The following is a 144179-nucleotide window of genomic DNA, read 5'->3' as shown; positions in this document are numbered from 1 at the left end:
TTGAGAATTTTGCGTTTGGGTAGTAGATAAAATCTGAATTGCATATTTTGATGTAAGATGCCTGCTCTAATTATTGAGCAATTTCTATACTGTGAAGCTAGTTTATATAATTCTCAGTACAAGGATACAGAGGTGGAAATATACCCTTCAAAGCTGTATTATCACAGAAAAGAGACTGAAGTCTCTGAAGCAAGTTGTTGCAGATTTGGGGGGTCAGAAAGAGTCCCTGAGTCTATTTGCCTTTTAGGAGGAGGGTAAGCATAGCTTGCACTTTACTGACCTTCATGTAAGACTCGCAGATTAACCCCAGCGAACAGCATGGCAAATTCATCAGGACTACAAACAACCATGTTCTGGAATGGAGAGAATTAGCAGGTCAGCCCTGTTGGCAACTAGATGAGGCACCACCTAGATCCTTATGAAACAGAGATTTGGCTGATTAAAAACATTCTGCCTCAAAATTACATACGTAACATTACATAGACATTTAGCCCATGTTTGAGGAATCTTATGTAAGGGAAGGTTCTACCAACAAGTGATATGTCTTAAATGATTATGCTTTTTTGTTTCTTTTTTTAAGGACAAGGGCCAGAGTCATTAAGCAAAATGGAATCCCTAACAACCAGCTCTGGGGATAACATTTATTGCAGCAGAACTGTATTTGTACAAAATGGGAGTGTCAAGGACATTGAGACCTATGAGAATTCTACAGATTAGAAATGGAATCAGGAGTAGTTCAGGGGCACCTGGGTGGCTCAGTTGGTTAAGCGTCTGCCTTTGGCTCAGGTCATGATCCCGGGGTCTTGGGATCATGTCCTGCATCAGGCTCCCTGCTAAGCAGGGAGCCTGCTTCTCCCTTTACACCCCTCTTCCCACCACCACCCCCCCCCATCGACTGGTGAGTTCCTTAAGGGCAGAGGTCTTTGTTCACTGCCACATCCCCAGGGCCTGGCACAGAATAGGCCCTGAGTAAAATTGAATAAGCATTAAGGGACAAATTTCACCTTTAGGGAGAAAAAGACATGTTTACTCTCACCAGCGGTGCCAGGGGTTAGCAGGGAGTCATGGTTCTGGGTATAGCATGACAACTGGTATTTGGGCTCATCCCACTGCACCAAGACTTGCGGCAGGCACTGTTGACAAGGGGCCACACCTCAGGGCAGCCAGAGGAGATTAATCTGGTAATGGGAAAGAAAGGGCCATGGTCCCCTTACCCTTTCACCAGGAAAGTGTGGGGGAGCAATAGACCATAACAAAAGGAGCATGGGCTTTAGTGCCAATTGAATCCTGGGTTCTACTCTCTGCTTCTCAGGGAAGTAAACTTGAGTAAGTTAGTACCAGCAATCTTCCAAACTAAACCAGTGGGCAAATCTTCTATGAAGTTGTAGTGTGAGATTGGGCAGTAGGCATCAAGTTTGGATATTTTTACCTAACTATTTAAAAGAAAACCCTCATACCCATTTCCAGAGACTCGGAACTCTAATTAGTACTGGGTTTCCATGATTTAAAAGTCACGTTCACACAGTCACCTTTATATACCTAAGAAAACTAAAAGCTTTCAGGAGAACTGTCAAAATTAGCATGAGCCCAACTACAGAACCTTAAGAACAGGATTTGTCCATGCCTTATGCCCACAGTGTTCTCTCACTAGGGATTTGTATGTCTCTGTTTAAACTCGGTTCTTTGTGAGTGGAGCCTTAATTAAAACACTACCTCTGATAGGCTGGCCAATAATGGATGTAAATTTATCCAAAGTTTAGGATAGGATAATAAAAAATGATTGAGGTTCAACTCTCAGAATTGTGCATTTCTGCTGGTCTGCGACCACCTTGATTTCTTCTCTAAATGATGTCTACTATCTGAATCAGCAGCCAGTGTCCTCTGAGCCCCCCTTCACGGGACCCTACATCTGAGAGAGTACAGTATCCTAGATCTTTCCCATTACTTTTCCCCTAGCCCAGGCATCTAGAACCTTGCCAAAAGCTTCATGAGGATAATTTTAGCTACTATTCATTCTTAACAATATCAGGAAAGTACATTCACCATCTAAAAACAAATACAAGCCTGAGTCCTTTTCCTTACACTGGCTGCTTTGTAATCAGAACTAAAGGTATTCTGAAGATTAATGTTAGAACCACACAATAATGAGCTGGAATGCAAATTCCTCTCATGAATTCAACTATAATGTTATGTTAGTGATTCTTACAGTGAGAATAGAAGCTCATTCTAAATTAGTGTTGTAATACATCTTAAGGATCACATTATAAGTTTTCTTTGTTCTGTAAGTGTAACAATCTGTGATCAAAAGAAATAAAATTCTGTACTTTAAACATATTTTCTTTCTTATGTATTTATAGTTGAGGAGGGGCATCCAAAAGTCTAAAAAGAAAAAAAGAGAGAGGCAACTTAATAATGTAAGCCAATCAGTGACCAGCTATATGCAGTATGTGACATCTATGACTGCCACCTCTTTGTACAGATTATTTTAGAATGACCTTAGAAAGTGAGTCCCAGCGTGTTTTTAAAATTTTCATTGTGTCAAAAATTACAGCTTAAATGATCAATTCAGGCACATCCTAGGTAAAGCTGTCTGGTTTTCTCTTCTTAGTCACAGATTGTACTATAGTGTGTAGAATACATCTAAATGTGTTATTTGGTATGAGCCCTGCCCCCACACTTCAGGCTTCACACATGCCCATTGCCTCATTATCCAACATAGATGTTCTGATTCCTAGCCATTATCAAACCATTAGACAGAGTTTCCTGGGCTGGTCCCAACCCAGGCACCAGTGAATTATCATTATGGCCAGAGATGGACCTGAAAATGTGGCTACCTGGCCCAACTCTCAAAAATGAAAGACCCACTTTGAAAATAACATCACTGTTCATGTTTGTATCTCCAAAAAGTGGTCTCCATGAAGTTCTTCTTCTTTTTTTTTTTTTTAATCCAGCTTCGACAGCCTCTTTCTTTCCAGATGGTGCATGGAGCCAAGCCTGTCAGAGACCCTTAGTCTCCTGCTGCCTTTTAATGCTGGTCCTTGATTGCTAATGACCCCCAGCTGGACTGGCTCCCCAACCCATTTAACCCCACTCTGCTGGGTCCCCATCTCATGCAGGGTGAGAGGCAGTGAGAGCTGGAAGTGAGAAGGTGCCAAGTCAGCCAGAACCTCCCGCCCTTTCAGAGGTAGTGGCGCGTTTCCCGGCGCCATCACGGATGTCCAAGATCACTCCAGTGGAGAGCTCCTGTTAATATGATTTTCTTTATTGTCAGATAAATGCTACCAGGTTTCTGATCGTTAATATTTTATTTGACTAAGCCATGATAACAGAGTCCCTGAAAGAGTGTTTCCTTTAGGGTCCAAGGGTGGAGAACTGCTGATATGGATTCCCTAAAATATGTTAGTTTGGAAACTTAAAATTAAATGCACTGAACTATCGTTTAGCCTGGTCAGACCTAGTGGTCAGAGCAGCTCGAATGTGTCAGTATACAAAGTCACTGCAAAGAAGTTGAATAAAAGTGGTAATTCATTTCCTTGTCAAGGCCTAAATCACTGTATAACCCAGGAGATATCCATTTTCAGATATGCTGATAACCACTATAAGTATTTACTTTGTTAAGCGTGGCTTGTTTTTTGTGACATGCTGGAATGTGCTTATAGCTATACCAGTCAAATGACTCAGAGAAGTGGGATTTAAATGGGGAAAAAAAAGGTTAATGACATTAATTTGTTGAGAGATCCTGAGTCCTGTGGAGAGACACAGGTCTCATGACCTCCTCATGACAAGATAACCTCCCATGAGAATAAAGGGAAAGGGAGGGTATGAGAGGCCATCAAGCTGTATATTGTTTCCATAATAGATAAGCTCATCTCAGATTTTAAGAAACAAGGCAAAGAAGTTCAGTAGTTCTGTATGACCCGGAAGAACTGGAGTCTAAACTCTTGATCGGAGCAGAGAACTGAGACCTCTGTGTCTATTTTTATAAATCTTAAAGGTGTACTAGATAGTTGGACCAAGTTTAATTTACAGTGTGCTAAGGAAATTTTTTCCAACATGAAGCACAAAAATAGGACAATAACCCAAATGTAGTTATTTTTTTTAACTTTTTTTCCCCCAGGTACTTCCTATTTTATTGGCTTTTGGAGATTAAAACTGAAAGAACCAGAGTAATCTAATTTTTCACCACTAATACTGCATTGATTCCACTTTTGCATCTCATTAGTTTAATGCAAACAAAAATCATACCTGTGATTTCATTTGGTCTATTATTCACATTCTTTACAATTTCACACACATACACACACAGAGTTGCCAATCATTTGTGCATATAATCTCCCCCAAACCAAGTCCATCATACTAATGATTGCTCTCTGTATGTAAAAATATTTTAGAATTTGTGAACCTGGGTTGGTGTTTGTACAGCTGTAGAGTATTAACCTGTGCTTTGCAGTTTTTACTCACAGCTGGGAAGGCTGGGTGAGATTAAAATGTGGTCTTTTAGCCCATCAGTAACCAAATAACCGAGAAAGAGGTTTAGATGAGCACCCCCTTGTGCAGCATTGCTCTTTAAGTGAAAGAATCATATTACAATGAAGTTCTGGTATAGTTACCAAGAACTTTCCATCCTGAAGCCTGATTGCAGTTTGATCTTCTTCAAATTCCAACAAGGCCAATAGGGTCCATAGGATTTATGTCCATTTTGAAAATGAGTTGCTGGAACTCTGCAATCATAGCATCTTAAAGTTGGAAGGGACTTTAAAGAGTCTCTTGGCTAATGGTTCTCTCTCTTCCTGCTTTCACACAACAAACTCTCATCAGGCACATCTCTCACTACGCACAGACATTCACACACAGGGAAGGAGCATGACTTCAGGGATAACAGCTTTGAATCTCCAGGCAAGAATATGTGCAATGTGCTGCACCACCACCCTTTGTCGAAAAAATTACTCTATCGGTCCAACCCCTTGTTTTACAGATAAAACGTGGCAGCTAGAAAGTAAGCAGTTCACCTGGGTCACATACCACTAAGTTCCAGAAATTGAACTATGCCCAGGCCTGCTGACCCCAAGTCCAGTGTTGGTTTCACTACAGGTGACCTGCCCTTTGCATACTAATAGCAAGAACCAGAACCAGGTCCCCAACTTAGAGAGCAAGGCAGAGCTGGGGATGAATGCCCCCGGATTCCCTGCCACAAGGAATCAAAGACCCAGTCACAATTAGTTTACTAAAACCAGCACTATCTGGTGTCCCATATCCTCAAGCATTTAAAATGTCGTTCCAATCTTCAAAGACATTCTTTCGTTCCATTTTTATCTGCTTTTACCCAGGACATTGTTTCCTAGCTCCCGAGTAGTTCACTAGGTGATTTGCATCTCATTAGGAGCTCCAGAAATGACATCTCCCAGCCTGCTGCATGGCATTGTGGGTCTGCTAAGCATCAGATCAGGTCTTAGATTTTTTTCATGTTGACATTTTTGAAAAAGCTGAATTAATGCTGTTTTTCACCGGGCAGAGATTGGTGGCCATTTTGGCCTTAATTCCTGCCTCCCCCCCGCCCCGCCCCGCAAAGGGCCAAAGTTAGGGAACAGCCGTTGTCAGGGACGGTACAGATGAAGTCAGTCATCCCCACAGGAAGACACCTGGCTGGAAGGGAACGTTGCAAGACCTCAGAATAAGCAGTTTAAAAACTCCTAAAAGCCGAGAGATGGGACATGATGCAAACATTCTGAGTATACTGTGTAAAGTAAAGCAAAAAGAAAGAAACCAACAGCACCCCATTGCTGAATCTGTATTACTGATTCTAAGCTTGTGCCTTTTTAAACATTTTTTACTAGTTCCAACCCTTCCGACACCCCAGAGCTTTTGCTCTACATTTATGTTTGATTTAAAAAGAGTTTAGTAGGTCAGAATGGCTTTTCAGCTTTGTCATTCATTCACACCAAAACCTGCCAAAGAGCACTGAGCAATATCATACCTCTGGAAACCAGAGATTAATAATGTTTCCATGGTCAGCAAAATTGTTCTCTTGGAATACGAAAAATGAATTTCCCAATGTCCAGGGAAATTAGCGTCTGCTTGGAGCTCGAGTCCCCTGATGTGGCTTCCAGCGCAAATACCTCACAATGCTAGGAGCTGCTGCCCCTTCCCCATGATTTCTCCTGCCCAACTGAAACTTCTCTGACCCCTGTGCCAACTTGGTAAGATGGCGGCTAGCTAATCTGCAAAATCAATCTAAGCTTTTAGGAGAGGTTTAAGTCCTTGGTTTTTCCAAAGCTGGCTACAAGTTATAAAATCATCCGGAAGGGGATTGGGGGAGGAAGGGTGGGGCGCTGTGTTTAAAAGCCAGTAACGGGGGTGGGGGGATGGGTTAACCTGGTGATGGGTATTAAAGAGGGCACATACTGAATGGAGCACTTGAGTGTTATACGCAAACAATGACTCATGGAACACTACATCAAAAACTAATGATGTAATGTGTGGTGATTAACATAACATAATAAAATAAAAATTTTTTAAAATATATAAATAAATAAAAGCCAGTAACGCCAGAGCCCTACCCCTAACTGAATTAGGAGGTCCGGGGGTGAGGCTAAGGCATCTGTATTTTTTTATAAGTTCTTCAGAGGATTCTACTGTGCAACCAGGGTAGAGAACCACTCCCATAAAACCAGAGTTAGGATAACCCCTTATAAGCACCTGCTCAGCCTTGGGTGCCAGGTTTTCTCTTTTCATACATTTTCTGTCATCTTCACCACAACCTTAATTGGGTGATCATCCTCACCGAGGCCAGACCTCTAAAAAGGGCTAGAGGTGGGATTCGTGCTCCAGTTTTTCTAAACCTGCTGGGTTGTTTTTGTTTTGTTTTGTTTTTCTTACACAACACTGATATTTCTCAAAGTGTGGGACATGGGCCTCTAGTGGTCTGCAAGTTGATTTTAGATGGTGTGTGGATGTGACCCTAAATAACACCGAATCATGTAAAAGAAAGTTACTCCTTTTTCAGTTCTCAGTTTAAATTCTTCATATTAAGAAGAAAATCGTAGCTATATTAATATGTCTTAAATTCCTCTCACACCTCTCTTTTTAAACAAACCTTTTAAAGAAGCCCAGAACATTCTGTGGGAAACAGAATCTAGTTCAGTTGTGATAGTACTGTTTTGTTTTCATTGCATTTACTTTATGATTTACTTCTATTTATGGCAAATGACACCGGCTTTCCATTTAGCACAGCAGTGAATAAAGATTCATTTTTTAAAAATGTGTTTAAGTAAAAAAAATAGTTGATTTTAAAAATACTACATGAAGAATAGTACAGGTGTCTTGAATATAGCAAAAAACATTTTTAAGTGGTAGATGATGACAGAAGTTTGAGAAATGCTTTCCTACAACATGCTAATTTTCAAAAAGAGGCGTCTCCACACCTGTTAGCCAGTGGGAAGTCTCATCTCTCATCCCAATACAACAGGCAGGCAAAGCTCATTCCATCCTGTTTAGGTCCAGCCGGGACCTATGAACTTAGCTGCTGCTTTCAGCTCATGAGGAATCCTGAAAAATAAATGGCTAATAAACGGGGAGGGGGAAAAGACAGACACTCGTCCTCTCAAGTAATCAATGAAATGCAAATCAAAACACAAATGATGTGCCATTTTTCACCTATTCAGTTATTAGACTTTTTCTTAAAGATACTGTCCCATGCTGGTGAGGGCCTTCAGAAATGGATAAATCTCAGGTTCGGGTGGTAGAAATATATTTGCTGCATACTTTTTGGATGACAATTGGGATGAATCAAAATGGCAATAAGTCATAGCTTTTAAAAATAGGTATATTTTTTAGCCAATTATTCAACCTCTAGGAATTTATCTTAAGAAACTAATGTGATTATCAAAGATCAAACTACGAGGTGTTCCTCAAAGCACTACTTAGAGAAAAACGTTGGAAACAACTTTCATGCCGAATATAGGAAATTATATAAGTTAATCATGCATCATCCATTATTTGGGAATAATATCCTGACTGACAGAACCACAGAGTGGGCCACATAGATGGAACAGATCTTAAGAAGAATAGTGAATGGTCACCATGCATTCATTCATCATTTGTTAAGTGTGTGCCAAGCCCTGAGCTATAAAATAGTTTTAGGGGAAGTTATTACCACTTTCCTAACTAGTAAGGAGAAAATTCCACGTAGACAATTTATAATTCCACTGTCTTGCACAGGCACTAATTTAACTCAGAGATGTTTTCTTTGTAGCAATTTTGCAATTTTGAAGAAGATTGTTCATGACATAACATGGCAACTGGGAAAATTTGTAGCTTTCCTTTCATCTTAGAAAGGAAGATCTGAATTACATGCACCCCAGGAGAAAATCTCTCTGGTTGTGTGTGTGTTTTACAAAAGCCCACCGAATTCCTTAGTCCCTCCTGAAGTTAGGGTGAGGTGAAAACTTATAAGAATGTCTCAGTAACAGAACAAGCGTCATAGTAAAGGCCATGGCCTAGGCTTTGAGATTTTGAATCAAAAGACCTGAGTTCTAGCCCTGGCTCTAAAGGGAGACTGGCAGAGGGGCCCATGCTCCTAGGCTCAGACCCCATAGATATAAAAGGAAGGGGCCAAACACCAGAGATTTATCATCCTCCATGCCATGACTTAAATTTGAAAATCTGAACTCCTAAGGCATAATATCTTGCCTCCTATTCCCTGTCAAGATTCTGAGCATCCCCAAAATAGCCTGTGCCTCAAGGTACATCGGGAGCAGGTGGTTTACAACACATTAAGAAGATTCTTCCATAGACAGCATTTTTAAGGTAGTGCAGATTCTTGCAGACTCTGCCAGTGTGGTTCTTATTGGTAAGGAAAGATTGAATATGGTCTGGTATAGCGGCTCTCAACCCTAGCTATACATTGGAACCATCCAAGGAGTTGTTGTTGTTGTTGTTTTAATGTCAATGCCTAAGTCCTGATCTGGGCACCAGTATTTCTAAAACTGAACAACTGGTGTAATTTAAAGAAAATGACCTTTGGGACATTTGGAAACCCGAATTCTCCTTTGCCTCTAACTTGCTGTGTGATCTCTTATCTCCCTATGCCTCTCTTATCTCTTTGGGGTTAGTTGTTCTTCCCAAAAATGAGATGAAATGAAGAAAAAGCTACTTTGTAAAACAAGATTTGATACCTAAAAATGAAATGGTAAATGGAAGAGACATAGAGCCAGAAAAGACAAGTCATCTCATTGGAAGCTAGTTCATTAAGTGTCCACTGGAGTACTACACAGCATGGTCAACTATCACTGAGAAGAAAGATTATCCAGCTGACAGCTAGGCTACTGTCACCCCCATCTGCTCTGCGAATTTTGGTCATAGAAATTATGTACCTCCCTTTATGCACAGAGTTGACAGAGTTCTGTAAGTTAATTGCATAACTCTAATTCTGTTTCGTGCCCCAGAGATATATCTAGTAACCCCATATGGGATTGGCCATCTGTAAATCTAGAACACTGAACACTGTTTGCTTCAAGGGGATGTTTTACTTGGCAAGTGACCCTGGGAATGCCTCATCCACAAAATGGCAGTCAGATCAGCAGTCTTATTCCTGCCTGCTGAAGGCCCACAGGGAGAGTGCATAGGACTATGGTTCTCTCAGTATGCTCTCTCCCTTTCCTCCCAGGAACCCTGCCCACTGCCTGTCCATTCCTCAGGGGCCCAGAATCCATACTGCCCCACTAAGCAGGGGAATATTTGGGCCATATGCCCCATCCTGCCCTCCCTTGCCATTGTCCTTCCCTCATTACGATCCTGCTAGGAAATAGATCAGAATGGCACATCTGTAATGGGTGATAAAAAATGAAACCCTAAGTGTTAGGGGACAGTATAGAGGAAGAGCATCTGTAGCCAAAATAGCTATAAATCAGTAAGTCAGTCAGAGTGAGGAAATGGTTTCCTTCTTCATCTCTGAGACCCTAGGAGGAAACAAAAGGCCTTGTTTGTAACTTGAAATGATGCTTGAATTAGGTTTGCCCGATATAAAAACAACAAATAAATACAGAACACCCAGCTAGATTTGAATTTCAAATGAACAACCGATCATTTTTTAATACAAGTATGTCCTGAATATTGCACAGGATTTTATTAGATTAAAAAAAGTATTGGTTGTTTATCTGAAATTCAAATTTAATTGGGTGTTCTGTATTTGATCTGGCAATTCTAGCATGGATGTACCTGCATGTTCAGTAAAGAGAATTGAAATATGAAATTTCCAAACCAGTTGTTTGAAGTTATGTAACGAAGCCAGCAACTGAATTCAGCTGTTTGTTTCTCACCAAGGGCTTAGCCAGTTGTGCAGCCACACAGTGTGATGATTTGGGGTTGGGGAGCCAAGAGTATGCCTCTCCCGGTGCTGCCCACTGAGATGCCATTTACATGTCTTCCATTTTGCAACAGACTTTTTTTTTAAAGATTTTATTTATTTATTTGACAGACAGCGAGAGAGGGAACACAAGCAGGCGGAGTGGGAGAGGGAGAAGCAGGCTTCCTGCTGAGCAGGGAGCCGGATGCAGGGCTCGATCCCAGGACCCTGGGATCATGACCCGACCTGAAGGCAGACGCTTAACAACTGAGCCACCCAGGTGCCCCACATTTTGCAACAGATTTATCTCCAGTTTATTTTAAGTTTCTGGGACAAAACTCCGAAGAAAGTGATGTGTTCAGGTCTCAAATATGAAATCAGAAGGCTCAAGGGGAGAAGAAGGTGCAGTGATTCTTGAAAGGGAAAGAGACCTATGTTAAATTGTATCCATGACATAATATACTTTCAAAAAGTGTCATGAGGAGGTAGTCCCCAAAGGATTACAAACTGAAGCATTGGCGTGGCTTATAAACATTTATATGAACTAGAAATAGGCCAGTTTCAGAATCTGAACATCATTGTCTTCAAATGATGCGAATACTAATGTTTATCTTCAAACTTGAATTGCCCATTTTGTCTGTATAAACTAGTCAAATGAACTAGGTAATCGCCAGATAACCCTATTGTTTTGTAGCTCTTAGAAGCAAACTATTGGCTCAGAAGCCAAAAGACGGGTTCCAGCTTCCACTCTGCCACTTTGAGATTTAGCTTTCTTAACTATGCTTTCTTAAATATCTACCAAAAGAAAGAATAATTTTGCCCTGCATGCCTCATTGATTTCTTTTAAATTTTAAAGGAAAAAAATTCATGATAAATTCTCAGTGTGCACACCTATTTAGATTTAATCAATGTGCTATATGCTGTTTTGTCTTTTTCTTCTTTTTCTGAAATTTGAATTTTCATCTATTGACAGCATACCTTAAATTTGTCTTTGTTTGTTGGTGCCTTCATGGGATGATACAGTGTTCATATCTCAGAGTTAACTTCTCCCCAATTATTAAATATTTGTCATGTTTCTAGCTTTTTTCCACTACGAAATTGTTACCATAATCCATCTTTATATAAATTGTCTTTTTCTCTCCTTCTGGTTTCCTTCACTGGGACGTGTTTCTTGGCACAAGTTTGCTTAGCTTTTGTTACTTATTGTCAAGTTGCACTTCAGGCAAGGTGGAGCCTATGGACGCCTTTGTGTATGTGGGTCCACTCCCACATTGTCTTTTGATCTTTAATTTATCCTAATTAATAGAAAAGCAGTAGTAGTTGTTTTAGTTGCAGCTCTTTGCGAGGATGGCTAAACATTTTTCAATATCTCATTTCATCAATTGCATTTCAGCATGTATGAGTGTGTCTCCGTCTTTCTCTTGTCGCAGTCTTTCCACATTATGGATCGTAGACTTTTGTGTGTATATATTTTTAAATTTATTTTTATCTTTCTGATGCACTTCCTTTCATCTTAGTTTTGTTACTGTCCATCATGTAGAATATTTTACTTTATTGTTTGTATTATAATTGAGCCCATCCTTGTCACTTATATCTTCTTCCATAGTTAAGATAATCCATTTCATTCCCCTTTAAGGTTTTTATAGGAATATTTAAAATGTTTAACTATATAACACATCTGGAATTTATTGTGGCCTGTGAGAATCAAAAAGCATATTGAGAAAAGTAGACAATTTAGAATTTTTTTTAAACCTAACTTGAGTCCAGCAGCACTAACTTATGACAAGTCACTTAACCTCTTAAGACCCTGTGCCCTCTATTAGGCTGAAGACAGGGACCTTGTCTTATTTTTCTTTGTTTTCCCCCACAATATCCAGCAAAGTACCTTACATATAGGATAAATTTCATAGGGTCTATATTCAAGTCATATTTTTGCATAATTATTACTATCAAATTGTTCAACAGCATTTATTAAATAATGATTCATTTCTCAAATATTTATTTGGTTATTTATTATTGATCACATATCAGTGATACTCAGACTTGGCAAAACACCTGGAAGTTATGGCCTTCTGCAAAACATCATGAAACATGGCGATATTTAAGTTAAAATAATGAAAATTAAAACTTGATGCTAAATCAGACACCAACTTACACTAGATTCTAGTATAGTACAGATACCATCAAATGCCAAGAGTTTTTTCCTAATTTGTGGGAGAAATGTTAAAATTGAGAAAATTCTACCCAATAACTTAATTCCATCTAAGAATCAGGAAAAGTACACCCACCCATGGAACAGCAAGTTCATCGAGAGCAAAAGTTGAAAACCACGTCTTATATTAAGCATACCCAGTTGAGAACATAAATAAAAGCTTCTGATCAAATGTAAACACTACATGAAGTCCCGCTGAACTGGGCTGAACTCCAGCTGAACTCAGAAACTATTTAAGATCAGCCTTTTGAGTTTCCAGCGTTGGAATTCCCGTAATATTAGGAAGTCTAAGGGAGAATAGATGTCAGATATCCAGTGTGTGTTCACACCAGCAACCTTAACTCCAGGCACTTCTGTTCATTAATCTATAAATCAGAGGAGATGACACAAGGCACCTTGTGTCCTACCATACCATAGCATATGGACTTCACAAAGCAAGCAGGAGGTATGTTGGAACTCTCAGAAAGAACCCATTTCCATTCTGGATTCGTTGTAGTCTGAAGACAATGCCATCTCGAGAGCTGGAGTCCTGCCCTCTGCACAGACTTCCTGAAGATGTGGACAGGGATATCTTTAAAGGCTACTGGAGCCCTCTGCAAGGGACTTCATTGTGCTGTGCTAATTATTAGTATGTTTTCACAGAGCTTACTTTTACTTAGACCTTAGCTTACAAAAACAGTTTCTTGTTAAGAAAGACAATATGCTGTGGTTTTGAAAAAGAACACTTCTAGAACAGGAGGTAAGAATCTAGGGTTGCGTCCTCACTCTGCCACTTCATCTGGGATGAGTCATTCAACATTTGTGGGCCTCAGTTTTCTTTAAAAAAAAAATGGGTATTTAGAATAAATGGTTCCTAAAGTCCTATATATTTCTAATAGTCTTGTTCAACATAGATATTTCCAGTTCAAGAAAAGTGAAGATGCAAAACTTCGTACTTGGGATAATTTGCTATTCATAATGGCCCTTGCTGAGTCATTTTCACTTAGAAAATTCCCCCAGAATTTCCCTAAATACTAGGAACCTCTAGTGAAGTCAAATTATGATTCCAAGTACAAATCTCCAACTCTGTTTTATGAATATGCTATACGCTCGGTAGAGGAAAGTGGTATCTCTTCTTTGGACTGTGACATTCATGAACAATATTCTGTGGCAGCTCTGGGGTGTGTGTGTGTATGTTGGCAAGAAGTTAGAACTGCTAACTCCTGATTCAGATATAGTGCCAAAAGGAGAGCAGATTCCACGAAAGTCATCTGCTTGGAAGGGAAATACATCATGACTTCATTGGACACGTGGTTTCTTAATCTCCAGTTCACTCTTGGTCCAAGGTTCTGAAATCAGGGCTAACACGGAGAGGCCGCTTTGTGAAATCAGGCAATTATCTTTTCCCCTTCTCCTTTACACTATCTCCAGAGATTGCATGGATCAATGGTACTGTTCAAAGCATTTCAGTAAATACTAGTTCAAGCCATTTTCTCTCCGAAATGTATCCCACCAAAAGGTTTGCTTCTCATCTACCCAAGAGTGTGTGTGCTCCAGATGTCTTTGAACCCTCACTGTAGGATGTGGTGTAAACTATCCCAGATTGCCTTCATTGTCCTGAGTTATCCCACTAAGCTACTACTCCGCACTCTACAAAGGCTGACCACCAACCTCTACTTCACCAGCATGGATGAACCAATTTGTTTTCTGTCACTCTTCACTGCTGATTTGGATAAGAGCAACAAAGGCAAAGTTACAGCGACCCTTGTTTACACTTAGCAATTCCTATGTGTGTATTTGTGTTTTAGGATGACACTTCTGCCAATATTAGCAGAGCTCCAACATACCCATTAAAATGGGACACGGTTTCCACTTAGTGCATTATGTGAAGAGCAGTTTTTTACCTGATTTCCCCAACACCTCAGATGGTTTACAGTAAAGTTTTGCTGTCTTGTTGCAGTTTCAGAAAATGGTCTTATACAGAAGCAGCGAACACCTCGCCGAAGATGTCAGCAGCCCAAAATGTTGAGTAGCCCCGAGGACACCATGTACTATAACCAGTTAAATGTGAGTTCAAAGTGGCCATAAAGCTGTTTCACTGGCTTTGTTTCCAGTTAATAATTCTGTTATTAATACCTGTTCCAGCCCCTCCAGCCCCACCCCCACTCTCTTATGCTCTCTTCTCGAACATGTGCTTAGGCTCTTTATCTGTTGCTTTCATGTCAGGATGTCTGCCTTCACGGTGAATAATTGATGTGGTTTATCAAAGACGAGCAAGATGCATGCTTCATCAGGCTCACTTGAGCCCTTTGATCAAAAAAATTATGCTGTGACTTCTGATATTATCAGCATCTGCTTGCATTCAACACAAAATCACTTTGAATTAAAAATTAACGACTTGCTGCTTTGCTTTGACTGTGTGTTCTTGGCCCTCTCCACAGGGAACTCTAGAATATCAAGGGAGCAAGAGGAAGCCAAGAAAACTTGGGTAAATATCTGTCTTCTTAGTTCTAAGCAACTGTAAACAGAAGGAGTCCTTTGTGATATTACAGAAAATGCAAAACTTTCCAGAGAAGCTTCTAAAAATATGCAAATGGGGATATCACCACTATTATTGACATTGGAAACTACTTTTCACAGTAGCAGCTATATAAAACTTGAATCTTTTCTGTCCAAAAAGGCTGAAATTGCCACCTAAAGGCAAATGTTATTTTTCACAATTATCCCAGGAAATTGTGGTTTCCCTCATAATTGCAGACGTAGCAGATTGTATAAAACTCTCCCACAAATAAGAGCATTCCACACAGTGCAAATAGGCCGCTTCCCACATCACCCTACCCCTGGGCCTTAAAAGTACACAAAGGAAAATCTCCCCCAGTGGTTAGACAGAGGACACTAGGGAGTTTGTGGCTCATTTGATTGTTAGTATCCCGATCGAGAATATAGTGACATAGGTAACTGGTGCTAGTTTGAGAACTGGAGGAGGGCAGGAGGGAACCAAACAAGGACAGACAAGTCAATTCAGACAGACAAGTTGTAATATGATCACAACTTCTTGACACCACTAAATTGGGCCCGTTATCAGCCTGTGACCCTGAGATGAGAGGCTTTGCGGATCAGACCTCAGTTCCTGTGTTCTGGGAGACCCTGGGCTACCTACCTGCCATTGAGGGAACCCAACCCTGTTCTCGGCACTCATGCAACTTTAGCTGCTCCAGGGATGACTGCGGCCTTTGTCCTCTTTTTCTGCTGAAAACTCTTTTCTTTGTTGCAGCCAAATCAAAGTGCTTGATGGGGAAGATGAATATTACAAATCCTTGTCACCTGTGGACTCTATTCCTGAGGAAGACAACCCATCCTGCCCTTTCTTTTCTTCCTCATCCTCAAAAGGAGCATCTTTTGCTCAGTACTGAGGTGTACTTCCTGCCCCCCAAGTCTGTTGAGGGTAAGAACAATTGGGGTAATTGACTGACTGTCATTTTTTTTTTTTTAAAGATTTTATTTATTTGAGAGAGAGAGAATGAGAGAGAGAGAAAGCACATGGGGGGGGGTCAGAGGGAGTAGCAGACTCCCTGATGAGCAGGGAGCCCGATGCGGGACTCGATCCCAGGACTCCAGGATCACGACCCGAGCCGAAGGCAGCCGCCCAACCAACTGAGCCACCCAGGCGCCCCCTGACTGTCATTTAATAAGAAAGCACTGCGATGGGGTCAGCTTCTTTGGACACATGGTCTGGGTCTGAGCCTTACTGAATAATTTTCAGATTCCTAACCATGTTCTCATATCTCCATTGCCCTCCCCACATCTGCAGTGCAGCCTGAGCTGGGCAATTTTTCCTTTTCTCATCTCATGGGTACCTGTGGGACACTGAACACACCTCCACTACAGCAATAGGCGTCATTCATGCCCTCAGAATCTAAGAGGGTAACTGATAGTCTCGCCATAAGCCATTCGTGAATGCTGATGGTATTTATTTTTCCTGCCACGTCAGTCCTCGCAAAATCTGCCCCTGTGAAAATTCAGGCCTCCCTTTCCACCTTACCCGTCCCCTGCATTCCCCTCCTCCTTTGAGAGACACTTCAGGCCTTTCCCCAGAGTCAGAATTCCACTGCCGATGGTCCCCATTCTGAAGAAGTGCACTACTCAAGGTCTCCTGGGCCAGGATAATTTTTTGTGTTTTGGGGGAGAGGCCTAAATCTTTCTGTAAGGCAGATGAACTCCTCTCTTGCCAGTTATTATGCTGACAAAGGCTTTGCCTCTTTACTCCCATCACCTTAGCGGTAAAAACAAAGGAATCGGAGAGAAAGAAAATTTGGACCTGTCATAGTCTATGTCACATGGTTAGTAAATTCCCCATTCTCAGGTCAGCGATGTCCACTAGGCTGTGAGTGAGTGTAGGGAAAGGATCTTGTTTTGTGCCTATTTTTGTGGGCAGAGCCTAGGGCAGTCCCTGTCACAGAGTGGACATCCCGAAAATGCCCCTAAGTGAATGGAGGGACTTCACTTAGTTACACTAACATATGTGACAGGAAAGTATATTTCAATTCTGTGTGCTACATGATTAATCACTTTTCTTACACCATAAGCTCTGATTTTTCACTCCAGGTTGGGCTAGTCCTATTATAATAATATATACCATATATTATAATACTCAGTATGATTCAATACAACAAACATCTTTTGAGCAACTACTCTATGCAAAACAATGTGTGAGATTGCTGTATGATATAAAAAAAAAAAAAACCCTACAAGACCTTTTCTCTAGAACAGATGTTCTCAGCATTTTTTTTTACTTAAAATACTTGGCAGATCGTACATGTGGGAGTACCCAGATTTTTGGGAAAAAATAACTGGAAGAAATAGAAAAAAAATGTTATCAGAGTTACAGAGGGGAAAATTTTAATATACATTTTACAAAGATAAAATAATGAAATGAGGCATCTAAAGATCTCAGAAATTGTATTTTTAAAGAAAAAGAAATAGGAAAAGCCAATTATTTAATAAACTTTACTTTTTAAAAAAATGAGCCTTGATTTTTTTTCTCACACATTCACCCCAAAGGTAATGTTTATTAAGGTATACAAGCAGAAGAAACACAAATGACCTTTATTATTTAAAAAATATCTAGTGTGTGTAGCTTTTTAACATAATTTAAATTTTTTTTTAAGATTTTATTTATTTATTTGAGAGAGAGAATGAGATAGAGAGCATGAGACGGGGGAGGGTCCGAGGGAGAAGCAGACTCCCTGCCGAGCAGGGAGTCTGATGCGGGACTCGATCCCGGGACTCCAGGATCATGACCTGAGCCGAAGGCAGTCGCTTAACCAACTGAGCCACTCAGGCGCCCCTTTTTAACATAATTTAAATGTAAGTATTTTTGTGTTGAATTATAGGATAGGTGTACAACATAGTGATTCGACAGTTCTCTGCATCATATGGTGCTCACCACTCTAAGTGTAGTTCCCATCTATCTCCATACAGTATACTTGACAGCATTCCCTGTGCTTCACTTTTCATCTCTGTGACTTAGTATGTAAAACTGGAAGTCTGGGCTGCCTGGGTGGCTCAGGCGGTTAAGCACCTGCCTCTTGATTTTGGCTCAAGTTATGATCTCAGGGTTGTGACACCGAGCCCCACCCTGGGCTCCACGCTGGGCATGGAGCCTGCTTAAGATTCTCTCTCCTTCTGCCCCTCCCCCCACTCCATAAATCAACCAATCAGTCAATCAATCTAGAAGTTTATCTCAATCCCCATCACCTATTTCACCCATCCTCCCACCTCCCTCCCCTCTGGTAACCATCAGTTTTTTCCCTATATTTATGAGTCTGTTTCTGGTTTCTGTTTGTATGTTTGTTTGCCCATTTGTTCATTTGTTTTGTTTTTTAGATTCCACATGTAAGTGAAATCATACATCTTTCTTTCTCTGACATATTTCACGTAGCATAATACCCCTCTAGGTCCTTCCGTGTTGTCACAAATGGCAAGATCTCATTCGTTTTTATGGGCAATATTCCATTATCTATACATATTATATATACACACACACATATACTACTACTTCTTTATCGATTCATCTGTCAGTGGATGCTTAGGTTGCATCCATATCTTAGCTATTATAAATAATGCTGTAATAAACATAGGGGTGCATAGATCTTTTTGATTTAGTGTTTTCATTTTCTTTGGGTAAATACCCAGTAGTGGAATTACTGGATCATAGGGTATTTCTATTTTTAATTTTTTGAGGAACCTCCCTACTTTTTTCCACAGTGTTTGCACCAGTTTATAATCTCAGCAATAGTGCATGAGGGTTCCCTTTGCTCCACATCCTTGCCAACTCTTGCTGTTTCTTATCACTCCATGCTGACTGGTGTGTGGTGATATTTCTTGTTTGGAAAGTTTTACTTTTATCATTGACTTGTCTATTTTTGATTTGCTAATATTAGCTGTTTTTCAAACTGTTGAGTAAAGATGTTCCTAACTTCCCATTTGTCTGTGTACAATATAATAGGTATCTGCCTTATGTCTAATTAAGTATTTCATAAAAAAGTTAAAAGGAAACAGAAATAATTATGAAATTGTAATTTAGAAGCTCTGCAGTAGGGGCGCCTGGGTGGCTCAGTCGTTAAGCGTCTGCCTTCGGTTCAGGTCATGATCCCAGGGTCCTGGGATCGAGTCCTGCATCGGGCTCCCTGCTCAACGGGAAGCCTGCTTCTCCCTCTCCCATTCCCCCCGCTTGTGTTCCCTCTCTCGCTGTGTCTCTCTCTGTCAAATAAATAAATAAAATCTTTAAAAAAAAAAAAAAGAAGTTCTGCAATAATTAGTCATTGCCACAGCTAGAACTCCTAAAAGTACTTTAGAAACGGGGTTCACTATCAGCTACACCATCTACAGATTGTAGATGTTATTCTTAAACTAGTCATAATGCCACAAACTCAAGAAGCAATTCTTAAATATATGAGAATGATGCAACCTGGAATCTCATAAATGTCCTGTTAGATTTATCAAAGTAATAAGCACACGGCAAAAACAAGACAAAAAATAAGAGAGTCCAGAGAATTTATAATGGAAATCAATCTTCTCCCTGTCCCTACCTTAGTCCCTCCCCTCTGAAGCAACCATTTTTTATTATTTCTAATTCTAATTCTTTTAATGGTTTCCATCATGTCTGTGAATAATTTACTTCCATCTTCTTGGTTTATCATTTTCAAAAATATTTACTCTCCCCCTCTATGAAAGATATGCATTTATTTCAATTCTGTCTCCCCTCTCTTCTTCCAGTGCTTACAATTTGATGTTTAAGTTTTTGTTGATTACCTTTTAAACTTTAAATTATATAATTAAACACTATTTTTGTGTGTCATTGACTTTAGATAGTATCTCTGCGAGAATACCTGACATGAAGAAAACCAACAAGCTGAAAAATACTGTCAAGACAAAATAACTGACCCTGGACAAAATAGAAATCATTCCAGGAATAGAAGAGTTTTTAAAAGCTTCATTGGAAACCATTGGTGTTCATGTTGTGAGCTGCTGGCTTTTCTTCCATTTTGGTTCATCTGCAGATATTCCTCCATCCACTTTAACTTTCTTTATTTTTAAATGTCATGCAAATACAGAAAAGGGCACAAATCAGAGGACTCAACTCATTAAGTTATCAGAAAGTGAATGTCTATATAACTGCCCCTACAGTCAAGTTATCTATGTAACCACTCCTACAGTCTGATATGTTATTAGAAAGTGAGTATCTATATAAACCATCTGTGGGTCAAGTGGAACATTGTCAGCACACTAGAAGTCTCCCTCTTGTCCATTCCCAATCACCCACCTCTCCAAAGACAAGCACTCTGATGACTCTTGTGGTAATACTTCCTTAGTTTTCTTTATAATTTTATCACTTACCCACATCCCTAAACACTATAGTTAAATTTTGCCTCTTATAGTTAGGTTCTGGGAACTTTATATAAATGGAATCATGTAGCATGTAATCTTTTGGGTTTTGTTTCTTTTATTTGGTGTTATATTTGTGAGATTAATCTATGTTGTGGAATGTAAATTTAGCTCATTCATTTTCAAAACTATGTAACATTCCAGTATATGAACATGGCATAATTGACTTAGCCATTCTGCTTTTGATAGACAAATATGAATTATTTCCAATTTGGGGCTATTCTGGACATTGCTACTATGAACATTGTTGTGTGTCTCTTGGTGTCTATTTTGCATGTGTTTCTGTTGGCTATATACCTAGGATTAGGATGGCAGAGTTCTAAGGTACCCATATCTGCACTTCAGTAGGTAATATCAAACTGTTTTCCTAAGTGATTTTACCAATTTACAGTCATACCTGTGACGTAAAAGAGCTTCCATTGTTCTGTATTCTCTCCAATTCTTGTTATTATCGGTCTCCTTCATATGGGCACTCTGATGGGTATATATTAGAATCTCACTGTTGATTGATAGCTTACATATCTCTGATTAATAATGATGTTGAGCACATTTTCATACTTTAGTGGCCATTTTAGATACCTTCTTTTGTGATAGGCCCATTTTTATTTGGGTTAACTATATATTTTCTTTTAATTTGAAGAAGTGTACTATATATTGTTAGTTATATGTGTTGCAAATATTTTCTCCACTAGGTGGTTTGTCCTTTCATGCCCTTAAGGTATCTTTTGATTAAAAAAAAAAGTTTGTAATGTTAACATAACACAGCTTATCGGTGTTTTTCTTTTTGATTAGTACTTTTTTATAGCCTATAAGAAATCTTATCCAGCCCCAAGGTCATAAAGGTATTTACCTTTAGGATTTTCTGGAGACATTATCGTCTTGCCTTTCACATTTAGATCTTCAACCCACCGAGAATCAATTTTGTGAATGCTGTGTGGTAAGGGCCAATTTTCATGTTTCCTAATAATGGATATTCAGCTGTCAAAGGCCCATTTAATGAAAAGGCCATCTCTTTTCTACTTCTCTAAAATACTACCATTTACATAAATCAAGTAATCATAAATCTGTTCCCAGATTCTCTATTCTGTTCTGCTGATCTGTTATCCTTGCCGTAAATCCTACACATTTATGATAGGCTTTGGTATACGACAGAGCAAGTCTTCTAACATGGTTTTTCTTTTCCAAGAGACCCTTGATTAGTCTGGGCTCTTTGCAAGTTATAGATTCAAATAGTCAATTTATGAAAAAAAAGAAAAAACTGTTGGTATTTCTTTGGAATTATCTTGAGTCTTTAAGTCAATTTGGAAGTAATTGTTATGTCTACAATATTGAATTTTCCAAACTATAAGCATGGTATATCCTTCTATTTATTTAGTTATTCCTTCTCTTCCCTTAATAATGATTAATAATTTTATCCGAGAAATCTTACACATAGTTTATTAGTTTTATCCATATGTACCATATATAATTTTATAGTATTTAGAAGTGTTTTTTAAATTTTTTAACTGTTTGTTGCCTGTTCTAGATTAAATGTTTATGTCTCCCCCAAATTCACATGCTTAAATCTAATTCCCAATGTAATGGTATTTGTTGGTGGGGTCTTTGGGAGGTGATTAAGTCATGAGAGTAGAGCCCTCATGAATGACATCAGTACCCCTTTAAAGAGACCCCAAAGACCTGGCTTACCTCCACCACATAAAGACACAGTGAAGAGATGGCTATCTCTGAACCAGCAAGCAGACGCTCATGAGACACCAAATCTCCTGGCACCTTGATCTTGGACTTCCCAGACCTTGAGAACTGTGAGAGATTAATTTCTGTTGTTTAAGCCACCCAGTCTGTAGTATTCTGTTATGGCAGCCCAAACAGACTAAGACATTGCCATTATATGAAAGAGCAATTGATATTTAGTATTCGAGATCCATCAACTTTGCTAAGTCATTAATTCCAGTAATGTATCTAGATATTTTTGGATTTTCTACATACATAATTTTACCCTCTACAAATAAATATAGACATTTTCTTCCTTTTTCATACTGCATACTTCCTTTTATACTTTGTTTTTTTCTTGACCTACTGTCTTATAATGTTTTTGCTGCATTATAAACCACCCCAAATTATTTCTTACAAGTCTGTGGTTGGCTGAATATTTCTGCTGATTTGAACTAGTCTTGCCAGGACTCATTTGTGCATCTGCAGTTAGCTGCAGGTCCGCTAAGCACCTTTGCTGATGTTGGCAGGGTTTCTCACATATCTAAGACCACAGCAAGGACAGACAGCTGGGCCAGCTTCGTTCTGTTCAACATGGTCTCATCCTCCAATTTGCTATTATCCCCAGTGGCGGTGCCAGAGTCACTGAAAAAGAGAGGGAGCAGGGAGTAGAGAGAGAGAGGTCTCTTGAGGTTCAAACTGGCACATTGTCAATTTAGCCATATTCTTTTAACCAAAGCAAAATACAAGACCAGCTCAGATTCAAGAGGGGCTTCGGAGTCCCATTACATTGCAAAGGGTGTGGATACAAGGAAAAGTAGAGAATTGGAGTCACTTTTTTTTTTTTTAATCAAAATACCACACTGACCTGGCTAAGACTTTCAGTACAGGGTTGGTTAGGAAGGCTAATAGTAAGCACTCTTGTCTTTTTTGCAGTCTCACAGAGGGAAAGCTTTCAGTATTTTATCACTAATTATAATATTTGCTGTTCTTTTCTGTTCTCTAGAGGGTTTTTCCCCTTATAAGTGGATGTTCGATTTTGCCACATGCTTATTTTTTATGTATTTAAATAATTCTGTGATTTTACTCCTTTATTTTGTTAATGTCCTGAGTTATGCTAGTTTTCTAATATGAAAGCAGCCTTGTATCCTTGCAATACATACAACTCTATCATGTCGTATTATCCTTTTACATTTTGCTGTATTTGATTTGTTCATTTAAAAAAATTTATATCTGTGCCCATGATGAAATTAATATATAAATCCTTAATTCTCATAATATCCCTACTTGCTTTACTCTGGAAGATTTTATGTAAGAATGACATCAGTTCTTTCTTAAAATTGTTTGTTTGTTTGTTTTTAAAGATTTTATTTATTTATTCATGAGAGACAGAGGGAGGGGGGAGAGAGAGAGAGAGAGAGAGAGAAGCAGAGGGAGAAGCAGGCTCCCAAGGAGCAGGGAGCCCGATGTGGGACTCGATCCCAGGACCCTGGGATCAGGACCTGAGCCGAAGGCAGACGCTTAACCATCAGAGCCACCCAGGCGTCCTCTTAAAATTGTTTTAATTCACTAGGGGAGCTATCTGTGCCTGCAGTTTTTTATGAGGGAAAATTTTAATTATAGATTAAATTTCTTTAATAACTTATGACTACTCATATCTTCTATTTCTTCCTGTATCAGTTTTGTTAGGTTTTAGTTTTCCAGAAATTTGTCCATATTTTTACATTGTCAAATTTGGTTAGAACTATTCAAAATATTTCTTAAGGTATTTTTAATATTGTAGAATCTACAGTTGGATCCCCTTTTTCCTTTTGCAATGGTGATAATTTGTGTTTTCTTTTTCCTTAACTATTCTTGCCAGGTCTGCCAATTTTATTAGTGTTTTAATGGAAACACTTGATTTTGTTCATTTTTTTTTTCATTACCTATCTGTCCTACTTCACTAACTTTTGCTCTTGGGCTTATTATGTTTCTGCTTTGATAAAATTGGCTGCATTCAGTTATGATTTCTTTTTTAATTCATAAGATTTTCAGAAGTTTATTAATTTCTAAACATACAAGGATTTTCTCCTATAATTTTGTTGTTGAGTTCTAGCTTAATTGTTCTTATGGCCAGAGAACAAATTCAGTATTATTTCAAGACTTTGATATCTATTGAGACCTTATAACTCAGCATATGATTTTTGTTTGGTAAAACTTTCATAAATATTCCGCCTATACTTAGAAATAGGGTGTATTCTGCAGTCTTCTATATATGCACAATAGGTCTGGTTTGTTAACTGTCATCTTTTCCATGCTCACTGATATTTTTTTCTTATTGCTTTTTCCATCATTTAAGAGACGTATGTTCAAATCTCCCACTATGAATTTGTCTCTTTCTCCTGTCAGTTTTAGTAATTTTGTTCTCTATGTATTTTAAGCCTATATTATTAGGTACATATACACAATTTTATCTTTTTTTGGGGGGGGGACACCCAAGAAATTACAGTATGCATCCTTGACTTAACCAAAATCTAATATTACTTAGTACTTTTACCCTCTTCTTGGACAATTCAAGAATGCAAGCACCTTAAAACACTAATAATATCTCTATGTTATATATTCCTTCTTGATTATATTGCCCCTGTTGTGGTATATTTTTTTTTAAGTAGGCTCTACACCGAACATGGGGCTCAAACTCACAACCCCAAAATCAAGAGTCACATGCTCTACCAACTGAGGTGTCCAGGTGCCCCTATTATGGTGTGTTTTAATTTCATATATATCTTAAATCCCACAAGATATTATTGTTTTCATTGTTCTTCATTTCTTCCCACATCTCAGACCTTTATTCTGAGATCCATTTCCTTCTGCCTAAAGAGCACCATCAGTGTTTCCCTTACTGTGAGTTTGCTGTTGTAAGTTTTTTTTATAACTAAAAAATGTCTTTATTGCATCTTAATTCTTGAAGGATATTTTTGATGAGTGTAGAATAATATGTTGGCAGTTATGGGCGCCTGGGTGGCTCAGATGGTTAAGCGTCTGCCTTCGGCTCAGGTCCTGATCCCAGGGTCCTGGGATCGAGTCCCACATCGGGCTCCCTGCTCCTTGGGAGCCTGCTTCTCCCTCTGCCTCTCTCTCTCTCTCTCTCTCTGTCTCTCATGAATAAATAAATAAAATCTTTAAAAAAAAATGTTGGCAGTTATTTTCTCTTAGAACTTTAAAGAGCACTTCGTTATCTTCTGGTTCTCATTGTAGCCAATGAAAAGACAACTGTAATTCAAATTGTTGTTCCTTTGAAGGTAATCTGTCTTTCCCTGACTGCTTTTAAGGTTTTTCTTTTTCTTTCGTTTCTAGCAGTTTTAATCTGATGTGGTTCTCATTTATGTTTTCTTATTCTCTTGGTTATTATTTATTGCATATTGGAAATTATAGTTGTGAAATTGTTTGTGAAGATAATTTGAGACCCAGGATAATATTCCCTTCCTCCATAAAACAGTAGTATTTGCTGGGGGCATTAATAAATCAGGACTACTTTAATCCAACTGCAGACCCTATAATGGTTTGAAACTGACCTGCAATCCTTGTAAGAGCAGTCTACATCTGGTTCACTATCTCCTAGAGTAGAGCTCTTTGCCCAAATCAGGGTGTGTGTGCGTGTTGGGAACATAGGTTTTTAAGACTCCAAATTTTGGGGCGCCTGGGTGGCTCAGTCAGTTAAGCATCTGCCTTCAGCTCGGGTCATGATCCCAGAGTCCCGAGATTGAGCTCCCCGCTCAGTGGGTGGGGAGGGGTCTGCTTCTCCCTCTGCCCTTCACCCTGTTTGTGAGTTTATTCTTCTTAGTTCTACCTTACTGCCATTTAAATGAGATCTCAGGAATAGGAGATACAAATGGGTGCACACTATATCTGCCATGCTGTAACCTATCCTGCTTAAAATTATTAAGTAAATAATTTACAAATATTAGTAGTTGAACTATTATTCTTATAACAGTTAATTATTGAGATGTAATTCACATACCATACAACTTACCCTTTTAAAGTTACAATTCAGTATATTTGAACTATTATTAATAATGAATTATTAGTTTCACACAATTAAATTCCACATATTACTGTTTTAAGACATTATTGTTGATGTAGGAGTTTACAATATAGAAGAGGAGATGTGACACATACATAGATATTTAGAGTAGGAAATGGCAGAGTAAGTAAGAGCAGAGAGGGAGCATAAAGAAAGGTTTCATGAAGGAATCAGCATTTAACCTGAATCTTGAATGGTGGGTAGAGCAGAGATGGGCAGTGATAGAACTGGCACCCCATAAAATAAAACACAAGGGCAGCTGCTAGCCCTTGATGTGAATTAGGGAAAAAAAATCCCTCCCCACCCCCATTCTAAGCACCCTTGTGGAACTGCAACAAAGTGTCCTGGAAGAGCCCAGTCAAACTGAAACATCAGGAAGATTCAGGTCCTGTTCTGGTTTGACTGGAGCATAGAAAGTAAATAAAAAGTAAAACTGTGGAAGTTGATGATGGAGGACTTTGAATACTGTGCTAAGAAGTTTGTACTCTGTTCACTGGGCAACAAGAAACCACTGGGGATTGTGTTCAGAGGAATGCCATGAACAGCTCGAATTTGGAAAGAGCTTGTTGGCAGTACTGCAAAGGAGCAAGAAGTGAGAGGCCAAGATCAGTTGGAAGACTTATGTGGTGATAGTTCAGCGAAAGGAATTAAAGACCAAAGCTAGAATGGAGGAAGGAGAATAAAAGAGGTGTGAAACCAATACATCCTGTAAAAATACCATTTGCAGATTGGGTAGTAAGGACTGGGGAAGTAATGGTGGAGGAAAGATAAATTAAAGGTGATCTCTTACAGAAGAAATGATTTGAAATCTGCAACTTATCTGCAATTTATCAGCTGGGTGACTGGGACATCACTTTAGTTTCCTGTGGCAGCTGGCTAATTTCCCAGAAACTCAGTGGTAAAAAGAAGGAAAGAGGAAGAAAGGTGATTCAGGGGAGTTACAGGATTGGTCAGATTTGTAGGTTGGAAACAGGCTGAAGAGAAGGATTAGGATTCAGTAATGGGCAAAAGTAATGTTTTATGTTAATGAAGTAGCTGAAATTCAGAAGTTAAATAAAAATCCGTGTAGTAACTGGACTTCAGATACTTGTTAATCATTAAAACAGCTTTTGAAACGTGGTTTGCTCAGAGCTGTTTGTTGGTTTTTCACACTGCCAATGTTGATTTGTGAGATTTTGTAAGGTATTTTTTGTCAGTTTCCTGATGACAGTTAAAATAACCTTCAAGAGAAAGGGACTATTATATCATATATACTACTTACAGATATTTCAAAGTTCAGAGACTATTCCTAAAAGAAATGTTTGGGGATTCCTTTTTTTTTAATTTATCTATGATGCTCCTTTTCTATGTAGCTATTTTTGAATTACATTAATCTTCATCCTAAGTCAAATTTGTGTGAAGTAGAAATTTTAGAGAGATGTTAAGATATTTCCTCTTAGATATTTTATTTGTGTCCATGACTCACTCACAATACCACATCTAATCTCACCCAGTGATTTGAATCTTTTGATCCATTGATGATCTCTCAGTAAAGTTGTGGGCTGGTTATTGATCAGGTTAATTGGTTGAATGACTAACGCAGTCATCAGTTCAGACCGTGTCTATGTGTAAACACCAGTTTGGCAGTTTAACTGAAGTGCCCAGCCAAATCATGTTTTCAGTATACTCAGCTTCTGATAAAGGAAGAGAAGGATTTTGTGCATTTATACATGACATACTGACATTATACATGACAGGAACCAGTGACAATTTAGGAATAAAAGGAGAAGTTGGGAAGGGTCTATGCTTATTTAGTTAGTTGGGTAATGTTTCCCACTTATGTGAACCTCTGGTATCTACTGTTCTCCAAACCAGCCCCTTGGTCAATGACAGCAAAAAATGCTAATCTTTTGAGTCATACAGAATTTTTTAAGTAGGCTCCATCCCCAGTGGAGCCCAATGCAGGGCTTGAACAACCTTGAGATCAAGAGTCGTTCGATCAAGATCAAGAGATCAAGACCCTGAGATGAAGAGTCCAATACTTAAACAACTGAGCCACCCAGGTGCCCCCTGAATGTTTTCTTCATTCACGCTCTCTTGTAGCTTTACTGGGCCATGTATCATTCAAAATAAAAGGAGAGGAACAAAAATAAATCTAACAACAAAAGGCTTATTGCCACTCATATTACAATGTTAAAAGCAAAGAAAATATTTCTATCAATTAACATTGGATGGTTGGCGGTCACTTTCCAGATCAGTCTAGGGAATGATATGTCTAAGGACATACCACTGCTCTGTACACCTGAACATTCTATTTTAGAACAGTAAGAAGCCTTAGAAAATATTAGGCCAACACCACTCTTTTTACAGATGACAGAGCAGACGACCAGTGACTTACCCATGGGTCACACTGTGAGTTAATAATAAAGACAAAAATCTAGGTTAGTTTATTCTACATTCTGGATTCTCTGTACCAAACTATCCAGCTTCCCAGTGATGTCATATGATCTAGGACCAGCCTCATTTATACACAGGTCAGTTGGTTCTAAGCAGATAATTTGCTTAGAAAGGAGATGGTTCTTCTTTCCAAAAATATTTCCCTAACAAATTCTCCCAAGATGTAAGATGTTTGATGCCAGGCCTTTATTTCAATAATAAAGCCATTATTGAAAATATTTGACGCATTTATTTTTTTTTCCTTTTTTTTTAAGAGGGGGTGGACAGAGGAGCAAAGGGAGATGGAAAAAGAGAATCCATGTCCAGTGCGGAACCCAATGGGAGCCTCGATCTCACAACCCTGAGATCATGACCTGAGCCGAAATCAAGAGTCAGACACTTAACCAACTGAGCCACCCAGGCTCCTCTTAATGATTTATTTAATGCAATTTCACTGGCATTCTCCCATGTAGTCTTCACACCAGCTATGCTAAGTAGGTAAAAAGCATAAATGGGAAGTTCAGAGAGGTTATGTTAGCTGACATGGTCAGAGAGCCAGTGGGGAGGAGCAATATGCAAATCCAGCTTGGCAGGAGCCAAGCAGCCTGCACTTCACTGTCCTTCAAGGAATGCTGATAGTTCAATAACGGTCTGCCCAGGGTCACGTAACCAAAATGCAGTTTAGAATATGCTGAGGATTTCATCGGATTTTTATCTGAGAACAATATAACTGACAATATAACATTGAGTAGTTATTATACGCCAAGTCCTGTGCTTGACTCCATTTAACATTCACATTAACCTATTAGATATATGCTGTCATTGTCATTATGCCATTTTGACAGGAAATTTTCAGTGACATGCCGAAGACCCTGCGGTTTGGTGGCACCGGGATGTAAGCCCAGGCAGTGTGGCTTCGGAGTGCCCCTTAATCCCTACTCCATGCTGTCCTGTAACACCCACAACCTTCTGAAGAGGCCTGCAGAGAGTGTCGAGTGGCGACTCCTTCAAGAAAGGTGAATAGATTACCAAAGGCTCAATTGAAGCCGAATTGAGAAGAAACTTGAACCAACTCTTGGCTTAGAAAACAAGACATTACTGGAGGTCTTGAGGCAGTGCAGAATAGCCTTGCTGGGGATTTCGAGAGAAATTCCTGATTTCTTGGTGAAAGTTAACAAGGCAGTGGGAAAAATGGTGGTGAGCTTTCTGTGTGGAGACCAACCTGCACCATCTTCTATCGCAAAGAATGCAAAAAATTGTTGCAGTTTACACTTTTGTTGTAATTGGTTTCTCAAATGAGTTAACTTCTGAGAGTTGATCCTGAAGCAATGTACCAGGAAAAATAAGTTTGCTGGGGACTGATGGGCAGTCAGAAGTCAGGGGCATGCTGTGCAAAGGCAGCTGTAGGCACGATGCACCAAGAGTGCCCATGCGCAAAGGGAAGCTGAAAGGAGAACTGGAAAACTCTCGAAAAAACTCCACTGGCTCTCAATTCTGGCTGTCGTTCTGACTGTAAAAACCTAAACTAAAAAACCCAATCCAATATCCAACTGACACAGTAACATAACTCTAATACATACTGTCTCTGTTTTCAAGTCTTTCATTGAAAATAGCGTGCTATTCCTATGTCACATTAATTTTCGGTTAGCAGTCACTTCTGCTTTTATTCACAGAACATTCAGACTGAAAAAAAATCAATATATCTCATCAGCCCTTCTCCTCAGCTATCCAGTGTTTAATATCCAGGTAGAAAAATAAAGAACACCAAATTTCTCAACTACTGAAATGCAGAAATTATTCCTAACCTTGGCCATGCAGGGAAACCGTATTTCTCAAGACTAATTTTTTACAAACTATAGCCTGTGGGTCACTTCTGGCCCACACCTCCTTTTATGGATAAAGTTTTATTGGAGCACAGACAAACCCATTCATTTACATACTGTCCATGACTGCTTTCACACTACAATGGCAGGCCCCCAAAGCCTAAACTGTTTACTCTCTTGCCCTTTACAGAAGTTTGCCAACCCCGGCTCTAGACTATTACTTAGAGAACCAGGGGGAAAACTTTTCTAACCACTTTCCAGCCATTCTGGGGGACACTGAATAGGTTTGGCCTCTTGAAAAATCCTTGGACAAGAAGCCTAATAATATGGTTCTATCGCCTTTTTTTTCTTAAGTTGCATGATTAATATTCTATATTAATTCTATATAGTTCTATATAAAGTTCTATATAAACGGGACTATGGAGTATGAGCTCATGATGTAATCCTATCTAAGGAACCATGTATTGATCAGTAACTGTGAGAAGGAAGACAGTATGGAATGCTTAACAGATCACCAACAACCCTTCAAAAAAGGGGGGGGGAGAGGGGAAGAAAACATGGTCGAAGGGGCCTGAGAGAGAAAGAGCAGAATCTTTTCAAGGCTGTAGTTCCCTCACCTGTTGAGTTAGGGAGTTAGGCTTCTCCCTGGGGCTTATGCCAGGGTTTCCAAGGACTCTCAATCATTAACTTCCTTGGCTTTTCCTGAACCATCACAAAATCCCAAGACATTATGTCCTGAAATCCAGCATCCTGCATTCACTCTCAGATTTGGATGTGTTCTTGAACAGCACCGTCAACAATCATCAAACCACTGAAATGTCCATTCAGTATGTTAGATCTCTCCAGTCATTTATGTGTAATATGTCTGAATGATTTAACAACTTTTAATTATTAGCAAATCTACATCTTTTCACCGAAACTAATACATAAGCTTAATGTGATGAGATACTATTCTCTGAGCACAGCAAGATTCCAAAGTTCTATAAAACCTCAGCAGTATATTCTTAACAACTAACTACAAACTAACATATCCATTTGGGGTCAAGTTAAGAGCATCAAATAATTGGGCATGCAACTGGGTAGCTATAGATTCTTGACAATCGTGGCAAGTAATCATATGACCAAATAGCTCAATTGAGATTGAAAAATTGTCATAGGTCTCTGAAGAGGTATAATAGAAATTATCTGTGTATCTCTTATGTCTATATTATATAGCCGGAAACAGGGCTTGAGTTTATTTTAAAATATATTCATGTATTCAGCAAATGTGAGTTAAATGACTACTCTAGGGATGCCTGGGTGGCTTAGTTGGTTGAGCGTCCAATTCTTGATTTTGGCTTGGGTGTGATCTTGGGATTGTGGGATCGAGCCCATCATCAGGCTCCACACTCCGCAGAATCTGCTTGTCCCTCTCCCACCACTCCTCCCCCTGTGCTCTCTCTCTAAAATAAATACATAAAGTCTTTCAAAAAATATTAAAAAATAAATGACTACTCCATGCCAGGAATTAAACTCACACCTCCAACTATGCAACTGCACTATATGTGAAACCCTTACATTATTTTGTGTTTCTCTTATTTCCATGTTCTTGTTAAAATAAGCCACACTAAGCAAGTTCTGTGATTTTTCTGCTAAATACAGAGCTGTCCACTTGAGATTTTCACATAAACATCACAGGGGGGGGGGGGGGGTGGTGGTGGCGAGAAATCACTTCCTGCAAGGACATCAGAGGAATTACTCACTTTCACCTAATGGCTTTAGCTCCAGGGGGTCAGAGTGTCACATCATATTTCAACAATACTTCAGTGATAGTGCCCGCTTTTCCCATCCCATTGATACCTGGAAAGGAAGGTGGCATGTTTAGCTTCAGGATATGTGTGAAAGAGCCATGAGAATAAAAGAAAGAGATGAGGGGGTCACAGAAACCTAGTTGCCTCCTTTACCTCCAGAGAGCAGAGAGAAGTGAGAGCCACTTTTCCTTCTTCAGAAATAAAAGAGAGGTCAGAGGAGGTTCTTGGGGCCTAACCCAACCCAGGAGAAGTCAGATTAATGAGTGCTAACCCAGTGCTTCTCCAAGTGCCTCTGGCTCAGAGGATCAGATGCTAAAGATGGCCTTTTCCTGGGCCCACCCAGATCTAGGTGAGCAGAACCTCTGGAGGTCGCATGAGGGAAAATCTCTACCCCAGGTGATTCCCATGCACAAAAAAGTATGAGAACCCCTGCTGCAAATCTTTATAGCTTGGGTTAATTGACAAATCCTTAACTTTGAATGAACTGAAACATTGATTTAAACCAGTGTGGAAGATACTAGAGTTTATTAAAACTCAAGTCCTTAAAGCACCACCTTGAGCAACAAAAATTAACCTTGGACTGGGTGTCCGGCTTTCTCCCGGCACTCTTCTTTCCAAATCCCTTCTCTCTCTCCCCCCACTCCTTCATCCTTCTGTTCGTCCTTTCTTCCTATGGGAAGAAGCCTTATAGCTAACAACAAAGCGATTTGTAGCAGCAACCACACAAAGACTAAAGGTCAGATGCAGAGCAGGAGTAAGCATTTCCAACTCGAGGCTACCAAAATGTCCCTGAAAAGAGAACAGCAGAGACGGCAAAGCATTTGCATTTCTGTTGTAAACATTTCCTCACTATTTAAATATATATTACCTTCTATCTGTAAAAATTAACAAGACTGGATGGAAAGTTTATCCCTGAAGTAGGAACTTCTTCCACAAATAATCTCAGAAGCTCAACTTCTTAATTATTATTACCACAATGTGTGCTCTTATCCCCACCATGAGAATGGGATTGTCCCCCAGTCCCTCTTTCTAACATATTCTTGGGTTGTCTGAGCAGACTGACACACAGTGGTCCCTTCCGTCCTCACTCTGCCACTCTCAGAAGCCTTTTGCTCCATTGGCAACTCTTCCATCCATGGCTGGGTCCTCCCTCTACCTTCCTAACTTACCTATTGTCCCTACTCTCCTTCCACACACTCCGCCTGGTTTTAGAAAGAGAGATGCCCTCCAATTTCATGCCATCTAGAGGAGACAGCAGTCAAAGACACCCCAGTCAGTTGTTCAACTGTAAACACAGCTCTTTTGGGCCATGCCTTCTCTTATTCCTCTCTCTGCCCCACCTTTAACTGTACAGTTTTTCTCCTAGACCCTTTGCTTTTCTCTAAACACTGTTCTTTCCATACATTATTTGAAAACATTTCCCAAATGAGACAGAGCTTCCTTTGGGGACATTAGCTTAAACAGAAGGCATTTAATGATAAAGTCATTTTTTGAAGTAAGTCCAAGTGCCTCGTGGACTTTGAAGAAAGAGAACAATGGTTGGCCTCACAATATTGTCTTCTGAGGTAACCCAGACAAGTTTTAAATTACACCAAAACAAGGGAGAGGGGTGAATAAGAGCAATATAAGAATGTATGTTTAATCCTGAAGAACAGTCTTTCTGATGTTCCTCCTGACCATATGGAAAATACACGTGGGTGTTGAGGTGGATTATACACACACACACACACACACACACACACACACACACACATACACATTGTAATGGTAAAATGAGAAAAGTAAATGGAAACTATGCAGGAACTAATTCAGCATGAGTTATTGGTTAATACCTGAGAGAAGAAAAAGACACTAGGGAGAACCTTAAATCAGACCATGTGAGAAGGCCATCTGTAAATTAATATTTTAACCCATGCCCCAAAAAACAAAACCTATATGAAAAAATAATACAATGTAAATAGAAAACTTTTCCTACTGAAAAGTGGAATTGCTCTCCAAGTCAATCCTCATTAATCAGTACTAATGAAGTATTTAAAAAAAGAAAGAAACAACAAGCCCAAAATGGAGTCACCTGTGCTAAGCCCCATGCCAGCAAACCAAGACTTGATACCTAACCTAATTACAGTTTCAGCCTCCCCGAGGAATATAGTCTTAACCAGTCAGGAAATCTGCGTGATAGACCCCAGCCTTCCTCCAATGGAAGATGACCTTGCCTGAAATAATCCACTTTGCTAGAATAACACTCTTGCCCTGCCTCCTTCTGCCTATAAAAGTCTTCCATTTTGTACAGCTCCTTGGAGCTTCTTTCTATCTGCTAGATGGGATACTGCCTGGCTCATGAATTGTTGAATAAAGCCATTGAGATCTTCAAATTTACTCAGCTGAATTTTGTTTTTTAACAGAAGGAAAATAGCACATCAGCCCATTGTGCCATCAAAATAGCATTACTGTTAGATTCTGGAATATATTTTGAGTTAGTCATTTTAACAGGGATGGGTGTTCTGAGAATTCACCAAATTCCAAACTAAATATTCACCAAATCAGGAAACATTTAGCATATCCTTGCTATGTGTAGAGCACTCAACAAAGTGCCATGGGTGTGGCAAAAACGCAGAGCCTTATGACTTAGCTTAGAACACTCTTCACATTTATATAACATTTTTTTCCCAAAATGAGTTTCATTTATTCATTCATTCGGTGTATTCATCCATTCAGTGAATCTTTATTAAACACCTACTATGTGCCAAGCACTGCTCTAGGCCTTGGGATACACCAGTAAGCAACTAGATAAAAATAGACAAAAAGCTTTGCCCCTTTGCTGCCATGGAGCTTCAATTTAGGTTGAGGGATAGCCAAAAAGCAACAAGCATAATAAATAAATCAACTACATAGTGTATCTTGAGTAACCAAACATTCTGGTTTGCTCAAAATAGTCTCAGATTATATACATTATTCTGCCCCCCCTCCAATTCCAGTTAATGCTCCCTTTCACTTTCAAAAATGTTCCATTTGGTCAACAAATTGTATGGTCACTCTAAGTATGTTTGAAGATGATAAGGACCATGGAGAATGGGGAGAGTAGAGAGAGGAATGCAACTTAACAGGGTGGTCAGGATGGATCTGATTGAACCAGAGACATTTGAGTAAGATTTGAAGTGTGGGAGTTGGTCAAGAGCATATGATCTTAAAAGTCTGTAGCCTTATTATAAAACATTGAAATAATATACACATTTTCATGCTTTTCTTTAGGATATAGAAGCTTTTAAAATGTAAATTATGTCATATTGCAATGCTATGTGGTATTTTTGAATCAGTAACTTATTATGGACAGTTTCACATGAGGGTATACACACAGTCCACTGTGTAGTCATACTCCTTTCCCACTTCTACACATCTCTCCATCTAAATGGATTCTGCTCTAGTAAAAGAAGGGAGTGGTGGATCTGGAGGAGAGATGGAGAGAAGGGGGTCAGGGGTTAAACCTTTCTTGGTAATTGAATCTATGCTAAGTTTCCATGCTTGTTGCAGGCTACAGCAACTTTCTAGGGTACAAATACACAGAGATAGCAAGGGTTACCAAAAAGGAAGCCAAGCAGATTGGGAATGCTTTAAGAATAATATTTCTCCAAAATGTAGAAATTAATCATCTCAACAGAAATAAAATCAGTCGGTGAAGAAGTGTTTGGGAGATTTCATTGGAATAATATGAAAGCACTTGGTTCAGTTCCTGTCTTCACTGGGGTCCATTCCTTTCCCCCTACAAATAGGAAAGAGGCTGGTAGGTGTCACTGACAAGAAGGGTTAATTTCAATTTTGTTTCTCCTCCTTCCTGATCCCTCTTCCACCTCCATCTGAAGACTGGAGCCATCCTGATAACACACCAAGCTAAGGGTATGCTTAGGGATAAAAGGCTGGAAACAAGGTCATGATTTATGATAGAAACACTTCTCCCTGACCAGCATATCGTAAGCTCCAGTTGATCAAGTTATGTCATTACAAGTTAAGTGTGCAATTAATTTCTTTGAGGGATACTAGTTGGATGATAACAGTACATTTTATGTACAGTCTGTCACCAGGCACAAGTTTGGTAGAGAGGCCATATCATTAAGGCATGTATAGACCCAGATTCAGAATATTGTAGCAATTGAGTCTTCCCTTTGATGATTTATATTACTGTAAAGGCATACAGGTGGGTACTTGATGTTCAGGACTTTAAAACTATCAGACTGAAGAGTGAAAAAAAATCCATCACCTGGACATTGTCTGTTATACACCAGTCTTCCTCTGGCTTTTTCCAAATAGTATCAGCATGTTCCCCAAGTCTCAGGAGGACAAGCTCCAAGACTGAAACCTCCACTTGTCAGTCTTGTGTTTGGGGCATGTAGACATAGCCCAGTATAGAACTCCTAGAAAGAGGAGGGGAAAGCATTTAACAAATAGAATAAATCATCATTAAATGTTTCTGATTTAGAATGGGGTATATAGGACTGTCAGTGGTTCAAAGAAAATTCCTTCTGAATTATCAGGATCTTATTCATGAATAAGAAGAATCTGATTAACTTTAGTAGCTTTCTCAAATTAGGAGTTCAGGGAAATAAGACCTGCCCTCAGACCGTAAGTGCAGCAAGCGATTCATTCTCATAAAGCAGTGTGTTTACTAGCTTCTAATATAAGTCTGCCATGAACTACATTGCTTTCATTAGTGACTTAGTTTTCCTTCCTAGAGTCTATTTTATATCAGATGGTGTTTTATGTTGAATAAAGTATGCTTTTCTTGAAAATCTACCTAATTTAGGCCTTATACAAAGTTGGACTGGACTGTCTACAGTGCACACACGCACACCCCATTCATTCTAAACTAGTGAAACTTGCCTGCACTATAGCAGCATTACACAAAGCAATGTATAATGGCACAAGTGTTTTAGCATGCAGCTCACAAGTGCTGCCTGTGAGTAAACTCTTGAATAAAAACAAAACAAAACAAAAAAAAACTACTTGGGAAATTTGGGGAAAAAACAAAACGGGTGTATGTCCCTAATTCCTCATAGTAAATGCCCTTCCCTTTGGACCTTTCTCTGTTATTAGAAAAGAAGAGAGAGATCAAGGTGAAAATAACAAAGAATAAGAACAGACAGAGCTAAGATAAAAGAAAGTTTGTCAACCACCTGCCAGATGGGAAAATCCTTACAGTTCATGAGCATCTGAATTGTCCAAGACTTTTTACAGAGAAACATAAGTTCTACACAGAAGATAAATTGCCTGAGTCTCAGACTCACAAAATCTCTAAGACCACCTAATGCTATAAAAAAAAGTCTGAATACATGTATCTCCATTTTTACTTCATAATCTGAGCTAGAGAAAATTTACTGCAGCATTATTACCCAGGCCTCATTACCTCGCGGTTAATTAGCTAACATTTGTAAAGTCCTTTGAAGATGAAAAGCATCGTATAAATGCTAAGAATTATTAAATAATATGAGAGGAAAATCATAAAATAGATACACTGTTAACATTAATTTGTATTTTACCTTTTCTTATTATCTGCTCCCCAGCATTTGACATTTGGGGCTGAACCATATATAAAGGCTCAGGGAGTTGTCCGGTTTATTACAGCCCGGAACTACAGTATGAAACTAGCTCCGAATTAATACTTGCCAAAACATGCATTCTCAAGTAAAAAGAAATTAAGTGCCCAGAGCAATTCCCCACTTGTACTAAAGAGTTATCTAGTTAAGCATTTGTCCCCTCCAACAGTTAAAAGGAAAGGTGTATTTAGAAGCAATTAATCAACATTTCTGCTTTATTCAAAACAATGCAAAATAGACTAATGAATAGTAAGATCAGCCAAAGCACTTTGTGTGAAACATCTGATTCTACTTTGCGCCCATGCTCCAGTCGCAGGGCCTGCTGCTGAATAGCTTAGGACGGTATATTATGTAGTGTTGACTGTTCCCTACATGTTGCTGTCATCAAAGTGAGCTAAACTTTTCTCAAAGCTGCGGTTCCACTCCCTGTCATCTCACCTCCTCCTTCCCCAATCCTCAATGGACAGAAGGACAGACAGAGGCAAACCTGCCTTAGAAAATCTTTGGCAGCCTGCCAGGGACTCATCCACAAAGAAAAAGCTCTAGTCAAATATTCTTAAAATATGCTGTATCATGAAAGCTTTCAATGAAACAGGAAATAATAGATCAAGTACATTCAGAGTATTTGCAAACTATTTAATTGGGTAAAGGCAAGTCAAACTCTTATCACGGCAACGTCGTTATCGAAAAGCCCACTTCAGTGATACTAAAGTTAATCCCAAATCCTGTTACAGGAAACTCATCCTTATTAAAGTAACATTAAGTGCTCCTTTTTTATTGATCTTCCCCTTCAGCTTAATGATAGAAACTTACTGATGTTTTAATAATAACCTCACAAGCTTTATCTCATTTTACTTTGCCTTGGTACTAAAAGATGCGGTGGAAACTAACTTAGCATAAACATTTTGCAGATGTCTTTAAAGGCCAGGGGTAGGTTAAAAAAAAAAAAGATTCAGTTGAGCTGAGTGTTAACAAAGATGGCTGAAAAACTAAAAGATAAAAGGGAGGCTCCAGCGTGAACATCAAAGAATTGTTAATGACAAGAAATATCATTAGGGTTAGTATCTCTTTTGTTTCAACCCTTTCACACCTGCAGTGTGTCGTGAGCTAAGCCTTTGTTCCAAAATCTGAATTACCTCCATTAGCATTTATAGAAAAATGGTTGCAAAACAACGGAAACATACTTTTGGCTCTCCCCTTTTGCTTGAAAAGTCAGAAATTAGTTAGGTATCTGTGCGTTTCCTTCTTGTTGCTGGGTGTCACTATACAGACTAGAGAGGTGTAAGGTAATGGGTTGCAAATAAGCTTGGTTGAAATGTGAGAATAGCTTTGTACCTAAAAAAGAGAGGTAATAGAAACAACATGGAGAAGCTACATAAGCAGCTCAGGCATTAGCAATAGCAAAATCAGAGCGTGAAATTCAGATTAGCCCTCCCCAGGCTGTGAGAGGAAGGGGGTATTGCAAGACTTGGCATGGCTAAAGGTGTAACCTGTTTTATTTGGCCCCTGAAAAATTTTAACAGATGGTGGGACCAGCTGTCTTTTTCAGCCATTTAATAAACTCTTCGGTGGTAACAGTTTGGAAAGTGGGGGTTTTTCGTTTTAGGCCAGAGGAGAAAATAAAGAAATCTGTCCCAAATTGTCTTTGCCAAGTAGTAAAGCCTGGAAACATGAAAAGTTAAAGGGGAAAAAAATCTAATCAACTATATTATCGTCATTGTATCTTTTAAGGGAACAGCAACACAAATTCCTCTCTGCCAAATTAGATGACTAACTACTGGCAAAATATATTTTGTATTGTGCCTTGTCTGTGATTGTGTCCTTATCCAGGATTTGAATTTCGATCTTTCAAAAACAGATGCCTGGTTATTGTGTTTAAGGCTCATTGACAAATTAACAGCACTTTAAGGCAACTATTCACAGCTACAAAAAGAAGCAAACGAAACATTTATTAGAAGTTAGTACACATAAACAGTAAATACTTTGTCACAGTGAATGAAGGAGCAAATTCGTTCCAACTTACATAATTAGTCTAAAATGGCAGACACCCCTCCTCATCATGTTGTGTAAATTACAAAGCCCAACTCCAGGCCTTGGGGAATGAGGGGGGAAAATGTTCATGTCAAGTTATTTTCAGGACAAGACTTAAGAGATTTTGCTTTTGTGCCTAAAATATTTTGTAAAATTGGCATTTTCCCTACCAGTTAAATAGCAACTCTCAATTAGGAGAGAGAATGTTTATTTACATAACTTCTCCCCTGATTGGTCACAAACACAACTCTTTTTGCAAACGTGGGTGATTGCTCGCTGAGCAACAGCCTCTTCCATTTGACAAAGCTTTATTCTATGGACAGGCCTATTACAGATCCGAGAGTGTCTGCATTAAATAAATTAAACAAAAGATAAACTTTTTTAAATTAGGAGAAATGAGACACACCTTTTTAGATGTCTAAAACATGTGCAAATTTTCATTATATTTAGTAAACTTTGCTTAGTTTGCAGCTTGCTTATTTGGGGACTGCTAGTAATGTATGTCTTCTAAACAGTTAGAAAGGTGTAGGTGATAGAGAAAGGAATAATAAAGAATTCTACCTGGAATAAGTTAGCTCAGTCATCTAGGATAAGTCAGTTCAGTCTTCAGTCTGGTCTCCAAAATTAACAATGCCATTTCTCATTCTCCAATTGCCATAATTTGTGAAGTGCCTTGGACAAGTTATAGTTTTTCCCTTGGGGGTAATTTCTCTAGTCTGTAACGCTACACCACCATTCATGCAACACATGTTTAGTGAGCACCTACTATGGGCCGGGCGCTGTGCCAGCAGCTGGAGATACACGGAGGTGAACATGAGAGACCAGGCTCCAGAGTTCTGAGAGCTTGCATAACCTCGTAACTTCTTCACTGTGTAAAGAGTGAGAAGAATGCTTGTAGACGTAAAGACCTCCACCGCAGAATGTTTAGGCTTGGTCTATCCAACTAAAAAAAAATATGTAAATACTGCAGATAAGTCTGACAATTAAATGTAGAGGAGGGGGACTTGCCCTCCCCTTTCCATGGAAAGCCACTGAGGAAGAGAGCCAGAAGCAATTCCAAGTCCTCCCCGGCGACCCTTAGCAAACCTCTGACTTCTTGCTGCATCCTTTTTGTTTTCCAGTCACTGATTTCACACAGATACCATTAGCCCCTCACTGAAGTATGATCTTTCCAGAAATCCTATGTATTATCCTTATACATTAGAGCGCTTTTCTAAATCATTAGGACTAAACAGTTTCCGGGGGAGGGGGGGCGGGAATAAAGAAATGGAGCTTTACATGATAGAAACAGAAGCATTAACACTGTCTGAAAACTAGGTTGATCTCATAGCTAAAATGTGGATCTTGTCAACTAATTCCAGGCCCTACCTCCAAATTTTCAACACCTTGATTTCTGTCTTATGAGCCACCTACAGGTACCAAAGTCCATTTAAATACTGCCACCAATTCATCAGATTCTCCAGAATGTAGAAATGTAGTTCACCGTGAGTATGAGAAAAGAATGAACAAATTCATGGATTTTACATGTGCAGGAAAATTCACCTGTTTCTCTATAGAGTATTATACTTTTATTTGTCTTTCAGTAGGATCAGATGGACAGGTGATCTGGGATTAGCGAACAACATGGGATTTGGGACTAGTGGCCCTTTTAAATGTCTTCAGGTTAACAACGGGAGGCTCCCTGTCTGTCAGTGAGGTAAGCATCCAGAGCCTGCTGCCTTGGCCATGGTCTTAGACACCCACTGCCAGGGCTGACCATGTCCCCTCACAGCCGCCAGCAGAGCCCCAGCCATGACCATGGCCCCAGCAGTGATCTGCAGGGTAGCCCACGGAAGAGGGAGCGCCCAGAGCAGCAATCCTAAGAATCCTCAGTACCACTCGGGCAGCAGTGGTGGTAATAAACGAAGCCCTCATATTCATGCTGCTTCCTTCAAATGTTTTCCCATAAATAAATGCTATATTTGACATCATTTTTCTTACTACAACATCTCTCCTGAGATAGCGAACTGTAGCATTCCTAGCAAAGACAACAGCAAAAGTTTATTCTGATGAAAAACCAGGAATGATGAAATAATGAAGCCCATTAAAAGGTAATAAATAAATAGTGACCTATAAACTTTCTTAGGATTGTCAAGAAATGTCATTAATTTCAGAATTCTCCAAATATCCAGGAAACTCTGGAATTAAAAACAAAAAACAGTGCAAGAACGCGTTATGTTTGTACAAGGTATTTTCTAATAGGAAAAATTCTTTTCTTAAATTGTATAATCAGTAACAGTTAAATTCTTACCATTTAAAGGAATAGTTGAACAAATTAGTGAACAAATTAGAAGTGCATGCAAAAAATAAATTCTTTCTAGTTTAATTGCTACAATTAACATAATTACAAACATTCAAAAGGGAAGGACTACCTTGACTGATAAATATAACCCAATAGTTTTCAGAATGTTTTAAGTCAAGAGCCTTGCCTTCTTGTGAAGTCACAAAAGTCTGAGAGAGGGACTCCGCTCCCCCTCTTCTGGCTCCCAACCCCACACCCCCTAGGCACCTCCACCGAACACCTAGGCCTTTAGGCAAGTTGAAACTTCTGTCTCCCTAATCTTGCAGAAGACAGATTTATAAAACAGGATACCAATTTGTTGTCAGTAGAAAAACCCACTGAGCAAACTCTAAAAGATCAAGATGACTGGGAAGGATGAAGTCAACAAGTTAGAGGAGCAGTAAGCACATTTCTCAAAGTTCCAGCTGAGAACCACCTGTCTTAGAAACAAGGCAGGCCAGACAAGGTGTGGGCAGAGCCTCTTGCTCGCTGACCTGAGTCTGCCCCAACTCCCGCAACTGCCCCCCACCTGGTGATAGGTCCTCCTAGAAGGTAGGCCACTTGTGTCCACTGGCAGAGCACCGTCTTCCTATGACTGACAAATACTTCATCCTTCAAGATTGTTTCCAGTATTCTCCTGTGCTCACCATGATCTTCTGACCTTACAACACTGTCTCAGGGCAGGCTAAACACCAATCGTTCAGATACTGCTCAGCCTGTGCTAGTTACACGCTCACATGAGAGTTGGGAGAAACGGTTCATCAGCCATATATGCAAATAATTTCTTGGTCATTTGAGAGATTTCCAAAGATGCAATCATCTCATACACGTACATGTGGTTTCAATTTCAGAGGGAGGTGTTTTCTTCCTATGTCAATAATTTTGGCTATACACTCTACTTGGGTTCTGAAAATCTCTGTATATTAATAAAAATCAATACACTAAAGTTGAACTCCTAATAGAAAACAAGAGCAAGATACCTCAAAACTCCTTTTCTTCTGGCATTCTCTTTGCTTTGACTAAAAAGAAAAACTTCTAAAGAAAAGGTAATGTCCAGGGCACCGCTTTTTTATTTCATTTCTGACCGCAGAATTCAGAGCCTAACACTTTGCATTAATTATATTATTCTTTTGATAATAAAAGGGAGGCCTCTAATTCTTTGAAACAGTTGTGGCCAGATGGAAGTATAATGTGAATATGACAGTATCTGTGAAAGTTGTTGGATTGACTGCTCTGGGGACCAGAACTTGCAATTCCTCTGCGATGCAGAGCACAGAGAACAGTGGAGGCTTTAACTCTGGTTGCCCGATCTCTGTCATTCAGCCTCAGCCCTGCCCTGCTGGGGCCACCGGCTCCGGGTGGAAGAGCAATTCCGTCTCCCCTCGACTTAATCCTTGCCCGTCTGCGGAGACCTCACCAAGGGTGCCAACTGTAAGGATGGCTCTGGGTTTCCAACACCTGTCCACCAGGAACTGGACTTATACCCCCAACTCCTTCCATGCGGCCACAAGACAGACATCAGATGGTAGCAACTTCTGGTCCCTCCTGAGCGGATTGGTTACGTGGTGTCCAGCAGCTCCCTCCTCTAGTTCCACCAATTTCCAGATACCTACCAGAGTGCGGCATAGTGAACGCAGAGAGAGACAGCAAAGTCTTTTTCAGGAAGCCTTGCCAGCATCATTAACGACACGGCTTTGATTTTGATTGTCACAGCAATCCTTCGTTCTTGTTGTATTTATGTGTCCTCAAAATTTTAATTAACAGTAATTTAGGCAGTGTTCTAAGCCTTTTACATGTATGAACTGTTTTAATCATCGTCACCCTGTAAGGTAGGTACTATTATTATCCCCACGTTACAGACGAGAAAATGAGGCGCAGAGAGGTTAAGTATTCAAGGTCACAGAGAAGTGAGTGGCAGTACTGAGATTCACACCCAGGCAGTCTGGCTCCAGAATCCGGCCCAAGGTCTAACAGCCATTGTTTTCCTCATAAACGCAGGTGCCGAGAGGTTACTTGATTTACTCCAAGTCACACAGCATGAAATGCCCTCTTCTAACTCTAAATCCCAGTTTTTCTGTTCTGATGGTCTTCCTGATCCTCATGCTGGTGTTCTTGTCTGCATCGCCTGCCCGTCATGTTTAGTTTGGGAGCTCACAGTATAAACCATATAGCCTCGAAACCTCCAGCTGGGGAGCCAGAGACTAACGCAAGGCTCTGCCTTCTGCCCCGGCTCCCTTCCTCTACCACCCTAAATAAGGAGAAGATCGGGACCTTCTCAGGGAACGGGGGGGCTAAGTCCTTTCCTGCCACACGCGATAACAGAACCCTTGGTTCATTTATTTGTACTTTCAGTCAACGTGTATTTAATGAGGACGGACTGACAAGCATGAGGCTAAGCACTGGAGATTTGACAGTGAGCAAGCCCTTTGCCAAGGAGCCACCAAGGAGCTCACAGTATTAATACGATAGAGGCAGCCACATCAAGAGGCGGTTGTGACATCCAGCAGAAAGTCTCGTAAGGGAGATGGGTAAGCTAGGGTGTTGGGGAGGGCACCTGGGTGGCTCAGTCGGTTAAGCATTTGCCTCCAACTCAGGTCATGATCCCAGGGTCTGGGATCAAGCCCCACATCGGGCTCCCTGCTCGGTGGGGAGTGTGCTTCCCCTGCTTGTGCTCTCATTTGCTGGCTCTCTCTCTCTGTGTCAAATAAATAAATAAAATATTAAAAAAAAAAAAAGTCTAGGGTGTTGTGGAGCTCAGCGGAGGGGCAGGAACCAGTGTACGGCTCTCAGGAGGAAGTGCCATAACTCACCTCAGCACTCAGCACAAGCCAAAGGTCCACAGCGGGGTATGGCCCAAGTGGCACTAAGGCTTGCCTATAAGACCCAAGGGGAGGCGTCGTGATAGCCACTGAGTTTATTTTTTTTTAAGATTTTATTTATTTGACAGAGAGAGACACAGCGAGAGAGGAAACACAGCAGGGGGAGTGGGAGAGGGAGAAGCAGACTCCCCGCTGAGCAGGGAGCCCGATGCGGGGCTTGATCCCAGGACCCTGGGATCATGACCTGAGCCGAAGGCAGACACTTAACGACTGAGTCACCCAGGCACCCCAGCCATTGAGTTTTAAAGCCAGAAAATCATGTGACCTAAATTCACTTTCTAGCAATGATAGGGCTAACATTTATTGAGCTATTAATATGTTCTAAGCTTCTTCATGAATTATACTTGAATTTTATTTCCTAGTCAGCTTTGGCCGCTATAACAGAATACCACAGACTGAGTGAAATTTATGTCAGTTCTGGAGGCTGAGCAAGTCCAAGATCAAGGTGCCCACCACTTCTATTCCTGGTGAGAACTCTCTTCTGGTTTGCGGAGGGTTGCTGTCTTGCTGTATCTTCACATGGCAGAGAGAAGGGGAGAGAAAGTTCTCTGGTCTCCTCTTACAGGAGCATGAATCCCATCATGGGGGCTCCACCTTCACAGCCTCACCTAAAGTAGTTACCTCTGAAAGGCCTCACTCCAAATACTATCACCTTGGGGATTAGGACTTCAACATATGAACTTGGGTGGGGTGCACAAACGTTCGGGCCGTAGCAATACTCATTGCATGCTCATGACACTACTCGGAGATTAGCGCTTCTGTCCCATTTTATAGATGAGCTAGTGAGACCGAGGTCAAGCCCTAAAGTGGTGGAGCCAGAGTATGAGCCCAGGCAGGGTGACACCAGCACCCACACCCTTATTTACTCTTCTAGACTCCCCGCCACACAGCATTTAAGAAATGTTTGAGACATCTGGTAGCCACTTTCTCACTTTCCCCTGTTCCGTGAGTTCCTAGCCCTGCTCCCTATTGAAATGACCTGAGAAGTGAATGGGAAAATTTGCCCCAGAGAAATGAAAACTATGTCTTCACAAAACCCTATATGTGAATTTTATAGCAGCCTTATTGGAAATAACCAAAATCTGGAAACAACCAACGTGTCATTCAAGAAGTGAATGGGTAAATTCAGCCACACCCGTGCAACGGAACACTACGCAGCAACGAACAGGAGCCGACTACTGTTTCGTGCAACGACATGAACAGCTCTCGAGGGCGGGCACAGTGATGCTGAGTGAAAAAAGTCAATATCAGAAGCCACACACTGTACAATTCCATTTATATAATATTCTCAAAGTGGCAAAATGAGAACGGTGAAGAGCAGATTGGCAGTTGCCAGGGGTTGGGGACGGCCAGGCGTGGGGCCCAGGCGGGACCATACAGGTGGCAGGAAGGAAGTGTGCAATGATGAAATGGATCTGCTTCCTGATTGCTTTGGCCGTCCCACAAGTCTGCCCATGTGACACAGGGACATCGTACCAGTGTCAGTTTCCTGGGTTTATGTACTGTAGCTATATAATCATCGGGAACACTGGATGAAGGTTAATGGCACATCTCTGCACTATTTTTGCAACTTCCTATTCACCTGTAATTATTTCAAAATAAAGTTTTTTTTGAAATGCCAATGGCCGGGCCTCACAGATTCTGATCTAATTAGTCCGGGGGTGGGGCCTGGGTATCAATATGTTTGAGAAGTTCCCCAAATGATTCCCACCTACAGCCGGAGGTGAGCACCTCTGAGCCAGTGCCTGGAATCCTACAGTTGGAGGCATGCTCTGAGTTGAGATACTGTCTTCGAGAGCCCCTATTAGAACATAAGAGGAAGCTTACGAGATCCCCTAGCTGTCACCCAACAGAGGACAAGTCCCTGAGAGACCAGGCCACCAGACAGGTCCTCATTAATTATGTCCTGGGGCAGAGGGAATGAACAGCCAGCAACAGCATAAATCCCCAGTCTGGCCGTCTGGCCGGGCTCCTTGCTAATGTTACCTCTAGAAGTCTGAGCCCAGATGCCCACATACAGATTGCTGGTCCTGCCTTAAGACTTTCTTCCCCTCCTGGAGGCCCCAGTTAGCAGGTCCAGTTTCAAGGCCTTGTCTATCGAATCTTTTACCATGGCCTCATAAGAAGGGTGGCTGAGCCCCAACTGGCTAACCCTGATTTACCATGTGATAAACTGTCTCTGGGACAGATCTCATACAGAAAGGTGCCAGGCATGTTTTCACCACCTTGCAACCCAACACACGTGAATGTCTTCAAAGGGGTTATTAAATTGGTATTGATTAAGTGCAGGTCAAGAAATCAAGCGCTTAGGCTTGGCACCTGGCCAGATCAGGTTTCGGCTGAAAGTCTCCAAAACCTCCGCAAGAGTTTGAATTCAAGAGAGGAAATAGATATTGGGCATCTGAAGCTCCTCAGTTTCCCTGGGACCTCCAGCAAGATGGGAGCCACGTGTGCCCCCACATTAACACAGTGGCCACCCACGGAGCCTTCTGGGCAGCTGCAGGAATGAGCCCTGGAATGCATTTTCTGGTAGCTGCGTCTGGGTAAGTGGCAGACTTCCTGGCTGCCTCTTTTTCTTTTTTATAGCCTCTTGGCTGTCTGTGCTCAGAGATGTTCTGGCAGCTGGGGACCCACTGTGGGGCAGAGTTGGGGTCGAAGTCCTAATGAGCAGCTTTGTTCTCTTAAACACTATTGTCATCCAACTCACCTATTACTGTGAATAATTTGCTAATTTTGGCCATAAAAACAAGTTCTTAGACAATCTCCAGTAATGTGCCTTTTTATGTCAATCAGGGGAGTATTTTCCTGGCTCCTCTTTGTTTGATATGGAAATGAGCCTGATAGTTTTATAGCCAGCCAGGAGTTAGAGCATGGGAGAGGAAGAAAATTGTGTCCACCATAAAGGTTGCTTCTGCTCTCTTCTGCAAGTCTTTGAAGAATTAGTTCTTGGAAAACAAAGATTCTCAAACTAAATGAACATCAAATTACAGTTCTCGGGGGTGTGCACAAATACATTCTGGGTGTCTATAAAACACAGATTATGTAACATGTGTTGCCTGATCCCGCTATTTATGAATCATCTGGGACAAAGCTTCCTTGTGAAAGGAATTAACTGGGTTGAAAAGTAAAATCTTCATAAATTATGTGAACTTCTGGGCCCACAGTCATCTTGTTCTGGTCAAGGCAAATCTGCCTCCAAATCCCCAGGCCTATAGCCAAATCCAGGCACAAGTACACAGGGGTCCCTTCTCGGGGCTTCCCCTTTCTGGTCACTCCACAATTAATATCGCCCTTTCTAGAAATCCCAGCAAGCTCCCTACTGTGCTCCCAACTAAGAAAGTCTGATAAAATCATTTGCAGTTGTTGAAGGCTTGGTTGATTGTACTTTAATGGGCAGAGTGTCAATCAATGTGTTACCTAACTAGGCATTTGCAATCTAAGACCTAAAGCCTTGATTCTATTTTCAGGTATTTTGAGCATGTGGACACAGGTGTTGGGGGTGGAGGGGGACAATAGCAGACTCCATGATTTTTCACTAAACTTAGCTGATTGGAGGAGGTGAGCCTGAGGTAAACTTGATTTAGATGCTCTAGGCCGCGGTATTTGTATTTATTCACCAGCTTCTTTTAAAATCTGGGTCTTCCCTGTCTCTGGGTTCCCATCTGTCTCCTCCCCCCTCACAAGCTCTGTTCTCCCTCCCCCCACTCTTCCCTTCCCCCCCATTTCACTGCCCCCCTCTATATATCAGTCTTCCCTCTCCTCCTCTCCCATCCCTTCCTCATGCCCCAACCCCTTCCCACAGGTCTGCCCCACATTCCCAGGGGCACGCTTTGTTTTCCAGCATAATCGATGTTATTTTCCCTTCTACCCAATGTTATTTTAAACCCTGCACCTTTCTTTTAGAATGTCCAGAAATGCAGCCCCTCGTCTCCTGAGGTGGAAGGAGTACTTGCGAGGCAAGTCCTCAGAGCCTGAGTTCTGGCCAGGTCCGCTCTGCTAACCTGCTGGGTGACCTTGCAGGAGTCACTTCTCTAGGCCTTAGCTTTCACACCCATAAAAAAAGAGATTGGATTTCATGGCCAGGCTCTCTCTTAAAATTTAATGATCTTGGGCGCCTGGGTGGCTCAGTTGGTTAAGCGACTGCCTTCGGCTCAGGTCATGATCCTGGAGTCCCAGGATCGAGTCCCGCATCGGGCTCCCTGCTCAGCGGGGTGTCTGCTTCTCCCTCTGACCCTCTTCCCTCTCATGCTATCTCTCATCCTCTCTCTCTCGAATAAATAAATAAAATCTTTAAAAAAAAATTTAATGATCTTATCTACCTTCAGACACAAGTTTTCTTTAAAAAAAAAAAAGGGTAATTACTGCAGACTTTAAAAAGCAGGAAATTCTGACACATGCTACAATGTAGTTGAATCTTGGGAACATTGAGCTAAGTGAAAGAAGCCAGTCATGAAAAGACAAATATTATATGACCCCACTTACATGAAATATCCAGAGTAGCCAAACTCATAGAAATAAGTAGAATGGTGGTTGCCAAGGGCTAGAGACATGGGGAGTTGTTTAAGGTGTACAGGATTTCAGTTTTGCAAGATGAAAAAGTTCTGGAGATGGGTTGCATAACAATGTGAATACTTAACACTACTGAACTGTGATTAAGATGATAAATTGTATGTGTTTTTCCCACAATTGAAACTTTAAAAAAAACTTCTCAAATTTAACGTATCCCCAAAAAAGTGCTATTACTGTGTGTTGGAGACTAGAAAGAAAAGTAGAAGCAAAAAAAAAAAAAAAAATCCTTTAATTCAGGGTTGAAAACAACGAGGCCCAGAGTAAGTCAAGACCCTTTGCCTACTGTCCCAGAGCTATGCCTGTGTGCATGCCAGGGGGCTGGACTTCTTACTATTTTGTAATCAAAATAAGAAAATTAAAAAACTCCATTTTCCCTACACTGGTTTTAGAAGAAAATGGTATTAACGCTTCATATTATGCCAAGAGAGCAGAGAAATAATATTTTTGTCAATTATTAGTTACAGTAATAGAGAACAAAACACACCAGTATTTTATATAGTTCTTCATTTTAGATTTAAATTTAAGCCAGCATATTCTTAATTTGTTGAGGTTTGAAGAGTGATATTGCCATTATGACAAATAACATAGAAAGTTATTAAAACCCTCTCCTGCTGCTAGAATGGGAGTCCCAGGGACCACCCACTCGGCAGAGGTAAAAACCAAGAGAGTGGCCCCCCCAGCCAGAGAGAGGGATGGCGGTAGGTGACCCACTGAGATGCCCCAGGCTCGGGTTTTGCTTTGCCTCTGCCCCAAGGGCATCTACTACAGTGTTTCATAATAATGCTGAGACCTGAGTGTACTGTTCTAAAATATCAAGAGAAATTAATACTTTCTGTATCTTAAAAACCCATCTTAACTGAATAAGCATAAAATATTGCCATTATGAGTGAAATAATAATTACTCTCAAGGGACAGCTAAATTAGAGTAGCCCAAAAGTATTCGAAAGTCACTGAATCCAAAACCAGGCAGCAATGCCCTAATTTTCAGCATCTATTCCAAAAGCAGTTTTTTTAAAAATCCCATTTATTACTGTCCGATAAAAGTAAAGTTATTGGGTAACTGAAAAAGTGTTTCTGGTACAGAGTCCAGGTTTTATATTTAAAATAGAATGTTTAGATGAAGTAAATATTAACCTCAAAAATGTCCCAAGTTTAGTAGGAGCTTCACTCTGTGGTTATGAGAGAAGGGAAATAATAATAAAACACTGTTGACATGAACACACAGTACCACACATAAACATCATCAAAGCTTACCTCTTCTATAGGTCTTGTAGAAAGCTGTGTTCATGAGCACAGCGAATCTACCACATGCCCAATGGCCTTGCTTTATTGTGCAAGTAAAAAATTTAAATGGTTAGATTGAAAATTTCTCTCTCTCTCTCTCTCTCTCTCTCTCGGGGCACTTTGCTAGCTCAGTCGGTAGAGCATTCAACTCTTGATCTTGGGGTTGTGAGTTTGAGCCCCACGTTGGATGTAGAGATTACTTTAAAAAAAATTCTCTCTCTCTCAATTTCCACACACACATGTATGACGAAGGAGTCTTACTTATCACATAGTATATAATTTTAGAGTTTTGTTTTATGTATTTTATTTGTATGAACAGAATGATTTAGGGATTGGTAATAACTTTTCCTCAAACTGAATGGAATTTCATCAGTCTGGTAATTGGCTATTCTCATGTCCTCCTTGGCCAGAGAAAGAACAGCGAGAAGGAAATCCCTCATTGGACTGATGGTGTGTATAGTTGGCACATAGATTAAGATGCCATGAGGACTCGGCAAAGATCGGCCTAGTCTGAGACAAAACACACACACACACACACACACACACACACACACACACACACACACACACACATACCATACACTCTAAAATAATTAGATCCCTAGAAGCGTTAGCTGCTGGAAAAAGTAGAATACCCCTCCAAAGGGACCCTCCTGCTGCCAAACGATTTATGATTTGAAAAATAGCTTTCCAGGTAGATTATATATTGGTGAAGATGTGTGATTTGTATTGTTTGTTGAATATTTTAGTGGAAAAGATCCTAAGAGATTATTTGACCCAAGCCTCTTAGTAGCAACAGATTCACTGTTGCTCCCACGCAACTCAGGAAATGTTTGAGCCGCCTACCATGTACAGAGCAGGGTGCTAGAATAGTAGAAAACCAAGATACATTGTGATTCTATGGTAGTGGATTTTCAAAATATTCAAATCAAAATTGCCAAAGTTGCAATTTAAGATTCTGTGGGAAAGGAGAGATTAATTGGAAAAGGAAATGCTATCCAGTGGGATGTGGCTACTAAGCACTAAAATGTAGCCAGTGAGACTGACGAACTGAAATGGCAATTTAACTGGTTTAACTTGAAATATGAATAGCCCCGTGTGGCTATTGGCTACCATAGTGGACAGCACAGTCTTAGAGAATGTGAGGCTGAAGCTGGGCTTCAAGGAAGGATAAGTGGGAGTTTCATAGATACAGAAAGTAAAGATTCCAAGTAAAAGCCAGTGCTTGTGAATGTTCATGGAGGTAGGAAAGCTTCAGGCCTGGCCAAGTGAAGATTTAATACCTGGTGAAACTGGAATGAAGGGTAGATAGTGGGTTAAAGTGGAAGCTAAGGTAGGAAGATTAAAAACTATGCTGCATCTTGAATGCAAGCCTGGAAAACATGCAATTAATTCCCTCTTCAGTGGGAAGACATTTAAGGCTTTTGAACCCAGGAAGAATATAAGCTGCTAAATGTTTTAGAAAAGTAATCATCAGATTACATTACAGTGCAATATGGATTTGAAGGTTCTTTTGATTACCTATCACTGTAGAGCAAACCACCCTACATTTAGTGAAGTAAAACAACAGTCATTTCATTGTGCTCGTGGATATTCCAGGTCAGGAATTTGGACAGAGCACAGAGAGGATGGCTCATCTCTGCTCCATGTTGTCTGGCAACCTCAGCTGGGGTAACTCAAACAGCTGAGGGTTGGAATCACCCACAGTCTTCTTCACTCCCATGTTGGCTCCTGGGCTAGTATGACTAGAAGGCTGGCTTCAGCTGGGATTGTTGACCAGAGCACCTAGAGGTCACCTCTTATGTGGCTCGGGCTTTTCACGGCTGGGTGGTTCCAAGAGGGGGTATTTCAAGGCAGGGAGGGGGGCTGCCGGAGAGTGAGTGTTCCAAGAGAACCAAGTAGAAGCCACTTGGCCTTTACTGACCTAGCCTCAGTGGTTACTTCTGCTGCATCCCATTGACTCTAAGCAAGTCATTAAGGTCAACCAGTTTGTATGACAAGAGATCTTGTTGGGATCATCTCTGGAAAATACAGTCTGCCCTGAAAATACAGTCTACTGTCACAAGGGCCTTGTAATGGGAGTTAAAGATAATGAAAGCTTCAACCAGGAAAATGGAAGTGGGAAAAGAAAAGAGAAGTAAGAATTGGTTAATAGCATGGAAACAGAATTAGCAATACTGAAGTAGGGAGTAAGGAAGGAGAAAGGCCCAGTGAGTTTGGACCTGAACCAATTTAAAAATCACAAATCTGAAATCTTGGTTTGAAAATTGGGAAGAGGGGTTGTTTCCTGGGATATATTTATTTTGGAGATCTGATGGGACGTTCTTGAGGAGGAGACATCAAGGAGGACAGTTAGTAATCCAGGGATGGAGCTTTAGAGCAAGGTCAAAGTCAATGCTGGAGACAGATTTAGGAGTCATGAGAGAGGGAGATGATCAAGGAGTGCATATGGTAGGGGATCCAATAAATACTGATTGAATGACATCACCCCACTGTAACTGGGACCAGAGTAGCTGGACCAAGATCAGTGTTTGTAATGAGAAGAAAGAGCATATCCATGCTTGCGCCATTCCATAACGGAGAAGTAAGGGTCTAGGAAAGGAGAGCAGGAAATAAAGTGAGGCAACTTCATAGTCAGCAAATGTAGCACCATTTGGGTTGGCTCATTCAGTAGCTGTCCCAACCTCTTTCTAGGCCAGAAAGCTGAAAATTATGTTTCCTGGACTCTCTTGCAGCTAGGTGTCTGTGGTGTGTGATTTAGATTGTGCCAATCAGATGCAGCATACCAAATTTGGAAGACAGAAGCAAACAGCTGTGAGGCAGGGACTGCACTCGGGTTGTTCCTACTAGCAAACACAATTGCAGTACATTTGTTGTTTCTATGGCAGCTGTAACAGAGGTCCTAATGTCACAGCCTACATATGTGGTTGGTAAGAGGCAAGGTACCTGGTAGGGGTGGCATGATTCTGTGGCTTCCCAGTAGGCAGGCAACTTTCTGATTCCACAGCCTCCTGAGCCCAGCAGGGGCAGTGGCTCCCTTGTAAAGCCAGGTCTGTGGTGTGGCTCTGGGAGTCATTCCTAAAAGCTCAGCTGAGACCGTTTCTTCAGATCGCCATTCAATCTCTAAGACATTTGAATACCTTGCTTACCTATTGGTAAGCAAAAGATCCTGGTGTAGGGGTTGGAGGCTCTTGTCGCAGCCACTTTGGAGAATCTTAGAAAAATAACAAATTAGAAATATTTCAGGGAGCAGCCATTAAAAGGTTAGAGAAGGAAAGTAGAGCAAACAGAGAGAGAGATCAGTGCTGACACCCTGAAAGGGAGCATCTAAGTCTGAGTAAAAAGAACAGTTCCAACTTGAAACTAAACTGTGATCCTAGAACCCAAATAAAAAGGGCATTGTTTTTTAAGACCAGAAGACCGATAGGTGAGACTCTTGCCAAAACTGTAAGAAGTAGAGGTGATCTCTTAAATGGAACAAGGGACATGCAGAGACCCAACATTTGTGTGTCTGTCCTCAGCTGGACCCCTAAAGATACCGACTAATATTTACTTACCTGTATCCTTAAAACTGGAACCTTAAGACATCCAAGATAAAGAGCTGATTCTGTGTGCCCCTGGTGGCTTGGGGTAAAGGTAAGGGGCAGGAGAGAGAAAAGAATATTCTAGAAGTGAAAGAAAGGGTCTTAGATCTGGACTGTAATCCTTGCAGTGAAAATTCACATTTCTCCTTGGGTAAAACAGATTAAAACATCTCAGTTTAAGACGTGACATTCTTACCACAAAGCAAATAACACCCTGTAATGTGGCCAACAAATTATCCCTGACTTCTTATTTAATAATATCATTGCAGGGGAAACCTGAGTGCAGTCTGTTGAGCATCTGACTCTTGGTTTCAGCTCAGGTGGTGATCTCATGGGTCCTGGGGTCAAGCCCCAGGTCAGGCTCTACATGTGGCATGGAGTCTGCTTTAGGCTTTCTTTCCCTTTCCCTCTGCCCCACCCCACCTCTAAAATAAATAAACAAATCTTTAAAAATAATAATAATGTCACTGCAGACTCACATACCCATTTGTTTTTCCAATAATAGAGATTTGCACTCACTCAAAGAGGTACTCTAACGTGATGATTAAAAACGTTACCTGGATTCAACTCCAATAACAAGATGTAGGATCTTGGGTATCCAATTTAACTCCTCTATGCTACAATTTCCTCATCCATAAAATCTGGTTAGTGAGAGATTTGGTGAGATTCCTTAGTGTTGTGATTGGCCACAGAATCATGGTCTGCACACTATGAATGAAAGTGTCTGTGTTCACAAACAGGGCTACCTCAAAGACTACTGCTAGCAAACCAGAGCAGACCCATGATGCAAACCCATGACCTCACCAGCACTTCTTTCTCCAACTAAATTAGCCAACTCCTCCTTCTATCCAGGAGTACTGGACTGGAAGGGTTAGAAATGAAGGGTCCAAAGGTTATTTGCATTTCTTGATATGTGCACAGAATCTGTATTAGGCTTGCATCCAAAGTAATTTTCCTATCTATTAATGCATGTTTTTATTTTATTGCTATATCCATTTTATTGCTATATTTGTCATTTTGTCTCTTTTAAGCGAATAAATGCCCCCACAAATGGGTAATAAGTCATGGAGAATCTTTCCCTGCAGTACTCCTGTTCCCCGTCAGCACAGAGAAATAATGCATGACTCAGTGTTTTCACTGTGTTGTGTGATCTCAGGAAACCACCTCACTTATTTGGGCCTCACCACCTTTGTCAGCCCTTCATACCCTCCCATGATGCTGGGACCCAACTGTGTCTGCCCTCTGATTGCTCTTCCTCAGCTCTGGATTCCAGACGGTCCAAAGGGCAGGGTTCATCTTCTGTATCTTGGGAGTCCTCCATGATGCCTGTGCTCACCTGAGTAAATGTCCTTTGTACTCCCCACAGATTCAGTTCCTTGTACCTGGAAAGATGGAAGACAAAGCCACAAAATGGTATCTTGAGCTTCTGCAGGCTCCTGCCATGACTGTCAGTCCTTGGACTTCTTTGTGCCTTTATTTCTTCTGACATCAAGTGGTTCCTGTGACAAATCAAAACATAGGGTTGAAACACGGATATTCATAGATAAAATAAGTAGGAAAAGATATGCTTACTAAAGAAAGTTTGGCTCTATCTTTTCCCAAGATGTGCCTTTTGTAAGGGGGCCTTCTCTGTGCCTAAAGATGGCTCAGAGCAATGCTGTCGGCAGCATTTTTTTTAAAGATTTTATTTATTTGTTTGTTTATTTGTTTGTTTGTTTGTTTATTTATGAATGAGGGAGAGAGAGAGAAAGTAAGTGAGTAGAAGGGAGAGGGAGAGAGAATCTGAAGCAGACTCCAGGCTGAGCACAGAGTCTGATGCGGGGTTCGATCCCACTACCGCGAGATCATGACCTGAGCCAAAACCAAGGGTCGGACATCTAACTGACTAAGCCACCCAGCACCCTGACAGCAATTCTATATGCCCAAAAAATCGTGTCTATTTGGGGACTTCCCTGCCAAAAGAGGCACCCCAATTGTTCCCTCTGCCCTGCATGACAGCCCCACTGGAGGACATTAGCACTACTCTTCTCCTTACAGGTCTTCCCCCTCTGCTCCTCCTCTCATTCGCACCCCCTCTCTTTCTAAAATAAGTACATAAATAAAATCTCAAAGTTCATCCGTGTTGTAACATATATCACCATTTCATTCGTATTTACAGCTGAATAATATTCCGTTGCACAAAAGCAACACATTTTGTTAATCTATTCAGCTGTTGCTGGACTGGATTGGATTGTTTCTACCTTGTGGCTATTATGCGTAGTGCTGCTGTGACATTTCATGCCCAGGTTTTCTGTGGACACAGGTTTTCAATTATCTTTGATATATATTTAGGAATAGAATTATAACTCCATGTTTAACATTTTGAGAACTGCCTAATGGTTTTCCAGTGTGGCCATACCAGTTTACATTCCTACCAGCAATGTGTGAGGGTTCCAGTTTCACCACATCCAACACTAGCTTTCCTGTCAGAACCATCCTAGTAGATGTAAACTGGTGTCCCATTTGGTTTTTATTTGTATTTCAAGGATGGCTAATGATGTCGAGCATATTTTCATGTGCTTATCTGCTTTTTGTATGTGGAAAAAATGTCTATTCAAATTTTTTGCCTATGTTAAAATTGGGTTAGTTGTCTTTTTATTGTTGAGTTACAAGAGTTTTTTATACATTACAGATACAGATCTCTTATGAGATACATAATTTGCAAATGCTTTCTCCCATTCTGTGGGTTGCCTCCATTTTTCTGACAGTATTTTTGGAAGCGCAAAGGTCTAAATTTTGATGAGGTCCAGCTTATCTATTTTTTTCTCTTGCCACTGTGTTTTTGGTGCATCTAAGAAACCACTGCCTAACCTGATGTCGTGAAGACTTACTCCTATGTTTTCTTCTACAAGTTTTATAGTTTAACTCTTACATTTAGGTCTATGATCCATTTAGAGTTAATTTTTATGTATGCTGTAAGGAAAATGTCCAACATCAATCTTTTACATGTGGCTATCCAGTTGTCCCAGCATCATTTGTCAAAAGAGAGATCTTTTTTATTTTCCCTTTATCTCTTATTCCAAATTGTCATCAAGTTTTCCTCTTTTTCTCTTTAAAATGTATGTCACCCTTTGACTACCACACCAGTTTCCAATCCAGGCCTTCACCATCTCACACCTAGATAACTGCATCTGCATCTATCCTTCCAAGTTCTCAGCAAGCCAACCCTCCTAGGGAAGGACATTGAAGAACTGGAGTTGAATTTACCTGCTCAGGAGTCTACACTAAATTCACACTACATATAGCATCAGGGCCCGGTCTCCTCTCCTTGATTTCTCTAATCTAGCCCATCCTGTCTACACCAGCAGATCAAAGATGCAAAACGTCATCTTCCATGGTTATTCAGCTCTTCACTGAAAAAGGAATTCTCTTCCCTTCCTATCCTTCCCCCCCATTGTCTTCCTTTCTATGCACCCCATTAAAATTCCATAGGTCCTTAAAGGCTCCTCCAAACCCCAGCTCCTTAATAAGCCTCCCTTAACTACTCCAGCCCTCACCAGTGTTCTCCTCTGAGTCCCTACTGTATTTGTGTGCTCTGTGACACCAAACACTATGCAAATGACATTGGTACACACAATTCCATTCTACCATCCAACACCAGTGAGCATTTATTGAACAGCTACTGAAGTTCATAGCACTGGGCAGGCATGATATATGATGTAAATGCAGTCTCCTCCTGCCATCAACTGAGGGAGTGGAATTGGAGGAGATCAAGGACCCCTCCTAGAATTCCACTCGTTCATCCATTATATACTGATCCAATTTTGAAGTTTAAGCTTAAAGTTAACACAAGATTTCCAAACTTTCCCAAACTAAGACAGTGTTTTCCAAAGATTCCCAACATCATAATTTCTTGCGACTGAGCGCATTCCTCTGTGTTAGTGATTGAGCCCGTTTCAGACGCAAGCTTTAGAGCGTCTGTGATTTGGTCTGCAGCTTAAACTGTGAGACCTCTCCAAATCCTCAAAGTTAACTTAGAGAGTATCAGATTGCAACCCCTTCCCCCACCACCATTAAAAAAAAAAAAAAAGGCCAAAACATTTCAAATTGAAGAGGCAAAGTTTGATCCCTTCCATGTTGAGAGCTGAAAACAATAGCAGCTTTCTGCTCTAGCACGACTTCAAAAGGCTGCCGAGGGACTGTTCTAAGAATACTTGGTTGTAGATGACTGAAGAAATGCACAAGGCATCCTCCTGCGACTCAGTGCCCCATTAGCACGAGGGAAACGCTGACCCCACCCCTCCCAGCACCTTTAATAAAGCAACGACTGGTAATGGCATGAACTAGGTAGATACGGGCAATTGGAAGGTTGAGCCTTTAGCGAGCAACGCGGGGGTCGGGGAGGGGGTGGGAAAAGAAGGGAAAGATCTTGGTAGTTAAGCAACACCCTGCTGTAAAAGAGCCAATGAATTAAGAATTTGTTGAAACGACCTAAATAATGCATAAATTTTTAAAAAATCAACTGGAGATGGGTGACCGATTGGGTTGATTCCAGAGGCGTAAGTCCCCGGTTGTTGCAAAAAAAATGCCCGAGGCGAGGAGGTACCAGACTTGGGCGTGAAGTAACAACCCAGAGTGCTCAGCAAACACTTTTTTTTCTGGAATGGATCTGGAGGGCGCCGAGCGGATCCGCATACGGTGCGAATGCCTCTGCGGGTTCACCTACCCGCCGCCTCTTCTCGCTGGTGGCACCTGGTCGGCGCTCGCAGCCCTCCCGGGAAGAAACTGCGCTGCGAACTTCCCGGCCTCGGAGCCCTGCAGCTTGGCGAGCCGCACTGCCGCGCCAGCCGCCGCGGGGAGGCTGGTATTCATCCTCCCCGCCCCCCCCGCCCCCGCCACGCCACGGTAAAAGTTTGCTCCCTATTCGCCGCTCCCCGCCCCTCCACCTCCGCCCTCCTGCTGGAGGACCACAGAGGAGTTCGTGGGTCCTCTGTGCACAAACACACCCACCAACAAAAGAAAGCCCATTAAATCTTCCCTCCTGTGAACTCGCGCCCCAGCGGATACCTCTTTGAACTGACCCCCGCCCCCGCAGCCCCCGCAGCCCCCACAGCCCCCTCGCTGTCTGGGGCGCGCCCGGGCCTCCCGGGCTCACTCCTTCCCTCCCGGCTGCGCACTTTTGCAGCGCGCTTGGTCTTTGATGTTTCTTTACATTATGGCAGAGCAGCCACACTCTCTTCCCGGGCGCGGGGCTTTGTGTAACGGAACTGACATCTGGCCTTGATACCTGTATCTCTTGGTGATTGCAACAAATTTCTAAAATAAATATTGTACTTTGATCTCCCGGCATTGCATTTTTAATGGACGCTTCGAACATTACTTCATTAAGAATAAGTTTTTCAGGAGCCCGACTGCAAAGGGAGGGAAGCTAAACAGCAGCTCGTAAAAGTCTCTCTCCAAACTTCAGCTCGTGCTTGGAAGGACTACAATCCTGGCGGGTTTTCACAAATGGAGGTGAGGCCGACAGCAAGGACTTCGAAGGGTCAAGAGAGGGCCGACTGTGTGCCCCACCGCCCTAAAGACTTTGCTTATATTACCTCTTATAAGCGTACAAACACTCCACAAGATGAGCACTACTATCACCCCCATTTTACCAATTGGGAAACTGAGGCACAAAGAGGTTGTGTAACTTGCTCGCCAAGGTCACCAACTAAAAAGCGTCAACTAGAAAATCTGGGTTCAGATTTTCTGAGTCCGACCTCTTAACCACCAAGCACTACTCCTTTTCGTCTCCTGGCCGCTGGTGGTGGTTTAACTGGCTAATGGGGGTATTTTGGAGGAAAAAGTTCTCCCCTATAACAACTACGCAGATGTGAACTGGCTTTTCTTGCGTTTGTGTTAAAATAGAGAATATATTCGGCAAATGAGACTGCTTTCCAGCCTGTTTGGCCCAGCCTGGCCCGACCCTCGGGGATAGCGGGGTTTGAAGAGCTCAAAGGAGCGGCAAAGGAAGCACGCTAAGGTACCAGACCTGCTTGGACAGTTCGGAGGTGTGCCTGCGCGCGTGTGCGCCACGGAACTCCCTGGCCTCAAACTGGCATCCGGGAAAGGGCGCCTTCAAGTGCCAGGCTTCACCCGCACTCGACCCAGGGATGGGGCGTGGAAGGGGATAGGATTGCCAGGCATCAGAGCAAAACTTTAAGTCCCCTCCCTTCCCCGCTTCCAGAGCACCCGGACCTCATCTTCAGGAGCCTTGGCCGAGCGAGCAGTGTGGTCACTGCTCATCATTCCTGGGGTTACACCTTGTGGGTGGGGTATGCCTGTGAACTACTCCTAGCATTTGGACGTCATGCGGCCCATTCTTCTTCAGCAGGATGTTTCCATTTCTCTGGCAGATCCTGGGCATGTGGAAATATGGGTCTGGTGGCGCAGCATCCCGACCCCTGATGGGAATTCAGAGGGCACCAAGATACAGCTCAGTCTCTGAATCAAAAGCGGGTTGGGGTTGAGGTTGGGTTGACCGCTGGCGCCGCACGGCGCGCTGGGCCACACGGTCCGTTCTCTCAAGTCAGTCCTGGCCGCGGTTTGGTCTCCAGAAGGCCGGACGCAACATGGCTCGAAGAGCCCCGCATAGCCCGCGGCGTCGGAGAGTGGAGACCGCATCTGCGGGGAGGCCCGGCGTGGAGCGGGGTCCACCAAGCCCAAGCGGCCCACTCGGTTGCTCGGCCACGTGAGCGACGGCCGTTGGCGGGAGGCCTCAGCGGCCCTTCCGGCCCCTAAACCCCTTCAGTGCCAGGAGGACCCCGCGGCGCCACGCCCGCCTCTTCCTTCTCCCCGGCCCGACCCTCCCGAGTGAGGAGATCCCGGCGTTCGCACCGATCCGGAGAGACGCGCCTGGCGCCCTGGCCAGACTGAAGCAGGTGGCCGACCGGCCCTCCGCGGTCAGGTATACGGGCAGGCGAGGGTTCGGGGTGAGAGTTTCCCTGACCCGGGGCGCACGCCACGCGCCTAAACTTTCTTTGCTTTCCAAAGGTGACGGGAACAACAGTTTTTATTGACTTTTCTTTCCGGTTAAAGGGCCTTCCTCTTACTGTGGTGTGGTTTGTTCAAAACAAAAGGTTTCCTCGACTGCGCCTTACTTTTTCCAAGTAGTTCCCTGGTAGGTATGTGCGGCTTGCAAAGAGCGCGCACTCGCTGGACGGGGTTAGAGGGAGAAATTGCTAGCACTGACGGGGGCTTCGGGGGCCTAATAGCCGTCAGCCGCCTGACCGGCCGTCCACGGCGTCCAGGGCGCCAGCCTGAAGAGAGAAGAGCAACGTCACACTTTTTTCCTCTGGTGTGTATTACGGTTTGCTCTGGATGTCCTGCCAAGTCTAGCTTTGGTGATAGAGGCGGTACGGGTGTTTTTCCCAGGCTCACTATTTGCAAAAGTTGTGGCTGGAGAAAACTTCCAGGTCGCCAGCAGGAATGTCACAAAAGAGCCACAGTGACTTGTCAGGCAGGCGGCCCTGGAGCGTGCGCGCCACCCACCGCCGCCATGGGCGGCTGCCCAGCCCCGCCCCGGGTCACAGCCCTGCCCGCAGCTCCACCGCTGCGGGCGGGGCGGGGGGGGAAGGCGGCCCGCCGGGCGAGGTGCGTCCCACGCCCCGCCCCGGGAATTCCCTCGGGTCCGCGGTGTTTGCGGGCCACTGCGTGTGCCGTTCCCGTGTAGGGTGTGTAAGTACGGGGGGAGGGGAGAATTACCCTCATCTCAGTCTCAAAGTCCCGCGCCTGGAAGCCAAAGGCAGATTTCTCTGGAGATAACAAAGACACTTTGTCACTTTGGGCGCTGCCTCGGTGCAAATCTTTAATTGCAAGGGAGTTGCGGGGGGTGGGGGTGGGGTTGGGGGGGAAGGATCGAGTGTCTCCAGCAACCCAAGCGCGGGTCTCCAGGCAGCAAGGCCCCCTTTGATCAGGAAAATCCAATTATTTGTGTATATACATTTCCCACATAGTGATTACTTCATTAATTGTCCCGCCTTTATCTCCTCCCTTCCCATCCCCCCTAATAATCAGTTCTTTTATCCCGACCAACAAACACACCATAGGAGCTTTGTGGATTCAAAGGATTTGCTTTCGCTTCTGAAAGAGCCGCTATTCTTTGATGATTGGGTAGCGGCAAACTTCAAAGCCATAAATCTTCCCTCTGACTGGCTGGCGGCCCAGCAAAGTCCTTATCAAATTCTTGGAGGTGATCCTGAAGCGCTCAGACCGCGCGCGGGGCGAGCGAGCGGGGTGCAACGAGGGGCGCTGGCGGGGAGGGCCCCGGAGCGCAGAGAGGGCGCCGGGGAGGGACGCTGGGCGGCCGTTGGTCCTCGCCTTCGGGTCTCCATGCCTCGGCAGCGCCCTGCTCCGCAGTCAACGGCCCGCAAGCTGTAGCTATGGCTGCCGTGGCCGTCCTCCGGAACGACTCTCTGCAGGCCTTCCTCCAGGTCAGGTCTGGGCTCGGAGGGAGCGAGGGAAAAGTGGCAAGGGTCGCGTCCGGATCGATCCTGGTACTCTGGGCACCCTGAATCTCAAAGGGACCCCTGCTCGGGGGATGCCGCTAGAGTCAGACCGAGGGGGGCCCACGTCAACTTCGCACCTAACCTTGGTGTCTAGAGTGTGGCCTTTGGGGGAGGGACGCGCGGATCCGGGGGTTGTTCGGACTTGCGCGTCTGGCAGAAAACAGGGCCCGAGCTCACCCTGTTGGGCCCTCCCGCTGACTTTCAGCCTGGGGTGGGCGGAGGAGGAGCGCGAGAGTAGCGTGGAAAGAGCTTAAAAGATGGGAGGGAGGGCGGATGGGCAGCTGGGCTGTGGGTGTTTCCACACCCTTTCTGACCGCGGAGCCGGGAGCGGCCCGTCGGATCCCACTTCCCTCCCACCTTGTGCCTGCTTTCTCTGAGTCTGGATGGCGTCTCTTTGCACCAAGTAGTTTCACAGGAAGCGCTCGAGCGCTCCGCGTTCAGGTAGCGCAGGCACCAAAAGTTAACCGTACTGGTGGGTGCGTGCGTGGGGTGCGGTGGCGGGGGAGGGACACCGGGACGGGGGAGGGGCGGCGGTATAATAGCTGGCGTGGGGGTGGCGGGCCGGCCCGGAGACAGCGCTTGAAGCGCTAACCTTTTGTCTCTTCTCCGCCCTCCCCCGCCGCCGGCCATGCAGGACCGCACCCCCAGCGCCTCCCCGGACCTGGGCAAGCACTCGCCCCTGGCGCTGCTAGCCGCCACCTGTAGCCGCATCGGCCAGCCCGGAGCCGCTGCGCCCCCGGACTTCCTGCAGGTGCCCTACGACCCCGCGCTGGGCTCGCCCTCCAGGCTCTTTCACCCTTGGACCGCAGACATGCCGGCGCACTCACCGGGCGCGCTACCGCCCCCGCACCCCAGCCTGGGCCTGACGCCGCAGAAAACGCACCTGCAGCCGTCCTTCGGGGCGGCGCACGAGCTGCCACTCACACCCCCTGCCGACCCCTCGTATCCCTACGAGTTCTCACCCGTCAAGATGCTGCCCTCGAGCATGGCGGCGCTGCCCGCCAGCTGCGCGCCTGCCTACGTGCCCTACCCTGCACAGGCCGCGCTGCCTCCCGGCTACTCCAACTTGCTGCCCCCGCCGCCCCCGCCCCCGCCGCCCACGTGCCGCCAGCTGTCCCCGAACCCGGCCCCCGACGACCTCCCTTGGTGGAGTATCCCGCAGGCGGGCACCGGTCCGGGGACTTCCGGGGTTCCGGGGGGCAGCCTCGCCGGCGCCTGTGCGGGGGGCCCCCACGCACCCCGTTTTCCCGCCTCGGCGGCCGCTGCTGCCGCCGCAGCCGCCGCGGCCCTGCAACGGGGCCTGGTGTTGGGCCCGTCGGACTTTGCGCAGTACCAGAGCCAGATCGCTGCGCTGCTGCAGACCAAGGCCCCCCTGGCGGCCACGGCCAGGAGGTGCCGCCGCTGCCGCTGCCCCAACTGCCAGGCGGCTGGCGGCGCCCCGGAGGCAGAGCCGGGCAAGAAGAAGCAGCACGTGTGCCACGTGCCTGGCTGCGGCAAGGTGTACGGCAAGACGTCGCACCTGAAGGCACACCTGCGCTGGCACACGGGCGAGCGGCCCTTCGTGTGCAACTGGCTCTTCTGCGGCAAGAGCTTCACGCGCTCGGACGAGCTGCAGCGGCACCTGCGGACTCATACCGGCGAGAAGCGCTTCGCCTGTCCGGAGTGCGGCAAGCGCTTCATGCGCAGCGACCACCTCGCCAAACATGTCAAGACGCACCAGAATAAGAAGTTCAAAGTTGCTGAGGCCGGGGTCAAACGGGAAGACCCGCGGGACCTGTGAGCCCACCCCGGGGCAACTCGAGGCCTCCCGCCTCGGACTCCGGTCCCAGCACCTCTTCCGGGAGCTTCCGGGGCTCTGTGGGCACCTGGCCGAAGGAGGACCCAACAGGCACTTGCGTCTTCCTGCTGCCGGTCTCTCAAAGGCTCCCAGCTTCCCTGGCCCGGCCTGCGGACTGGGACCCTGTGCCCAGGAGAAGCAGGGGAGGTAGGGTTGGGAGCTCTGCGTCACGCAAGGGCGGTTTCAAGCTCTGAACCATTCCCACCGTCTGGGAGATCTACAGTTTTGGGGAACCACACTGGGCTGGCCTTGTATATAGGAGGCACTGCTGAATTAAAGCAGAAGGACCTTGGGAGATTTGAAATAGTGCTCGGTTTTGGGGGGGGGGTTTGTTTTGGTTTGTTGTTTTTTGTTTTTCGTTTTTTTACTAGGACCGGGCCGGGCTTTGTACAGGTTATTTAAATAGCTTTGTTAAAGAATAATTATAATAATTATAACATTAATAAAAATATTACTTTTGTCCTCAGCTCCATGCAGAGCTACAGCATGAAATGTCTCTGTAAAGCAATCAGCAGTTGCAGCCTGAAAATAAATACGTTAACTCCGGGGTCACCTCGGGACCCGGCTGAGCCAGTCTCATTTGATCTTTTCTTCTTGGGGAGGCTTTCTAAAGCGGTCAGGTTTCACCACGAAGATGGTTCCCGTAGGCTGGCCTGTATGGAGGTTTCTTTGGTTTGGAAGGGTCTGGGCAAGTGTGTTGGGTACATGGACGGAGGAAGGAGGGCAGGGTCAGATTTGTGGTAAAGAGGAGAGATCATGCGGCCTTAGGACTTGAGCAGAGACTGTCGGGCTTCTCTTAAAAGTTTAATACCTGCTGCACCTACAGTGCACGTTCTTTTATCTGGCGAATTCCGTGGCTTTCCTTTTGGTGGTACTGTAGGAACAGAGGTCACACTAGAGCCTTCCTTCCTCCTGGTAGCGGGTTATGCTGGTGTCTGGAGAGGAACTGTAGACACAAGGATCTGTTCACAGATGAGATTTGGGAGAGTTACAGAGAAACGGGGCGGGGTGGAGGTGGGGGTGGGGGGGCTCCCTCAACGTTGGTCTTTACCCCGGGAAAAGCCGTCACCTCAGCCCCGTTGTCTGGCTTGTTTTCTTCTTAATCATCGCGCTGTGAAAATCTTAAGTCTTGCTTCACAATAGCCACTTAGGGATTTCTGGCCTGGCCTGGAAGTTTAGTTCCATTTTGTATCTTGGGATTTTATATTTTTTAATCACTGAAGTAGACCAATATTTGCTCAGGGAGGAGCCAGGAATACTCATATCTAGGTTTCTCACCTGTCTCTAAAAAAGTTTACAATTGTTTTTTCAAGTGTCTCAACTCAACTGGCTCCCTGATGTTTGCTAGTATTTGAGTTTTTAAACCTGAAACAAATCTTAATCTTCTGATTTAGAATTATCAAAGAAAGAAAATTATCAAAGAACATTTGTTAATACGTTAAGGTAGCATCACTAATGCCAGATTTCAGTGGAACTGAATAGTCTTTTCATGGTAGCCGAAGTGTATATAAATTGATAGGATTTCACAAACTGTTGTTACCTTTCCTTTTGTTTGAAGTCAAACCGAATGGTAAATTCTTAAGAACTAGGAGGGTTGTGCTTGAGACTTACAGAATTAAGTAAAACACAAACATCAACATAACAGAGATGAAATTACTTTTATATTCCTAAGAAATAGCATTTTACTCTTAACTTGAGACAAGGTAGTAAAAGAGAATTAGAGTCATTGTGGAGATATGCCTTAGAACCAGTTGCTCTCATTAGAGATTTTGGAACTATTTAATGACAGATTGGAATGTGAGTCTTCAGAGGTCTTTACCTGGGAAGGGCAGTTTGGTTAGCTAAATTTTCAAGGGTGTGATGGTTTTGCAAGCAATAGTAATAAGAAAGTTGCTACACAGTTACACTAATATGCATCTAAGTGTGTAATCTTAATCTAAATCAAGATTCTTGAGAATCATTTCTATGAAGAGTTACAGAAACTCACATCTAAGCCATGCCCTGGGAAGGACTTCAGAGCCAGGAAAGATTTTTTGGCAGATAGTAGGGAAGAGTGGAAAGACCCAAGGGCTTATACTCAGAAAATTTGAAGTGATTTCTCTCATTCAAAAGAGAATGCCCTTGGTGGAAAAAGAAAAGTGGCAAGTTTGAAATGAGTCTGCTAGCTGTTATTGACAGCCATGATCATCTAGTATCTAAACAGATAAAGTGTTGAAGATAAAGTTTCCCTGTAAGTTTATCTTTACGATTGTTAAGAGGAGAACTAGATAAAGTACATGGAATTTATCTAAAAATAGGATATATGTAATATTTAAAAGCAGAGCAGTCATTTGATGACAAAGTAACTTTCTTATGTTTTTACTTAATTAAATCTGCAAACTTCTGTACAGTTTCTCGGCTAACTTGGTACAGCTGAAAGACTTTCCTTGTGCCACTTCAAATTTGTGTTCCAATTACTTTAGAACAAATTATCCAAGTGGAAGCCAGGAAGCCACAATGATATGATATTATTATCCAAGTGTAGGAAACCATTTCATGTTTATACTGAAAAATAAGCTAATAAATCAGAAATAGAAGTTTGACAGTGCAGAAATGTATTAGATTTTATAAGTTGTTAAAATTTGAACTGCTACCGCATGCTCTGTTTCATAAAACTACAACCGATACCACTTAGAACTTTAAAAAGTATTTAAAATAAATCAATATGCCAGAAATAATATGTATAAGTGATATATAATTAAGCAGTTAGCAGAAAATTCAGTAAAATTCAAGTTTAAAGTTCAGAAACATTGCTATTAAATGTAAACTAAAATTTATTTTTTATTTAGAGTTTTGCTAACTTAAAAAAAAGTTTAATCTACCAACTATATTCAAGGCTTAAAAACCTGAGCACCCAATTCAATTAAGTTTTAAAAAACTAATTGAAGAAAATATGTTAATGATGGTCTCAAGTACATTTTTAAGTAACTGTTTTAGTAGCATGCAAAAATATAACAAAGTATATTTTAGAAAATTCTAAAATTAGTGTGATATGATTATTTTAAATTTAACCCTCAATTGATAAATGAACCATTTTGATCAAGAACTTAGAAACATGGAGAAATTGAGTTAGCAATTATTTAGGTAACTTGGAATTGTGTGTTCCTGAACTTGTTAACAATACTCCATAGTTTTCTCAAGAGAAAATTGTGCAAATTTACCTTTAGCTGACCACTAATTTGTAATAGTTCTGGTAATGAGTGGAAGTAAATTATGTTAAAGAAAATATAACTATCATTTACTGTATTAGTGTAGTTTCAGTTAGAATTTGAATCTTATAAACATATTATGTATATTGTTTTAAATTATTTTGCTGTAAGTCAATCTAACAAGACATACCAATTTAAAAACTAAGCTTGATGAGCACGCTTCTTGCAGAAACCTATTTGAAACAATGATATGTGTAGAAAAGGCGGTTTTTCACCCTGATTTGCACTGTGTCTGTTCTAATTCTGTGGGGTTTTAAGAAATCCATTTAACACTGCACCGTTAGTGTTTCCCATTTATTTGGGTTCTGCCATGAGAGTTTCACAGAATGTTATGATAGCGGTAGAAATAACTTCAAATTCATGCTAGTAAGCTGTTTAGGGCTCTAAAATTGCAAACCATTTTTATTTGCCTTAGCTCTTCACATTAAATATTGAAAAGTTGAAGTAAATTGACGATGTCTCACTGGGAAATAATCTCATGTTGTGGAATCAAATTCAACCTTCAAGCTCTGTTTTTCTAGTAAACGGAATGATGTTTGCTAATATCCCAAATTGAGGGCTACTCAAAACAAGTAATATCAATGTTCTGTCAGATATCATTACCTACCTCTGGTTTGCATGATAGAGGGGAACTTTAAAAGAGTACGAAACCAAGGGAAGCTTTGAAATATGGACGTGTGCCGGCATAGTTTGACGAACCAGGAAAAAAAAGGAAAAAATCTGGATAGAAAGATGTATGATGGCAATGAAATCTATATTTAGATTAATACACCAGAAGGACACATTTCATTATTAGGCCACCATAATGGTAACCTGATTGATATGGTATCCAATATACATAAACAGTACACTTTTCTCTGGTGATGTTCAGACTCAACACATTTTTGCGTAAGATCTTTGTGTCAATTGCTCCTCCCCTTGATTGTTTTTAAAGAATCTTCAGTGTTTCAGATTAGTTTATGGACATTGTAAAATGGCTTACATAATGTTCCTTACTATAACGAATAAGTTATACTGTTCAACAAAGATGTAATCAAATAGCTTATGGGCCATCACAACTTTTTTCAGTAGTTTCAGTTTTACTATTACAACTTACTACCAATTGTAGATTTGCATGTGATGATTGATATAGTATATATTTCCATGCTGACATTTTGATGACTTTCCTTCCTAGACTTTATATACTTTTCCTTCCATGCCTTTAGTGATTATGCTGAAGCGTAATCCCCAGTGGGGTATTTGGCACTTAATTCTTAATTTAGTCCATGCATATGAACTGCAGTAGTTTCTGCACAACACATAATAAACCATATTAACTAATATATTTTGGTTGTGTACCTAATACCAAAATTCAAGTCAGGGGAAATAAATCAAGTTCCTAGTTTGATATATGGAAAATCTACAGCTTTCACTTTTCAAAAGTTGTTTCAGCGTTATGAAGATTCAGGCTGCCTATTTATGAAGTGGGAGGGTTTTTTACTTCAAAAATTATTCATCTAATTTTTTTCATTGTTTGTCAAAATTCTAACATCAAAAAATATACTAAAATCACCCAAAGTCTAAGGCAGTAGCTACCTGTTACCTGACTTTTTAATAAAAAGTTAAACCATTCAGTCATACGGGCGCTCTCTAGATTTTGTGTTCAGTGTATTCTAAAACACAGATGGAAAACATCTGGCCCTCAGCTTAATTTCATCCAATTCACAAGGCAAATATCAAAGCTGAATCCTCGTTTATGCTTATGGTGGGGAAAATGTATCCTAAGTATTTGGTGGCAATTTCCTAAAGTCTGCATTAGGTGTCATGAAAGCTTATTTCTCTTATTTCTATCTTTGTGAGTTTTATTCTTACATTCTGTATTCTGTTTTCTTTTTCCATTCTGTATGCCTCTTGACTTGTGGAGGTCATGTGTCTTCTATATACCTATGTTCATCTCTAGCATGGAAATTCAGTTTCTGTCTTGGGTCTCTCTGCCTTTGCTCAAAGTATTTACGCCCATTATCTGACTTTGCTGCCTATAATGCAGAACTCGACAGGATTCTAAACTGTAGTTCCCTTTAAATCTGTTGTATTTTTAATAGACATTTATATTCCTTGGCCTAAATTTTACATGTAAGTGAATTAAATTTATAGTTCTATTTGTGGATTCACGCTTTATTTATGTAGTACATGTCTGATGTTTTTTACTGTGGCTTTGTGAACATCAGTGGGAAAAATATTTTCATCACAATTAAAAGTAAAATTGTAAAATATGATAGTGGGTTATGGCTTGAAGTAATCCCAGGTTGGATAGATTTTAATTAGTAAAAAGATTTTGAGTTAAAGTTTTAATGAAGGGGATGTGAATTAAGACTTGTAAGCATTTAGCTATTTATATATTTATATTCCTTATTGAGGTTATTATATTTGATAGAGACCTTTTTCTTTGAAAGCCTTTATTCTTTTTTGATCCTTGATGAAGTCCATATCATTTCTTGCTAGTCCTGCAGTAACTGCCAAGAGAGTCACTGTGGTTTTGTACTGAGCCTGGATTTGGAGTAGAAAGCTGCTAAGTTGTTTCCTAAGGAGAAAGTACTCCCTTCATCAGTCATGATTCAGGCTTGTCAGTGGCAAGCCTGTGTGCCCTGAACAGCTAGCAGCTGGAAGTGGTGGGGCTGTAGCCGCCCCTTGCTTCTGAAGCAGGGAGAGCTAGAAGTAAGGAAAAGGGAAACAGCCATGGGGAATAACAGACACTGGACTACCCTGTTTAGACAGGCTTTATTTCTAAAGCGGTTGAAATAGGGCAATTGCATAGGAGCTGGAAGTTGCTTTTTTTTTTTTTTAACCAAAATTGAGTATAAGTAGGCTGTAGGGAAGATGGGAGCCTTGACGGAGGGCATGTGGACTTGGACTGGTCACTTGCAAAGCTGAAAAGCTTCAAATCTAAAATCTGTAAGTCAAAAAAATCCAAATACATTTGATTATGGCTACTAAAAATGCAACAGTAGTATGAATATTTCTGGCATTCTGACATCTGATTTCAGAAATCCACTTTTTGAAGATACAGTTTATTCTTAAATAGTTAAAGGTATTAAAGGGAAGCAAAGATGGGCGCCTGGGTGGCTCAGACGTTAAGCGCCTGCCTTCGGCTCAGGTCGTGATCCCAGGGTCCTGGGATCGAGCCCCGCATCGGGCTCCCTGCTCCGCGGGAAGCCTGCCTCTCCCTCTTCCACGCCCCCTGCTTGTGTTCCCTCTCTCGCTGTGACTCTCTCTGTCAAATAAATAAATAAAATCTTAAAAAATAAAAATAAAAAAATAAAGGGAAGCAAAGGTGATTTAGGGTAAATTAGCCTCTGTGCAAGTAATATCAGGAGTTAGTCCCATGACCTTAGCAGTGGCTTTGTTTTCGTTTTTTTGTTTTTTAAGATTTTCTTTATTTATTTGAGAGAGAGCACGAACGAGGGGAGGGGCAGAGGGGGAAGAAGCAGGAGAGAGAATCTCAAGTAAACTCTGCACTGAGTGCAGACCCCGTCGCAGGGCTTGTTGCAGGGTGAGAAGTGGGGCTCGATCTCACGACCCTGAAATCATGACCTGAGGTGAAATCAAGAGTCTGACGCTTAGCCGCTTAACTGACTGAGCCACCCAGGTGCCCCTAGCATTAGCTTTTTAAACGTAACACTTCTGGGCGCCTGGGTGGCTCAGTTGTTAAGCAACTGCCTTTGCCTCAGGTCATGTCCCAGGATCCTGGGATGAGTCCCGCATCGGGCTCTCCGCTCCGTGGGAGGTCTTCTCTCTCTCCCCGCCACCCTTGCTTATGTTCCCTCTCTCACTGTGTCTCTCTGTCAAATAAATAAATAAAATCTTTAGGAAAAAAAAATAAATAACACTTCTGGGCACATCAGTCTTTGTAAGTGCTATATTATGCATATTCCCAAGTCCTGTTTCTGTGTATGGAAATTTCACAGTAAAATGACAGGATTCAAAAGTAGAGGTAACTTTTCAATAATTAAGTAGATGTAAGTATTTAGATCTATAAACCTTGGCCTAGTTAAGTTTAAGGAAACTGTGTTTGCCCCACACCCTCAGAGTAATCTAAGATAATATGTACAGTTAAGAATACGTGAGGGGCAAAAAAAAAAAAAAGAAAAGAAAAGAATACATGAGGGTGGCTCAGCAGTTAAGCATCTGACTCTTGATTTTCAGGGTTGTGAGGTCAAGCCCCATGTCACGCTCCATCTTGGCATGGAACCTGCTTAAGATTCTCTCTCTCCCTCTGCCTCAGCCCCTACGCCCCTCCCTCCCTCCCTCTCAAAAAAAAAAAAAGAATTATTTGATGTCTACAAGATAAGGTACAATGAGGATTCAAAGATGAACACACTCTTTCAAAGAGCTCAGAGTAGTACAAAAGACACCTCCCCAGACCTGCAGCATTAGCATCACTTGGGAACTTGGAAATGCAAATCCTTGGGTCCAATTCCAAGTTATTAAATCAGAAACTCTGGGAATGCGGCCCAGCAATTTGTATTTTCGTAAGTCCTCCAGGTGATTCTGATCCAACTAAAGTTTGAGAACCACTGGCTTAGAAAGCTGCATATATAATCATAAGATTAACTTATGGAAAATAAACAAATTCTAGCCAAAAACATTTCTCACAAGATACTCTGGGGAAATGGAGAATGGATAAAGCACTCGGCTGAAATCCCTCACCCAACTGAGAAACTCAGCTGAGAATCTTCTAGCTCCATGAGAAGACAGGAGTAGTCTTAAGGAATGATTCTTACATGCATGTCACATGGTTATGTAGACAATTTTCCTTTTATAGTATTTAATACAAATAGACTTACATTTTTGAATCATAAATGATATATTTTATATGTTAGTGGAATTTTCCTCCAAAAGTGGAACAGTGACTTTCAGCAACATCTGTTTTCTTAAAAGGAATACTCAACTACCCGAGCAGTTTGGGTTCTTAGTGTCATTGGATGATTAATAACTAATTATCTTGGGGCACATATAAACTCTGCCACTGCAAGGGAAAACCACATGTACCCTCCAAGCTGCAGAAATGCAGTGAGGGCACTTCCAAGCCCAGGTTGCTTCAAACTTATTTTCTGTTAAAATAACTTTTTAAAAACTACAGACAGGGCATGGCAGAAGCCTAGGGCTTCTCTGTAGAGCCACAAACTTAGGCGGCTGCAGGTAGGCATTGATCTAAATCCGGAGTCCTCACTTCCCCTGGCTGTCACTGCAGTCTTCATTAGCCCAGCCCTCTGCCCCATGAAGTCTTTCTTGCTCATGGTGCATCTCAGGGCTGTTACTCAAACCAGAATATGATTTTGTAAAATTTCTTTGAAAAACAGTTTCTCTCTGACCTTTGAAGTATAGAAAGCTGAGAATTACCGGTAGCAGGAAAGCTTGTAATGTAAATGAGAATACTCCTTAATTGTTCCCAGTGAATAGCTATCTCTCTGCAACTCCAAGTCTAAGCAATGCAAGCATCGCTGATTTGGGGTTCTTTAGGAAGACCCTTATGAATGACAACAAGAAGCTAGGGTGATGCTGACTATGACATATTCCCAAGGAGTTCCCCAGAACCCTGAATGACCAAGGGAGCTGTCCCTGACCAGGTAAATCTCCCCAGTCAGAATTTATAGAAATAGAATTTAACACATTGAGTTTGGAGGAGACTTTTAAAATCATCCAATCTGACCCTCTCATTTAACAGGAGAAAACTGAGGGTGTGTTTTATCAACGAAACAGTCATTATCCATGACACATCAAATGTTAAGAACACTCAAAAAAATCCAGCAGCCTAGAAAAGGGAGAGGCAGTTGGGGATCACGAAGAATGGAAGAAGACTCAGGGAAGTAGCATCAGGCAGAACCTTTGGCCCCAAGCTGGCAGAGGACTGGCTCTCACCTTTTTGTGTGCATGAAAATTACCTGGGATATGTATTTAAATGCAAATTCCCAGGGCTACCTTCCTAGATCTTCGGATTGATTTGGTCTAGGGGTAAGGCCCAGGAAGCATCATATAAGCCTCACCCAAGGGACTCCAAGACAGGTGGTTAGAAGACCACCATTAGAGAAACACTTCTTGATCAAAAAACTTCTAATGGGTGGGGTAAGTTCTGAGCCCTTTGACAATGGCAAGTGATCAGGTAATAAATCCATACCTAATTTTACTTTTTAAAAAAGTCAACAGCTCCTGTGCTCAGACCTGAGACACAAACATGCCAGAATCTTAAAGAGGAGAGTTGATTTACAAGCTTTATCTTATTTACCCAGGTCTATGCCAAATGCTGTAGAAGTCATGATCCTTTTCCTGTCAAAATGTTTTTTTTTTTGTTTTGTTTTATTTTTAAGTAAACTCTACCCCCAGTGTGGGACTCAAACTCACAACCCTGAGATCAAGAGTCACATGCTCTACCGACTGAGCCAGCCAGGTGCTCCTTTCCTGTCAAAATATAAGAATGGAGACACTAAATGGTTACTTGGGTTTGCTAAATTCTCAGCTAATGTTGGTTAGATTCTGAACTGAAGTCAGGAAAATTGAAGTAAACAGATATGTTCTTCATCTCTCATTCTGGGCTCGTATCTTTTGGTGAAAATTCAGAATCAGTGAGTTACTGACTTTTATAATTGAAATGATATCAAGAGTTCACCAACTAAAAGCTTATCATTGTACAGATGCGGTAACCAAGCCATCAAAGGAAGAGAAATGTTCCCAGTCGTAGTCAGCAGCCCAGGGCTCCCTGACTTGCCTCATGTCTATATTCCCATTGGTCTCATAGCCTATAATGATTTACAACTAGGTTGTCTTATATACAAGATTAGGGAATTTTTCTACTATAATGTCTATAGGTAAATATCTAGTGAATAAATTAGATGTTTCCAAGGACTTTTGTTTATTTCATGTAACAGCATAGGGCTCTTGAAAAAGTAATATAAATATTTCAGATCACTTTTAGAAATACAGACACTCTTTGAAAGTTATTTCCTCTTCAACAAAAATTTATGGAATGCCTTTTGTGTGCCAGGTACTATTTTGGACATTGAGGATGTAGTAGTGAACAAAATTCTAGCCCTCATAAAGCTTGCATTCCAGTGAAACTACAGTGTTGTAATTCCTGGTGTCTTACCTCTTTATCATTCCATTCACATGCAGGTTCATTTATTTCACAAATACTTACTAAACGTTTACAGATGCCAAAGACTCTGCATATCCACCATGCAAAAGTCATACAAGGTCTTTGCCCTCATGGAGCCTACAATCTAGTAGGGGATGCAGAAAGTTAACAGGCAGTGTCTAGAAGCACCAGGGGAGCAAGGATGGTTCACTACTGCTTACCACAGGCTGATATAGTGCTTGGCACATAGTATATACTCAATAAATGTTTTTGTTGTTGAATATAATGTAGAATGATAAGTATGGCTAGTACAGTGAGGATGCCCTAGGTTTAACTATTATCCCTTCCCAACAGTATCTATAAGAAGTGTGTTAGGGGTATAGACTAAGGTTCCTTTCTGCCTTTAGCTGCTTGGGTGGGGGTGAGGTGACGGTCCTAGGAAGCTGCTAACTCACTGCCTCTTCCCTTCTCAGGATCCCGGAACTGCTGGCTTCTCTGAGACAATCTTAACTTCCCAATGTCTTAATAGTCATTCCCTTGCATTCCCTAAGTCTCATTGCTCCACCTTTTGAAGGCATTCTCCCTACCACAACATTTCTGGCTATTGTTATCAAAATGTAAGCTTATTTAGATTATGTTATGTGACTATTTAAAGAAAAAAAAAGCCACAAGGGCAGGGGATGGAAGAAGCTAGGGCTGAGGAGAGGAGAGCCTCTCAAATTAAAAAGGGTAGTGCGTGCGTGTGTCTGTGTGTGTGTCTGTGTATGTGATGTGGAGGATTCTTGGACCTAGGGATGTGGAAGGACCATACCTCAGAAGGAACATATCTGGTGCTACTAAAAAGGCTAGATTCAGAGCATTTGGAGACAGTCTTGGCAGCTTAGCTACCTTTTTTTGCATTAAAAAAACCCCACAAATTTAAAGGATTAAAACAAGACACACTTATTATCTCACAGATTCTGTGCACCAGCAGTCTAGACAGTCCTGAGTTGCAGCCTCTGCTTCAGGGTCTCCCATAAGGCTGCAGTCAAGGTGTTGGCCAGGGCAGGAGTCTCATCTGAGGGCTTGATTGGTGAAGGATCTGCTTCCAAACTTAAGTGATTATTAGCAGATTCAGTTCTCTGTGGGTTATTGGACTGAGGGCTTCAGTTCTTTGCTGGCTGTTGCCTGGGCTCAGTTTCTTCATACATCGGTCTCTCCAGCATGGCCACTTGCTTCATCAAAACATGCAAGTTAGGAAGGCAATAGAGTCTGTTAGCAAGATGAAAGTACATCTTTTGTAATTTACTCATGGAAGTGACAGCCTATCAACATTCTATTCACTAAAAGAAAGTAATTCAGGAGAAGGGGATTAAACAAGGATTTAAATACCAGGAGGCAGGAATGATTGAGGGGCATGTTAGAGGATGCCTATCATGACCTTTGACACAGCTTGTCAAAAATAATAATAAGGAAGTCACAGACACAGATCATAAAGACTAAGACAAATTGTTTCTCAACATCAGCCATGATGTTTCCTCACTGGTAAGAGACTGCCAGTTGTCCGCTAGTATCCATCTTCACTTTCTTCCTTTTACTAATAGTAATCCCCAAGTTTTTGTTTTTGTTTTAAAGATTTATTCTCTTTTGGGTGTAGGTGCTGTGGGTGGTACAGAGTACAGAGATTTGGAACGAGGCTTTGTGATTTTTTAAAGTAAACTCTACCCCCAGCATGGGGCTCAAACTTATGATCCCAAGATCAGGAGTCGCATGTTCTACTAACTGAGCTAGCCAGGCACTCCAGTAATCCCCAACTTTTAAGGAGGCCCATGGCTGTCCACCTAGAGACTACATTTCCTAACCTCCCTTGTAGTCAGGTTTGGCCATATGACTAAGTTCCTATCAATGGGATGTGAACCTAAGCGATGCATGCCACATCTGGGTAACATCCTTAAAGTTGCTTGTGCTCCCCTCCCACTTTTTCTCCTTTCTGAGGCTCGAATGCAGGCATAGTAGTAGACATCCAGCTCAAGCATGTGGATGAGGGTAACACTCTGGAAGATGGCAAAAAAACAAAAACAAACAAACAAAAAAACCCAAAACAAAAGGAATCAGGCCCAACTTTCCCAGACTGCCCGCCAGCTGGCCTTTTATATAGGAGGAAAATAATTCATCTTGTTTAAGCCATTGTTATTTGGTGAGTGTTACAGTAACTAAACCATTATTCTAACCGGTAGATCACACATGCTTCTAGAGGCAGTTTTTAGCTGTGCTCCCGCTGAGTCTGCCTGTGGCAGCTGTGAATTACATTCCTTTAAAAGATGTCCCATGGTGTCACCTTTCCGGCTCCTCCTAGTCTGTGTCTGCTGGAGTCCTTAAAATGAGTTCTCAACCCAGAAAGGGGACCCTCTTAGGAGGCTGCTATGGAAAATTCCATCACTGCTTTCCAGCTTTATCCATGCTCAGGTACCCAGAGGACTTCATTCATTCAGTTATTCCTTCATTTCACTATTCAGAGGCTCTTCTCATGTGGCAGTCACTGGCTTAGGCACTGGGGAGACCACAGCGAACAGGACAGACAAACTTCATGTTTTCAGAAGGCCAGCATGCTAGTAGGGGAGTATTTACACAATAAACAAATAAACAAGATGATTTCAGGGAATTATAAAACAAAACAACCTGATATTTATCTTTTTTTGCTGTACAAGATCACACAGGCAAACTGAGTTTCAGCCACATTGCTGGATCTCCCGTAGCTTCCATTGTAGCCAGCCTCAAAGATGGCCCCTAATGCCCTTTGTCTCTTACATACCTCAGACTGAAGGAGACACATTATTTCTACCCACTGCCCTTGGTGAGAATTAGTCCCATGAACACACCTAGATGCATGGGGGAATGGGAAATATAGAGACACACATGGATATTTGTTGAACACTAACAGTGTTCTGCCAACATACTCATCATAAATATCCAACTAAATAAAAATCATGTAAGTTAGAAAATAAAAGGGCTACTTTATCCTCACCCCATATACATCACTACTATTAACATTTTGGTTCATTCATTCAATCAACACATCTTTATTGATCTCCTGCAGCGTGCCCAGCCCTGTTCTAGATGCTGAATATGGTTCTTAGCCTCGTGTGGCTTCCAGTTTGTGTGTGTGTGTGTGTGTGTGTGTGTGTCTTGGGTTTGTAAACCACCTCTACCATACATACCTATGTGATTTCAGGTAAACTACTTAATTCCTGAAGGCTCAGTTTCCTCAGTTGCAAAATGGGTATAATAATAGTACCTAATTTATAGGGGATTAAATTCAATTATATATGTTAAATAATTTAGAACAAGCACTCAATAACAAAATCTGCTACTGGGGCTCCTGGGTGGCTCAGTCGGTTAAGCATCTGCCTTTGGCTCAGGTCAGGATCCCAGGGTCCTGCAATCGAGCCTGCATTGGGCTCCCTGCTCAGTGAGGAGTCTGCTTCTCTCTCTCCCTCTGCCTGCCACTCCCCCTGCTTGTGCTCTCTCTCAAATAAATAAATAAAATCTAAAAAAAAAACAAACCCAAAGCCAAATTCTGCTACTATTGCTATAGGCATAATATAAATATTTGCTCTTACATAAATAGCACTGTATTGCTTATATGCAACTATTCTAGGGTCTACTTCTTGAACCCTTTAAGTAATGTTCACTTTTCCATTCCAAAACAGAAGATGAAGTTCATCTTTTTAACTGCTTAAAGGTGTTTTGTTGTCTGTATTTATACTAATACATTTGGTCGAGAGATTGATGAATATAGGGCCCATGAATGGGCCTTTTTTTCAGTTTTTTTATTAAGTTTTTAATTCCAGTATAGTTAACATACAGTGTTATATTAGTTTCAGGTGTACAATATAGAGATTCAACAATTCTATATATTAGGAGACCCATGCTCGAGTATTTCAGGGTGAAGTTTTATGATGTCTGCAACTTACTTTCAAATGTTTGTGCCAAAAATATATATGTAGGCTATATCTACATCTTATCTATCAAAAGAAAGAGAAAAAGCAAATGTAGCACAATGTTAAGAAGAACTGAATCTAGGTTAAACACATACATGTGTTTTTTGCTATAATCTTTCAATTTTTCTTTTCTTTTTCTCATCATAAGTATACTCTTTAATCCATAATATGTGTGTGTGTGTGTGTGTGTGTGTGTATCTTATTCTTTGTTAATTCATCTATTGATGAACACTTGGGCTACATCCATAATTTGGCTATTGTAAATAATGCTATAATAAACATAGGGGTGCATGTGTCCCTTTGAATTAGTGTTTTTGAATTTTTTGGGTAAATAGCCAGTAGTGTGATTGCTGGATCATATGGCACTTCTATTTTTAAATTTTTGAGGAACCTCTATACTATCTTTTACAGTGACTACACCAGTGTGCATTCCCACCAACAGTGCAAGAGCGTTCCTTTTCTCCACATCCTCATCAGCACTTGTTTCTAGTGTTTTTTATTTTAACCATTCTGACAGGTATAAGGCGATATTTCATTATAGTTTTGATTTGCATTTCCCTGATGATGAGTGATGTTGAGCATCTTTTCATGTGTCTGTTGGCCATCTGGATGTCTTCTTTGGAGAGATGACTGTTCATGTCTTCTGCCCATTTTTTAATTGCATTATTTGGGGGGGTTGTGGGATGTTGAGTTTTATAAGTTCTTTATATATTTTGTATACTAACCTTTTGTCACATATGTCATTTGCAAATACCTTCTCCCATTCAATAGGTTGCCTCTTAGTTTTGTTGATTGCTTCCTTTGCTGTGCAGAAGCTTTTTATTTTGAGGCAGTCCCAATAGTTCATTTTTGCTTTTGTTTCCCTTGCCTCAGGAGACATATCTAGAAAAAATGTTGCTATGGCCGATGTCAGAGAAATTACTGCCTGTGCTCTCTCCTAGGATTTTTATGATTTCAGGTCTTACATTCAGGTCCTTAAACCATTTTGAGTTTATTTTTGTGTATGGTGTAAGAAAGTGGTCCAGTTTCATTCTTTTGCATGTAGCTGTCCAGTTTTCCCACCATTTGTGAAGAAACTGTCTTTTTCCCATTGGATATTCTTTCCTCATGAATGGGTATTTTTTTTTGCAAATTTATTAATGTACTCATTTTTCTGGAGAGTAAATCCAAAATTTAGTTAAATTCTGAAAGGATCTAGAATCCAAAAACAGATCTTTGACTCAAATGGGCCAATCCTTGACTTGATCGTGTGAATTCACCTTTTAGAGTTCCAGTCTCTCCATCTATGTGTTCAATATAGTCACTCCTTCTCTTTCCTAGAAATGTGAAAGCTGTCTAGAAAACACAGACAAAAACAGAAACATAGAACCAAAGCCAACAGTATTACTAGGTTTAAACGTAATGGTTCCATTTTACTTCCAGCTCCTCATTGGAGCGGGACGAAATAACAGTGTCTACACTTGAGTTTAGTTAAACAATCCCCAAGTACCTTCCCACCAGGTTTTAAAAATTTGAGTTTCTGTACTATTTCTTCATAAGGTTTATTTCTTTTTCTCTGTAGAGTGCGTCCTTATTTATATTTTCCTGCCTTTACATATTTTCTAAAGCACCAGTCTTGAGAAGACACATATGCTCCATTAAACACTTGAAGAGCACCCTTTAAATTTGCTTTCATCCCTACAATTTAATGCCCTGATCTAGATAGTCTAAAATTGTGATTTGAAAAACATGTTCTTTGAATACCGGTGATGTATTAAACTGCCACAGATAAGAGCTTTAAGGGGAAAAATACAGCTGCCTGTTTTGATTTTGAGAGATTTCAGTTCTGAGATACACACAGAAGTGCAAAGACCATGGATGATTATAGGCAAATCACTTCTGTGAGATTAGTTTCCCCATCTATAAATGAGAGGGAAATTAGGGGTTTCCAAATGTAATTCCTTAGAACTCCTGGAGACTGATGGGATGCCTCAGGAGTCTCCTTGTAGATGGGGTGTTCCATTTCTGTTTCATATCCTGAGCCCTTTTGAGAATCACCAATCAGCTGGATGATCCTTTCCACTTAGGTCATGAGTCTGTATCCCGTATACTATAGGCATAATCTAGGCTTCTCTGAACCATTGGTTGATACACAAGGTTTCATTCAAACACAGTGTTGAAGAAAGGAAAATAGAAGAAAATTGTGGAGTGGAAGAAGCCACAGGAAGGAGAGGGAGAGAGACCAAGGAAGATTGAGAAAAGAAGAAACAAGTTGGCCAGTCTAGTAATGTGATTCATGCTGACTCTTTAGACAGGCCCTATAGGGAGCTTCAACTTAAAGGTTTACCCAAATTCAGGGCTTTATCCCTCAAGAGAGCTAGAACTTTAGTGGAGATCCTATCTCTGGCAGAGCAGCCAATACTGTTCCAGTTTACAGGAGACTCCTGTGTGGTAGACACATCTGTACTATAATGGAAGAGGAGTTCAGGCTCTTGGTCTGCGACTAACTAATGGCATGACTGTAGGTAAGCCATGGAGCTCTAGGAAGGTCAGGTTTTTTTTATCTGAAAACTGAGTTAGTTGGAGTGGGTGATCTCTTGAGGTCCTTTCCTGCTTGAAAATGGCATGATTCTTCGGATCACTTGTGTATAGCCAGGTGTTCAGGTTTATCTATTGCTAAATGGAACCACCCAACACTTAAGGCCATAAAATAGCAAATGCTGTATTACACTCACATGTTCTGCGGGACAGGAATTCATACAGGACACAGTGGGGATGGCTTGTATCCCACAGTGTCTGAGGTCTCAATTGGGAATGACTTACTTGGGGGTGGCTCAAAGGCACTGGAATCATCTGGAGACTGCCTTACCAACATGTCTGGTGCCTGAGCTAGAAAGACAGTCTGAGCTCAGTAGAATCTGTCAAGCAGAGCACCTATTCATGGCCATCCCCATATGAGTTGGGCTTCCCAAAACATGGCAAGTGTTGGGGGGTGGTGCACCTGGATGGCTCAGTCGGTTAAGCATCCAACTATTGATTTCGGCTCAGGTCAGGATCTCAGGGTTGTGAGATGGAGCCCCACATTGGACTCCATGCTGGGTGTGGAGTCTGCTTAAGATTATCAATCTCCCTCTCCCTCTGTCCCCCGTTCCCCCCCACCCCCCACACAAGGACACACTCTCTCAAAAACAAAACAAAACAAAACAAAGCAAAACAAAAAACAGCATGGCAAGTGGGTTACCAGAGGGAATGTCTTGAGCTTGAGCATCCCAATAGTGAGCACTGCAAAACAGGCAGAAGCTACACAGTCTTTTCAGACCTAGCCATAGAAGTCACTCCGTGAAACTTCTATCATATTTTATTGGTTACAAGCAAATCACTAAGGCTAGCCTAGATTCGAGGAAAGGGAAAGTAGACTTCAGATCTTTTGTTGGGGTTAGCAAGTTCACACTGCAAAAGAGCCATCATTGCCACCATTTTGGAAAACTATAGTCTCGCACAGTTTGCACTCTGGCATTAATAGTTCACCTCCCTCCCGCATACAAAATATCCCATCTCTCCCTCAAAATCCCCAGAGGGGGGGCACCTGGGTGGCTCAGTCGTTAAGCGTCTTCCTTCAGCTCGGGTCATGATCCCAGGGTCCTGGGATCGAGCCTCACATCGGGCTCCCTGCTCCACAGGAAGCCTGCTTCTCCCTCTCCCGCTTCCCCTGCTTGTGTTCTCTCTCTTGCTGTGTCTCTCTCTGTCAAATAAATAAATAAAATCTTAAAAAAAAAAAAAATCTCCGGAGGCTCGTCCTCAAGATCTTTATAGTCTGCATCAATCCAAAGTCCAAGATCTTGGATCTAGTCAAGGCTTTGTGCTGGTTAGGGCTCTCAGGTACAGCCCCTTACATAGGGTTCCTTGCCATCTGAAGACCAGAACCAAAGAGACAAGTGGTCTTAACGATCCTTAAAAGGCCAGTTATCTGTCTGAAATGGTTCACGAGGCACTGTCTTAAATCTTTCTAAGATCTTAAGAAAGTAATTAAAGTCACATCAGTGGTTTCATTTCAGCCCTAGCACTGTGTCTTCCTGATAGCACCTCAGACCTTTGCACTGAAGATCTTTCTTTGAGGATGCTTTACTGACTGGAAGACTGGATTGAGCCCCCTATACTTCCTCTAAATTTTGCTGGAAAATTGAATGGTTCCTCTTTCTTCCACCATATTTTATCATCAGTAACTAAAAGAAACCAGGTGACACTTTCAGCTTTCTGCCAGGAAATCTCCTTAGCCAGATCCACCAGTTCGTTCAGTATATTTTCTATTTTTCATGTTACTTCAGATGTCAGTGTTGCTAAACCTTTTGCCGCAAGGTAGCAAGGTCACCTTTGTCCACTTCTCAACAATAATTTCCTCCTTGTCCCCCTTGCCTTCACTGGCAGTCTTCTCGAGGTCCATCCACATTTCACTAACAAACTTCCCAAGGCCATTCGACCTTGAGAGATTGAATATACAGATAATGGCCAGATAATACATAGAAATGGAACCCTGACTCATGATCTGTAGCAACCAGGCTAAGAAACCTACCCATAATCTACAGTAACCAGCCCAGGCAGCCAGCCTACTATAAGTCAGACTGGCCGGAAGTCAGAATGCAAATCACTAGCAAAATTCCAGAAAAGCAGACAGTAGCCCTTATAACAATCAGCCTAAAGTGACCAGGACTTGATTAATAACTGATAGCTCCCCTAATTTTTGTCACTGCTTCTAACTTAGGACCAAACAGAAAAAGCTAGATGTGCACTCTAACCAATCACGCAGGATGCCCTGCTTCTAGTTGGGCCCACCTACAGCATCCCCATGTCAACCACCTCTAATCAGAACAAACTCAATGTTTTCCCTTTTCTCCACTAAGACTATCCCACTCCTCTGCCTGCCTTTGACTTTCTACCAAAATGCAAGTGATGGTGGCTGACTCCTTTGCTGTAGCAAGTTCTAAATAAGAGCTTTTACCTCTTCTCAAGTAAAGTTGGTCTTACTTTACTTCCACAAGCTTCTTTCTGCTGCTCAGTAAAAAGCCAATGGCTTCTGCTTTTGTTTTTGTCTTTGTTGTTATGGGATAATCCCACTTCCAGGTATCAAATTCTGTTCTGGTCATCTATTACTGCATAAAAACCACCCTACCTGGTGACATGGTTGGTTAAGTGTCCAACTCCTGATCTCAATTCAGGTCTTGATATCAGGGCCATAATTTCAAGCCCAGCATGGAGCCTGCTTAAAAACAAACAAACAAACAAACAAAATTTAGTGGCATAAAATAACTATCCCAAAACTTAGTGGAATAAAACACGTGACCTTATGCTCACAGATTCTGTGGGTCAGGAATTTATACAGGGCAAATAAGGATGGCTTATCTCTGCTCCACAATGTCTGGGCCCTCAGCTGGGAAAACTCCAATAGCTGGGGGCAGGAATCACCTGGAGGCTGCCTCATTCACATGTCCAACACTTAGGCTGGGGCAACTAGAAACCTGGGCTCCCCTGGGGCTGGCAACCACTGGCTTGAACACTTGTCAGTGTGGTGGCTGGGCTCCGCGAGGGAGTGTCCTGAGAGGTGCAACCAGACTGGGCTCTAAGAGAGAAAGGCAGAAGCTGCATAGCCTTTCCTGACTTAGCCTTGGAAGTCACCTTTGTTGGCTTTAGTGAAGCAAGTCACTAAAGCTAACGTAGATTCAAAAGGAGGGAATTAGATTACTTCTTCATGGGAAAGTGACAAAGACCCTCTGCACAATTACACCTGGGATGGGAGATGCTGTTGCAGCCATTTTTGGTAATTATGATTTGCCACTCCAGGTCACCCTCTTCCTGACATCTGTCTACTCATTCATCCCTACATTACTTATTTTTATCCTGTTTCCTCTCAAAAAGAATTTGAGGACACTTGGTCATAGTTAGAAAGACAGGCTGGTGGGCATGAAAACAAAACAGATAAAAGTTGGTTGATCGCTGGTAAAAATCTCATACAGGTATTCATTTATTCATTCCATAAGTATTTTTTAAGCATTAACAGTGAGTCGCACACTGTGATCACCTCAGGAGATGTGAGATGAGCAAAATTAACACAGTTCCTGTTCTCATGACACGCAAGCCCCACTGGAGAGGCAGACATTTAAAAATCACCCTACAAATGTATAACTACAAGTTCTATAATCTCATGAGTGTTATGAAGCAATGGTAACAAGTGGGCAACACAGAAGACTGGTCCAGTCCAAACAATGAGAGATTTCCCTGAAAAAAAAATTACATTTAGGCTAATAACTCAAAGATGAATCAAAAGGCAGATAACTAAACTAGGAGGTTGCCAGTATGTCACGTGAACCACTGGTAGCACAGAGATATATTCTTATTGTCATTATTATACATTTATTTGACAGTTTTGTGCAATTTGTGACAAGTGATATTGGTTTTCCATATTTGTTAGCAGGTAAGGTTTTCTTGTAAAAATAAATATTTTTAAATCTAACAAAGTTGTCAATTTAAAGATAGATGGTAAGTTAAGTACTAGGCTAGTCCTTACACAAGAAAGACAAACATCACATAGGTGACGTGTAGCTACCGGAAGCTTAGAATACACTGAACTTGATATGTTGGGGGATTGGGGTAGGAAGGGGAGTCATGGGCAGTTAAGGGAGCATCCTGGTGCCAAAGCCCTGAGGTAGAAGTTGGGGGGAGGGCAGTCTGAGAAACAGAAAGGTAGCCAATATGGCTTGAGCAGAAATCAAGAGAGAATAGCTTCCAGTGAGCTAGGAGAGTCCAGCAGAGCCCTGGAGTTCAGGGACTTCAGTTCAGAATTGAAATCTCCAAAACTAAAAATGGGCAATTGAACTTTTTTCCCTTAAATATTGTCCCCGCAGCAGGTTAGCACAAAATCACTGGTATTTGAATAGTATCCTTATAATAGAACAAATTTAGACTATATAGATAGTAACAATACTGACATTTCAGAATCTGAGAGCTAATATTCAGTTGGAAATGGTGTTAACATGTTTTAATTATTCTAATAGCAACGGGACATCACTGAAGAATTTGGGAGAGTGATGAAATCTAGTTTGCAAGGTCTTAAAAAAAAGAATTTTTATCAATATAATTCATTAATTTGAAAAAATTGTACAGAAGAGTTAATAGTACAGGCGCCTGGGTGGCTCAGTTGGTTAAGCGTCTGCCTTCGGCTCAGGTCATGATCCCAGGGTCCTGGAATCGAGGCCCGCATTGGGCTCCCTGCTCAGCGGGGAGTCTGCTTCTCCCTCTCCCTCTGTGCTCTCACTCTCTCACTGTCTCTCAAATAAATAAATTTAAAAATATTTTTTTTAAAAAAGAAGAGCTAATAGTAATAAGTAATATTTTTGCTCTGACCTCTTTCCCACCCCCAGAAGCAACCACTTTAACTTCCACTTTTATTCTTCAGTTTTCTTATCTCTATATTTGAATGTATATGCTTACAGCTCTGTTTCTTGATTTCTGGAGTTCGGACAGTGTACAGGACATATCGTGTATGCTTGTTTAGATTTCTTCAGGCTCACCTTTCTCCCAGTCTCGCAACTTGCCTTGCCCAGGCCAGCCCAGCGGTGACAACTAAGTCTGAGCTTCTGGTTCTACTGCAGGAGGCCATCAGGCCACATGCCCAGATCTGGCTTCCCCAGTGGGACCAAAGGGGGCTGGTGATACAACCTGCCAGGGGGTGGGGGTGGTTAACTCTCCTGGCAGCACATTTTGACCAATGGAAGACAGAAAACAGAGGGAAATTACAGTTATGCTTTCTCTTCTCCCTCTGATGGATTGTTACAGGCACAATATTTCCATACATTCTGTCCAAAGGGGTCCTTTGTGACTGTGTGGTCACCTGCTGAGGAACCAACTACATTTATTCGAGGCCCTTTATGAAGCAATGGCCAGCGCAGTAATTCAACACCTCTAATTTGCTGCCAGTACTTTCCTGATTCTCTTCCTCTTTCCTTAAGTCTTGCAGAGCTGGGATGGCACATCCTAATAAAGCATTAGCCCTTAAACTTTGCCTCAGGCTATTTTCCAGGAAAATTAGGCTAAGACAGATATTGCCAATCTTATCTATTTTTTTTAAAGATTTTATTTATTTATTTGAGAGAGAGAATGAGAGAGAGAGACAGAGAGAGAGAGAGCACATGAGGGGGGGAGGGTCAGAGGGAGAAGCAGACTCCCCGCTGAGCAGGGAGCCCGATGTGGGACTCGATCCCTGGACTCCAGGATCATGACCTGAGCCGAAGGCAGTCGCTTAACCAACTGAGCCACCCAGGCGCCCTGCCAATCTTATCTATTGATTTACAGCTATGACTTAACACTATCACTCATGTCTTTCTCCAATGTTCCTATAGTTAACTCATTGTTCTTAGTTCTATGAACTATGCTTGTAACTTTCAGCTTTGTGCTTATAACTTTACTTCTTTTTGCAACCACCAGAGATAGGATCTCTTGTCTCTGGTATTTTGTAGGATGAAGACACTGGTATCCCTTTCCTTCCTTCACTTCCTACCCCTTTCATTCCAAACTTCTGCATCATACATTCACATGCTTAAACTCGACAGCATTTACATCCTGTTCTCTAATCATGGTTGTTGTCATGAGCACACTATAAAGGCACACACTTGCGTTGTGTCTTTCCACAATGTCAGCTTTATTCAATCATAAAGCAAAGTTAAATCACAATTATAAAGTAGGTTCAGGATTCCAAACTCAATGACAATTCACTATGCGAGTAAACTTGACTTCTTACACAGCACACAGAGCAGGATAGGAGACAAGCCACACAACACACAAGATAACAGAAGGTGCAGGAAGTGAACGAACCAAACGCAAAGTCAGTCTGTGGGAGAGCAGCTGAGATAAGGCCTTGGTCTGGCCCAGGTCAGCTCTCCGCACTCACTGCTTCTGATGTCCAAGCAGTGGAGGATCTCGGTTCTGTGCGGAGATCCACTGGGTAGAGCCTTCGGGGCAGTTGCCTTTTTTAAGTGGTCAAACATAGAGGCATCGTACCTGAAAAGTCTGACAGTCTGTTGCCAAAATCCTTCCCTTTTTAGGGGCTCCTGGGTGGCTCAGTCAGTTAAGCATCTGTCTTCGGCTCAGGTCATGATCCCAGGGTCCTGGGATCGAGCCCCGCATCGGGCTCCCTGCTCAGTGGGGAGCCTGTTTCTCCCTCTCCCTCTGTGATCTCTCTTGCTTTCACTCTCTCTCAAATAAATAAATAAAATCTTTAAAAAATAAATTAATTCATTAAATTTAAAAAATCCTTCCCTTTTTGAAGGGATTTAATCAGTTTAGAGTCTCTGCAGACCTCCTCTGGTTCTGCTCATTATCAGCTCTGGGGTGTCAGATGACGTTGGTCCCAGCGATATCTCCTCGCTGCAATACCTTAACTGCTTATGTCATTGCTTGACACAGGCTCCTCCTTGCCATGAGAGACTCCATTTTGCTCTCTACAATTGTCTTCCGTTATTTTCCTAAGTGCTGAGTCTAAATTTGAAGCTCAGTGTACAGTGCGTGTACTATGATGACTATCCATTGAACAATAAATGTTCGCTGAGAGTTTGCTATATTCTAGGCGCTGTTCTCTAGGCTGTAGGGATAAAACCATGAACAAAACAGAAAGATCCTTGCCCTTGTGGAGCTCTCACTTCAGTGGAGAGACAAAGAATAAACAAGATAAATCTGTAAAGTATATAGTTAATGGGTAAGAACTAAGAAGAAAATAAAGCAAGGAAGGAGAACAGGAAGAGTCAGGCTAAAAGGCTGAAATTTTAGGTAGTCTGGGCAGGGAAGGCTGCACTCAGAAGGTAACCTTACAGAAGTGAGGGAGAAAGACAAATGGCCTTCTGGGCATAGGGAACAGCATTCAAAGCAAAAGGGACAGCAAGTACAAGGCCCAAAGGCAGGAGTGTGCTTATCATGTTGGAATGACAGCAAGGAAGCTCATGTGGCTAGAGCAGATTGATCATGGAGGAGATGTAGAGGGGAATAAAGAGAAGAAATAGGGAACAGATTGTATAGGGCCAGTGGAGGATGCTGGCTTTTTCTGTAGGAGAGATAGGACACCTTGAGAGGGTTTTGAGCAGCAGAGTGACAGGATCTAATACACATTTTGACAGGATCACTCTGGATATCGTGTTGAGAAGAGACTGAAGGGAAACAATGAGGAAGCAGGAAAACTAGTTAAGAGACATTGAAATAATCTAAGCAAGAGATGATGGTGGCTTGAAATACAGTGGTAGCAGTGGAAAAGATAAGAAGTGGTCAGAATCTGAATATACGTTGAAGGTAGAACCAACATAATTGGTGAATGCTTGGATACGGGAGAAAAAAATGGAGTTAAGAATGACTGTATGGTTTTTTGAGCCGAGCAGCCGGAAGAGGGGAGCTGTCCCCTAATGAGATGAGGAAGACAGTGAGAAGAGCAGGCCTCGAGGGAAGAGATGAGGGACCCAGCTGCAGGTGGTTTGGGCTGCAGTTTTGTTATCTATTACTCATAACAAATCACCCCCAAACTTAGTGGCTGAAAACAACAATAAGTAATTACCATGGCTCATGGTTTCTGTGGGTCAGGATTCAGATAGGGTTCAGCTAAACAGTTCTTATTTAAGGTTTCTCATTGAAACTATCCTCATTTTAGCACTGAAAGTCCTGGTTCCTGGGGCACCCCACAAAATTGTGAGTTTCCGTGATGGGTGCCAAATTTGGGTGGGGGGGAGTACAAAACCCATACACACAGTGGCCAAAGAAATAGGGATTGAAGACAGCACTGTTTTTAGTGCCAAATGAATACAGTATAAACTCTCTGCCCGAAGTAGTCGCCACCACTCATTTTTCCCCTGACCACTGATGTTGGCAACCATGATTTTCAGTTCACAATAATGGATCACCTGTTGTTACCTCCTTTCAAGTGGTATGAATTAAGTTTACAACTCAAGTGCATTGTGATCCTGTCATTAACAGTCCATGTTTGACTTGGCCTGTGGATTAACTGTTGTGCTTTGTATTAAGATTATTGTGGCCACCTTGGATAATCAGGATTCCCCACCCAGAAATTTGGTTCAGACGTTGAGATTGATGCACACACCAAGAGGCTATGGAAAAGTTAATTTATTTACATCACTGAAGTCTCTGGGGGAGAGCAGGGCAGCCATCTCCCACAGGCCCTGGGGCGGGTGGGGGAGCGGCAGGGAAAGGAGACAGACTGGCTTGGGATTTCTGTGGTGAGGGGGTGGGCACGGGATGAGGGGTCCCAGTGTGGGTACGGGTTGTGTGGTTTCAACCTCCCACCAGCACCAAAAGAGAGAGCAGGCTTCGTAGCAGCTTGCCCAGATGGAGGGCAGAGGGGGGGACAGGGAAGGGATGAAGCTTAAAGCCATTGGTAGCCCAACATAAAAAATGGAGTCAGCCTCCTATTACAGAGATAGTTCTAGGTTAATTTTTAACACTGTGACTATTGTGACAATGTTTTTTAAAAGTTCAGATCATGAAAATAGGAACACCTGCAATATCACAAGCATGATCCAGATGACCCTGAAAAAAGGAGGCTAAATGTGTTGTTTTATGACAGAAGCAAAGACACATACAGCTGGGCCAGGGAAATAAATAGCACAAACAGAGCATGCGGTACAGTATGCAGAAAATAACTGTAGGTTGGGCATGGCAGACGAGACTGTGAAAACACATATGGAGAGTGAATCTCACAAGTCTGGTATTAGATTAGACAAGGAAGCACTAAGTTAATCAAACATTTGTCTCCCCAAGGTAGTAATGCTCAGTTGAAAATAGTGACCACAGAGTTGGTGTGGGAATAACACATGAATGAACACACATTATTTTATCATTCCTTTTATGGCTCAAGGAACTGAGTAAAGTCACATTTATTGATTCACAGGCTGAAACTAAAATGTCCTGTGGGGAAATCTGAGAACAGATATGTTAGTCTATTAGGTTGCTAGGGCCGCCATAACGAAATACCACACACCAGGTGGCTTCAAAAACAAAAAAAATGTTAGTCCCTCACAGTTCTGGAGACTAGAGGTCTGAAATCAAGGGGTCAGCAGGGCTGTGCTCCCTCTGCGGTTCTAGGGAAGAATCTGTTCCAGGCCTGTGTACCAGTTTCTGGTGGCTCTAGCAGTCCTTGGCATTCCTTGACTTATAGCTTCATCAGTCCAGTTCTGCCTTCATCTTCCCATGGCCATTTTCCTCCTGTGTCCAAATTTCCCTCTCCTTAAAGGACACCTGTCATATTAGATTTAAGGCACGCTAATCTACTATGACTTCCTCTTAACTTGATTACATCTGCAAAGACCCTATTTTCAAATAAGGTCACATTAACAGGTTTCAGCTGGACATGACTTTTTTTGGGGGGGGGACACTAATTACAGTGTCCTTATAGTATAGAGCTCATTCTGTTGCATCTTACCCGTGATTGCACTTTCTATAATATATTAAATAATGCATCGGATTACAGCAACAAAAAAATGTTCACCCCTTCTTAGGTTTTTTAATTTGAAAAGTGGAGTCTCAAATCATTTTCTTGCTTTCTCTGAAGATTTTAATAAAACTGTAGAAAACAGAAAACAAAAGATTGTTGATATCTTGCTCAAATAAAACTAGACTTCACTCATCTATCTGCATATTCAGCAGAGAGTGCAAATGTAGATCCTGGCAAATTCTATTCAGTCTATAAACTTCTATAATGTAGACTTGATAATAGCAGTCAACATGAATTTACATTTGACTGTATTCAGTTTAACTACTACATAAAAGAAAAAAACGATGTCTTAAAGGCTGTAGGCAGTTCAGAGAAATATTATTGGAAAAGGAAACAAAGATTTAAAATAACCTACTTATAAGACAGAAAAAAAGCATGTCATTGTTATTTTTTAATAAATATATTAAATATTAAACACCTGTTTAATTAATACTACTGTATTTGTGTTCTTTTAAAATACCTTTTGTTTACATATCTTAAGAATACATAACAACATGGCCTATAAAATTTAAATATCCAATACAAAGTTTAAAAAGAGATAAAATAGGGGCGCCTGGGTGGCTCAATCCTTAAGTGTCTACCTTCGGCTCAGGTCATGGTCCCAGGGTCCTGGGATCTAGCTCTGCATCGGGCTCCCTACTCCGCGGGAAGCCTGCTTCTCCCTCTCCCCTCCCCCTGCTGTGTTCCCTCTCTCACTGTGTCTCTCTCTGTCAAATAAATAAATAAAATCTTAAAAAAAAAATAAAGAGATAAAATAAATTGCTATATCCAAGGACAAGAAGGAAATTATTAAAATATTGTTGCTTTTCTCATACATATTACTTGTTTAATTAGTCCTACTATTAATTACTTCTAAACGCCATTGTTAACTAGTCCAGTTATTATTTATGTACTTACTGTAGCATTTATGTTTATGACCATATACTGATCTCTAGCCTTCTGCTTTTGAGCATAAGTTTTCAAATAAAAATTAGAAAGAACTCCATTAGTTTTAGACATCATAATCACATTTTTCTATTTATTTAATGAAATTTAAATCTATAGCCAGCTGAAAAAAAAACTAATTTAAAGCTAGCAACCATTTTTTTTTTATAGGAGGTAGACAATATTTAACATTTATAAGGTGAGGATTAACTGTAACTGAAATAAATATTTCATATTATGATTTAATATAGTGGGTTCTAAATATGTTATTTAATAATGTACACCCAATTTGAAAGAAATCACATGAAAGCTTTATCTGTGGCTTTTATCTAAAGTGTCTTTTAAAACTCAGTAGTCCCAGGAATCCTGCCATTCACACTGAAAAGAATCATGTTATTAATTTACAGTGATTTGCTGTTCAAAATTCTTTCCTTCTAGTTAAAGACTTGGCCCTAAGGATGAATATTAATAGCTAAAAAGATTTGCTGATGTTTAAATACTTTTTAAAAAGCCACTTTGAGTGTTCATTGTTTTTCACCAAGCTTCTGTGGACTCCCCCCAAGAGCGCCCTGTATTCCTGACTGTAGCCTGGGGGTGGAGGAAGCCAGGTCTTTCCACAAAGACTGTCATCACTCCCACCACCCCACTCCACAATGTCTCACAGCTGAAAACATTTCAACATTTCAAAATACCCTACACTGGTTCCACCTTAACTGAAATATATGTAGACTAGAGAAAGACAGGAAATCCAAAATGTTGATGGTGTCTCGATCCATCGTGAAAAGGAACTGCCCTTTGGCTTGACCCAGGAGGTATTTGCACTGTGGGGCCACCTCAGAGCTTTGAGATGGGTGAGAGGTATGCCCTTCTTTTGTAAAGTGAGAGGGGAAGCAGAAACATTTTAGGAAAGAGTCCATGCAGATGTTGAGGATCCGGTAGGTGATTCCTTTACACTCTTTTCTTCTTGGAAAGCAACCACAGTTTGAAGACCTCTGGTGTAGGAGAGGGAGAGCAGATTGCCTAGGACATGTGGTCTGATGGTGGGGCAGCACTAAGGACCCCCTGGAGGTTAACGGTAATGAATTTAAAATGAAACTAGTCATGTGTTTCCCATTAGCCACAGTCTGCTGAACTGGTACAGGCATGAAGAAGGCAGAGAACTGGATTTAACCAGGGTTGTGGATTTAACCAAGCAAGTAGTTTTAAGAATCTAAAGATATGATACAGTGACCAACAGGGAAAAAAAAAGAGAGAGAGAGAGAGAGAGAGAGAAAAGAAAGGAAATGTAATCACAGTGCACTATTAGATTCTGCAGTAATACATTTTTTAAAATTTTTTATTGTTATGTTAATCACCATACATTACATCATTAGTTTTTGATGTAGTGTTCCATGATTCATTGTTTGTGCATAACACCCAGTGCTCCACACAGAACATGCCCTCTTTAATACCCATCACCAGGCTAACCCATCCCCCCACCCTGCAGTAATACATTTTTATACAGATTTTATCTCCTAACACAACATACTGTCTCTGACCAACCAGTCTGTCTAATGATCCTCTCTCCAGCCCCATTCTCTTTGTTGTAGATCTAGACCTTTTTTATTTTTATATTATCTTGGTAAAGGTATTGAGGGAAAGAGGTAGGTGATAAACGTGAACATAGTTTGTCATTTTGAACAAAAAGTTCTCAAATTACAATTTAAAAGATCACTCTGGCTCTCGGAGAATGGATTTGGTGGAAGAGACAAGACTGGATATAGTAACCTCAGGATAATCTTTGTAGTAATCCAAGTAAAGGGTGCTGGTAACTTGGTCTAAAGTGGTAGAAGTGGAAATGAGAAAAAGGACATGGTGTGGAGTTGTTCAGGATGTAAAACTGACATGACTGGATTATGGAATGGAAATGGGGAATAAAAAAGAGGAATTTGCCCAGGCTTCTTGAGAATGGCTATACTCACTAAGATAGGGAACACTGGGAGAGGGCGCATTTCTGGAAGAAGACTAGTTCTGTAGTAGAGCTATTGAGCTTGAAGTATCATTGACATATCCAAGTGAAGAGGTCAAGAAGGCACATGCTGTATGAGCTTAGAGGTGAAGTCTGAGGAGGAGACATATATTATGGAGTTATTGATGGTGTATCGAAGGACAACAAGCCAAACAAATGGATGAAATCTATTAGGAAATGAACACAGAGTAAGAAGGGAAGGGGGTCGTATGTACTGTAAGAAATGGCCATATGCTCCTCTCATCCTGGTTTGCGTTATTCTTTACAATGTGATTTTGTTTCCCATTTGCTTTGACCAATAGAAAATAGTGAAAACAATGTGGGGATCTGAGCCTAGATATCAAGAGGTCTTGCAGCTTCTGCTCTCCACTTCTACCACTTCTACCACTTCTTAACATGAAGCCCAGACTAGCCTTCTTGAGGATAACTGACAAAGATAGGGAGGCCCAGCCAACAGCCATCACTAACCACCGTACATGTGAATAAGGTCATTTTAGATTATCCGGGCCTCAGCTCACCATCATGACCATAGCTGCATGAGTGACCATAGGTAAGAGCAGGAGAACGACAAGAAGGTCATGATCACTTACCCAAACCAACACCAACTTGCTGACCCACAGAATCATAAACAAATATTTGCTGCTTTGTTTTGTTTTTTAAAAAAAATAGATTCTATTTTTAAGCCAGTAAGTTTTGAGATGGTTTGCTGTACAGCAATAGACCACCAATGCAGGAGCCCAGGAAAGAGTCTTGAGAAACTCCAATATTTAAATTGTGGGCAAAGAAACAAAAGATGCCCCCCCAAAAGTGGTAGCCAAAGAGATGGGAAGAAAAATCAGAAACGTATAGTGCCACAGCAAAAGGCAATAGACCCACAGTGACCAAGGAGTGTTTCATGAATGAGGGAATGCCAACAGTGTCAAATATGGCTGAAAGGTCAAATAAGATGAGATGGAAAATGCCTATTGGATTTAATGACATGAAAGTCATGAAAACTCAGTGACATTTGGGGCAGAGGGAAAATTGATAATTTCAGTTTTAGACAGATGCCGAAGTGTGAGGTGCCTAAGGGATGTCTAAGTATGTAGTTAGATTTTATGAGCTTGGAGCTCAGTGGAAGGTTTATGGTTAGTCAGCATATAGGTGAGAGCCTCAGAGAGCCCGTGCAGCCTGGCTTGGGGAGGGGATCTTGGGGGTACACTAAAACTGTAGACGGTGGGCACAGGCAGAAAACACCACAAAGCAGCCCATGAATTTAGGAGAACTGGGAGAAAGAGGTGTGTGAAAGCTAGAATAATAGTATTTCAAAAACGGGTGAGAAGTAACTACGTCAGATACAGCAGAGAGCTCTAGTAAGACAAGCTCCAGGAAGGCACCCCCATTGACTCTGACACCATTTGCCAGAGCAGTTTCCGTGGCAGCGTGCTGAGCAAAGACTGATGTGTAAAGAGAATCCAAGCAGAGGGAGGAAGAGGACACTTTTAAGTGCCAAGGGTTTTGGGTTTTGACTCCTCTTGTTTTAGGCTGTTTGACTTAAGCTTGTTTATTAACTGAGGGGGGAAAATGTAATTAAAAAAAATGGAAGGTTATACTCTAAAGGGATTTTTTTCCAACATTTATTTTTCTAGCTTTCATGAAAAATCATATTTGTATTTAGTTTTTACAAGGTCACTCTTCATTTCAATGTATATCGGTTAAAATTCGCAGATTTGTTTGTTTTTTCCATTACAATTTTTAGGTTAGCTGATTCCTGATTAAATCGCAGAGGGATAAGGGGTGCCTGGCTGGCTCAGGTGGTAGAGCATGTGACTTGATCTCAGGTTTGTGAGTTCAAGCCTTATGTTTGGCACAGAGTTTACTTAGAAAAAAAAGTTGGGGAGGGACCGGATTTTTCTCACTTGGAGCTATCTTCAAATCACAAAGGAAGTTTCTGGTGTTCCAAGAGTTCCCAAATGATGCAAAGAAGTGAAATTCCCTAGTCAAGTAAATTTGAGAAAGGCTGTACATTTAAAATCTCCCTCTGAGAGGCTGACAAAGGACATTAGCATATTAAAGCCCTGAGATGTCCTACGTTAAGCAAAACAAACAAACAAAAAACCTGTTTAACAGTTTAACAAATTCATTTCCCCCAGGGAAATGCTTTTTATTCTGTATGTTATTAGCATGGCAGAAGAATTTCCCCTTAACACCAGTTTAGGAAACCCAGCCATAGCAAATTGGTTCTACCTATGTTCTGTGGATTCCTGTTCGGTTTTAGAATACAGAAGTTCTTCTCCATCTTATTTCTATATGTAGGGATTCACATTACCTCAGGGACTTAGAGCCATCCCTAGACTTTCTATAGTGAAGAATAGTGGTGACACCACCAATTACCTTGGGGACCCCTTTATAACACCATGGTGAAGGGAATTAACAAAAGATTGGACAGAGAAGGGCCACCTGGGTGGCTCAGTCGGTTGAGCATCTGACTCTTGATTTTGGCTCAGGTTATGTTCTCAGGGTCCTGAGATCAGGCCCCACATCAAGCTCTGCGCTCAGAGCAGAGTCTACTTGTTCCTCTCCCTCTGCTGCCCCCTACACATCCTCCCTTCATTTTCTCTCTCTCTCTCTCAAATAAATTTTAAAAATCTTAAAAAAAAAAAAAAAGATTGGACAGAGGATAAAGATGGTTGAGGAGAGGTCAGTAAGAGACAATATCTTTAATTAATGTTAATGAAATTTCCTGCTCTGTGAAAGGATTGGTAATTTGTTAGAAACTTTTCTAGAAGGATATGATTGAAGACAGGATCAAAGTGCCTCCTTGCGTGTCTGGAGGTAGCGATCAACTAAACTACAATTACTTTAAATTAAGACATACAGCTGGAGATGGTAGCATATGTTGAGTTTCCAATGAAGTAATCATGATATAATCCTCCCAGAAATGGGTGATCTAATTATGGACTGAAAGGGGAAAATGGTGGAGCACAGATATGTCAGCGTGGCAGGGTGCAGGCTCCAGCGTCACGCAGGGAAGAGCAGAAAGCAGTGGGATTCAGGGTGGTCCCAGTATGAACCCTGATGGGGCTAGCTTGAACTGGCAGCCAACCTTATCCTGCCCATCTTTTAAAGGGATTACTTAAGGACAACTAGTTAAGTACCACTTTTTTTTTTTAAGATTGCTATTTCACATATATACTAGTATTTAAATTCATCCACACATCAAGAATTGGAAGACAGTCATCATTAACATGAAGCCTAAAATAATGTTTTGGCTCCAGGCTCCCTCTACTGTCTCTGCAATAAGAGACAAACATTTTATGGCACTCTCCTGACTGGATTCCAATATTTGTGGAAGTTGAATAAACACAATACTTGTGCAATGATAAAGGATAGCCTCAGTATGATAATCAGTAAGTTCAGTATTTGGAGAGAGTTGGAAAATTATAAACCAGTTAATGAAATATTTACATAGATGGAACCATATAAAGTTGTCATTATTTGACTGTGTTTAATCCACAAATGGCTATTTCATATGGTTCAACCTTATATATGGACATTTGTCAAAGATTAGTAAGGGGTGTGTGTGTGTGTGTGTGTGTGTGTGTGTGTGTGTGTGTGTGTGTGTTGGGGAGTTGTTAACTGCTTTTAATATCTATCATGAAATTCCCTAAATACATTGGTTAATTTACATGATGCTTCTTTTTTTTTTTAATTTACATGATGCTTCTTGACCAAAATTAACTACAGGATATGTTAAATCCAGTGTCTCATATACAATATAGTATATCCTATAACTTGGGTTTAGAAGAAAGAAATCTGCTTTCAGTTTAAAAAGTGTGAAGATACAAAATGTTTGTGCAGAAATTATCACTGGTGTAATACTCAAAAGGAGAGCATAGTTTAGTTCTGGCTTCTGGATTCAGGCCCAGAGTATCTATATAGTGAAGATTTCTTCTGACAAAGTGAGGGGACAAAGTCAAACACCCATCCAAATACTGAATCACCCCATAAGAACTATCTCTTATTACAGTCCAGGTTTTTTATTTATTTTATTAAAGATTTTTATTTATTTATTTATTCATAAGAGACAGAGAGAGAGAGAGAGGCAGAGGGAGGAGCAGGCTCCCCGCTGAGCAGGGAGCCCGATGTGGGACTCGATCCCAGGACCCCAGGATCATGACCTGGGCCGAAGGCAGACGCTTAACCATCTGAGCCACCCAGGCACCCTACACTCCAGGTTTTTTAATGGATAAATTTTTATTACAGATCCGAATGTTATCAGAACATCATAAAAAATGTTCAACATTTGGTGTTTTTCTGATTACAAAAGTAATATGTTCATGATAGAAAATTTGCAACATAGGAAGCACAAAGAAAAAATAAAAACCACGTCAGTCAGTAATTTCTTTTTTCCTTCTAGCCTTTTCGTGTGCATATATTTATAAAGTTTGTATTAGTGCACACATTGTTAGCATCTCTCTTTGCTTGACATTCTCTCCAATGTCTTAACATTTCCCCGAAGTCTTTAAAAAGTCTTCAAAACATTTTTAATGGCCATGTAATGTTATATAATACGTATGAGCCACAATTTATTCATAATTTATTCAATCAGTCCCCAATGTGGAAATTTCCAGCTTTTCTCCAGTAATTCTTTAAGAACATTTATTGAGTGTTTGCTATATATTAGGCACTGTGCTAGACATAAAACTAGAGGACAGTAACTATAAAAATAAGGTTTTGATTAACATCTTTGTAAATAAATCTTTGATAGCATCTTTCATTCTTAGACTAAATTCCTACGACGATGAAAACAGAACTTCAAAAAGCATTTTCCCAGCTTCAAAGGCAGACTTAAGAAATAAAACTCTGAACTGTAAAATATTAACTTTTTTGGAAAATTACCAAAAACAGAATTAATATTTATTTTGTGCCAAGTGTGAACTTACTCAGAAGATGCTTTCTCGTTAGTGACTGTGAAACATCAAGGGTATTTGAAGTGTATTGACTTTGGCTTCTACCTCTAATTCTTTCCAGGATTTGCAGGTTTTCACAATAGTGTGAGATTGTTTGAAGTATATGCAAATTGCCCTACTTCCTCCTTTCACAGTTAAAATGTTAACTATTTTATTTCCAGCTTTCCTCTTGTAAACATAAGGCTTTTTTTACATCTGTTTCATTTACTTTCCCGTGTGAAACATTTTGTATCTTCACACTTTTTAAACTGAAAGCAGATTTCTTTCTTCTAAACCCAAGTTATAGGATATACTATATTGTATATGAGACACTGGATTTAACATATCCTGTAGTTAATTTTGGTCAAGAAGCATCATGTAAATTAAAAAAAAAAAGCATCATGTAAATTAACCAATGTATTTAGGGAATTTCATGATAGAGATTAAAAGCAGTTAACAACTCCCCAACACACACACACACACACACACACACACACACACCTTACTAATCTTTGACAAATGTCCATATATAAGGTTGAACCATATGAAATAGCCATTTGTGGATTAAACACAGTCAAATAATGACAACTTTATATGGTTCCATCTATGTAAATATTTCATTAACTGGTTTAGAGGGAGGTGAATTATTTCTAAAGTTATGCAAATATGAAATGTGATATTTTTTCATCAGAGAGAAATAAAATAACCATCATGGGTTCAAATAGGCACTTTACCTAAATGATCTTTAATCCTGGAAATAGGTACTTTTATTCATATACATAATATTATAGTATAAGTCATAATAGCTAAGTGTTATTGATCAATTGTCATGTGCCATGCTCTGTCAGAGGCTTATTTTTGTTCATTTCATATTCTAAGCTACCAGGGCAAGTAGTGTTACTATCCCCACTTGGCACTTGAAGACCCTGAGGCCCAAGGTGGAAGCCAGATCTGTCTAACCCCTCCTCCACGCAGAGATAATATTTTTATTCTCCAAGGTCCTCAAACCATTTTTGCCCCTTCTTTCAGAAACAATAAATAAATATTGAAAACACTGCATTCTACAAATGGACTTGAGCTCTTCTGTTGGGGGAAGAGGGGTAGGAAGATGAAGTTTAATCAGTTAAATATGGGGTTTCCTTACATCTCTGTGGAGTAGGATAATGGGAATAGCCAGTCAGACATTACTCATTTATCAATACTAAACAACTTCATCAAAACTAATGTTTTAAGCCTATTGATAGAAAAATATAATGAATTTCCCTTTGTCTTGATTGAACAAAAAGTCTTCAAACTTAATACATCAGCGATGTAATAGTGTTCCTATAATAGTAGAGATAGTAGTTTTCTATGTCCTTATCAAACTGGGTATGTATCTGTCAATAACTCATTGAGTTCTTTAAAAAACTTCCATTCTGGCTTTCTTCCTTTGCCTTCCTCCCTCCACCCAGGAATCTAAGGAGATTGAGTGAACATGGACAGATGATTAAGATAATTTAAAGATAACTAAATCTCTATATACCCTGGGTTCCTGAAATGGTCCAAGCGGTTCAAATTTGATGAGGATGATGATAAAATTTACCATTTTTAAAGCATCTTCTACATGTCAGAGCTTTATATACTTTGTTATTTGAAGCACACAGTCATCTACCAAAGTACATATTCTCAAAAAGGTACCTAACCCCAGAGGTTAAATACCGATTATACCTCGTATCATGTGGCTACTTAGTGAAATTCGAATCCAGATTTGATTCCAACAAATGGGTATCCTTCAAAACCTGTTGCCTAGCAACAAATCGATCCTAGAGACTTGCCGTTCCCAAGTGAAGAAAAGCAACCAATTCCTTCCTAGAAGCCAAACTTGAGGGACAATTAGAATTTTCTAATAGAAGTGCCCCCCCGTCCCCTTTTGTGACCCAAACAGTTATTTAGGCCGTAAAGCCTCCCATTGGCCGAGGTCAATTTCATATCCTAAAGACTTTCCCCCGCGCTGGGGGAAGAGGAGGGTCCAAGACTCCCAGGAAATTAATAATTTTCTTGGAGCGACCTCAAGTTAGGGACCAAGTCCTGCAGGCGACATTTGTTCATCCACATCTAGGGATAAACCTCTCTCCCAAACTCAAGACTTCTTTTACTTCACAATTTTAAAACAGGAACGAGGCCACCCCGCCCTTTTCCCTCTCCCTGCCAAGAAAAGGATCAGGTATGGACAACGACATTCCAATCCCCCTCCTTTCTTCATTTCCCAAAGTAACGAGTGCAAGTGCGGACGTGTGTCCGAGATTTTATACACCCAAAGCGCGGCGCGGCGGAGCGTCTGGGCTCTCCCCAACCCGGGTTTCTCGCCCGGTCCCCTCCGTGATTCCCCGAGCTTGCTCCGCCCCCGTCCCGCCCCCGCCCTGCCCCTCAGCCCCGCCCCAGGCTCGCCCCGCCCCGCCCCCTCTGCCTGGTCCGGGCCCTGCACCGCCTCCCCAGGCTTGCCTAGCCGGCCAGCCGGAGGCTAGTCCCGCCCGGCCTCTCACGTCTCGCGCCCTCCGGAGCTACCTGGGCGCGTCCCGCCTCCTCCCCGCCCCTCAGCGGCTCTCCGAGCTAGCCCCGTCCCCGCCCGAGCGCTCCTTCCGTCTCTGCCCTCTGCTGCTTCCCGGGCTCCAAGAGCCCGCGGTCTCATCTCCATGGCGACGCTGCGTCTCCGGTTCCTCGCTCCGAACTCGGCGCGAACCGCGAGCTGGGCTGGCCTGCGGTGTCTGCCCTGCGGACCGGCGGTGTGAGAGGACCACGAGCGGGTAAGAGGCACTGCGGCGACTGCGGGTCGCCCTCTCCCCACCCTCGCGTGCGGACAGAGCCAGCCCTGGCTTCCGACGCCCCCGGGCCCCGCGCCTGAACACGCAAACTTCTCTCCCCCCCTCCAGGTGCCGGCTCCGGAGCTTCACGGCTGCCGAGACGGCGCGCGAGAAGGTAAGCTCCGCGCAGCTGCTCGTGCACCACGGACTTGGCTTCCTCCTTTGGCTGTAGTCAGGCACTCAGGAAGGGATATAGTATTTGTGTCTACATGGGTGTGAGTGGTCACTAGGCAGTTCTGACCACCATTCCCTGACCTGCCGATTCGCATGCGCAAACTGCTCACCATCCCCCAAACCAGTGAACATAGCCTTGTTGCATCTCAGAGCTTCCAGCTACTTCGCTCCATCCTTGACCCCCACTCCCCTCCTTTTTTAAAAAACATTTTTTTCTTTTGTCTGTTTTTTTTTTCTTACTTTTTTGGGAGAACAGCTTAATGACCAGTAGGAGCCAGCATTCACTGATTGAACTTAGGATGCCACTACTTACCGGACATAACTTGCTCGGCCAAAAAAAAAATTCTTGTGGAATTTGGAAAAATCGTTGAATCTCCCCGGGCCGTGTTTTCATCTTGTGTAAAATGAGGGGCTAACAGTGGATCACTTCTAAGATCCGGTCTTCAGCCTTCTGAGAGGTGACGAAATTGACTTGAGATTTCCAAAATCAAGATGTGTGGCCTTTGATTACTCCTACTACTCTGCATTGGGCCGCTGTGGCACTTAAATTAACACAGGGCATAATTATAAATTTATCGTTTGACTTCCCAGAGGGCATTGGTGAGTTGGGCCAATTTGTTCTTACCCCAAGAAACTCCTGGAAGTGGCTTTTAAAAAATAAACCTGAAAAAGACACTGAAAATGTCTTTTGATTTGTTTCATTCTCCTTAAAAACCAAATGGAGTGACCCCCAAATCCACATTTATTTTTTTATTTAATCAATCAATCTCAGGAAAACAAAGTTTTTTCCAGAGGGGAATTCCCACACCTTTGTAGGGATTCCACTGCACTATTCCAGAATTCCAGAGCTTCCTATCCCTACCCCTCACTGCCACCGATTGGGCTAAATGCTCAGTGTTTTCTCCCCCTTATTTGCTCTGTCCAGTCTCAAGTGTGCACTTAGAACTGGCTCTCTTAGAGTTCACCTTCAGCACCGTCCTTGCTAGGTGGTAGGTAATAATGTAATAGGAGGAGGAGGGGTTGTAGTAATTATAATTGTAGTAGGAGATAGGTGCTATTATTTGTTATAGCTATTTATATCAATCTTCCCAATAACTCTATGAGGTAGGTAGTATTTTTGTCCTCATTTTACAGCTGAGGAAAGCGAATCATAGAGAGGTTAAAGAACTGGCTCGAGTTCACAACAATTTGCTGAAATTTGAACGTAGACAATCTGACTCTGGAGTCTGGGCTCCTAGCTCTACATTATACTGTAAAGGAAATATATAAAATTTATATGTCGTCACTTTTAAATATGAATGTAAATGATAGATGATCACTGAAACCATTTTTATACACATTTGAGACTATGCAATGAAGATTGCCCCTGAATCCTTTTGTGTCCACACTAGGCTCCCCTAGGGTGGAGGATGGTGCTTAATCAGCTCTGTCTCCTCATCACAGTTGCAGGGCCTGAGCATGTAGCTAGCTATTTCTTAATTCATTCTTTGCCTAGTAGAATTCTAGGTGGCTTATAAAAACGAATAGTACAAAAGGATAAATTGCACAAATGGGATGGAGGAACATGTATATATCTTCCAGTATTACAAGAGAAGCCTAAAATGAGAATTTTGTGAAATCTGAATTTTGAATGCTGGTAACTCATTTTATGAAAGTTTTTCGAAACCTATAGAATCCAAATAAAACCTATTTGGCCCTATCGGCTGCTGGTTAGTGAACATTTACCTAGAGGAGTAAGGGGATGATATGTGTTATGTTCTTTTTTTAGTACTAAGTCCTTAAAATCTGGTGTGCATATCTTAAATTGAACCAATCACAGAGCAGGTGTTGAACAGCCACATATGTCTAGTGGCTACCATATTGGATAGCAAAGATCCAGTTTAATACTTTTCTTTTTCTTTCTTGCTTTCTTCCTATTTAACAAATATTTATTGAGCACCAGTTCATGTGGTACTTGAGTTTTTCTGTTCTTTGTAGCCAAAAAAACCTAGCTGAACTAATCGGGCTTTTGGGGATTTTGTTTGAGAGAGTCAATTTTTCCAAAAGGCTACGACTATATCACACAAAACTCATGTTTTGTACCATGTGTATAAAATCTGTCTGCAATGAGAGAGAAGAATGAGGCCCACCTGGAGGGAGAAGCTGAGATGAACAAGGGAAACCCCCATGCCCCTCCTTGAACACAGCTATATCCACTGTTCTGACTGCACACAGCTTGGCTATTTAACTCTTGATTCTTTGAGCCAACCCTTTCTTCTTTTGCCTAAGCTAACTTGAATATGGTTTCTGTAACTTAAAATCAAGAGTACAGACTAAGATAGCTAAGAAGTCAAGAACTAAGCCCTTTCTTTTAGAAATGAGCCCATAATTGGGGCACCTGAGTGGCTAAGTCCGTTAAACATCTGCCTTTGGCCTAGGTCACGATCCCAGGGTCCTGGATCGAGCCCCACTTTGGGCTCCCTGCTCAGAGGGGAGTCTGCTTCTCCCTCTCCCTCTGCCCTTCTGCACACAACCCCCACCCCCGCTTGTGCTCTCTCTCTCAAATAAATAAAATCTTCAAAAAAAAATTAACCCATAATGACCCCTACCCTGACCTCCAAAGTACATCTTAATTTACAAAATAAACAGAATATTTTCAAACACGTATAATCACATAATTATGCCTTTATAAATCACTTTGTCATATAAAGTTTATATATTTAATGAGATACATTTATCTTCTGATGAATACTACCCATCTTTCTATATTAGTCATTCAGTATATTTTTCTTAATAAAAATAAATTTATATCTGCTTGTCCCCAACTCTTTTCTCAGAATCATCCCTCCCAATTCTATGGGCCTTTCTTTTTAATTTTAAGAGTATTCTAAGCCAATTAAGTTACTTATATCATTCCAGTGGTTTTATTCATTCAGTCAATATCTGAGTGCCTTTAAAATGGTATGAGACCCACACTCATGAATAAGAACAAGTTTGTGCTCTCCAGAAACTTCTATGCTGGTGATATAATCATTCCACCACCCTGTAGTTATCTGTCTACATATTACTTACGGGTGTTTCCTGGACTGATTCTTTTACTCCACCTGCTTCTTAATGTTGGTATTTCCCAGGATTCTCTCCTGGGCCTTGTCTTATTCTACATGGGCCATGCCATCCATCCATCCATCCATCCATCCATCCATCCATCCATCGTGGCCATCCCACACATGATCTTTGCTCTTGAGTTCAAACTCTCTTTGATAGAATTGAGCACCACTTAATTTCAGATGACCTACAGAAATCTCCAACTCAGAATTTCCCCGAAACTCATTATCCACCCCCCAAGAATGTTCCCCCCGGCCCCCTCATCCTAGTCTTACACACTAGAACCATCAACTTCTCCCTCACTTCTGTGTCTAGCGATCCTCAGCTTTACCTCTTGTTTGGTTCCAAGTGTACCTTCAAGGCTTTGTACATCATCTTTTTTCCCTGGACTAGGGTTTGGCAATTTTTTTCTGTAAAGGGCCAGATAATATATATTTTAGGCTTTGTAGGTCATACAGTCTTTGTGGTAACCATTTAACTCTGCCACTGTAGCCTGAAAACTGCCATTGATAATGTACAAACAAACAAGCATGTTGGTGTTCCAATAAAATTTCATTTATAAAAGTAGGCAACGAGGGGCGCCGGGGTGGCCCAGTTGGTTAAGCATCTGCCTTCGGCCTCAGGTCATGATCCCACAATCCTGGAATGGAGCCCCACCTCTGGCTCCCTGCTCAGCGGGGGGCCTGCTTCTCCCTCTCCCTCTGCCTGCCACTCCCCCTGCTTGTGCTCTTTCTGTCAGATAGTAGGCAGTGAGTCATATTTGGCTCATGGGCTTTCATTTTTCAGCCCCTGCCCTGGACTATTATAATGACCTTGTAACTGGTTTCCCCACCTCCCATTCTCTCTTAGGTTTACCCTCCACAGCATTTCTTTTCTAAGATAGATCTAACCATATGATTGTTCTTCAGAGCCTTGGTTTGCTTTCCATTGACTACTGGTTAAAACCCCACATCCTTTGCACATGGTAATTAATGACTTTTCAAGTTTGCTGCCACATATATTTCCAACTCCATCTATTACCATTTTCTAAGACACTGCTGTTCTTCCCCTTCTGTTGACTGCCTACTTGGCTAAATAAATGTCACCTTCATCGTGAAGCCTGACTCTTGCTTCCCATAGCAGGCAAAATAATATCATATTCTAGGAATACTTATAGAAATCATACCTGAAGGAATGTAGCAAACGTGGAGGACAGTCCTCAGAACTGGATTCTGGAACTGGAAAGTTGTTCAGTGACAGCTCTGTTGACTAGATTCTCACTTCCTTTGTCTTTCCAATTCTGTCTTCACTGCCTGCTGACTCCCCTTGGGTATCCCTAGTCCATGAGGTCAAAAGAAGGGATTTGATTGGCCCTGTTTGGGCAGTATGGAAAATTATATTAGAGGGAAGCATTTAGTACAGTACTTTGAAGCTTGGTCTGTCCTGTATATGGGAAGTTGATACTTGTTTCCCCTATAAAATTCTGAGCTTCTCTTGTATCCCCAGGGCTTATCACAAACATATCTGTGCTAAGGTACATCGTAGGTGCTCATCAAATATTTGTTGTAAATAGACATTGAATATCAGGACATGAAATAGACATGGAAATCAGGAACTATCATAACTGTGTTTTTCCCATTACCACTGGGACTGTTGAAATACATCAGAAGAGTCTGCCCATGTTCAAAATCCAGAGGGTATACTTGGTAGAGACTCAAAGGCTGATTAAATGAATGTTGTGATGTTAACATTAACCATATGCAATAGTAATGAATATACAAGGTGTGCATCTCTATACCATTCTTTCTGGATACCATGACCCCAATCTGAATAGCGACCACTGGGTGGAAAAGAGAATTAAAGTAGCACAAGGCCAATATACAGCTTACATACCTGTAAGAGATGGATAAACAGAGAGATAAAAATAGTGTTGCAAATTTTAAATGGTTTTTTTAATAGATAATACATTTATTTTGTTCAAACTTCAAGAGATGCAAATGGACATAAAGTAAAAAACTCCCTCCCACTGCAGTCCTGCAGCCATCCCTTTTTCCCACTGAGTCAACCATTATTATGTTTCTTTTCTGAAAGCATTTCCTTTCAGAGATATTTTTGCATACTGATAGTTATTTGAAAAATACATATTACTTATACGACGGGCTGGACCTCATTCTGCTCAGCTTATCAGTCACTGCTTTTATTCTACCTGTGTTCTCAATTACTCTGTTTTTTCCCTGGTGTCAATGATCTTTTTAAGCAAGTATCATTACTTTGGAGCTTATGTGATTTTTTAATTAATTAAAAGTCTTCAGAGCTAGTCTGCTTGTCTCAATCACAATAAAACCTTTTTGGCTCCCTAAGCAATCTTAACCAGCCCTATAGGACATCTTCCCAGTTTTTCCTTTATATAAAACATCACATTGTTTCTACAGCATCCCTCCTGTGTGCCAGGTGCTATGCGAAACACTTTACCAGATCATCCTATTTAATTCTTACACTGATCCAATGAAGTTGGCACTATTGGGATTCCTGTTTTACAGATGGAGGAACTGAAACCTAAAGAAGTTAAGTAGCCTACTAAAGCTTACTTGGGAAATGGTAGAACTGGGCCATGAATCCAGTCTCTTTCTCTAAAGAGCCCTAACTCTTGAGTATCACCCTGTACTCCCCCTCCCCCAAAGAATTCAATTTTATGAAAGGAGATTAAATGGACATTTCCTAGATAATGATAAATCCAGACCTAGCAGAGCCTGGTTTCCATCAAGGGCTGGGATCTGCCCATCCTAGGTTTTTCTTTTACCAGGTGAAAATGGGAGAATTATATGCCCTCATGTTTCATCCATCTACCTTTCATCCAGGTAAAAGGTAGAATGTAGCAATTCATAAAGATCCTAGAGCTAGAAAGGAGAGAATATAAATATAAAGAGGATGTCTACTCAGACATACAGGCTGTGGAAATCTGTGGAAAGTACCTCTCAGGACAGGTCATCTTGGATTTCTTTTGTTAGGGCCCTATTTAGTTCATTATTGCATTGTTTCAGCCTTTGAGCTCTACTGCCCTAGAGAAGTAGGGCATTTATCCTAGAGTCTGGTCTTCTGCAACTTTTTTTTTTTTAAGATTTTATTTATGTATTTATTTAGAGGGAAAGAGCGCTCATGTGAGCTGGGGGGCGGGGTGGGGGCAGAGCAGAGGGAGAGGGAGAGAATATTAAGCAGACTGTGCTGAGTGCTGAGCTGGACACCACTGGGCTCCACCTCAGGCAACCCTGAAATCATGACCTGAGCCAAAATAGATGCTTCACTGACTGAGCCATCCAGGCACCCCTGGTCTTCTGTAACTGTTTTTCCCGAAAAGATGCCTTGCTTTTTTGATGGACTTCAGCTTTCTCTGAATTTCTCAGAGGGATAATCAGATTAATAACATATATAATGTCTGGCTTGATCAGGATTTCCCAGAAAACAAAGCCTGGGACAAAAGTTTATGTACCAGTGCTTTATTCCAGAGTACAAATCAGTACAAGGGAGACAGATTTTAAAAGAGAAAAACTTAATACAAAATAGAAGCTTCTCTTTTATTGTCCATAGTTTTGGCCTTGAATTTTGTATTCCAGAAATCCCTAGTATGTACTTCTACTACTAATTTTTGAAGTCTTGCTTGGGATGTGGGGATAGCAAGTGTTGGGGAAGGAGAGGGCAAGAGAATTGTTATTTACGAAAATTTAAGTGTGGCCTCTCTCATACTTAAAAACCGTTAAAAGTTGATTTTTGTCTTAACAATTAAAAAATTAAATTTGCCCAAATATGTGAAGAGCTAACTTACAGGAAAATCTGTTTAGGGTAACCTAAAAAAGGTAAACATTCACAAAGAAAACATTGTAATTTGTAAGTATTAATAAATACATAGGGAAACTTATAAGGTAAGAATTGTATTTTAAAATGTATCTTTGGATAAAAATCAAAGGTTAATTTCTTTTTTTTTTTTTTAAGATTTTATTTATTTATTTACTTGAGAGAGAGAGAATGAGAGATAGAGAACATGAGAGGGAAGAGGGTCAGAGGGAGAAGCAGACTCCCTGCCGAGCAGGGAGCCCGATGCAGGACTCGATCCTGGGACTCCAGGATCATGACCTGAGCCGAAGGCAGTCGCTTAACCAACTTGAGCCACCCAGGCAAAGGTTAATTTCTAAATGTATTTATTGAAATAAAAATACTTTATTTAAAATATCTCTTATCTTGAAATACCATGGAAAAATTTCTTGTTCTGGCTTAACTATGCTGTTTTTCATAACACAGATGGCACAGATGAACTGGAATGTGGTTTATGTTGTTTTATTTTGTTAAAGTAGGGGAGAAACATGGCTTTGGAAGGATGAGCCAAGCTGAATTTATGATTTCTAGTGTCAGCTCAGTAGGAAAGGGGAGTCCTTAACCTGCTGTTGATTGTATTTGGATCTGGATCTAGAGTCCAAGTTATGTAAAACCAAAACAGAAGCAGAGAATTAGAGGCTTATTTAATACCTCACTTTTCTAACATGCAAAATTATTCCTATAGCTCTTTTTACATAAGCTCCAAGGTGAAATGGGGAGAAGGGAAGGGCTACTTTCTCTAGACTTTTTTTTTAACCCAATTTCATAATACAAAAGAATGAGGTTTTTCAGTTAGGATGGCAGTGACACTACTAAATAAAAAAGCCAAAATATTTGATATCCTTATGACAGAGTTCTGCATTGTTTTATTTATAGTCTAAATTTATACAGTGTTTAAAGACTTAGGAAGTCAATATTTTGTTTTTTGCAAGAATTATCTAGATAAGACAGATGCTGTAAAGATAAGACTATATAAATTATTTTTAGGATGCTATATAGATCTCTTTTACCACCAGTTTACATAGTTTCTGAATAATTGGCTTTAGTATAAAATTATATTTTAGCCTAGATAATAGAAATGTTTATATAAAGGCTATTTATAAATTATTTCAAATACCTCAAACTAAAATGATAATGCTAGTTTTTATTTTTGCTTCTATTTTAGGTACCAAAATATAAACAGAATGGCAGATTGCTAGTGTTTGACCCAAAGGGTAAATGATTCATTACTTAAAAAGACTATATTTCATCACCATTTTGTCCTAAATATTAAGAAGATAGTCTACTTGAGTGATTGAATGTGGTTGAAGTCTTAGCAGTTAAATCCTTTATTAGATTGCTTGTCATTCAAAAAATGCTGAAGTGTATTTGCCAATCAGGAATTTCTGTTAGGAGTATCACTACAGAAAAAATACTGAATTGGTTTTTTTTTCTTCTCTTTCAGAAAAAGTGATGATTGAACCAAATGAAGCAATGTCAGAGTAAGAAGATGTCTCTGGTTGTGCAGCTGATCTATCACATGCCTTTTAAGCAATTAGAACTAGATAATGCAGTCATTTGTCACCCAATTAAATTTGAAAGGCCAGAAATGCATGGATTAGCACTTGAGCTTTTGCTTCAGTCAAACAATTGTTACTTAGATAAAAGAACATTTAAAATGAAAAATGAATTTTGATAAAAATTTAGAGGTATAGATAATAGTCATTTCTACTTTTTAAATGCTTAAATACCAAGTAGTCTGTATTTTACTTATATAACTTTCATTGTTCATTCCTATTTCCTTTTGATACTTGCCCATGTCTTTCAGAATATCCCTTTAAATGAATATTTACTTTAAAATTAAAGATTTACTATGAGATGAATCATTACTAAATAAGGGAAACTGATCACCCCAATTAGTTGAAGGGACTAATGTTAAAAAGAATCATGGTCCAGTTTCAGTATAGTAGCTAAATATTAAGTACCTGCTTTGTTCAAGGCACCGATTCTGATAATTCATCAAAACCTTTCCTGATATGATCATCTCCTACCTCCTGAGAAAAAAATTATATTATTAATTCCATGAAAAATTACACTTTGAAAGTTGATCATAAAACACATTCATAGTGATCAATTATTGGCAGATTGGTAGAATGGTGCCAAGCTGATATTATTTTGGTTTATTCTGAATAAATTTGGCTGGGAAATTTTTCACCTCGTGCAACATATATTTTAATTTTCATACTATCAAAGCTAAAAATTAAAATTAGAGTCCACCTTGGCCTTTGTTGTAAATTATATATTAAATACATACTTTTATATTAAAGAGAAAGAATGTATAACAGATCAAAGACAGAATCTATGTTTATTTCAGATTGTTATAGCTAATCAGAAAAAAAATAAATGCCACATTAAGTATATCAAGCTATATGTAAATATGTATCTATATCCAATTACATGGTTTGAAACATTTAAGTTTTAAAAATGTAAGAAAATTTTTGTAGTCTTTGAAGGAAGTATGATATAACTTTCAATAATAATAATAGGTCATTAATGAAAATAAATTATTATTGTGTCTGTGAATACTGATGTTCATAGATTGTAATAAGCAGTGTTGGAACTGAAGCAAAGGTTAAACCACATCCTGAGTTAAACCCCAGGGATAAATCAGATGCAGCCTGGGCCAAAATAGAAAAGCAGAGTGATTACTTGTTCTCTTGATCTCATTAATAATTGCATCTGCTTATCAAACTAATTTTTGCAAGGACAAAAAGATCATGTTCCCTTCAGTTCACTTACAGAAAAGAGTTTGGGTTTGGTTTGATGGTTGTTTGGAGTGAGGGAGGAGGAGGAATTGTTAGTGTAGCCCATAAGCTTCACAGGTGTGTGACTTTGTCACCTTGAACCTTACCCAGAGTTCAAGGTAAACAGGGCCAGTCCTAGAAAAAAAAAAGATCAAGTAAGAAAATAGAAAATCAGAGGACCTTTGCTGGAGGAGCAATGTGACCTGGAAAGTTGATGAATTTCCTCAGTATAGCTTTCATTCTCCTCTCTACCTCTCTGCTAACAGCACCTCCTCCTCTGCCGCCCCCCCCCCACACCAACTCCACTTCCTCCTTTGTCAGGTGAAGCAGTGGGAGTGCATTTGCCTTAATCTTCTGATTGCTTCTTTAGTCTGAGGCATAAGAAGTGTATGGACTTAGAAACAAAGAGTTTCAAATTTGGGGGCATGCAAAGCCCATATTTATTATTACCTCTTTTCCCCATGGATCCCATGTGTGAAAGATTTTGTCTACCCAACAAATTGCACTTAATTAACAATTTTCAGCAATAAAAGTACAATATATCTTTAATGCTAGATGAAGTTTTATAGCTCTTGGACCTTTGATCTCTTGGGTTTGGGGTCAAGCTTTCAAGCATACTTAAAGATGTTGAGGAGAATGGCTGAAGCAAATCCACAGCATTCAATTGAAAAAATTGTATCTATAGGTTTTCCATAATCATATGTTTTATCTCTTCTAAAATGAATGACAAGTTATTTTTTTTATTTCTATTTTTATACCTTAAGTAAATGCCTCTTTGGACGTAGACCAAGATTGGCAAGCAAACTTTGTACCTTACCAACACAAGTCTCTCTAAATGTAGCTAGGACATTCTCAGAAAAGTAAGTTTTAATCAATTTCAGTTTTAAGCCTATGTTTGACAAATTTAAATGGTTTTTAAAACAAAGTTTAAAATCTAAACTTACTGAAAAAATTATTAATTCCAATAGAAATTTGGGGCCACTTCATAAATATGCCTAAAGCTCTTAATAGATTTTTAGGAACAGTCCTAAAATCTAGGTTATCTAAGCTCTAACATAAATTTGTTTTAGAAGGATATCTAACTTGACTGACTCTCTGACTAAGTAGAAACTAAATTAAATATCTTCCATTTCCAAAGGATATTACATAAAGTAAAAATATGAATCTTTCCTCAACTGTAACTATTTGAATTAAAGAAAACAAATCTTTTAGAGTATACTGGTTACCTATTTTTCTTAAGTGGTTAGAGGCATTACCGTAAATAATGTCATTTTCTCAAATGGAAGTCAAAAGATTGAAGAGGAGGTTGGACTTTGGGACTTTGATTCTTTGAAACTATGTATGAGAAAGACTACAGAAAGTGAGCAGAAAAGGAATTCATATTTTACTGTTAAAATGATGATTTTGTCAAGTCTCATGTATTTTGATGGTATGTTCACTGCTTCCAAGTAGTAATATCCCATTTAATATTGGGCATTGGCTTCCTCCATGTTGTGTCATTAAGGTTATTAGAGGCATTTCCAATTATTTAAATACCCAGAACTATACCAGATAAATTCCCTCTCTTAGGGATATAATTAGTGAATATGTAAGTACCATACCTCATAAATTCTAAAGCACACATATTCTCTTACAATTGATGGCATCTTACACTTAAATTCGGCAGTGCTTTTTCTTTCTTAAATAACAGTATATCTTATAGTAAATACATGGTATCTTAGATTCAACAAAACACTAATTCGTTGTGGGGGGAAGACAGCAAAGTTCTTTTATTTAGATTAGATGGTAGAGCATATAAATTCTAGTAATCACTTGTGGCAAGCTTTGACGTAACGGGAATCTCACTAGAAATTAAATACTTAGCTGACTTCTCAACTTTTTAGATGTAGAGTTTCATCTTGGATCCTTTTTTTTTTTTTTTTCATAATTAGAAAATCAAGGAGGGCAGAGGCAGAACAAATGTAAATCAACTTTGAAGTTTTCATTACCAGAGAGGGGTTCTGCTTTAGGAGCATATACTGAGGAAGTGAGATTCCGTCCCCTCCCATAATACTAAGAATATAACAAGCTGTTCCGCCTATTTGCTAAATCACTATACAAGATCACTGACTTAACCATACTCATGTTCTAGATTCATATGTCAGTGGGAAAAAGAGCCAACGTAACTGGGGAAAGAAAATACTTCACATCTTTTTATATCTTGAAATGCAAAGTAGAAGTTGAATTTTTTTAATTTGTAAAGGAGACGTTTTTTTAAAAGAATCTTAAGACCACAGAAAAGAGACTTGGGATTATTTTTCCACCAGCATGAGTACCTGTCTTTGTAAACAGAGTGCACCACACATGAATCCTCTGTCTTAATGCATTATTATTGACATGAAGTTTCAGGGTTTAAAGGCTAAAAGAGAAAATTAACCCATTTTTATTTCAGCTACTTAATGAAAAAGCAGGCTACTTTATGTTATGACCAAGGTTTGATATTCGTCTTGGACTCTCTCTGTAAGTGTAGCATTTAGCAATGGTGAGAATTGGTCTATAAATCTAGAAAAAACCTCAAGGCTAGTATTCCTAGTTTTATTCCAACATATTACAATGATGTGGCAAAGACATTCATATAATTGATTGCTTGTATGCTCTATGTTAAAGAACCCTGAAAAGATTTTAAGGGTCATTACACAATGACAAATGCCAAGTAGAAGTAGAATTTTAATCATCAGTAAAAATTATTTTTAATGCTTTTCCACAAAAAAGATATTACATTTTAGCTATTCAGTTTATTGTTGATATATTCTGTGTTTATATTGTGTGTGTGAATGCATATGAAGCTTTAAACAGAACTGTGACCTAGGAAAGTATTTTTTCACTATTTACTTTAACATTTAGGAAGGAAGTCTCTTCAAAAAATATTGAAAATACAGCTTCTTTAAGGAATACGGAAAATAGAGTATCTTCAAAGTATATTGAAAATAAAGATACAGAAATGAATCTACAGTCTAAGCTACGGTCATCTTCCTTCTTAAAGGAAAACACAGGTGATAACATTTGTTTTGTGGGAGTAAATGTAGCTTCCAAATGAGCCCTCCTGCATGACCTTTGGGATATTGACAACTCTATAGGTCTGGAGCGGGTCAAAGGAACCAGTAATTTTTGAAATTCATGTACCACATGATTCTGATATGCAGTCCGGTATGGCATCCATGGTATACGTTATATAAAATGATAATGATGAGGTATTAAATTTTAAAATGAATTAAAATATCTATGAAAGCATTAGGTTCCATTCATTCAACAATGGTTTATTGAGTGCCAGGACTGTTTTAGAAGCTGTGGATACAATAGTTGGCAAATAGACAAGGTCCTTACTTTTATGAAGTTCACATTCTTGTAGGAGATAGTCAACTATTAAAAATAAATAATAAAAAATAAGGCTGTGACATGTTGTGGGGGCTGCTATTATAGAAATAAATGGCACCTAGGGGAGGACTATCTTAGCTCTAGGGATCAGAAAATTTCCCTTGATGCTCAGTGTTCGTGAATTGAAGGAGACCATTCCTGTGACATCACATGAAGTCCTTAATTCCTTATTATGACCTTCCCCTGATGACATCAGTGTGATGAGTCTGAGCAGGCTGGGTACCCACTGGAAGATCAGGGTGGCTGTGAGCTGAATGGAGAATGTAAATGAAACAGAAGCAGGTAGATGGCCTGAAGAGCCCAGCCATTCTAGGAAGGACCGGTATCCCTTTCCAGGGTAGCATTTTTTTTGTTAAGTCAGGAGTTTGCTTTAGAGTGGGGAGTTTTTATCAGCTTTTCCTTTTTTTTTTTTTTGGCCTGGGTTTTCTTAACATTGTCCTCTCTTGAGCTCTCCTGGATTTCCTCATTTTCTTTCTAACAAGTGTTTCTACATGATTTGGAGTAGCTAATGGCCAAACTCCCATGTCACAAGACTTCCCGACCCTCAAAATCTTCCATAAAAGCGAGGTGTCACACAAGCTCAGTTTGAAACTGTGTAAGACATCGGTAGAGCCAGAACAGTTGACAAGCTCACTCAGTAGTCTTTCCCAAAGAGATAATTTTTGGAAACACACAGTAAACTTTAAAAAAAAAAATTAGTTTAATGGTACTGTATTTCCGTATGTGTCGGAAAAAAGTAAGACATGGTTACAAATATGGACTTGAGCCACACTGACTGCCAGATCTGCCACTTGAATTTACTAGTGTGAAGTCGGGTAGGTTATTTAACTCTCTGTCCCTCAGTTTCATCTGTGAACAGGGTGACAATAGTATACACCTCATTGAGATGTTGAGAGAATTAGAGTTAACATATGTAATGTTCGGAAGAGTAATGGTATATAGTTTGTTAAGATTATTGTATGTTACTTTTATTCATACATATATCAGTTTCATGGATGGTAATATGATCTGATAAAATCTATATGTTAAAGTAGATTAAGGAAAAATATTGAGTAAATAGTATAGGTGATACTCATATATGACAAAATGAATGAAGATAGTGTAAGAATTAAACTATTGGAAAATGTTCCAATAGATTGTATCATGGAGATTTTACTTCTTAAATATTTCTCTAATCTGTCCTTCCTCTCCATCCCTATTTTACCAGTGCCCTATCATTAATCATCTCTCTCACCTGGACTTTTTAAAGAGACCTCTAGCCTCTCTCCTTGCTCTTTTTTTTTTTTCAGTCTCCCCTCAACTATACTGTCCACCCTGCTAGCCAACTGTTACTTCAGAAATGCAGAATTGATCATACTTGTTTTCCTACTCAAAATCCTTTATTAGTAGCCCCTTTATTCTTAGGATATGGTCCTAACTCCAAGGCTTCTGGTCCATAAGACCCCATGATCTACCTACCCTTCCAGACACATCTGTCACCATTGCAGTCTCAACCTTGACCCTCAAGCAGCGTCAAAGTGCTTTGTCGCACCACACGCATTCTTGTTTCTGCATTGGCTCATGTTGTCCTCTCTCTTTGGAAAAACTGATCCACTCAGACTGGACAATTCCTGACTACTCTCCAGAGTGGCAGGGGGCCCTCCTTTGTGCGCTCATTTACCTAGCACATGTCTGTCACCATACTTCCATACTGTTTTATAGCTATCCAGTATGTTTCTGACTCCCCACTTAGAGTGTGAATGAGTACCTGAGGTCAAGAACTGTTCATTTTTGTGTTCCTATGACTCCTCATAGTGCTGGGCACTGAATGGGGTAGTCATTAGTGCTTATTTTTATTTTTCAGTCATCTGTGTTTGGTCATAACTCCTGTGTCTTGACATTAAGAAAAATCATTAATAATGTTCTGTAGCCTCTGGTTATATCTAGAATACTTGACATGTCTCTTCCTAAGTTGTGTGTGTGTGTAGAAAAAGAAAGAACTTTATTCTCAAGTATCCAAGCAGTGACCTGACCTGCCTAAGAATTATTTACTGTTCAGCTTCTCCAGTCTTATTTTAGTCTCCAGGCTTTACTTCATACTTACTTTCCTATAAGAACAGTTTAGGAAATGTATTTCCTGAGGTAGAATAGCATTAATTTCTTTTTTCTTGAAATCACTATATTTTTTAATAAACAAATTGTTTTCCATATATTAAAATTTCAAGCACCAAACAATTAACACTAACATTAATTCAATGTTATTGGTTTGGATTTTTTCCTCATGGTAGTTTTATTACTTTTTTTGGAAATGGAAATCACATAAGTTCATTGTGGTGCTATTTAGTCATGAAAAAAATAGACTCTAGGAAACCATAGAGTAAACATGTACATTTGTTACATTTTAATTTAGGAGTAACCATTTTTAATGCTTGAACTTTTCAATATTTATTGATTAAATTATGTATATTTTAGGTCAAGTGAGCAAAGATGCAGTCCTTGCAGAGCAGGAGAAAAATAACAAACATTGCCTTCAGGATATTGATGATAAGTTGTCTGAATCAACAGACGATGATGGTGAAGATGATACCAATGATGAAGATAATGATGAAGACAGTAACCCTAATAAGGATACTCATGCCCCATTAGAATTAATGGCAGAAGTAAGTTTAACTTGCGTGTTGTAATTTAAGAAACTTAAAAATATTAAAATTACTAAATAGTGTAAAGCCTTGAAGATTTAAAAAATAGTAAAGAGATCCTTGCCCATATACAGATGCTCACCTAGCTACTCATCTCTCTCACTACCTTCATGAGGTTAGAGGTGAGAGAAGATTCTGGAAGTGACTTACAGTATTCTGGTAAAGGCAAAAGCAGGAATCAAAGAAGTTTTGGCATAAAACTCTGCAAGGACTGCTTTAAGGAATGCTTTCTACATAACTGGGCACCATGCTAGTTTTGGGGGATATTTAGAGGTAAATAAGAAAGATAGGTCCTTACCCTGAGAACTAACAATTACATATTATGTATATAGTACAATTTATAATAAGATGAAATGTGTGCCAGCAGAAGTATTTATGAGGTTCTCTGGGAATAAGGAGGATTAAGTGACTAATTGAGAATAGAAGTAGGAGAAATGGGAAAAAGGAAGAATTTTTAGAGGAAGAGACATGGAGTCTTAGAATCTTGAAGGAAGAGGGAAGCTCAGGAATTCATCTGATAAACAAGTGGAGAAGGCATTCCTTGCATAGGAAACAATATATACAAAGGCACTGAAGCCTGAAAGATCACATGCAAAAATTATACATAAACACTTACTGATAATTCTATGGAGAGCAAAACAGTTTTACCCCACTTGTGGTGTCACAGTTAACATTATACAACTTCACATATATTGTAAGAACTTCATAACAGTACATTTTAACTTCCGCCTTCTTATCCTTTGTATTATTGTCATACATTTTACTTCCATATATACTGTAAGCCCTATAATACACTGTTATTATTTTTATTTTTAATGGTCAATCTTTTAAGTTTTTTTTAATTGGGAAATATCTTTTTTTGAAATACATTTCTGGTGTTCTCTGTAGCTTTGTGTAGATCTGAATTTTCACCTGATATTATTTTCCTTTTACCTGAAAAACTTGCTATAGCATTTTTTCATAATGCAGTTCTGCCAGCGGTGAATACTCTCAGCTTTTGTCTATCTGAAAAAGTCCTAATTTTATCTTCATTTTTAAAGGATGCGTGAGCTAGAGATTTGTAGGTTGCCAGGTATTTTTCAGTACAGACGGTCCCTGACTTATATGGTTCAACTTAGAATTTTTTGACTTTACACTTATGTGAAAATGATACACATTCAGTAGAAACTGAATTTTGAATTTTTATTTCTTCCTTGGCTAGCAATGTGTGGTATGATTGCTCTCTCATGATGCTGGGCAGCTGTAACTCCCTGCCAACCATGCCATCATGAGGATAAACAAGTGATACACTTACAACCATTATGTTTTTCACTTTTACAGGATTCAATAAATTACATGAGATATTCAATACTTTATTATAAAATAGATGATTTTGCCCTAATGTAAGTGTTCTGAGCATGTTTAAGGTAGGCTAGGCTAAGCTATGATTTTTGTAGGTTAGGTGTATTAAATGAATATTTCAACTTATGATGCATTTATTGAGATATAACCCCATCGTAAGTTGAGGAAGATCTGTACTTTGAAAGGTTGCTTCATTGTCAAATAGTTTCCATAGTTCCAGACAAGGTGTCTGCTGTTACTACTTTTGACCACCTGTATATGTCTTTTTTCTAAGACTTTAAAGTTTTTTTCTTTTGTATTTTTATTTTTGGCAAATTGATTTTGATATACCTTGATGTGGTATTCTTCATGTTGCTTCTGTTCATTGAGATTCTTGGATCTATGAGTTTGTAGTTTACACCAGATTTGGAAAATGTTATTAAGTCTTCAAATAATTTTTTTTGACCTCTGCTCTCCCTCTCTTCTTCTGGGCTACAAGTTACATGTATGTTAGACCACCCAATGTTGATCCAAAGGTCACTGATGTTCCTTTTTTGTTTGTTTTCTCTATTTATTTCATTTTAGAAATTTCTACTGTTCTGTCTTCAAGTTCTGATCTTTTCTTTGTAGTTATAATCTGCTGTTAATCCCATCCTCCCTGCCTTCCTCTCTCTCTTTTTCTCTCTCCATATTTGTGTACATATATAAAATTTCATATATTTTATCATCTGTACAGGTTTTATTTAAATATTTTTATATCTATTCTCTCCTCATGTTCATATTTTACTTTTGAGCATATGACATATTTATAATAGCTATTTTAACATGCTTGTCTGCTGTGCTATCATTTTTGTAATTCTGGGTCAGCACCAGTGTATGGGTCATATTTTTCTGCATCTTTGCATGCCTGGTAATTTTTTACTGAATCCTAGACATTATAAATTTTATGTTCTTTGATACAAGTTTTGTTGTTTTCATTTAAATATTTTTGGATTTTCATCTGGGATATAGTTGAGTTTCTTGGAAGCAGGTTTCTCTTTTGGAGTCTTGATTTTTAAGCTTTGTTGGGAGGGTCCAGAGCAGCCTTTACATTGTAGGGAGACTACATATATGTAGTCTAAGGCAGTTCCCTAATGAGGACTCTTCCCAGTGCTCTGTGTATTAAGAGGACCTTCCACTCTGGCTGGAGAAAGCATGAGCTCTGTTCAGACCCTGTGTGAGATCCAGTGATTGTTCTCCCTAATCATTCCAACAGTTCTTTCCTAGCCTTAGTTAGTTTCTGCATACTCATGCAGATGAATTCCAGCCAAAGACTCAAAAACACACCTCTGCAGATTGCTGGAGCTCTCTGGAAAATATAACATTGGCCTCTCTGAACTTCAGACTGTCTTATTTCAACTCAGATCACTGGTCTCTGGATGCTCCCTCTCTGTGCTGGTACCTGGAGACAGCCCACAGCTGTAAACTGAGGCAGTCATAGGACCCACCTTTTTCCCTTCTCTCAGATCATTCTCCTATGACACCTGCTGTCAATTACTGAAAACTCTTGTTTCATATATTTTGTACAATTTTCTGGTTGTTTTAGGAAGGAGAGTAAATCTGGTCTCTGTTAACTTCATCATGGGTAGAAGCCTCGATTAGAGTTTTAACATAAAGAAAATACTAATGTGCTTGCCTTTTATATAATTTAACCCAAATGCCAGCCATATAAAGAAATCAGACACATTTACTGTATTTTCCTCCTAGAATAAAGCATATATAGTTTTGAAACTATCTTAGTATTATAAGTTGCTTTTACCAAGGGAGAAAAAAATTGATGCCAAGTATTGGAAAGATTTTACTTAGCCACATTTCCTTTGATTGAACATCTAAATCATTCATGAATCATAGAGCATTCAAAGACCCTATTTGCCATAACCAAACTCTTTGGAGTTGTTCGTTTTATTTCTTCTCTATTTGTTTTTTGACATTTAATTATAAAAGTAATCCATGACTTCATTTTCAGGTAAATATTCAGACAGTATGAGATTGCTGATGTTCAGATCTTACTATACCTGTGCTTAAGCTCTTTGGTTTTCAGAATGCATCCCTTTTTCATTTCTCAATTTATAATTTTTTTTAATTTTTTTAAGATTTATTTATTTGAGGGGCCCCTGGGTGGCTCAGTCGTTAAGCGTCTGGCTTCGGCTCAGGTCATGATCCTGGGGTCCTGGGATCGAGCCCCACATCGGGCTCCCTGCTCAGCAGGAAGCCTGCTTCTCCCTCTCCCACTCCCCCTGCTCGTGTTCCCTCTCTTGCTGTGTCTCTCTGTCAAATAAATAAATAAGATCTTAAAAAGAAAAAAAGATTTATTTATTTGAGGGGGTGTGCAGAGAGAGAGAATCTCAAGCAGACTCCCTGCTGATCTTGGAGCCTGGTGTAGGGCTTGATTTCATGATGCATGAGTTCATGACCTGAGCTGAAATCAAGAGATGGATCCTTACTGAACTGACTCAGCCACCCAGGTGCCCTCAACTTTTTATTTTAAAATTTTCAAACCTATAGAAAACTTGAAAGATTAGACACAAACCAAGAAACAAACTCTTAACTGTAGAGAATAAACTGATGATTACCAGAGGGGTGATGGGTGGGAGTATGGGTGAAAGAGGGGTTGGGGATTAAGGAGTGCACTTGTGATGAGCAGTAGGTGATGTATGGAATTGTTGAAGTGCTAAATTCACCTGAAACGAATATAACGCTGTATATTATCTGTGATGGAATTAAAAAAAAAATAAAGGTGGTTAACAACTAAAATCAAAACATGAATTTTCATGGAATCCTGACTAGAAAAAAATCCAGCTGTAAAAACATTTTAAAGACAAATTGGGAAGTCTCAATTTAAATGTAATATTTTATTACAGAATTATTGTTAATTTTCTTAGATATGTTAAGGATATGATGTTACATTGAAGGATAAACTTAGGAGACCCATGCTTGAATATTTCAGGGTGAAGTTTAACAATGTCTGCAACTTACTTTCAAATGTTTCTGTGGAAAATATATATGTAGGCTATATCTACATCTTATCTATCAAAAGAGAGAGATAAAGCAAATGTAGCACAATGTTAAGAAGCATTGAATCTAGGTAAAATGTATACATGTATTCATTGTTACAATCTTTAAATTCTTCTTTTTTTTTATCATGATAAGTGTACTCTTTAGTCCAGAATATTCCATCGTATATATATATACCACATCTTCTTTATCCATTTATCTATCAGTGAACACTTGGGCTGCTTCCATAATTTGGCTATTGTAAATAATGCTGCAATAAACATAAGGGTGCATGTATCCCTTTGAATTAGTGTTTTTGTATTGGGGGGGGGCAAATACCCAGTAGTGCAATTACTGGATCGTAAGGTGGTTCTATTTTTAACTTTTTGAGGAACCTCCATACTGTTTTCCAGTGGCAGCACCAGTTTGCATTCCCACCAACAGTGCAAGAGGGTTCCTTTTTCTCCATACACTTGCTGTTTCTTGTGTTTTTTATCATTCCAACACGTGTGAAGTGATATTTGTAGTTATGATTTGCAATTTGCATCATCGGGATGATGAGTGATATTGAGCATTTTTTCATGTGTCTCTTGGTCATCTGAATGTCTTCTTGGGAGAAATGTCTGTTCATGTCCTGCCCATTTTTAATTGGATTATTTGGTTTTTGGGTGTTGAGTTGTATAAGTTCTTTATTACATTTTGGATACTAACCCTTTATCAGATTTGTCATTTGCAAATATCTTCTTCCATTCAGTAGGTTACCTTTCAGTTTTGTTGATTGCTTCCTTTGCTGTGCAGAAACTTTGTATTTTGTTGTAGTCCCAGTAGTTTATTTTTTGCTTTTGTTTCCCTTTGCTCAGGAGACATATCTAGAAAAATGTTGCTATGGCTGATGTCAGAGACATTATTGCCTGTGTTCTCTTCTAGGATTTTTATGGTTTCAGGCCTCATATTTAGGTCTTTAATCCATTTTAAGTTTATTTTTGTGTATGGTGGTCCAGTTTCATTCTTTTACATGTATCTGACCAGTTTTCCCAATGCCATTTGTTGAAGAGACTGTCTTTTTCCCATGGGATAGTCTTTCCTGCTTTGTTGAAGATTAATTGACCATATAATTGTGGGTTTAGTTCCTGGTTTTCTATTCTGTTCTGTTAGTCTATGTGTCTGTTTTTTGTGCCAGTACCATACCGTTTTGATTACCATAGCTTTGTAATATAATTTGAAGTCTGGAATTATACCTCTAGCTTTGCTTTTCTTTTTCAAGATTGCTTTGGCTATTCGGGGTTTCCACAGGTGGTTGTGTATTTCTGATGAGGGGCAGGGGAGGGAAATGGAGCCTGCCAGCTCCTCTGTTCCTGGAGAAGTTCTTCTGCAAACTCTGAGCTCGGTAACTAAATCTCCCTCCCATAAGCCCCAGACGCCTTTCAAACTGCTGTTTCCAAGCCTATCTCTGCAGGCTCTTTGCTGTACTGTCTCTTTAATGGTAGGTGCTCAGCTTCCTATTGCCCTCTGGGCTCTCCCAGAGCCAAGCCTGCTGATTTTTAAAGTTCCAGGCTTTAAGTACCGATGGTTGTAAGCACTCACCAATTTCAGCCCCTCTGATTTTCAAAGCCAAATGCTATGGGGATTCCTCTTCCCCTTGCAGGCTCCCCCATGTGATAGTCTTGTTTCTCACCCCTCTTCATGCCCGTGGCTCCCTCCCTCCCGTGTTCAGATCCATGGAGTTTGAGTTCCCACTGAGTCCTTGCCTTTTCTATCTTCTTCGATGTGGCTCTTCTCTACGTCCAGTTGTGGAGTTTGTTTGGCCAGTCTTAGGGTCATTATCTCTGTTGTTTGCAGGGATGAGTGTTACCTAGTTGTATTCATGGGATGAAGTGAGTGTAAGGACCTCCTACTCTGCCATCTTCTCTGAAAGTCCCAACTCTTTATTTTGAATTCACAAATAATTTAAAACCAATTTGTTTAAGCCTCTCTTCTCATTTAACTTTAGCTTGACTTTGAAGTTTTAAGCAATTCTCATGAAAGTCTTTAGCCAAATATCCATTGCATGAATTTAATTTCACTGCAGTTTGAACTGTTGAAATATGTATATTTTTGTTAACACACACACCCAAAAATAGGTCAATGCAAAGGACACTTATTGATTCCATGTTCCTTGTCATTTTCTGAGGCTAGTATTATTAATATGATGCTTTGTTAAATAGACTAGATCTTAGTTGATATTGAGAAATTCTTGTTAATTTTGTTAGGTGTACTAGTCATAGTGTAATTGGGTTTTTAATTTAAAGTGAAATGAGATGATATCTGTAAAAGTCTTTAAAATAATCTAGGCAAAATAATAATAATAATAAATAATCTAGGCAGTGGAGAAAAGTGTGTGGTGATATTGATAAAATCAGATTGGCAAAATATTAATTTTTGAAGGTGAGAATTGGGGCTATGTACTTCTTTTACTATTTTTTCTACATCTGTGTATATTTAAATTTTCCATAAAGATTTAAAAACAAACAGTAGCTGTATATTATACTGGTCATATTCTCTGACTCTGATCAATTAAACTACACATTGAAAACAAAAATGACTACAATAACAAAACTACTTAAAACTAAAAGATATTCTTCTAGATGACGCTTGAATTAAAAATCAAAATCAAAACTAAACACACAAACTATTTAGGAAATAGTGATAACTACAACACCAAATTTTGAAACTTTATAAAAAAGCTCAAAGTTTCAAATGCTTTGATGATGATGATGATGATTAAAGGAGGAATGACAACAAATGAACTAAATATTAATGCCAGAGCCTAGAAAAAGAACAAAATAAACATAATGTAAATAAGAAAAAGAATTCAATAAAATTCAAAGTAAAAACCAAATTAGTATATCTGTTTGAGAGCAGGATATTTGAAAAAAGAATGACATAGATAAACCACAAGATGTCGTAATTAAAATGGAAGGAAACCACAAATAGTAGTAAAAATGGACAGATCTTAACCTTAGACAAAAAGATTTTAAAAATATAAGAGAATTCTATTTAATGAGTTTAATATAGCATTTATTAATAATATGGCAGTAAGTGGGGATTGTGGTGAAAGTAATGGCTTATAGAAAAATCTTCAGAAGAATTCTTTTTACTTTAGAAAAATGTAAATAATCTAATACTCATGGAAGAAACCGAGAAAACTGGTAGAGAACTTCGTAAAATGGTATCTGGGTATGTATCACATGTCTGGAAACATGTGGGAAGTGTCTTTTCTAATACGCCATGCCCCTGTCTCTTGCCCAATAAGCCTAGTGTGCCTGCCTGGGTTCAGAATATGTCTCACACAAGCAATAGCAACCATCCAAGTGTAGGGTTATTTTTTAATGGAAGCAGTCTAAATAAGTTAGAATAGGAGATTAGTAAACTGTAGCCTAAGTAAAAAATATAAGCATATTTAATTTTATGGGGGAAAAAGATCATGATATGTGGTTTATTTTTAAAAAGTTACTGAGTAATCTTAGTTTTTGTAAATATATGTTCATTGATGGAAAAACACTAAAACAATACACATGAAGATGCTAAAAATAAACATCTCTGGATGGTAGAAATGTAAATGCTTTTTAATTGGGGACAGAATGTGTTTATTTAGCTTTTAAATTTCCTACATACAAAAATATGTACTACTTTGTAACAATAAAAATAGAATAAAATAGCAAAACAAAAACTAGATGGTATAAGAGCTGGAAAATATTAAATATACATCATTGTAAATCTACATTTTTTTAAACTTAACATTGTCATGTAATCATGGATGAAGTTTATGAATAAAAGTGTCTGAATCAAAGGGATATTAAAGTGATTAATGTCTTTATTATCTCTGCCAGTTGAATCAACCTATTTATTCTCAAGTTGTTAAGTGGTAGATATGTAGTATGGCTGCAGCAACATGGAGGTATCATACTTGTTCTCTGTTGCCTTGCCATGGGAAGTCCTTAAATAATAGATTGATTGATTATAGACTCACTCCTGGAAAAACATGTAAATGTTAAAAGCCAAATAGTTCATCATTAATGGAATATTTTTTAGGGAGTTTATAATTGACATTTAAATTCTCTCTGGGGAAAGTACTTATCTGAAGAATTTCTTAATGTTTTCCAGTTCCTGAGAGCAGAAATGGGCCAAGACTACCATTTGGCAAAAAAATTATGTCAGATGAGTAAGTGCAAAATACTTTTCTGTTTTCTAATTTTTCTTTGTTTCTGCATGCATTCCATAATATGTAAGATGGTCTGATTATTAGAGCTGAGTGAATTCCCTGATAGTGTCTCAGTGATTCCTTATTAATAAGTTAAGTTGATTGGTATAAAGACTAATTTAGACTTCTAGAATAACTGAGTGGGATAAACTAACAAAAACTAATCGTCACTGGAAAATAAGTCAAAATCTTTACCTTACAGATAATGGGTTAGTAACTTTATGCCTTTAGTTTCAAAGAAGTGCCAGGGAGTGCAGCAAACCTTCTTAACATGCATTTCACAATATTTGAGTGCCTACATGTGCCAGGCACTGTTTTAGGCACTGGAAATACAGCAGTCAATAAGACAGATAATCCCACATTTGTATCTAGTATCCAGCAGATAACAAATTCATATATAATTAGCCTGTCATAAATGATAGGTGCTATGGAGAAAAATAAAGTAGGGAAGAAGGAAGAGAAAGTACTAGAAAGAGGCAAAGCAGTTTTTAATAGGATGGTCCAGGAAGGCAGGGTTCATAGCAAATGTACCCAGATGTGAGTGTGCCTGAGGAGGAACAGCAAGGAGGACAATGTAACCAGAGTAGAATATGCAAGGGGAAGTGTGACAGGGGATGAGGTCAGAGAGGTTATGGTTTGGAGGTTCTGTAGATTGCATAGTACCTTTTCACAATTTAAGGACTTTGGCTTTTTGTCTGAGCAAGGTGGGAAATCATTGGATGCTTTTGAGTAGAGGAATGATCTCATCTACCTTATTTTTCTTTTTCTTTGAAATTTTTAGTGATTTGGCTGATGTATCTTATACTCAGCTCTTGTTTTTCCATTTCTTTTTATTTCTATCCTTCATTTTGGAATTTTTCTATTGACCTACCTGTTTTTGAGTTAACCTGTCCTATCTTCTGCTGTGTTCAATCTGCTGTTTAAACTATCTAGTGACAGTTGGTTAAGCGTCTGCCTTTGGCTCAGGTCATGAGCCCAGGGTCCTGGGATCAAGCCCCGCATCGGGCTCCCTGCTCAGCAGGAAGCCTGCTTCTCCCTCTCCCACTCCCCCTGCTTGTGTTCCCTCTCTCCCCCTCTCTCTCTCTGTCAAATAAATAAATAAAAATCTAATATATATATATACATCATATATATATATAAAATACGTTAGTCATAATTATTTTGAAAGAGAAAATGGCAACTCTATAATTAAACTTTATTGATAATAGGACTCAAAATATTAGCTAGTGTTAGACCTAAGTCTTACAGTGAAAGTCCTTCGATGAAAATGTGGTATAGGGCTCGTGAGGGGCTACTCTTACTTGCCTCACACAGACTCTCCACTATGGATGCCGTACTTCTTAAATCATTGGCTGATTTTTAAAAGGGGTTTCTTGAATGCTTTTATCCTACTTATTTTTTATCCAAAATAATTTGCCTTGTGTAATCCTTTCAAGCACTTTGACCTTTAGAGCCATCAAATAAATATTTGGATTAAAACTATTTGGGGGTGGTAAACAAATATACAATTACTGATCAGAAGGAATCCTTCCAGAGAACCATGTCCAGTTGTCTATTTTTGTAAATAAGGAAGCAGAAGCAGAGAGGATAGCCGCTTGCTCAGCACTCTTCGAGGCGCTAGCGGCACAGCCAGAACCCGAACTCAAGCTGCCACCTCCCACAGCACCTTTCCTTTTTGAGGACTGCTGTGGAAGGGAGTGAGTCCGCAGCTTTCCCTCTCAGTTCTCAGAGTCTCTTGTGGAGCCTAGTGATGGGAACATGTATATATTATATTTCCATATCCATCAGTCATTTTAGAAAGCCTCTGGCTGAAGCTTACAAAATATATGCCCTGACATCACCACATCTGTCAGTCAGTTTTGGCTTTTAGCCCTGCAGTATGCTACATAAACAGTAGGTGCTCAGTAAAATGCTTACTGATTTGACGCAAACCAGTGAACACACATTAAGTGCCAGGTCAGTGGGGATGAAAAAGTTCAAGCTGATCTATCCTAATGGGGTTATGTCCCTGTAAAACATCTCCCTCCCTCCCTCCTTCCCTCCTTCCCTCCCTCCCTCCCTCCCTCCCTCCCTCCCTCCCTCCCTTCTTTCCTCCCTTCCTTCCTTCCAACAACTACATACCAAGCTCCAGCTCTGTACCAGACATTATGCTGGGAGCTGGAGAGAAAGCAGGAATCCTAGCACACATGCTCTAAACCATTTTGGGTTTGACATTAACTATGGTTTGGTTTAGTTTTTACCCCTACTGGCTCATCCAGAAATACTAGTCACTCTTTTCTGTAAGTGTCAAATAGCAGTGCCTCAAACTCAGGATTAGACTATAGGAAAGGAGGTGTGGAGAGCCCTAAGACAGGCCCCATGATCCAGGGAGCCAGTTGGGAAAGAACGCTGCTCCCAGGAGGAAGGGGAATGACTGGAAACTTGGGCAGAGAGGCCCAGGGATGGGAGTGGGGTCTGGGTGCATGCAAAATAGGATTGGCTACCCCTGAGGCAGATTCCAGCCAACTGTATGAAATTAGGGAGACCCAGGACTAGCAATGTCAAACAAGTTCAAGTTCAAGAAAGAACAGAGAGTTGGAGGCGCTGTCTCAGGGAGGAGAAAGTACTGGTTTGATGCTAATAGGAAACACTTGGCTGAGGACTGCCCAAAGTTCCTCTCTGTATTCAGAACAACAGACAAAGTGAATTTTTTTCATCTAGGATGGACCCCAAAATATTTTATATGTAAGTGTTTACAGTATATTGTTTTGTCTTTTTTTTCTATCTTCTAGCTCTTCTACAGAACACTTCCCCTTTTCTCTCTATATATATTTGTATATTTATGTATGTAAACAGATTATTTACACGTTTATATATTTATATATGTATGTATTGACCACCTACTAATAATGGGAGGATTCTTGAATACCTTGTTTAATTCTTAAAACAATTCTATGAGGCAGATATTATGAACCCCACTTTACAGATGAGGAAACTGAGTCTTAGCAAGGAATACTAATTCACCAAATTCACAGAACTACTAAGAGGTAGAGTTAGGATTAGATCCTAGGTCTGGCTTGAAAGCCTCTGATGTCCGGCTATATTTCCATTTCCTCATTTGATTAATAAACATATTTCTGTGGGCACCTGGGTGGCTCAGTCGTTAAGCGTCTGCCTTCGGCTCAGGTCATGATCCCACGGTCCTGGGATCGAGCCCCACATCGGGCTCCCTGCTCCGCAGGAAGCCTGCTTCTCCCTCTCCCATTCCCCCTGCTTGTGTTCCCTCTCTCGCTGTGTTTCTCTCTGTCAAATAAATAAATAAAATCATTTTAAAAAATAAAAAATAAACATATTTCTGGTCAAGAAGGCAGGGACTTGGAAAGGGGGTAATTTTATGGGTCAGTCAGGCTTAAAATGGTTCCTGTGGTCAACTAGTATATTTTCTTTGTATCAAAGGCAATTAATTTATATAAAATAATGCATCCTTGTCCCTTTTAAAATGTTTTATAAACTCATTTTCTGAATAAAGCCGCTGGTTGCTAATGTTTCCTTGCTGTCCAGTCACAGTAAAGTCATTTATATCTCCATTGGGCTTCAGGGGTTCCCGCCTGGCAGTCCACATGCCTACGGTTTCTTTTCTCTTTGTCCTGACTTAAAAAAATTTGTTTTGGGTTCCCCCAAGAAATTTTATTTGTCAGTGAAGGCTTGAATTTTATCTGTCTTCCACACACAATTTTTATATGTGCCCAGGATTTCATCTGCTGTTTTCCTGCTATGTTGTACAGAACTGATATCTCAGCTGTATGCCATTTCTTGCCAGGCATTGGAGGCATCCTGGAAGGGTGGTTTTTATATTAGGCTGACAGTCAAGAGTTCCAACTACTTTTCTTAGTTCAGCTCATAATTGACGATGACATTTTGTGCCAATCTTTCTGTTTATTGGTCTCTTTACCTGTAAGAAGGGAACCTGCTGCTCACTCTCCTCAGAGCACAGCAGTGCTGCTCACAGGCAGCCCAACATTTTACACCAACCATTTAGGCCTGGAAGACCTACTTCATCAATTATAATTGTAAGTGTTTAAAAATAATGGTCTCAAAACCAAAATGTTTCTCATCACTTTGGTCTAACAAAATACAGATAGATGTATTTTCAGAAAGGATAGTTACAATGAAGTTTCCTTCCTTCCTTTTTTTTTTTTTTTAAGATTTTATTTGTTTTTTTTGTCAGAAAGCCCACAAACAGAGGGAGTGGCAGGCAGAGGGAGAAGGAGGCTCCTCCCTGAGCAGGGAGCCCTATGTGGGACTCCGATCCCAGGACTCTGGCAGACGCTTAACCAACTGAGCCACCCAGGCATCCCATCTTTCTTTTTTTGGGTAAAATAAATCACTTTTTCCTATTAACCTACAGTATAATTTTATCTAGGCATAAAAGGACTGCTTTCTACTATTCACTTATTCCATTTTTTAATGTTTTGAGGGCTCCAACTCTGTGTCAGGCACTCTCCTAGGCATGCAACAGTGAAAAAGACCAATGTTCTGTCTACCCTAGACTAGCCTCCAGTCTGAGGGACTTAGAGCCCTACGGGCAGCAGAATCCCCTGGCTCCTGCCCCAGCTCTTTAGCCAGAAGGAAACATCCACTGAATGTTTAGGAAGGAGCCAAGTCTTTCTCTAGGTCCAAAACCATTTCCGGAAAACTCACCGTGCACCAAGGACTGGATTAAGTGCTTTATCTACATGATCTCATTGATTCATCAAAACAGCCTAATGTGGCCAATAGTGTTATTACAGATAAGGAAACCGAGATACATAGATATTAAATATTTTCCCCAAGGAGACCCAACTAGACAGTGGCAGAACCAGGATTCACATCTGAGTCTTTCTTCAGGGCCCATACTGGGATCTGCTTATGGGCTCAGGTTGGGAACAACTCCCAGACCCTAACTGAGTGTGCTAGAGACTTTTCTTATCCTTTTACAAACCCTACTAGCCTGTGAAAGAGTAAGGAGAATTTTATATTCATCACCTAGAATACATATTTCTGGGCTAAGTTTCAAAGCAGATACCTTTCCCTCACTTTGAAAATTGACATTTGCCAATGGTTTTTGTTAAACCAGAAGAGCAGCTGATTCTACACTCCAGTCCCATGGAATAATCCTAATTCCAACATGAAATTTTCTAAACTGTATTTAAGATTGCTTATTAAGTGTTACGTCAAAAAGGATTCCATGGGAATAATAAGTTGGGGAAACCACATTCTCCAATCTATAAGATTCATAATAGTTATGAGCATATTAGTGGTTCTGTAAAATCCTACAGTTGTTCCTATTGTAAACTTTCCCTGATTAACCTCATTTGACCTAGTTTCCCAAATATGTATTAACATCTTAAGAACCTAGTATCTCAAGGGGCGAGTTAGAGAAACTGCTCTAAGAAGAGGCTCGGAGAAAGATTTAGACTGCTAATGATAAGTATATTTGAGTCCAACTTAAAATGAATTAAAAGATACTTTTATTAGAAACCTTAAAAGGTGTCTAAATACCTATAGGATCCTTAAAAGCAGCTTCTGAGCAGGTACACAGTCATGCTAACCCAGATAGATAGTAAATTGTTATGTACGTAGATTAGGAAAGAGAGACACTGGTTTGGTGTGTCAGGATGCAAGCCATATGGGATGATGTCCTGTAAGCCCCGGAGTCTAGTTAAACCATCCACAATTTGTCTTACTCTTAGTCAGGTGAACGGCACACTTGATGTTTCAGTGCCCCCTAGGGGTCATCAAGATATTACATGGGAGTCACAACATTAAAAGGATAAAGCAGAATTATGAATACTCCTCAAGGCGCACAGTGTTCTCATTAGCGAAGCCTCCACATTTTGCAGGATATGTCCCTTGTTTGGTTATAGTCAAAAAACACTTTGGCTACAAGGCCTGTGGGGAAAGCCTCATAGTGATGGAGATTGCATTCTTTAGACAGGAGGTAGAAAATATAATGAGAATTATTTCTCTTACAGTGCACCTACGATAAGTAGATCATTTTCTCTATTTGCACTTAGGTATTCCTGTGGAATAATTGTTGGTATTTATTGGCTTGTGCATTTTCACTTACTCTGATTGGCAGTTCCAGTCTCATTCTGAGGAACCTGTTTGCTGAAAACACTTTGAAGATTAGTAACAAAACTTCTGTTGTCTATTTTCAGTCCTAATCTATGAACCAGAAAATCCTGAGGCCAAGGAGTTTTTCTCACTTATTGAAGAAATGTTGCTGATGGGTAAATTTAAAAATTGAAATTCCTTCTTTCTCACAGAACTATGAGCAGTCACTATTTAAAAACCCATTATCCCAGGAGATTGGTGAAGTCCACCCTCAGGAAGTGGTTAAGAAAAGGCTAACTGGTTGTCTTTGGATGGTTTAATGAAACCAGCTTGGCCTTTGTGGGTGGTCAAGGTGAATCCCTTTTCTCCGTGGGGTTGTGGAACTGCCCAAGTGAAGCAGGTTTCCTGGACACCAGGCATCGGGCACTGACGGAGTCTTCACAGGGCACAGAACATGCTCATTGCCACACATGTTAGAGGAGCTATCCCACAATTCCAAGGAAAACCAGTACCCTCTAAATTACCCTGCATCGCACTCCTATTTAAGAATTATGGTAACAATAGTAAAAAATGTATATGTATTTTTATAGACCTATGTTTTAAATTTACTCTAAATCTGTAAACATCTTTATACCAGTAAGAATATAGTCTTCTTTGTACTACTACTTTGAATCCTACATATAGTCAGCAAAGTTTGGCTCAGTCCTCAGGTTCCAAAGATGGGTATTTCTTAGTGGCGGGGGAAGCAAGGAGAGTTACGATTTTTCAAAGAGTAGAAATATCAAGAACATTTTAAGCAATTCTCTTCCTTTCCGTGGCAGAGAAATCCCAAAATCTTGAGGAAGATGATGAAGATAGTGAAGAAGATAGTAGCGGTGAGAGTGAAGGAGAAAGCAGTGAGGAGCTAAGTGAAGAAAGCTCTGATGAATGTGAAGACGGGTGATGAAAGTTGCTGCTATGGTTCATTCTTCATGTATTTTCATTACTGTATACCATGGAAATATAAAGAACAATGCTGCATTTTAATCTGATTGTTTTTATTTGTCACACAGTTCTTACAATTTTTCCATATTGGTTTGAGCTCCTACTTAATGTTCAGGTCTTACCTCTATGTGAGTTACTCAGAGAGGAAATTAATAATGGAAAATACTTACATAGCACCAACCATGTACCAGGTACTGTTCGGCACATATTAGTTTATTTAATCCAACAAACCCACGAGGTTCAGCTTAAAACAACACAAATTTATTATCTTACAGTTCTGGAGGTCAGAAGACCAAAATGAGTGTCACTCAGCCAAAATCAGGGTGTCAGCAAGGCTGCACTCTTTTGGAGGCTCTAGGAGAAAATCTCTTTCCTTGCTTTTTCCAACTTCTAGAGCTTATGCACAGTCCTTGGCTCATGGCCCCTTCCTGCATCTTCAAAACCAGCAACATCTGGCTGAGCCCTTCTCATGTTGCCATCTCTCTAATCCTCTCTCCCCTGTGTTGTGATTTTTGTTAAATTAACATTTGTTAGGAAGAGCCCTGGTGTGTCAGATGGCAAGTGATGCTTCCACAAAGACCACAAGGGAAAGTAAAATAGGGAAGTTTATTACAGGTCCTGGGGGAGGTACATGGCATGCATCAGAGGGGCCACATAGGGAGGTCAAGATGCAGACAGAAAGTGGACAGCAGGACCTGGGGCATGCCTTTATTAGGGCCATGAGTGGGTGCTTTTGGGGTTCCCAGGCTAAGGCTGGATTGGCCAATTCAAACCAAAAAGATCAGGGTTTTGGTAAGCTCAGTGGGGGTCTTATCTAAGGGGTGCACAGGGGAAGCAGTTGGGAGGCAGAAGAGATTGTTTATCACCAGGGGCATTGGGGAAGTTATATCAGTTTACACTTGTGATCCTGTAGGCTATTATCTATGGGTGGTTATCTCATGAGCTTGAGAGAGAGGCTAGTGTGCTTAGGCACACAAAATGGATGCCAAGGCAGCAATAATATGGAATAGTTTAGCTAAACTCTCAACACCCTATCTCCTCCTTACGCTTTTAAAGATTTATTTGGGGGCCCCTGGGTGGCCTCAGTGGGGAAGCTGCTTGTCCCTCTCCCTCTGCCCTCCTGCTTGTGCTCTGTTTCTCTCTCAAATAAATAAATAAAATCTTAAAAAAAAAAAAGATTTATAGGGGAGGGGCAGAGGGAGAGAAGCAGACTCACTGCTAAGTGGAAAGCCAGACTAGGGGCTCAACATGGGGCTCGATCTCATGACCCTGAAATCATGACCCTGAGATCATAACCTGAGCTGAAATCAAGAGTCAGTTGCTAGGCCAAACTGAGCGATCCAGGCACCCCATCTTCCATTTTTATTTTGTTTTTTATTTTTTAAAAGATTTTATTTATTTGACAGAGAGTGAGAGAGGGAACACAAGCAATGGAGTGGGAGAAGGAGAAGCAGACTTCCCGCTGAGCAGGGAGCCCAATGCAGGGCTCAATCCCAGGACCCTGGGATCATGACCTGAGCCCAAGGCAGACGCTTAATGACTGAGCCACCCAGGTGCCCCATCTTCCATTTTCAAAGACACTTATGTCTGAATAATCCAGGATAATCTATAATCTTCCCTATTTTAGAGTCAGCTGATTAGCAACTTTAATTCAATCTGTAATCTTAATTGCCCTTTGCCATGTAACCTCACGTACTTATAGGTTCTGGGGATTAGGACATACACATCATTGAGAGTGGGGGGACATCATTCTTCCTACCATAGGAAGTATTGGGTAAGTATTCATATTTTCGAATTCATGGTATGGAGCTTGGAAGAAACACTTTGGTTGGAAATAGATGCCTTAATTAGGACTCATCAGTTTAGACTCAATTAGATAACACATAACAGAAGTATCTCTTTGATTAGAGATAGTAATCAAAGATAAGGAAGTGATGGCTCACAGAGAAAGTATAGTCTTTTTTTTTTCAAAGATTTTATTTATTTATTTGAGAGAGAGAGAGGGAAACGGCATGAGAGGAGATAGGGTCCGAGGGAGAAGCAGGTTCCCTGCTGAGCCGGGAGCCTGACGTGGGACTTGATCCCAGGACTCCGGGACCATGACCTGAGCCGAAGGCAGCCGCCCAACCAACTGAGCCACCCAGGTGTCTTTACAGAAGAGGACTGAAAATAAAAGTATCTTAAATGATAAAAAATTTAAGTGGTAATCTAAGAAAGAGAAGTGCACAAAGAGACAGAAGAACAGCCAGCAGGAAAATGAAGAAAGTGAATATAGTATGTACTATTGGTTGCCCACTCAGCATCTATCCCTCCCTGCATCTTTGCTAAGAGAGCTCTGATTCTGTTAGGATATTCACTCCGCACACACATAGCCGTGGGACTCAAGAAAGGTACTCTCAGCCAATCAGGACATGGCATTTCTTTGGTGACTATTACTGTTCCAAAGGGGGCCATGTGACCTACAATGGCCCAACCAGACCAAGGACTTTATTTCATGATTGGAAGGAGAGATGCCTCCATCCTTCTGGTTAAGAACCAGGAAGGATGCTGCCCTTCTTACTGCTGGTAGCCATTTTATGATGATGAGGGGACTGAATCTTAGGATGAAGCTAATGCTGTGGATGGTAGAGCAAAAAGAACCTAGATTTCTGGTGATGTTCAGCCATGCAGTTAACTGCTCTGGAAGCCAGCCCTCTGTTTGCACTTACTGTTATGTGAGATAACATTCTTATTATTTAAAATGGTTTGGATTGAGGGTTTTTTTTTTTTTTTTTTATTTGCTGCCCAAAACATCCTACCTGATAATGAATACTACCACAGAAATGCAGGAGAGCTTCTAGACCTGGAAAGATCTGCTTGACCAAACATTGTAAAGAGGACAAGTAAGATAAAAACTAAAGAAGTGTTGGATAGCAACAAAGAGGTGGTTGGTGACATTAGGGAGAGCAGTGTCAGTTGAGTGGGGTGGGGGAGAGCCATATTTCAGTGAGTTTGAGTGCACTGGAGTTGAGGAAAAGGAAAGCAAGGAATTTGATATAAAGGAGAAGATGAAGTATCATTGAAGACATAGGGAAATGGAATATAATTTTTTAAATGTTTAAGGTGAACAGGTTTAGTAGGAAGGATGATGATTGTATGTACTAATTAGCTGTTATGCATTGTGCATATTATGGAATGTACTAAGCATTCCATATGTTAATGTTTTTCATCTTTATAACACCTGTACAGGCTGGGCATTATTATCTCCCATTTACATTTGAGGTAACTGAGGCCTAGAGAAATTGAGAGTATCTTTCTAAAGATCACATACCTGGGAATTAGCAGATTCAAATCTAGGTCTTTTTTTTTTTTTGGTGTGTGTGTGTGGTGGTTTCATAACTGTTTGATCATCTGGTCATTTCTTATCCACACTGACTGACTAGGTTTTTGAAAGTGGTGATATGTACCTAAGTATCTAATGTATATAGAGTTTATTTGGCAAATCTTCATCCTCATTCCATTTTCTGAATGACTGCCCGTAAACACAGTATATTCCTTTATGGGGCATTCCCTATTTTCTTTGGCCCAGACAGCTTTGTTGAGCCTGGTGTCAATGAGCACATCTGGAGTTCCCATCTCCTTCATGGCAAATTTTCAGATCTCTATGAGTGCCTGAGGAGCATACCTCTTAAAGCCTATTCCATGGATGATGCACTTGTGAATGTTGATGGTGTGTTCTCTGGTCTGGTCACTAGCTCACTGGTGGCAGAGTGACCCTTCTCACTGCTCTTCTTTATGAGATAGCCATTCTGCTGGGCCCAGGTTGGAAAGGGAGAATGTCAGGTATTCCAAATCCAGGTTATTTTAATCTAATGCTGCCCTACCCTTCACCCGTGTGCTTTCCTCCCTAAAAGGTCAGTAGAGAGAAACAGATTGAAGAAAGGGAGATGATTTGTCAAGTAAAGCCTATCTAATACCTCAGAAAATGCATGTAACATAACCTTGGTCTGTGGTGGTTGGTTCTATTTGGACCACTGCCCCAGCAGTCCAAGCGTGGAATCAGAGATGCCTCTCCTTTGTTCTCCAGTATTGGTCTTTATAAGGCCTTCAGTTATCCTACAGTTCTTTATATATTAAACAAGGTGACAACCTGCATTCCCTTTCACTGAAGTGTGGTTTTTCCCTTTAACTTTACCCTGGTTGACCTGTAAGATATATGTAATTTTGATATTTGCCTAAAATACTGATGTTCAATAAGAGTGAATGCTTGATCACAACTCATAGTGCCAGATGTGAAGGAAAGCCTAGATCTATTGGAAATGTTTTGGGGTTCTGGGCAAGTGTCCAATGTCATGAGGTACTGAGAGTTCACAGTAGGGGTAGGATGAGGTTGCCAAGGCCAGACTAAGGAGGGAAAGGTTTCTCTGATTGGCTTTCCTAATAAACTCACCAGCTGCCATGGGATATGAGTTATAATGGGGCTAACTCTGGTTTAATACCTGCCCTATCTCTGAATATCCTATGTAAGACAATATACTTTCTTACCATTCAAGCCTATTTGTTTCAGATTTTCTATTAGTCAAGAGAGCCCTTCCTAATGTCCATGTCACAGCATAGCAAACATGATGACCAATAACATCCTCTTAAGACTGTAAGCCAAATTGGGCTCTTAAGGTTACCCTCAGGTCTCCCAGGGGTCATGGCCACTCAAAGCCAAGGAAGGGGAATTGGTGGACCCTTGTGCCAGTTCACAGTATGTGTAAAATAGAAATACAGGCACACCTTATTTTATTGTGCTTTGCTTTATTGCACTTTGCAGATACTGCATTTTTTTTACAAATTGTAGGTTTGTGGCAACCCTGCATTGAACAAGTCTCTTGGTGCCATTTTGGTAATTCTCACAATATTTAAAACTTTTCCTTATTATTATATTTGTTATGGTGATCTGTTATGGTGATCAGCGTGTGATTTGGTGTCACTATTGTAATTATTTTGGGGTGCCATGAACTATGCCCATAGAAGACAGCAAACTTAATTGATAAATGTGTGTGTTCTGACTCCTCTACCTACCTACCCTTCTCTCTCTCTCTCTCTTCCTGTCGTCAGGCCCCCCTATTCCCTGAGATACAATAATGTTGAAATGAAACCAATTAATAACCCTACAGTGGCCTCTAAGTGTTCAAGTGAAAAAAAGAGTCACATATCTCTCACTTTAAATCAAAAGCTAGAAATGTTAAGCTTACTGAGGAAGGCATGTTGAAAGCTGAGACAGGCTGAAAGCCAAGCCTCCTGCACCAGTTAGGCCAAGTTGTGAATGCAAAGGAGAAGTTCTTAAGGAAACTGAAAGTGCCACCCCAGTGAACATACAAATGATAAAGCGCAACAGCCTTACTGCTGATATGGAGAAGGTCTTCTTAGTGGTCTGGATAGAAAATCAAACCGGCCACAACATTCTCCTGAGTCAAAGCCTAATCCAGAGCAAGGCCCTAACTCTCTTCAATTCTCTGAAGCCTGAGAGAGGTGAGGAGGCTGCAGAAGAAAAGTTGGAAGCTAGCAGAGGTTCATTCCTGAGGTTTAAGGAAAGAAGCCTTCTCCACAGCGTAAAGTGCAAAATGAAGCAGCAAGTACTGATGTAGAAGCTGCGGTAAGTTAACCGGAAGATCTGGCTAAGATAATGAATGAAGATGGCTACCCTAAACAATAGACTTTCAATGTGGACAAAACAGCCTTCTTTAAGAAGAAGGTGCCATCTAGGACTTTCATAGCCAGAGAGATGTCAATGCCTGGCTTCAAAGCTTCAAATAACAGGCTGACTCATTTGTCAGGGGCTAATGAAGCTGGTGGCTTGACGTTGAAGCCAGTGCTCATTTGCCATTCTGAAAACCTAAGGGCCCTCAGTTGGTGAGGATGTGGATAAAGGGGAGCCCTCTTACACTGTTGGTGGGAATGCAAACTGATGTAGCCATTCTGGAAAACAGTATGGAGTTGCCTCAGAAAGTTAAAAATAGAACTACCCTACAACCCAGCAATTACACTATAAATATTTACCCAAAGGATACAAAAATAATAACTCAAAGGGATACATGCACACCTATGTTTATAGCAGCATTATCAACAATAGTCAAATTATGGAAAGAATCCAAATGTCCATTGGCTGATGAGTGGATAAAGAAAATGTGTACACACACACACACACACACACACACACACACACAGGAATATTACTCAGCCATCAAAAAGAACAAAATCTTGCCATTTGCAGTGATGTGGGTGGAGCTAGAGAGTATTATGCTATGCAAAATAAGTCAGAGAAAGACAAACACCATATGATTTCACTCATATTTGGAACTTAAGAAACAAAACAAATGAACATAGGGGGAAATAATGAGAGGAAAACCAAGAACAGACTCTTGATAGAGAACTGATGGTTATCAAAAGGAAGGTAGGTGGGGGGATGGGTCAAATAGGTGGTGGGGATTAAGGAGTGCACTTGTGATGAGCACCGGTGATATATGTAAGTGCTGAATCACTAATATTACACTGTATGTTAATTAACAGGAATTTAAATAAAACCTTGGAAAAAAAATAAGGACCTTTAAGGATTATACTAAATCTACTCTGTTTATATGCTCTATAAATGGAACAACAAAGCCTGAATGACAGCACATCTGCTTACAATATGGCATACTGAATATTTTAAGCCTACTGTTGAGACCCACTGCTCAGAAAAAAATCCTTTCAAAATATTACTGCTCATTCACAATGTACCTGGCTACCCAAGAGCTCTGATGGAGCTGTATAATGAGATTAATGTTGTTTTCATGCCTACTAACACATCCATTTTGCAGCCCAAGGATCAAAGAGGAACTTTAACTTTCAAGTCTTTATTGTATAAGAAATACATTTTGTAGACTATAGTTGCCAGTGATAGTGATTCCTCTGATAGATCTAGGCAAAGTAAATTGAAAACCTTCTGGAAAGTATTCACCATTGTAGATGTCATTAAGAACATAGGTGATTCATGAGAAGAAGTAAAAATATCAACATTAACAGGAGTTTGAAAGAAGTTGATTCCAAGCCTCACGGATGACTTTAAGGGTTTAGAGACTCAGTGGAGGAAGTAAGTGCAGATGTGGTGGAAATAGCAAGAGGACTAGAAGTGAAGCCTAAAAATGTGACTGTATTGCTGCAATTTCATGATAAAACTTGAACAGATGAGGAGTTGCTTTTTTTTTTTTAAGATTATTTATGTATTTATTTGAGAGAAAAAGACTGAGAGCACAAGCAGGGAGGAAGGCCAGAGGAAGAGGGAGAAGCAGACTCCCCACTGAGCAGGAAGCCTGACATGGGGCTTGATCCCAGGACCCTGGGATCTTCCACTCTGAAATGCAGTTTTTTCTGTTTCATGCTCTCAGGTCCTAAGTTTACCTTCACCTCTAATAAAAATTATTTTAAACGTCTTTCCATAAAAAGGATTATTTGAAAATGATCACTCTGTAAAGATGATAAATTTCATAGTACCCTGTCTACCACTGGACAGTGTATTAGGAGGAAAATCTCTTCCTCATCATAACAGGCACCAAGTTCAGTTTCTTCCTATTGGCATCAGAAGAACTCATCTAAAGGTGAGGCAGAATACACAAATCAGCAGGCAGCATCATCATCCCAAAGCCTCCTTCTCTTAGTTTGTAACTCACCAATGAAAGAAAATAAGAAGAAAAATATTAAAAATCATGTACTAAACAGAATTAAAAGAATACTTTGAGAAAGTTGTCTCAAAATAAAACTTGCTAAATTGAGCTCTTTTACAACCTGTTAAAGCGATGGCTTAAATACTAGTGTAACTGGTGGCTCTTTCATAGGCTAGTTGAGGTCCTGTAGATGGTTCTGACTTTTTGAGACTTATTTCTTCCTTCTCTACATTTTCTTTTCAACTCATCTGAATCCAGATATAACAAGAAAAAACAACTGATGCGAAATGACTCTGCACACTCATTCCTCAGTTGCTAGGTGCCTTCCAGATGGCCACCTGAAGATTTTAGGAATATATTGTCTATTCAGCCACTTATCTGTGGCTTGTCCCTGGCTTTGAAGTTGATTAATGTGTCTATAGCCCCAGTGAGAAGATATTATCATTTAACCCACATATTTAGGCATTGCTTGAGGGGTCCCTGACTTACCCAAAGGCAAAGAAAACAGTCTTGGGACTGAGGGTTAGATAGAAAGAATGAGCTCCAGGTGACTAACTGCTTTGGGGAAACCCATGGTACTGATTTGCAGATGATACAGGTGAGAAATTTAGCTGTGAATACATTCCAGTGAGCTCTTACATGTAAGCTCTTGACATAAAAGGGACTGAGCTACAACAGCTCAGATGAATCCCTCCATTAAATTTCCAGTTTTCTTCCCGGAGTAACTGACCAGGATTAGGAAAGGAACCCAATCTGAAATAGAAATTTAAATTCTCAGATTTTCCATAACTGAGTCAGAACCTTCCAGAGGCTTCTCATAAACAATAGTCCAAGTCACCTACATCTAAAAACAAAGGCTAACTTCCTGTTATTTTAAACAGTTCAGAGCTTTTACACTGAAATAAATGGATAAAATATTATTGTAGCCACTCTCCCATCCCGTACCATTTCACCAAAGCATCTCATGTGGGAAATCAACTTTGTTGCCTCCCACTCTTTTGGGAAAAGACTGATTTTGCCTTAGTTTTTGTTGAAAGAAGAGTAGAAAATATAGATACATCTTAAAAGCTCTCCGTCAGAATTGCAGTCCAGATCTGTTATTTGCCTGGTGTCCACTTTTGCAGTGAAATACCTTGCCTCTATCAAAGAGTTCCTTTCCTAAGGCTACCTTTGGGGTAGAGCTCTGTGGGGAAAGAAATGGATATTCACATTCCCGTCTCTTTCACCAAAGGGACAGAGACCCTGGGTGTTTCAGGCTACTTCCGGCAGCATCTCTCAGCATTTTAAACAACCCTGCTTTGTGAAATATGGCAGGGTATGAATGTGAATGGGGACGGGCCTGCAGTTTTCCTTGAAGAACTGCTCCCTTGTGGGGCTGTTGTTTCCTCTCAGAAATTGTAATCTATCGCCACCTGCTGGTCCCTCGTCTGCGTGTTTGGAATAGCAGGAATTGGGTTTAAGATTTACACAAGATTTGCCCAAATACAAATCACTGTGTCCTCCTTGATTAATTTCTTTAATATTAGAATATTTTCATGTTTTGAATACCAAGGAGGAAGGGACCATTTGACGATTCTCTGAGGAACTCAGCTCTCTTCATTAGGAGAAAAGATTGTAATTTCCGGAGTCCTTTCCAGCGTTCTGGCTGAAATTCTGCTTTCCTCGCCACACTTTTAACCCTTTCCTGCCTCTCAGGAGTGAGTATGGTGTGATCTGTTGAAGTAGGGGTGTCGATTTAGCGATGGTCCCCAAAGAAAGTCCAGAATAATTTGGGAACTATCTTTAAAGTACGCAAACACACCGAATAGGCTTTAGCCTCGACTTAAGAAAAGCCGAGGGTAAGGTTAACAACGCTTCCCACAGCTCTCGTCTCAGAAGACAGACGTTTAAACGGTGAGCACTGCCATTTTTTCCCCCTCTTTTTTGGTCATAAATTAGATACTTAAAATAGACCTTAAAGAGCCGGCTGAAATGAACCAACACCGTGGCTCCAAATTACCTTTCCTGGAAGCTAAAAATACTAAATGCGTTTAAAAGAAAAAAAAAAAAAAGAGTGACATTTCTCATTTACTCACCTTGACGTGGACCATATTTTACGCATAAAAATCTCTCCCGCAGCCTGTTTGGGGCCCCTTCCACGCCCTACTTTCCTCCCACCCATTCCCTTTTTTTCTTTTGCTGAAAGGCTCGGCTCCAAATCCGATTGGAATATCTTTAAACATCCCTGGGAAAGGGCATTGTGGGCGGAGGGTCGTGTTCCCAAGTCCCAGCCGTCGCTGACCTAAAGGAAGGTTGTCCTGGGTGGACAGGATCGAGTAGCCGGGGCTGCAGGCTCGGAAACCCCTAACACTCAGGAGAGACCGGAGGGCTCAGGCTCGCCCACTCCTTCCGCCTCTGGGCTCAGCGTTCCCATTTCTTCAAAGCTCTAAA

The 144179-nt window shown here is 40.6% G+C and overlaps 3 protein-coding genes and 1 long non-coding RNA gene across 10 annotated transcripts in view; 3 read left to right on the top strand and 1 right to left on the bottom strand.

The window, feature by feature from the left end:
- The window catches only part of MYO3B (myosin IIIB), a 240547-nt gene extending 219408 nt beyond the window's left edge, over positions 1–21139 (top strand). Inside the window, exons 26-29 of the mRNA XM_073905602.1 lie at positions 14494–14600; positions 14975–15021; positions 15808–15978; positions 19904–21139. Coding sequence (XP_073761703.1) covers positions 14494–14600; positions 14975–15021; positions 15808–15946 — 293 coding nt within the window. The 3' untranslated portion in view covers positions 15947–15978; positions 19904–21139. The remainder of the gene's footprint in view (positions 1–14493; positions 14601–14974; positions 15022–15807; positions 15979–19903) is intronic.
- Positions 21140–62422: 41283 nt separating this feature from the next.
- Positions 62423–65455, top strand: SP5 (Sp5 transcription factor). The gene is made up of 2 exons (XM_025853099.2): positions 62423–62983; positions 63693–65455. The coding sequence occupies exons 1-2, from the start codon at positions 62933–62935 to the stop codon at positions 64836–64838; spliced, it is 1197 nt and encodes a 398-aa protein (XP_025708884.1). The 5' UTR covers positions 62423–62932; the 3' UTR covers positions 64839–65455.
- Positions 65456–80282: 14827 nt separating this feature from the next.
- LOC141370858 (uncharacterized) lies at positions 80283–102246 on the bottom strand. The gene is made up of 3 exons (XR_012375306.1): positions 102153–102246; positions 84378–84464; positions 80283–80566 (listed from the first exon to the last, which is right to left on the bottom strand). It is a non-coding gene; the product is annotated as an uncharacterized lncRNA (long non-coding RNA).
- Positions 102229–134126, top strand: ERICH2 (glutamate rich 2). Of its 7 annotated transcripts, XM_073882662.1 has the most exons (11): positions 102307–102391; positions 102518–102563; positions 108118–108249; positions 110718–110766; positions 110997–111033; positions 113100–113195; positions 115219–115367; positions 118201–118388; positions 126924–126981; positions 133200–133271; positions 133917–134126. In XM_073882662.1, exons 3-11 carry the CDS (start codon positions 108226–108228, stop codon positions 134036–134038), a joined length of 795 nt encoding a protein of 264 aa, XP_073738763.1. In that variant the 5' UTR covers positions 102307–102391; positions 102518–102563; positions 108118–108225; the 3' UTR covers positions 134039–134126. The 7 variants fall into 7 exon arrangements, with proteins under 7 accessions (XP_073738792.1, XP_073738763.1, XP_073738776.1 ...); XM_073882675.1 differs by lacking the exon at positions 113100–113195; XM_073882669.1 differs by lacking the exon at positions 108118–108249 and having other exon boundaries at positions 102354–102391.
- The last annotated feature ends 10053 nt before the right edge of the window (positions 134127–144179 follow it).

This window comes from Callorhinus ursinus, unplaced genomic scaffold, assembly GCF_003265705.2.
Source record: "Callorhinus ursinus isolate GAN/ISIS: 27379988/994484 unplaced genomic scaffold, GSC_fseal_2.0 scaffold2, whole genome shotgun sequence".
NCBI classification, from domain to species: Eukaryota; Metazoa; Chordata; class Mammalia; order Carnivora; family Otariidae; genus Callorhinus; species Callorhinus ursinus.
This window is presented reverse-complemented; position numbering and strand designations above follow the sequence as displayed.

Excerpts from the sequence above, each read along its gene's own strand:
- ERICH2 (XM_073882662.1), top strand. The coding sequence starts at position 108,226 with ATGGAGGAACTGAAACCTAAAGAA. Across the intron at positions 110,767-110,996 it reads GCTAGTGTTTGACCCAAAGG|AAAAAGTGATGATTGAACCA; the intron begins GTAAATGATTCA and ends CTTCTCTTTCAG. Across the intron at positions 113,196-115,218 it reads GCTAGGACATTCTCAGAAAA|GAAGGAAGTCTCTTCAAAAA; the intron begins GTAAGTTTTAAT and ends TTTAACATTTAG.
- SP5 (XM_025853099.2), top strand. The coding sequence starts at position 62,933 with ATGGCTGCCGTGGCCGTCCTCCGGAACGACTCTCTGCAGGCCTTCCTC. Across the intron at positions 62,984-63,692 it reads CTCTGCAGGCCTTCCTCCAG|GACCGCACCCCCAGCGCCTC; the intron begins GTCAGGTCTGGG and ends CCGGCCATGCAG.